We start from the raw sequence: 127,544 nt of genomic DNA, 5'->3' as shown, positions 1-127,544 counted from the left end.
CTCATTCCCAGGACGTCAAACAGCCACATGTTGGGTTGGTAAAGCGTCCCGAGCAGCAGCAAAGAGAGAAAATAAGAAACTCTCTGCAGATACGAGACACTAACACGCCTTTTCTCCCCATTCAGCCTCCCTCTCTGTCTGTTCACGTCTTTTACGTCTTTGTTTCGTCTCGCTGCGTCTGCGACCTGATGATTGATGATTACTTATTGAGATTATTTGAATGTTTTTCACTAAACAAAGACGTTTGTTCTCTCTGTGAAGCTATAAAATATTTGTTTCCAAACAAAATGTAAAGTTAAAGTGACTCCTGGATGTTTTAGTGACATTTCAGTTTTATTTGATCATCAGGATAAAATGGATATAAACTCTCCTGTTTCTGTGGCTCTAGTTGTTGCGATGCGTCTTGTATCGTTGGCTCTGATGGAAATAATTCATTAAAGTCACAGAGGATGCTAACAAGTGGATTGTTGGACAGGAGACATTAAAATGTCCTCTAACTCTCCTCATCAACGCTCGGACTGGACGACAAAATCAAAATCAAGTCTATTTCTGAACAAACTCCTCGACATCGATCCAGATATCTTCAGTAACGTGGCTGTAAGGACTGAATGTGTGAAGAGTGTGAGAACAGTCTGTGAGTTTAAAGTCAGGACTTCACTTCTTCCTGTCGAGGATGAAAAGAGAAAAACAAGCAGAGATAATGAAGTCAGTCGAGCGAGAGAGGGCGAGCGACATAGAGACACACAGAGAGAGAGAGAGAGAGAGAGGAGGTTGGTCAGTGTTCGCCTCAGTGATCGTCTCCGTCAGTCTGAGGCCTCAGATCAGCTGCAGCCGCCTCACTGCTTCAGATAAACTGAACATTTCAGTCATCAGAACCAAACCTGTGACGTCTTCAGAGTCTCACGTTGGTTCTTTATTTCTGACCGACCTCTTTCTGACCCGACTGTGAGACGACGACGTGCAGCAGCCTCACAGGTCACCGACTCATCGGAGGTTTGAATCAGTGACCGGATCACTTCCTGAACTTTCTCACACTGGGAGCCGCTCGGAGAGGTTTGATGGACCGGAGGTTGTGTCAGAGCGACTGACCGAGGCTGATGTGAAACTCTTGAGTCAGTTCTGGTTCAGATGCAGCAGAGACTCGGACACAACGGAGCTGAAAGAGCTTTGAGTTTACCAGGAGAGGCAGCTGCATCCACAACATCCCTTCATACCGTTTTCCCACCAGCACTAATCAGACCGAGTCGATTTGCTTTCCCATCACCAGTTTTACTGCGACGAGCCGAGCCGAGCCGAGCCGGGCGGTGACATCTCGACTGCAGCCGACCCGGAACAAACACCGCCTCCTCCTGACGTCGATACTGAACTCACGTCTGTGCAGAAACCTGAGAGAAAGAGGTTTTAAAGTCGTGTTCAGCTCTCAGGACGTCTGCAGCTTCTGACTGGACCTCTTTACTTTCTCTCGTCCTGTTTGTTTCAAACATCTGCTGAGTTTCACTGTTTCATGTGTTCACCTTCAGCTGGTTCATGTGTTCACCTTCAGCTGGTTCATGTGTTCACCTTCAGCTGGTTCATGTTCAGTTCCTGCTGCTGAAAACACAACGTTTCCTGTGAGGCTGCTTCAAAATAAAAGCTTCTAAATGACTGTTTTGAAGAAGTTACAGGAAATGAAACGTGTTTGTAGCTGCATTAGCGGAGCTGCTTTGTTAGCGGTGATTCTTCGACAGCACTGTGAGGATCGAGACAAACAACAGGTAGACCGCTGTGGTGGAAATGTACCGAGCAGAACCGGCCGCCAGGCGTGATGGATGAACAGCGTTAATGTTAATAATCCGTCTCGTCAGACTTTTAGCTCTGCACTCACGTCCGAACACACAGTGTTGAACCAGTCAGCAGCTACAGGCGTGGTTCAGGTTGTGTTGTGTGTCGCTGTGTTCAGACTGAAGCTTTAACTCCCACTGAGCCTCCATGACGGCTCTCTGCAGACCTGACTGACTGTCAACAAGCCGTAATTGGCCGGTGATGCAACCAATGGCTGTCAGATGAGACGTTAGTAACTATAGCGACCAGAGATTACTGAAAAGCTGTGACTTGTGTGTCAGGTGGAGGTTTGTGTGTCAGGTGGAGGTTTGTGTGTCTGCAGACTGATGATGGAGGTTTAAAGGACCGTTCCACTCTTCTATTAAAAGTTAATGATTCATCACTTACAGATTAATCACTGTTAAGAATTTAATGGATTAAAATGTGTTAACAAACAATCAGAGACGAGCACAAATACTTCAAAACATATCTTATTACAAATTACAAATACTTGCTTATTAAATATATTAAAAAATACAAATAATAATAATCAAATACAAGTCATTTGTAGTTTAAAAAGTAAAAATCTTGTCATGTAAACTGATATTAGTGCATTTTATCCACGTAGTCGCGTCAGTGTGAGTTGGATGTTGTCGGACAGAGACAGACGGAGCGCTGCACTTAAAATGAAATCAATATTTTGTGTTTTTAAGTTGATCGTTCGTCTAACTTCATCTGTTCTTTAACCTCCTGATGGAGCTGACATCTGGCATATCCAGGTTAAAACTGTTTTAATGGAACAAGTCCGACATATTTCATTTGTTATTATGATTATAATAACTTTATTTGTATAACTCTTTTTAAAACACACAGTAACAAAGTGAAACCAGCGTAGATCCATACAGACACACGTTCAACACAAACATGCTGTGAACTGAGGCGACGCTGCGAGCATTAAAGAAACGCTCACCTACAGAAATGAGTTCCAGCTGTTGTTTAAAACAGACGACAGACTCTGAAGGTCTGACGGACTGATGGAGGTCTGACCCAAAGTTCTGGTGCCAGAAGCAGATCAGCTCTGGATTTGAGACGTGGGGGAACAGATAACAGGCTCAGTAGTTCTGCTGTGTACGAGGTGCCGGACCACCCGGAGCTTTACGTGTGATTAATAACATTTAGAGACGAGTTGAAGTCGAGCTGATGAGGACTGAGTGAAGAGTTACAGGAGTCTAAACGAGAACAGATTAATGTGTGTAGTCGGACTTCGATGTGTTTTATTAATGATTAACAACTGATCGATAGTATCAATTAAAGGAACTGCTTGAATTTGCGTCCCTTCTGTTGGATCGTCTCCAGATCAGTTGAAGCGTCTCGTTCAGCAGCGATGAGTCCGACCCTGGGAACACAGTGTTTCTGTTATTTTGTCCACCCCCTCATCAGGTTCTGTGTGTCAGCAGGTTGTTCTGGTTGGCTCAGCACACTGAGGTATTCACTAATGACAGGGGAGGCCGGGGTCACGACCCCTGTAATTACTAGCTCTAATTGGCTAGCCCGCGGGGCTGCCGACCAATCAGCTGCCATCAGGAAATTACTACCCTGGATAATAGAGTGTGTGTGTGTGTGTGTGTGTGTGTGTGTGTGTTTCCCACAGTGTTTCATGTGGTCTGTATGTTGGTTCGTTAAAGGTGCAGTCTGTAAGAGTTAGCCACCTGTTAATTTCATACTGAAAACAAACAGCAGCATGTTGGTAGCGTAACCGCTAATCGCTGCTAAATGTAGCTGCTGTTAGCTAGTTAGCTCAGTTAGCTAACACAGCACATAGACGTTGAAACTTCTCCCCGACACGTTTAAAATGGATCCGTTGTTTACAAATGCAGAAAATGGCCGCTGCTCTGCTCTGTAGACGCAGCGGTGCTAGCTGAACACATTGCATTTCCTGTGACGAGTCTACTTCAAAATAAAAGTCAATAAAAAAAATAGAATTGTGTTTAATTTCGAGATTTGGATATGAATGTGTTGTTGAAATTAATGTGAAGCAACAACAAAAAATTATTAAACAGAAAAATAACTGACAGCAGATTTTACAGCCTCTGACGGACGCGAAAAACGCAGGAAAATCACACCGGTTCAGAGTTTCGGAGTGTAAACATGATTGACACCGTCGTAACCGAAGAAGAACATCGAGTTTCTTCTCGGGTTCAATTCAGCGAGCGCTCCTCTGACGACCGGAGGAAACACTGTGATTAATGTCTCAGTCAGGAGTTACTTTAAAACCTGACCTGCAGCACGATGAGCCGTAGTTTGGGATTATAATCCCTCCAGTAATCCAACATGGACGCTGGTGTTACCCTGACAAAAAACAAACATGAATCCACGTTTTCTTCTTCTCATCCATCTCTTATTTACAGCAAAACAACGTTTTAGTCGTCTGATGAAAGTTAAAATCAGCCGTGTTCACTCTCTCGATGAAAATATTGATATTCGTCTCCGGTGTATCGATAACGTATCACAAGAGGAAGTAAAACGACGTGTTGGTGGTTTGATTCCTGTCGGTGTCCTCAGAGGATGAATCATGACGGGACCTCGTTCCCATCAGGCTCGGCTTCAGTTTACACATTATGACATCATAACTTGATTATGATTCTTAATGAGAAACGCCTGAATCAACAATAATCAACGTGTTTTTGTTGTTTTTCATTTTCCAGATCTGTCGGAGAAGAAGAGCGACCTGCGTGTGTGTGACGCCGGCACGTGTCGCTTCGGAGGAACCTGCCGCGAGAACGGAGCCGACATCAAGTGTGTGTGCCAGTTCCACGTGAGTCACGCACACACACGCACACACACACACACACACACACACACACACACACACAGTGTCTGACTGCTGTTGTTGTTGTTGTGGTGATGTCATCTTACATCACATTGTGAGACTGAACCTGAGTCACTCTGATCGACTTTCTGATCAGTCAGGAGAAATTACTGTAAAATACCACGCGTGTTACCATGGTTACCTAACTATTTACATAAATATATCCATGAATCACCTGTACAGGATGTTTATAGAGTCGCTGCCTGAACGGTTCAGAACCAGAAGTGTTACCGATGTTTCACCACTGCTACCACTGCATCCACATCACAACATTGCTATCGTTGGCTGATGCTAACGTCGTTCCAGACTCGAGCTTTAACAGTAGTTTATCTGCTGTAAAATCTGTCTTCGGCTTGTTTTGGACGGAGATGCTCCGTTTAAAGCGTTTGCGGCGCCCCGACACACCGGGCCGACAGTCAGCCAGTGGTGAAGGTCCGTGGCCCGAGTTGTTGGGTGGTGAAGTGACTTTATCAGTGAAAGAGGTGTGAAGAAACGCTGCGCCATCGTCCTCTCACGCAGGCGCAGATCGTACATAAAGTGCAGCTTTTTGGTCGAGACACGACATGAGGCGACGCGACAGTCGGTGTGTCTGGACCGTTGGCTCGGTTGTTTAGTCTGCAGCTGAAATCATCACAGTGTAGATTAAGTTACATCTTATTAATCATCATGAATTCACTGTGTGTGTCTCAGTGTCATAAGAAGTACGTCCCCGTGTGCGGCTCCAACGGAGACACGTACCAGAACGAGTGTTTCCTGAGGAGAGCGGCCTGCAAGAAACAGAGAGCCATCAGCATCCTGTCAGAGGGACCCTGTTACCACGGTAACACACACACACACACACACACACATAAAAACGACCACAGTCCTGTAATAAATCAGGTGTTTCTGTTATTTAGTCCACCCTCACTGATTTAAACGTGTCAGCTGATAACATCATAACGTCTCTGTGTTTCTGTCAGACGGCGGCTCAGGATCTGGAGACGGAGGTAAACGACTTCATTTGTGGCTTTTAAACACAACATTTAGACCCCGACTACCAACAACAACAACAACAACAACAATAATAATAAATGTTGTCATGATGTTTGTGTCCGTGCAGACGATGAAGGTTCTGGTCGCGGTAAAAAGGCCTCGAAATGTGGAAACTGCAAGTTTGGAGCCGAGTGTGACGAAGACTCAGAGGACGTGCTGTGAGTACACACACACACACACACACACACACACACACACACACACACACACACACACACACACACACACACACACACACACACACACACACACACACACACACGCACGCATAAAGTGTAAAATATATGTAAGGAGTAAAAAGTGTATCCTTCAAAATAAAAGTCTAATTCACATCAGACTTGTCAGGAATTTAACTGATAACTGTCACACAAATAAGAGTGTTAACGTGTGTGTGTGTGTGTGTGTGTGTGTGTGTGTGTGTGTGTGTGTGCGTCCAGCTGCATGTGTAACATCGTGTGTAACGGCCACAACGACAACCCGGTGTGCGGCAGCGACGGCGTCACCTACGACACGCCGTGTCACGTCCGAGAGGCGTCGTGTCTCAAACAGCTGAAGATCGACATCAAACACGTGGGCCGTTGCCAAGGTAACCAGGAGACACAACACACACACACCTGAGTGATGTCAGCGAGCGTCAGAGGACGAGAGGGGGAGGAAGAGGAGAGATGGAGGAAGAGGAAGAGGAGCAGGAAGTAGAGGAGAGATGGAGGAAGAGGAAGAGGAGCAGGAAGTAGAGGAGAGATGATAGAAAATAAAGAAAAGGAGGTGAGATGGAGGAGGACAAGGAGAGAAGAGGAAGAGAGGAGGAATGAGAAGAGGAAGAGGAAATGGAGTAGAGGATAGACGAGGAGGAAGAGAAGAAGGAGGAGGAGGAAGTGGAGAAGAGATTCTAAAAAAATTAAGAAAAGAAGTGAAATAAAGGAGAGGAGGTGAGGAGTAAAAGGAGTAAGGAGGAGGAAAAGGAAAGAAAGGGTGGAGGAAAGGCATAAAAAGAAGGAAGGAAGGAGGAGGAGATAAGGAATGAGGAGAGGAAACGAAAGTGGAGTAGAGGACAGACGAGGAGGAAGAGGAGGATATAATATGTGGAGAGGAAGAGGTCAGTTAAGAAAGAAGGGATGGAAGAATAAAAGGAGAAGATGGAGGATGTGAGGAGACGCTGCTGTTTCAGCTCATCTATATTAAATGATGCCATGACCCCGATACACACACACACACACACACACACACACACACACACACACACACGGCTGACTGAACGACCAGCTGCTCACATGTTACCACGACGACCTCCTGCTCTTCATTTCTCATCTTCCTCTTTGTTCTGTCGTTTCCTGCCTCCTCCTCCTCCTTCTTCTTCGTTGGTGCCTCTGTCTCTCCTCTGTGGTCGACTCTTCTTCTTCTTCTCTCTCTGATCTCCGTCTGTGGAGCTCTGAGAGAAAAATCAATAACAGTGATGTGAGTTCGTCCACGAGGAGATCACAAGTCAAACAGGCCTTCAGCTGTTTTTACAGATCTGAGGATGAATATTGATCATAAACGTATCAGTGAATGTGTAGTAAGAATGTTAAATATGAAACAAATATCTGTCACAGAAGAAAAGTTGTAAACAACAACAGACCTCATCCCAAGTTCCTTCTTTGATTACACACCACAGCCGGATGATGATGTATTTAAGGGTTTAAATACAGAGTTTGATTTTCTCATGTCGTGTTTCTCGGATCGGTTCAGGTTCTGTAGAAAGGAGGTCGGTTCTGAAGCGTCTCAGGTCCGAGTGGTCATGAGAGCGAGAGAGAGAAACGTCTCCGCCATCATTAGTTCATTAGGATATTTCTGCTGACGAGGCATCGCCCTGAAGCAAGAAGGATATCTGTGTGTGTGTGTGTGTGTGCGTGCGTGTGTGTGTGTGTGTGTGTGTGTGTGTGTGTGTGTGTGTGTGTGTGTGTGTGTGTGTGTGTGTGTGGCTGACCTGTTTCTCTACTGTCTGGTCACATCACATTAATGGATGATGATGAGGGAGATGATGATGATGATGATGAGGATGATGAGGATGTGCAGGGTTACAGTTCGTCCTGATGGTGGCGCTAAACAAAATGCAGAGGAACACACATGAAAACAAACACGTCTTCTTCTTCTGTGGTTTCAGATAAAAGCAGGAAGGACGACAGCATCAAGACCAAACCAGACATCTACGGTAAGACCGCCCCCTGCAGTCCAACACGCTGCCTCTCAGCCAATCAGAAACCAGAGTTTTACCTTCTTTCTTTCTTTCAGCTGTGTCCAAGCCTGGTGAGGGGGAGGGGTTTGTGGACAGCCCCGCCCCCTGTCCTGACGACTACGCCCAGTTCTGTGCACACGGACACTGTGAGATGAGACACAACCTGGCAACCTGCAGGTAACGCCTGTCTGTCTGTCTGTCTGTGTGTCTTTGTGTGTGTGTGTCTTTGTGTGTGTGTGTCTGTGTGTGTGTCTGTCTGTGTGTGTGTCTGTCTGTGTCTGTGTGTCTCAACAGCAACCAAAACATTTAGAAAAACGTTTTTAAAATGTTACGGTGGGTTGCAGCTCAGTGAAACATGTTGATGAGCTTGTGTGTGTGTGTGTGTGTGTGTGTGTGTGTGTGTGTGTGTGTGTGTGTGTGTGTGTGTGTGTGTGTGTGTGTGTCTCAGGTGTGAGGCGGCGTACGGCGGTCCTCAGTGCGACCAGCTGCTGGACTTTAACATCCTGTACGTGGTGCCCAGCGGTCAGAAGCTGCACTACGTCCTCATCGCCGCCATCATCGGAGCCGTTCAGATCGCCGTCATCGTGGCCGTGGTCATGTGCTTCACCAGGTACTCGCACCGCCACCGCTCACACCACATGTAACAGCACCAGTACTGCCGTCGTGTCGTTGACGTGTCCTTCCCGTCGTGTCCCGCAGGCGGTGCAACAAGACGAAGCGTGGCCGGAGACAGAAGCAGCACCTCGGCCACTTCCCGTCAGGAACGTCCTCCAGGATGATGTAGCTCCGCCTCCTCTTCTCTTCTCATGTTTTTATGAAAAGTCTAAATTTTTCGTACCACAGACAGACTGATTTTTGATATCTCGACTTTTTGGTGCCTCTTTTTTTCCCCTTTTTTAAAATAATTTTTGGATTTCTTCAGGGGCCTTATTTTTCAGATTTTCTCCTCCATGTCTGTTGTTTTTCCGTCTCTTCGCCGTCTGCAGAGGATTTGAGACGTCGTGTTTGTCGTGATGCTGCCGTCCTCTCAGACTCTGAAACACTGTGGATCCTCCGGCAGGAAACTTTATTTATCTGATTGTATTCTCATGTTGGACCGTCCACACAAACTGCAAACACACAGATTGTCTCGTTGGTTTGAACCTGTGAGACAAAGATCGATGCTGGTTTTGTTTTGTTTTATTTTAAAGGAATATTGACAGATATTTTAACCCTGTTTATGTGACGTAAAGGTCCGGATCATGGAAGTAAAAACTATTGAACCTGCTGAGTGTCGACATTTAAATACCGCCGGATTTATGGAGCCGAGATATTTCACTTTGTAAACCATCGAGCTGGATGTTTCATACAGATCCACAAAACTAAAGTCCTCTTCATGAAGCTCATGAGATGGGACTGATTCGATTCTACTACCAAGTATTTGGGCCACAATGAGGGAAAACAAAAACGAAAATTGAGAACACAGACGTAGTATTTTAAGAATAAAATCATAAGTTTAGGAGGAAAAACTTTAAAGGTTAAAAAAGTCGTAATTTAATGAGAAAAGTCAAATGTTTCAAGAAAAAAGACAGAATATTACAAAATAAAACTAAAGAACACGGAGACTAAAATTACGACTTCATTCTCCTCGTGCTCCGACGTAACATCTTTAAAACATTAAAGAAACATTTTAGAGGATAAATCTGCTCCTGTCACTCACATGAATGAGGAGGTCGTCGTTCCTCCTGCTGGAAATATAAATATGGATTCTGGATATTTGTGAGATTTTTCGAGATGATAACTTCTGATAACTTCTGTGGGATTTAACTGTCGACTGCAGCAGCGGTTCAACACCACAGTTTAATATTTAGTTGTTCATGAAACAAAGATTCAACTTAAACAACATTTTCTTTGTTTTGTAACTGTTATCTGAACACGTGTGAGCCGACCTGTGACGGGTCGGAGCAGGTCGTGTCCTGTGTGTGGTGGAGGCCGTGACGCTCCAGGGGGCGCTCTGAACCAGACCGCAGGACTATCAGGGACAACTGAGGCCTCCTGGGTGTCGGCTCGTTTTCTGTTTCCTCTCGCAGGTTAAAAACTCCGATCGTTTGTTTGACTTTGACTTTGTGTTTGTTGCGATGAGACGCACCTGAAAACCAAAATGCTGTTTTTTCTACTGCTTAAAAAAAGAAAGGTCCGCGCCGACATGTACAGGTTGTTGTTAGGATCATGTTATTGATTCGTTTTCAGCCATTCCAGATTGGACTGGATTCCAATGTGTTTCTGTGTTTTAACGAGCTGATGATAATTTAAAGACGTTTGTTTTTTTGGGGTCGAGTTTCTTCTTTTTCTATTTGATTTGTAACGATGGTACGACGTGTCCGTGTTGGTTGTTTTCTCGTGGTAGAAGGAGTAGATGAATAAACTGGGAGGTTCCTGAAGCGTCACCGCTCTGAGGTCACATCGGCTCTGACGGTGACGTCGGAGGGAATCCGGCCTGATTTACTGTAGATGTTGTTACTGCATGAACCAGTGAAGTTGTTGTGTAGACTGTGCTGTAGCTCAACTAGAATTAAATTATGATGTTTGAAACCAGCTTCAATCTGTTCATTTCTCTCATGTGATCATTGTTACAGCTCCAGGACTCATTAACTGTTTTGTTTTCAAGGTTTGAAATAAGCTTGAAGTTTAATATCCTCCCTGAAGAATGACGACTGAACTTTCAACAAATATCTGTTGTTTCATCTTCACACTCACTCGTTCAAACCTCGTTAATCTCATACCTGAAACACAACAAGCTCCTCGTCACCATCGACTGACGGTGTGAACTCGCCTCATGAGGGCGACAGGCAGGTTTTGTTACCTGCTTTAGCAACATGTGACGTTGACAAGCGCTTCAATCTGACTCTTTAAAAGCTGCAGAAGCACCAAACTTCATTCAGAGGATCGTCAGCACAGATGAGTCAAGATTTGAGCAGGAACTTTAAAAATGAATAAAATATTTAAACACACTGATTATTTTTAATTGTTAATCTGTTCATCCACTTAGTGCATCTTGTAGATTGTCCTTAAAAACATCCAGCAGTGAGATTTAAACGCAGTCGCTCGATCAGTTGGATTCAACAAAAACTACCAGCAGATTTCCACCAGACTTGGATGGACTCCTTTAATTTATGGTGCTGATCCAGATTAACGGACGGATCCAGGAAGTGTTTCACAACATTGTGGTGTTTTCTTTACCTTCTTATAGAATAATGTGTCGATGAAAACAACCAGGCATCATGAGGTGTCTGGTTCCTGTGAGTGACCAGTGAGTTTAAATCATGGTGAGCAGTTATAGGTGGGTTTTTACGGGGCCTTGGCGGAGGTATGTGCTCTACTGAGTGCCATAATTTAGAGAATATAAAGCACAAACCTTCAACATGTAATGAAGGTAAGAGACGCCTTTTATACTCAACAAACATCCGTCACTTCAGTCTGTCCTCCAGCCTGGAAACTGTCTGACGCTGAGTGAAGTTAATGAAAACTGCTGCGTCCAATAATCAGACATTAATAATGTTACAGGTGAGGGTTTGCAGCAGAAGAACAAATATTCACACGTTACCTGTGACACCTGGTGGTGGATGATGAGATGCAGTTCATCAGATGGCCACTAGATGGTGCTGCAACTGAAACACAGTTCACATGTTGAGCTCTCGGTCAGAAAGTTGAATATCGTGTCAGTGAGACAAACATTCAGGTGTGTCAGCCAATCAGAAGCATCTCTGAGTGTCCTGGTATAGGAAGTATGAGTCCTTAGTATAACTTTGTCCAGCCTGAAGACTCCACCCACCTCCAGTGACAGAGGAGTGTAAACCAAGCGCTCCTGGTGGCTGCTGAAGCGTCCATATAGTTAAATATAGCAGTGACGACAGGATAATTATAGGCAGCAGCTGGTGGAGGTTTTCAGACGCGGGGAGTCCCCTCGTCCCTCCTTCCTCACCTCGTCTCATTCCTCACACCCTCTGTCTTCCTCTTCATCCTCTTGTCTTCTCTGTGTTGTGGTCGTCAGTCGGCGGCCGTCCAGAGGTGCCTGATCTCTGACGGGCCCTCTGCATCACCACAGGACGCCGCTCATGGCTGTAAAAGCTACAGAGCTGTCAGCCGACAGGTGTCCAGATCAAACCTCAGGACTTTTTATGTTCATGTTCAGGGAAGTTAACGGTTCTCAAGAATATAAAAGTCTTTGGTTTAGAGCGGTGGACGGCAGCTGGTCACAAACGTCATTCTTCATGTCTCCATATATAAAACGAGATGTTGTTCTGAGAATAATCACTTCAAATCAAACAACAGCATCTGGCACCGACCTCGTCACACGTACACGTACCGTTACGGTTTACATTCAAGCTAAACTGCAGCTACCCTTAGCTAGCTACGGTAACTTAGGCACCATTACCCACAAATTGTTCACTTTATTACGTGTTGAAGACACAGATTATATAAAATGGTGGACTCAGCCACCATGACGTCACTCACAGGTTTCTGAAGAGCCAGCAGTCGGTGGTACAAACCGTCGCCATCTTGACAGTACGTTGCTCCGCCCAACTCCTGACTGATCAAAAATGGGAGCTAAATGAGGCCAGGTTACTGAAAGACATCCACCTAGCTGGAAGCTACCAAGCTAGCTAAGGCTAGCTTTCCAAGTGTTTTAGAGTTACTCACTCGAGAAAACTTTACTGTACATCAGCCGTACGACAGCGAGTGTCTGTGTCTCTGACTGAAGTCAGCACTCACCACAGACTCAGTTACTCTCTGTTCTCCTGCAGCATCTCTTCTTCTCTGTACGTTCATGAAGTAAAGAACATTTCCCTCCAATCAGCAGTCGGATAAAGACTTACAGAACATTACTGTGGATGTCGTCGCAGAGTCGCTCATTAATCCAAAACACTGTCTGTCCCTCCCCTCCCGTCTGTTAGTCCAATAAAGAAAGACGGATTATTTTTCTGAGATTTACATTAAAACTTCTCCACAAACACGACGAGAGGTGAAGAGCAGTGACCAGAATTAGCTCACGTGCTAGCTGTCACTCAAAGAGGCCACGCCCCTAATTATACATAACTTTAAGCCTTAATATGATTGGTTCCTGCTTGGTGGAATAAAAAAGACGAGACCTCTGGTTCTGCTGCATCGATTTCTAAATCTTTTAACCGCTTTCTCTTTTTTTGTTTTCTTGTTGCTGCATCTTGTTTTTGAAACATTTTCCCTCTGACTCTGAGTATCAACAAACTGGTCTCAAAATCTAATTTTACTTTTCTGATTTGAGTCTGTGAGGAAAAGTATAAAACAAAATTAGACATTAAAGCTTAAAATGAGCGTTTTAAGGTGCGTTTGCTTCGACTGTCGTTGTCTCAGCCTATCACAGTGAGATGTGTTGGTGTCTTGCTCCTCAGCTCCTCCCAGGCTCCACCCATCTGGCTTAAGTAATCAGCAAAGATGGCAGCGACGGTTAACGTTAGCACGAGGAATTCATTTAGGAAACCTATCTGAGGCCTTGTGATGCCAAAAAAGTCTAAACCTGGAGGGAGGGATTAAGACAGAACAAGTGAAAAGGTGGCGGTTGATAGATGGATGGTGGAGGAATAGATGGGAGGGGGTTTCCATCCCTTTTAATACACTCATCTCCCAAAGAGGTGCAGGGAGTCACTTTACCCGGCTGTATTTTTAGCAGCAGAGAACACAGAGAGAAGCCGGATCCATGTCGCTCTTTATCCGTCTCACTCGTTAACACATTCGGTGCTGTCGGATCCAGTTTCAGATTTACATTCTCTGACTGATGGAAGTTTGTGGGAAGTTCAGAAGTTGAACTTACTTCTTGTGAAAACCAAACTGGAATGAGATGAACTTGGAAAAATAATCCGTCCTTGTACTGACGAAACAATATTCAAACTTGATACTTTTACAGCCTCTTTCTCTTTTTAGCCTCCATCCCTCCCTCCTCTCAACTCCTGTCCTCCCTCCCTCCCTCTCGCAGCAGGGTGGAGTCTATCAGTTGATCTGACCACTTTCAGGGTCGACCTCCAGTTGGACGGGGTGATCCGGTGCTCCTGTCCTCCTCTTTTCTGTCCTTCTCCCTCCAGAGGAGGTTCCTGTTCCTCCTCCATCGAGCTCCTTGTCTTTCTTTGGATCCTCCGATGCCTCAACGTTCCTCCTGCTCTTTCTCGTGGGTTTGATTTTCACGGTTTTCTTAAAAATTCAAAGAAGTTGACTGAAGCTTTCCTGCCGGAGCTCATCCCGTCCACCTCCTCCTCCTCACCCCTTCCTCCCTTCTACTTTTGGATCACTGACAGTTGATCAACCAGACAACTGAGACAATTCAACAGCAGGTGAAAAAGTGAACCGACAAGCAACTATGACGGACAAACCGGGCATGCCGACGGGTGGCGGAGATGACGCAGGAGGCATCATGGTGTTGTTGGAGCGCGTGGCGGGCCTCATGGACAGCGTCCAGACCACGCAGCAGCGCATGGAGGAGCGTCAGCTGGAGCTGGAGAACACGGTGAAGACCATCCAGACCGACATCATCAAGCTGACCAGCGACCACGCCAACACCAGCTCCACCGTCGACCGTTTGTTGGAGAAGACGCGCAAGGTCAGCCGCCACATCAAGGACGTCAGGGTGCGAGTGGAGAACCAGAACGTCAGGGTGAAGAAGGTGGAGGCCACCCAGGGCGACCTCCTGGCCAAGAACAAGTTCAGGGTGGTCATCTATCAGGTAAGACTCAGATGTTTGGTCCTTTAGCTGCGAGGACAAATCTGTCGGTGGTTTTTGGTCTTTTTGATGCTTCGTAGATATTTTACGACCAGTGAGATTCACCGACCGACTGATCAGGAAGTCTTCTTGTATCGAGGCAGAGGAGTGTTGATTCTTCTAGTAAAGGTGAAGAGCATCAGACCCACAGCTGATGACTAAATGCACTGAAAGAGGAACTTCTGCGACCTTTGACATGAAGCGTTCTGGTTCTGAGGCCCGTATTGGCGGCACCAGGCTCGGCACCTCTGGCTTACAACATGACTTCAAACTCTCATTATAATGAGACGGTGGATAAACCGAGCTGTGGGACTACAGAAGTCAAAGGGCCGGCTGGTGTTTGACAGATGATGAGTGTAGAGGTGGATGTAGTTGGTTTATAGAGTTGGACGAGGTCTAAAATAGAAGTCATGTTGAACGACTAAATGAGATCCTGCACGACGCCAAAACACAAATCTGGCAACTGAGCTTCACCCGTCCAGAAGGATCAGAGATCATCAGACGGAGATGTTCAGACATCTGAGCGACGCTTTGAGTTCTCTCAACATGAGCAAACTGAGTTCGCTGAAAAACGTCTCGGTTCGTTCGAGGGGTTGAAATAGCAACAAGCACACACACACACACACACACACACACACACACACACACACACACAAGGCTTCATTTTACTTCTTTGGCCTTCACGGCTGGCAGCTGCCGGAGCAACGATGACCTCGTTATTTTAGCCGTGGATAAACGCCACGGAGCTGCAGCTCACACAGATTTCACTCACTGATAACGTTGTTGATGGTTGTTTGACGCTGCAGCTGAAGCACTGATCTGTTTTTATTCCTCTCTGAGTTTTGCACTTGGAGCTGTTGTCAGGAGGAGTCAACTCTCACGTAAGCTGCAGCCGAGAAATCTGATGCTTCTGAACTTTGCTTTCCAAAATGGTCAGATGATCCTGCAGACGCCTGTTTGTGCTCCTTCAGCAAAAAGAGAAATAAAAATAATAATCAGATTGTTTCACTTGAATTTTAGCGGCTGTAAATGATTTCACATCAAGTTCTCACCACGTTTCTCATCAGCAGAAACAGCAGCTGACAATGTAGAGTGAAGACGGCCGGCAGCTATTTTTGGCTCCGCAGAGGCTGAAATTCAATGAACTGTGCATCTTGTGCTAGCATCAGAATGCTAACGTGCTAAATATCAGGATGTTAACATCAACAGGGGCGTGGCTCAGTTACTGTAACCTGGACTCTGTCACGGACGGTGTCGGGTTGCAGTGCGGTCAGTGAGGTCATCTGTGATGTGGCGTTTCTCCAGGACTCTCACTGCAACCGGCCACTTCACAACTTCACCACTCAGTGAAAAGACCAGAACAAAACTCACACGGGCAAAGTTTTTCACTCCTCTAATAAACCATCCTGACGTTCGTTTCCAAGCTTTAGAAACAAAAGAAGCCGACGAATTAAACACCCACGTTTCATTTACTGCAGGAAGCTGAGCTCATCATAACGACGTCAGGACAGAAGAAGATGTGACTCATTCTCAACTCGATTCACAAACCTGTCGTCATGTTTTTAGATTCAGGTTCATACGAAGTCTTGATTTGAAAATATGTCCGTAACTTCTGGTTTTAACAGAATATCACTGAGACATTTTTCTTTCCTCTGATTCTGCTCGTGTGACAAAATAAATATTCAAACTCAGCTTCATCAGAAACCTTCACAGCACCCTGAAGAACCAAACACAGGGAAAACTGATGAGCTCCTGAGAGACAGCGAGCAGCTCTCTGCTGTCGGCCATCTTACATTCTTTACATCCCTGAGCAGGATTTAATATCAGGAGACACACGAGTCATAAAGCGACGAGGACACTGAGGTCACGACCCTCTCTGGGTCCTTCATGTCTTCATATAGATATTTGGTCACATTTTATAATATCTGTCATATCACTGATTGATACAAAATACACATTTATAGTCAATTAAACTTTGGTTATTAGTTATTTCACTGTTAACGAACAATGAAACGCTTCATAATTTTAAGCTTCACAGTTGATTTATGAAGCATTTCATTCAATAGATCAAACTTTATTGATCTTTATTGACCTTTCAAACAATTTAAAATGTGATGAAAAAAGAAAAAAAACATGTTTAGAGACTGATGCACACCAGTTATAATAAAATGAAAAGTTAAAAGAGTAAAAGATAAAAACAAGAAATAAAAATAATGAGAGAAATAAAATAAAATATTGCACCTAAGTCCTTATTTAAAAGTTTATTAAATATAAGAATAAGAGTAATAATAGTAACATTAAAATGTAAATATAGTAAAAAGAATAAAGGGTTATGATAAAAACTAAATTATATAAGTATAAACATTTAAACCATTAAACTTACCGTTTATTAAAGACGGTTATTATAAAGTGTCAGTCAGTTCTTTTTAGCAAAGAAATATGTTTTGTTACTTTTCTTCTGTCAAAGTCCATTTTTCATCTAGTTTCTGGTGCTGATATTATTTCCTGAGTGATAACTGGTTCTGTCAGAATGCTGAGAAATGATCAGATTTATATTACGGTGGACGGGTCGGGCAGGACCTCAGTCAGATCCAAGATCTTCATCTGTTTTAATCAAGTGTTAGTTGCAGGTGTGTGACGGGACACATCACGTCACTAACACTGAAACTGGATGTTAACAAACACAGAACGATCCAGTACGGATCCAGGACCTTGTGTAGGATACTGGGCTGTCCTGTTGGTTCTGTTCTGATGTCGTCCTGAGAAAGTGAAACCACATGAAGAGAAGCTTCCTGTGTTTCTTCTATCAGAGCTCGTTAAAGCCTCAGTGAGAACCAGAACTAATAAAACTAGCTGCAGTGTGTCCGTTAGCAGAGCTGCTACATGCTCCTCTACTGTAAGTGACTGTGCCAGCTGAGCGCTGACGGACCGGGTTATTCTGAGTCTGAACCTGCACCATCTCCTAATATAGCCGTCTTCCTCCTCGCTCTCTCTGGACGGTCGCTAACGACGAGCTGCTGCACGAGGGTTATAAATCATCTGGTTAGCCGCTAACAGGCTGCGCTCGCCGTGTGGTTTGACGCACTGATGGAGGAAATCCTCTCTGCAGAAGTCGAGGTGGTGCGGCACATAACTGTGATGTCATGGGGTCGGAGGGGCTCGTGACCTTTGACCTTCACTCCTCCCTGCTCACAGTTTAACAGAGCTGAAGTCTTCTTGTGTTCAACTGTCTGAAGCAAAACTGAACCCTTTCAGACACTTCTGACTGGAAATGTTTGAGTCAAGTCGCAGTTTGTCTGTGATCACAGAGAAACTTCAGAGGAGGATGAACTTATTAAACTCGACAGGTGTTGAGCTGCAGCACTTTGGTATCAGGTGACAGATGTTCGAACAACACTGAGCCTTTAAAACAGTAAAGGACGGAAACTTTGCATCGCCGGTTCTGAGATGAAACAACCTCATGCTTGTGTTTGAAGTAAGGGTCTGCAGTCAGGACGTGGTTAGCTTAGCTTAGCATAAAACAGCTGGCCTGGTTCTGTCAGAAGTTCTACAGTTCACCTCCCAACACCTCAAATAACAAACACTGCTCATCTGTTTCCACTTTAAAGTCCCCGTGTGTCGGATTTGAACATTTACTGACGTCGTCTGTTTCTGTTATGATGGAAACACGATGTTACGACGTGTTGAGGTTTGAGATGTGGGAGCGTAAATATCTTTTCATCCATCTCCGTTCACAGCACGTCGAACATCGTTCAGTCTGAGTCTGAGGAGTTTGAGGTGAAATCTATGAAAAATAAACTCTTAACTCTAAAACACTTTGCTCTTAGTTAATCTGTTCAGGAGCTTTTACATGATGAACCAGTTTCTTGTTGTGTTTTTATTCGCCCACTGTTTTAACGTTGTTGTCAGTCAGTGAACACAGGTTTCAGTTTTGGTCTGCGCTCAGACGTAAGGGCACCAAACCTGGCAACCTCTCTCTCTTCAGACCGCTCACAGTCACTGCAGCAGCTGTCCAACAAACACTAGCTCCAACACGAAACACAAGGTGTTATTTCACACAAATTAAAGAGATACAAACGTGTTAATTAGTGACCTGGATGTATTTTAGTTTAATTTCTGTTCGTTAGCGGGCTCAGCTACATGCTCCTGCTGTGGAGCTCAGGTATGACTGTCACGTCTTCTGTCAAAGCCTTGGAAATGTCAGCCGGTCTATCAGGTGTCATATCCCTCCTATGATGCATGTAATAAAAGATCCCGATGAGACCGTTAGCTACAGACCAGTCGGCTAACGCTGATTCAATCATTCAGGACCGACTCGAACATCAGATACCTCAGACGACAGGACGGAAAATGACAGTTAGTCAGTTTTCTTACATTTGTCCTGTGCTGTCCAGCTCAGGTCCAAACTGAGGTCTGGGGTCCAAACTGAGGTCTGGGGGCCTTCAGGGGCCCATGAGGAGGTTGTGCTCAGTAGATTTAAGCTTCACAGACCCAGTACATCTGTCCGGGTCACATTTCACTACAGATCAAAATGTAGAAAACTGCCTCTGTGAAGTGCGAACAATGATTTAAACTGTTTCTGTGGGATAGTTTCAGGACCAGCAACACTGAAAACACTGATTCAGGGTCTCAGAGTGAATCGGGTCTGCAGGGATCTGGGTCAGGTCTATACATTTTTGCTCCATTTCGTGTTCAGTGTAACCCGATCTGCCGGCTCCAGGCTGAAGCATGCGGTGACGCGGCTTGGAGCTGAAAGTGATCCGGCCTCGCTCCTACGCCGCCGCTCGTCGATATGTTTAGCGTCCTGCAGCCGAGCGCTGAGCTGCAGAAACAGCTGCAGGTTTATTTGTGGAGGCGGGATCAGGACCAGGATCAGGATCAGGATCAGAGCTGCACGCTAACAGAGACGCATTTAAACCTGACATCAACTGTTGGACTCTGAACACCAGCTGACAGACGTGTGTTCAGAGTCCACAGAGTAACTGCAGGGGACAATGTAACCGAGTACTTTTATTACAGTTCTGTACGAAAGTACTTTACCTCAGTGTTTCCTTTTTCTTCTGCTTTATACTTCACCTCCACTAAATGTATCTGACAACTTTAGTTACTAGTTACTTTACAGATTACATGCTGCATCAGAGCCAAAGTATCACATCAGATCCGATAATCAGTTGACCCATAGTACACAGTATATACATACAGAAGAAATATGTGTGTACTGTATTTACTTGTACTTTAGATACTTAAGTACATACATCAGATACTTTGAGACTTTACTCGAGTACTGTTCATATACTCTTTATCAGAGTGTTTATGGCTCATTTAATCACGATGTTCTCGCTCTGTTCTGTGTTCTCCTCCCTCAGGGTGACCAGGAGGTGAAGGCCGTCACGCCGGGCAACGAGCCAGCAGAACCCAGCGGCAGCACCGGCGCCAGAGCCGAGGTGGAACCGGACAAGTTCGAGCTCCCTCCAGAGTCGGACGAGGAGTACATGGTGGTGGAGGAGGCCGACTCCTCGGCGGCCGGCCGCATGAAGAAGTCGGGGCTGACGCGCATCGAGAGCTTCAAAGCCACCTTCTCCAAGCAGAACATGAGCAAGACCCGCGAGAACCTCGGCACCAAGGTCAACAAGCTGGGCGAGCGCATCGTGACGGCCGAGAGGCGCGAGAAGATCCGCCAGTCCGGAGAGAGGCTGAAGCAGTCGGGCGAGAGGCTGAAGGAAACCATCTCCAAGAGCGTCCCGGCCAAGCTCAACCTGAAGAAGGAGAGGACTGTGGCGGAGGGCCAGGAAGGAGCCGAGGGCGCCACGGAGGGAGCCGTCCCCGTCCCTCCTCCCAAGGGCCGCAAGGGCACCCCAGACGCCGCCAAGGCGGCTGACGAGGGCAAGGCGGAGGAGTCTGAGGTGCCGATGTACGACATGAAACAGCTATCGTAAACCGCGAGACAGCGAAGAGATCTGGGCCGGTTTCTTTTGGACCACACAGAGGAAGTCACAGAGAAGTTCATGAGGTCGCTGCTGCCGAGCAGAACTGAGAGAAGAGTAACTCGTCTGAACGTTGTTGAGGGAAGTGAGAGGAGAACAGGCCGGTCGCAGATCCATCGGACTGAACATCAACACGGCGGCCTGAAATCATCCAGGCCGCTTCACATCCACTCACACGTGTTCTGGACTGTTATCACATCAGATAGAATATATCAGAATCATATTTATAGTTTTGTTTTTTGTGTTCGATGAAAACTGACTTTGGGAAAATAAATGAACAACGTGTTCAGAACTTTACAGAACGTTTCCCGTAGTCACGCCGCTGCTGTTCACCTGTTTGTGCATGTTGAGATTGAACTGTTGGATGATGACGTGATGGTACGTTTGGTTTCTAAACTCATTGTAGGAGAAATATTTACAGTTAGTGGAGATGCACAGTGCGGATTTGTTTCAGCCGATACGATAACCGATAATTACCTGACTGTCACGGTCGGTACGATAAAATAACCGATAACAGACAACATGTTTATGCACAGTGTCACACAGTGAGATGGTTTACTTGATATTCCAGCTGGGATCAGACTTTTCCCCTCGTGTTCACACCAGTGACGACATGTGTGGCTCTACACAGCTGCAGCAGTTCGACATTATGAGCGTGACATCAATGTTTGTTGTTGTTCTTCTCTGTGTTCATTGGCTGCTCACAAAACAGCTGTAAAGGTGCGTACAGCCACCTGCTGTGTGGAGATGCTGCACTTGTTACGCCAACAAAATTTGGGTATAATCAGGTCTAATTTTTGTATCTGTCAGTAACAGATAATCTTATATATCGTGCATCTCTAGTTAGAGGGATAAAAACTGACTGAGCAGCGAGAAAAAAAGAAACATCTGTTTGGACGTGAGGCCGTTTGTTCCTGTAGACGTCTCCAGAAGTCTGAACGGGTCTGAAACTCTGGACCTGAGTCCGGATGTGTTAACAAGAACAAAGATCACCTGTGACGACCTTTTGAAAATGTATAAACCACGTTGACTGTTGATTTAAAGTGAAGAAGACTCACTGATGCAGTAAATAAGAGATATTTAAATAAAGTCTTGACAGCACCACAGACTGGATCATCATAAAGATCAGAATCCTGATTCATTCTGAAGGAAATTAACAAAAGGAAGTGCTTTTATTTTGAAGTAGGAGTCTTAAACTGATGATCTCACACCGTCTCCACAATGAATCGTTCATTGTAAATCGTTTGTCAACCGATTTTAAATTAAAAGTATTTATTTCATTTTGTAACAAAGCTCCAGCTGGTGACTGACGTCGGGACGATCCACATTTCTACAGCGTTGTTGTGTTTTAGGATGTGTTAGTGAGTGACTGCATGGCTGATAGTCTGTCAGAGATATTTAAGCTGCTTTGTGTTTGATTGTCATGTTGAGAAAATAAAAGTTCACCTGAGTCGTTTCTGTAACCAAAGTGACGCCTGCTCTTCAGTGATTACAGTCAAACTACAGAGGTTGTGAACATTTGTGTCACTCACAGAATAAATCGTATTTTTCATTTCAAACCTTTTAGAGAACAATAATAAAAATAGTGAAACTCCGTCATCAGTTGTGTTTTATTAACGATGTCAGAAAGTTTGTTCACTGCGTCTACGTTCACGTCTCTGCTGGCTGATTTTTTATAGAAGTAAAGTTAAACTCGTCTGACAGGAAGAAACAATATCAGTGAGTTAGTTGACTAAAACTTGAAGATAAAAAACATCTGTCTGGTCCTTTAAACGTCTCCGGACCTGACAGTCATCTCTGTGCAGCTGCAGTTGATCACTGACAGTCAGCTGATCACTCACAATCAGCTGATCACTGACAATCAGCTGATCACTCGCAGTCAGCTGATCACTGACAGTCAGCTGATCACTTGCAGTCGCAGAGCAGCGCGGCGCCTCGCAGCGTCCAGTGCTCGGCCGGCTGGACGCTCCTCAGCTGCAGAGAGAAGATGAAGTTCAGGTCGGTCCGACGAGGCTTCTTGTAGACCGGACACGAGTACAGGCTGACCGCCCCCCCGCCGGGCGGACGCTTACTGTCGGCCATGTTGGCTGAGCTGATGGCGTAGACGTGGACCACAGGGAGGGGGGTGAAGAGGACCTGGGGGGAGGGGGGGGCAGCAGAGAGGCTCATGGGTATTTTGTCTTTTTATCTTATTTGTTATTTTATTATTTATTATTTAAATTATCATTTAATTTTTTCTCTTCTTTGAGTTGTTTTATTATTTATATGTTGTCCTTCTTTGCTTTATTTATCACTTCCTGTTTCTTTTGACAAATTATACCTTTTTTCCTTTTTTATATTATTTCATATTTTATACAGATTATTCTTTATTCTTTTTTTATCATTTCATTATTTACTATTATTTTACCTTTAATTTATATTATTCTATCTTATTATTTTTAATTATCATAATTAATATTTTATAAATCACACACACACACACACACACACTGACCTTGGGCGGGGCCTCGGTGAGTCTGGCGCTGCGCCGGTCCCACCCCGCCCCGTCCAGGAAGAGGCCGTAGATGTAGACTCCTCCCACATCCTCCGGGGGCGGAGCCGACACGTCCTCCCTCATCATCTTGGTAACATCGTTGCTAAGGGCGACGGTATCCAAGGCCCAGCCTCTGGACAGATTGGAGCGCGTCGTCTCCTGTCGCATGGCGGTCAGGAAACCCTGGGAGACGAACAACAAACACGATTTGTTGAGACTGAGAACAAACGTTCAGAAACTCGTCTCTCTGCGTCTGAACCGACCTGTGGGTTGAAGAAGCCGGTGAGCCAGAACTGGTGTGGTCGGCCAGAACCGATCCAGCCGCTGAGCTGCTGGTTCCTCTCCAGCAGCTCGCTGAACCAGAAGCCGAGCGTCGCCGACGGCCAGCTGATCCGCAGCCACAGGCGAGGGATCCGAGCGTCGAACATGCAGTCGAGGGCGTCGCGCAGATCCTCCGACATGATGATGGTGCCTGAAGTGACGGAGGTTACATCAGATACACTGTGTGTGTGTGTGTGTGTGCATGTGTTTGAGTGTGTGTGAGTGTGTGTGTGTGACGGACCGTCGATGGCCAGCCTGAGGTCAGTGAGCGTGCTCCGTACGATGCTGATGACTCGCTGCATGCGGTCGAGCTCCTGTCGCAGGAAGATGTTCATCGGCTGCAGTGGACCCATCTTCTGCAGCTGACCTTTGACCTTCAGAACAAACTCAGAGTTACACGATGGAGAAACATTTGACAGGTGGAGAAGAAGTATAATAATAAATATAAATAATATTTGTACAGGATTAATTCAACACGTCAGGTCTCGTGAACGTCAAGAATCAGTTGATGATAATGACGACTCAGCAGAACTTTTTTTGCAGCTAAAAATGAAACAGAATATTAAAACAGTTTAAAGAGATGGGATGATTGTCAGAGCAGAACTTTTGCACATCTGTGGATGGACAGGTGCTCAGGAGGAGACGTCATGAACTCACTTTACTTACAATCACAAATGAAAAACGTTTCGGTACGAAGATCTGAGAGAACTTTGATAAACTCCACCTCGTGCGGTACGTAGTCAGGAGGAAGCTTCTCCAGCATCTCACTGGCTAGTCTCTGTACGCTGGCCTCCCTGGTCTCCCCGGCGCCGCCCCCGCTGTCCTTGGGTTGGATGCTGATGATGGTGCTGAGCGTCTCATTGGCGAGGTTGGTCTGGTAGGTGATGTCAGCGTTGGGGTGGAGCCCAAAAACCTGCAGACAGGAGGACGGCGGTTTAGTGATGAAGCCTCTGGTCCGATCCTGACCTGTATGTTTCTGACGGTGCAGCCCGTCGCTCTGACCTCAGGAGTGTCGACCAGCGGCAGCGCCTCGATGTGCTGCAGGACCTCCTGGACCGTCTTGGCCCTGCCCGGGATGCTGTAGCCTTTATAGAAGCAGAACTTGTCGCTGAAGGTGTTCTCGCTGAACCACACACGAGTGAAGGTGTTGAGGAGATGTTTGTCCAAGTCGTCCGTCACCCGGCCGCCGTACTGGACCTCACCTGGGTTTGACATGAAGACACAGAGTCAGCTGGAAGATTTAATATATCTCATGTTGTGAGGAGCTTCACTGAGGAAGTCAGAGGTTCAAGGTTCTGCTCAAGAGCACTCCGGCTGTAATTAATGAGCAGTTCACTCTGCCTGTTGTTGTCTCCCGTTGTGTTGTGTGTAGTCCTGTCATGTTGTGTCATATCAGCAAACATGGTCTTTTTTTTGTAGTAGGTTAAAAACAATCTGCTATAAGTGACAATGAGATATTTCAAAGAGAAATCAGGCAAATATACTTTTAAGTTTCTGAGTTTTTGCTCATCTCAGTTTTTGAGACATAATTTCATCTGTAAAGTCAGAAAACAGCAGCTGGTGGAGGTCCGATCCTTTAAAACGTGTCTCCAGTGTGTGAATATGATGTCGAGCTGAAGCTGCCTCGGTTAAAATAACTGCTGGATGAATCTCCGTCTGGTTCAGGAGCCTCTTGTTCGGTAGAACAAAGAGCAGTGTGGGTTTAGAGGAGACTGACCCAGCATGTAGCGCAGGCAGCTCCAGTTGACCCCTCGCTTTGAGTCCAGGTCGTCCAGGTGGTTCTGCACAAACTGCATGCTGGAGGTGAAATCTGCCTGGTTGAACTCGTACGGGATGTTCCAGCCCAGAGGGCCGAACTTACGACGCTCCTGACGGGAGGAAAACCAAGAGATAAGAGAAGGAAGAGGAAAGAAAAGAGGAAGAACCATCTCACTTTGTCAAACACACAACAGACATCATCATCCTGTGGGGATGGAGACTCAGAGCAGAGACGGGTCGAGGTAGAAACATGTGGTTGGTTTCCTTCATGTTAGCTGACCTGCACTGTGGTGTGCAGGAAGGCCACAGCGTACAGCAGAGGTTTCCACTGAGGCAGGCTGCTGATCTCCAACTGATCCTGAGTGACGCCGCTGAACGTCCTCTTCAGACCGGCCTTCATCCCTGACGAGCAACAGACGAGTGAGGAGCTGAAGGAACGACTCATTTTACATCGTTAACATCCTGATACATCACAAAATAACTTCATGAAGGAGCAGCAGGACGGAGACGATTACCCAGAGGAGGCTCATTGGTGAACTTGATGGAGGACTGAAGGAAGGTGATGGGGAATCTGTACACACACACACACACACACACACACACACACACACACGAGTGATATCATAAATTTTCATCCGTGCCGCCGTGATGTCACACACAGGTTTCTAAAAGGAAGCTCAAAGTGGGCGGTACCGGCCGTCGCCATCTTGGCAGCGTCTGACTCAGTCCCAACTAATTAATAATGGGGTGGAGGTGGAGCTGAAGCGAGTCCAGCGAGTTAAATGAGCCCACCCGTCTCAAAGCTGCCACACTAGCTGAGGCTAACAAGCTGTCCTCTCACACTTTCTTCCTGTTCTCCTGCAGCGTCTCTTCTTTTGCATCTCTTCTCTGTACGTTCATGAAGTGAAGAACGTTTCCCTCCATTCAGCAGTCAGATAAACAATTACAGAACATTACTAACTTCACATTTAAGCTCCGCTGCAGGTGAGAGCAGTTTGTTCTGGTGCAGAGTTACCTGGGGTGCACGTCGGTCGTCAGCCACACTCGGAAACCTTTGTGTACGCTCTCTGGCGTTGCCGCGGTGACCGTCTCCAGCAGCTCGTCCAGGAAGTCCAGTCCCAGGTGGCAGTTCTGGAGGAGGAGCCAGCCGCCGTCCGTCATGCTGTTGGCCAATAGCCTGCGAGCGTGAACCTCTTGGCCCTGCCCCATGGAAATGGGACGGCACGGCGCCCCCTGCAGGCAGAGAGCAGAACATCGTCATCCATCCTCCCCTCGTTATGTTTCCTCCCCCCTCTGAATGAGTTGTTGTCACTCACCTTGTTCTTGGCGAGCCTCTCGATGTTTTCAGTCGGGTCCGAGCCCATCGACAGCAGACACACCATCGGTGTCCTGCTGTCACTCTCTGTCAACATGGCGTCCAGGTCCAGAACCAAACCTTCGGCGTACTGTTGACCCAGAGACGCTGAGATGTAGTGACGCGCCTGCTCAACAACACACACACAAATACACACACAGTGACATTAACATGACATCACAAACTGACTCATGAACTGGTCTTTGTGTCGTCCTGCTGCAGTCACACCTGAGCCGTGGTTCGGTCGGGACACCAGCTCCGGATGAGCAGAAGCTTCCTGAAGGTGTCGAGCTTTTCCTCGTACCCATCAGGCAGCGTGGCGTCCTCTGGAGCCGGATGATCAAACCAGGTCCTCCAGGCCCGCTCGTTCTGGCTCACCTGGACTCAAAGGAACGTATCTTCTGTTAGTCTGTGAGCTGCAGCTCTACCTGCTCTGACAACAGTAGTTTTGGGTTCTACCTGGGTCAGGATCTGGGAGAACAGCGACAGACTGGACAGCTGCACCAGGTTGAGCCAGGTCTGATCCAGGATCCAGCGCCGTGGTTTGGATTCTACAGAGTTCAGATCCAGAGAGGCTCCACCTACACACAGACAGGTACCGTTAAAACACTCTGATGACAGGATGGAGAGGAGGTGGAGGAAGAGGACGGACGTCCGACCTTTGACGAAGGTGAGAACCTCCTGGTGTGAGATGTTTCGAGCCTGCAGGTCGATCTTCAGAGCCAACAGCAGCGTGAACAGCAGCTTGTGTTCCTCGTACAGACTCCTGGCTGTGTAACAGAACACCTGAGGGACAAACAGGTCGTCAGACACACCTGCAGTATGAATTATTGCATCATCTTAGAGACAGTTACACTCTCCAACATTAAGCTAAGTGGGTCAGAATCGCTCCTACAAATACAGAACTGTCGATTAGTTGATGTCTTTCATTGATCTGTGGTTTGGACTCTGTCAGCGAGCAGCACCTGGTAGGTGAGGAAGTTGATGATGTTGCTGATGCGTTTGGAGGTGAGCTGCGACTTGGCCGAGTTCTGCATGGACGAGTCGAAGAGCCCCAGGAACTGTCGCAAAGATGTCTGGTACATGACGTTGACCAGCGACATCTCCACGATCAGGAAGTAGAGGATGCTCCCCCTGGTGGCGACCGGCCGGTACTCCTCTCTGGCCTGGTTGATCTTCAACTCCGTCTCTGCTGCAACCGACAGCTTCTCACTCACCTGGAGGACGAGTTTTTGTTTCACCAAACATCTTGAATCGAACATGGCTGACAGTGTAAAGAGCAGACACACAGGCAGAGAGCAGTACCTCCTGAGCGGTGGTCTTGGTGACTCTCAGAACCTCGATCAGAGACTGGTCCTCCACCAGGGAGCCCTGTGTGCTGGTCAGCCTGAACAACAGACTGTCCTCCAGCTCCTGCATCTTCCTCTTGTTGGACGTCACCTCCTCTAACAGCTTAACTCGCTCTGCCTCCAGCTCCTGTTTGGACCGACAGAGTGAACAAGGTGTGTAAGGTTCAAGACTTGGGTAAGTATCACTGCACAGACATTATGACTATAAGAAGTGAATTATAAGAATTGTACCAGTCCACTGGTACCTTCATTGGACACAAACAATCTAAACATGGTGTGATTGAGACATCGGACTCACACACTGATCTTGGAGGCAAATTTAGACGCACAATATGTAATTTTTCTGCCACTAGAGGTCTAGTGGCAGAAAACATTCTACTAGTTCTTCTAGATTCTGTTCTGATCCGGAGACGTTTACCGACGGGAGGAGAGCTCAGAGTTACTTTTGAACTTGTGGGATTAAAAAGTGGATTTATCTTCACTCCTGTTTATCAACCTGACTGTAGCAGTGATCCGGAGGTGACCTCCATTGTCGGGTGGTTCTGTTCTGTACTGTTGACTGCTGACTGGAGCTGGAGGGGAAATGGACTTTACTTCATGAAGGTAACGTTACAGAGAGGAGACAGAGAACCAGAACCAGAACCAGAGTCTCTGCTGAGTGCTGACTTCACTCAGAGCTTCACCTCAACTCTCTGATGTGTTAAAGTTTTCTTCTGGTTGTGTTTGGTCTCGTTCTCAGACTTCCTTCCTCTCTGACTCTCTCCTGAAGTTACAGCCACAGACGACCAGATGAAACATCTTGGATGATGTCAGCACACAAGTCAACAACATATAGAACAAAGGTCATACTAGCAACTAACGGGCTAACTACTTAGCTGTCTACCACTTACTTTAGCTACCAAGCTAAACTAACTAACTGAATAGTTAACTAGCTAACTGGTGTAGCGACCTGTTTCTCCAGCAGTATGACTCGTCCCAGCAGCTGGTCCTCCAGACCTCGCTGGGTGACGGTGAAGTCGACCACCGCTGTCCTGGCGCTGACCTCGGGGCTGTACGCCGGGTTGGCCAGCTTAGTGGTGATGTAGAGCGTGAAACCCTTCATCACGTCCACCTCTTTATCTCCGACCTTCACCTGCAGGAGGAGGAAGAATCCCATCAACAACCTCATGATATGGTTTGTTTTTCTTGTATATAAAATATAAATGAATGTATCTACAGCTGGAAGTCACTGATGTCCTACTTTATAAGTTGATCCAGACTTGATGTAGTTTTTGTCCAGTATGTTGTCCAGGACCGGGTCCAGCTCCTCCCCTACATCCTCCAGCAGCAGGGGGCGCCCCAGAGACAGACCGTCCTCCAGGTGGGAACGAAAGTATTTATGGTTCAGAGACGTCACCTGGACACAGAAGAAGACAACCAACACTCAGGAGAGAGCTCAACTCCATCTTTACCTTGTTTATTCTTCTCACCAGCAGGGGGCGCATGTCTGCCGTGTCCTCACCTGTAGTTGCTGGTCTCTCTCCCGGTTCTGGATCCAGGTCTTGCCCTGGCCCTGAGGGTCTATCAGCAGCGGGTAGCGGGACGCCTTGGTCACCACGATGCCGTTCTGGATGGACAGGTCGTCACTGGGTAAACCCTGCAGGTTCCACTCGCTCACCGTGGCGTTGTCCACCAGCAGACCAATCACATTCAAGTCCTGCAGGACACCACAGACCGTTTCACTTCCTCACAACCGTTCTGATATCTGCTCTCTGAATTCTGCTGTGAGCAGAACTTCGATGACACTTGGGTTCAATAAAACATCACAATATAAACAGTCAGTTTGGATCTGACACAAATATATCGCTTTAACTTTCCATAAATTCAAACAAATGTTGTCCACAATAAATCCATCAGCGTCTTCTCGTCACTCAAGAAGAACGACAAATAAAACCATGTGAAGCGTCGGTGAGGTGAAGTCTTACAGAACTGAAGGGGATGAGTTTCTCCTCCATCTCTTTCTTCCACTGCTCCAGCAGCAGGCTGCGGTACTCCTGGTTAAACGGACCGGCGTAGGACAGGAAGCCCGCGGACAGGAGGACGTCCCCGACCAGGTGTTTGATCTGAGTCTGGAAACCGGCGCTGCTGTCGGTCCAACGCACCTGAAACACAACAAGACCGGCAGAGACAGGCAGGGATGATGGAGGGATGGATGATACGTTAGGTGGATGATGGATGGATGGATGAGGGATGGATGAGGGATGGATGATGGATGGGTGACAGCTGACCTTCTCTCCTCCCAGCCCGTCGATCAGGGCCGTAGCGTTGGCCATCTTGCGGCGGCAGGCCTGTGCGTCGTCCTCCAGGTCCTGCTTCTCCTTCATGGCGGCGTCGTAAAGCGCCTGAAGTTCAAGTACAAGACTTATTGATTCATAAATATATTATTCAAACATATTAACAGGCTACAACTATTATAAAGAGATAAAGAAGCCTCAGTCTTCATGTGTCACCTGTACAGCATCCAGCTCCTTTTGTTTAGCGTCCAGCTGTTCCTGAGCTTTAGCCAGTTCAGTCTGAGCGACCACCAGACGAACCTCCTGCAGGGCCAGGTTAGCCTGCACACACACACACACACACACACACACACACACACACACACACACACATGAAGCCCTGGTTGTCCTGCGTGGAGCCTCAGGAAACCCCGGACGGTCGTATTCGTACCTTCAGAGGCAGAACCTCCTTGTTGATGGAGAAGAAGTCGACCATGGCCTGAGTCCAGGAGCAGAGACCCGCCACGTTGCCACAGATCCTCTTGGCCGACTCCAGGTTGTAGTCGTCCATGTCCAGGTAGGGAGCGAGCAGCTCCACCACCTCCTCTGTGATGGAGTCCTGCAGCACAGACACACAGTCGACACTACGATCACCTGAATTATCATTGATGACCCATAACTGATGAACCAATAAAGAAAGGTTGTCACAGCTCCACACTGAATGTGAGTCAGCGCTGATCTGACACACTGAGCTTGTTTTTGGCGGTGAGGTAGAAGAGTTAGCAGTCAGATCAGCTTTGGACCAGTGTCAGCACCCAGAGGCTTCATTCATTACAAGTCTGTTATCAATCCCAGAACCAGGAGAACCAGGAGATCCAGGAGAACCAGGAGAACCAGGTGGAGATTGAGACATTGTGGCTCAGCAGGTCAAAATCCAGACAGACGAGTTAAAGACAGAGATATTTCTAATGTCAGAATTAATATTGAAACAAAACAAAACCAAACTATTATAGTGACACACACACACGCACACACGCACACATACACACACACACACGCACACACACATAGTTGAAAGTTTTTCCAGCTCTAAACATTCAGACGACCACAGCTTCAGTAATCCACAGCTTAGCAGGCATGTAACACACACACACACACACACACACACACACACACACACAAATAGTCCTATAAAGGCAGGTGATGGCTGTAGTGTGAAAAGATGAGAAGGGAGTTTCCCTGTGTGTGTGTGTGTGTGTGTGTGTGTGTGTGTGTGTGTGTGTCCAGTTTGACTTGTTGACCTCGACTGTGACCATATTTTATCCAGTCATCACTTCTTCAGAAGACTCGATAAAGTTTGTTAAACCTGCAATAACTGATTTTTGAGAACCAGTTCACCCAAAAACATGAAAGTCAGCCATCATCTCCTCCTGATGATATAAAGTCAGGCTCAGCCATCATCTCCTCCTGATGATATAAAGTCAGGCTCAGCCATCATCTCCTCCTGATGATATAAAGTCAGGCTCAGTCATCATCTCCTCCTGATGATATAAAGTCAGGCTCAGCCATCATCTCCTCCTGATGATATAAAGTCAGGCTCAGTCATCATCTCCTCCTGATGATATAAAGTCAGGCTCAGTCATCATCTCCTCCTGATGATATAAAGTCAGGCTCAGCCATCATCTCCTCCTGATGATGTAAAGTCAGGCTCAGCCATCATGTCCTCCTGATGATATAAAGTCAGGCTCAGCCATCATCTCCTCCTGATGATATAAAGTCAGGCTCAGCCATCATCTCCTCCTGATGATATAAAGTCAGGCTCAGCCATCATGTCCTCCTCTGTACAGCTCGTCTGCTGTGATCACAGAGATCACAACCTGATGTTTAACCCTTTATTAAGATGAAGTCTTCACTGGAGCTGCTTTGAAATCAATTTGCTTGATGTAGTTATCTGATGTTTTTTCACACGGCTGCTGTGAGATGTTGCCCTTGCAGGTATAATAGGTGTGTGTGTGTGTGTGTGTGTGTGTGTGTGTGTGTGTGTGTGTGTGTGTGTGTGTGTGTTTGTGTGTGTGTGTGAGACCTTGCTGAAGTTGAGCAGCATGCTGAGGAAGGCCGAGTTCTGCATCAGCTTCAAGGCCTCGGCCCACGAGGGTCGAAGACAAGGTCGTTCGGGGTCGGCTGTCACCGTGTCGATCTGAGGAAAAACACGACGATAAATAAACAACAGACGACACGATGTTGTTCTGAGAACGTCTGAAACCTGGAGGGAACAGAGACCTTCCTCTGGAACAGCAGCAGGACGGCGTCCATGATCCTCATGATGAGATGAGGAGGCTTCTGCAGCTTCCTCACTGTGGCGATGTCTGCTGGTTTAATGGTCTGCACACACACACACACACACACACACACACACACACACACACACACACACACAGATTGTTTCTCCCAATCTCCCATTTACCCTGAACACATCTCCACTGACTGCAACTCAAACGCCCCCTGCTGGTAAAAGATGAGTTCAGCAGATTCCCTTTGAGTCAAAGTCAGTTGAAGCAGTGATGACACGTGCATGTGTGTGTTTGTGTGTGTGTGTGTGTGTGTGTGTGTGTGTCTGTGTCTGTGTGTGTGTGACCTGTAACGCCGCCTCAGCAGCCTCCATTGCAGGTTTCGCAGCCTCCAGTTTGGACTCAGCGGCTGTTTTATCGGCTTCAATCTCGTCGACGATGAGCTGAGCTTTATCCTTCACCTTCTGCACCTGCTGCTTCACCTGAACGACCACAGGACGGATTACAACCGGCACTTTTTGGCCACTAGGGGGAGAAACACTAATATATTGTTTTACCAGCTTACACAGTGATTCATCTGAAATGTTAGCAACCAGCTGCTCACCTGAGTCTCCAGAGTCGTGTTTGTGTCACCTGATGAATATTTTCTCTCTTTAAACTTTAAATAAAGTTTGTTGCCTGAATCTGTGTTAAACTTCTTCCTTCTACATCAGTTTGCCTCCAAGACTTTAAGCTTGTTTTAAAAAGTCTTGATGACTGTCTGAGTCAGACACATTACAGAGCTGATGATGGAAGCAGCTACAGAGTGAGACCTCTTTCCCTTCAGTCTGTCTTTTAAACTCAGCGCTGACTGAACCATGTTGAAGCTGTGATCGTGTCGTGTCCACATTAAAGACAAATCCAGATGTCAGTGTGTGTTTGTGTGTTGCTGTCGAGTGTTAAAGGGTCACGTGTTGTTTTGAGTCGGACCTTTTCAGCAGCCTGAGCTTTCGCCGTCACCTCCTTCAAGACTTCATCGGCCTTCTGGGAGGCGACAGCGAGCTCCTGCTCCTTCAGCACCAGCTCCTCAGAGAGCTGCGACACCGACTGCTCCGCCTCCATCAGCTTACACAGACCTGCAGGAAACAAAGCGCTCGCTCAGGACGGCTCCTCCTCCTGCAGTGGATTGTGGGAAACCTCTTCTCACCTGATGAACTCACCTGTCTTCATGCGCTCGGCCAGCGTGCCCACGTGCGAGATCTTCTCGGTGTAGATGATCTTGTAGCTGTCGATGAAGGACAGGTAGGATTTGGGCGTCACAAACGTTTGACGGCGGAAACGCTCGAAGTACTCGGCGCATTTCTCCGCCACCAGGTCCTGCAGGGACAGACGGAGGTCATGTGATCAGCCTGCTGAACCTGCTGATGATACACACCTGATCACACCGTGAGCACTACCTGAAAGGTTCCCATGGTAACCACCACGCTCTGCTTCACGTCCTCTGAGCAGCGGAGGTCCTGGTACTGAGACAGGAAGTGATGCGATACGGCCACCAGGGCGTCCCGAGGCCAGCGCTGGAACCAGTCCACAGTGCAGCCCGATATCAGACCTGGGAACTGTTCAGGTCAGAGGTCAGAGTTCAGCTCGACCACAGGGGCCGTCACTCGTGTGTGTCGGGGTTTTGGTTTTAAATGGAAATGAGTATCAGAGGGACTTCATGGTGCGTTCAGGTGCACGTCTTCAACTCTGAAATCTACATCGCTTTGTACGGCACAGAATCTGTGCACCAACAGGGATGTCATGTTGCGTTCAAGTGCAACTCATAAAAATGTAACACCAGTATCAGAGTAGAGCTCATGTCACAGGCGGGACAGACTCACCTTTAGTGCACGAGTACGAAACTTTTCCCCGACAGGCGAGAAGCAGAGGACGACGTGGAGGTTGCTCCGCACTCGGGACAGGAAGAAGTCGTAGAGGTTTTCAGAGGTGGGAGGTCGGCGGGGGTGCTGCCGCTTCATGACAGGAATCAGATCCTGAGTGATGTCGTCCAGCTCGTCACGAGCAAACAGGTTGGAAACTTCGCCACTCGCCAGGACGTTGTTCATGTATTCTGCAGAGGAGAGAAGCACGTTCATGGTCTCCAGAGGACGATGCTGACGACCTCCTGACTTTAACTCTTCCTCCATCATCAGGACAAAACATATCGAAGTCTAACAGTCAGGTTTACTGATCACACTGCTGCTGCCTCTATGTTTCAATGACTGCATCAACTTTTCTCCAGTTTAGCTTCACCACTGCCTCTGAGACTTACAGAATTATTAAGAGTGTGTTTCTGTTCAGTGTTGTTGAAATAATCTTCCTACAGATATAAATTCATGTACCCAGGAAGGCTTCGTCTTTAATGTCGTTGTCGGTGAAGAGGAACGTGACTCCTTTTCCCTGCTGACCAGCGATACGATACAGAGCCTTCAGATCCTCCAGCAGGTTACTGCAGCTGTACGACCTGCACACACACACACACACACACACACACACACACACACACACACACACACACACACACACACGGACGGACAATTTGAATTTCTTCTTCTGATGATTGAGTTGATAAATGAACACAAACACGAGAGAACAAAAACAAATAAGTCAATGAATTGTTGTGCTTTGTGTTCCAGACCTGGTCAGCGTGATCTGGAAGGTTTGGTATCCAGCGATGAACGAAGCCAACCTCGTCAGACTCTGCTTCCCCGACCCGCCGACACCGACCAGCAGGGCGTTCCCCTGTGGCGTCCGCAGGATCCGAGAGATCCGCATCAGGTGAGTCATCGCGTCCTGCCATTGGACCAAACAGAGAAGGTCGTTCACCAGTAGAAATGCAGAGAAGGCAGACAGAGAAATATTATGAAACCAGCAGCTTAATGTTTTTAACTTCATTTAAGCGTGAATGTGAATTTCGCTGCTCCTCTGGTTCGTTTAAAGTCTTTGACCACAGCTCCGGTGACGAGTGACTGCTGACTCCTCCCCTGAATAAAAGCTTAATTAATGTAAACTTGTTTTAAATGTTGCAGGGAGAATAAAAGGGTAAGCAAAAGTTGGATTTCCAACATGGCCGCCTGACGATGGTGATCAGTTATTACCTTGAAGAAGACCAGGTCCATGGCTCCGCCCCTCGCCGCCTCGTTGTACTGCTGCTGGAAAACAGACAGCCGCTCCGCCAGAGCGTCCAGCGACGGGATTGGCTCATACACCTGTCATTCACATCAATTTTTATAATGTTTACAGTAGTGACACATCAATAATTAAAGGTAATACTGACATTATAGCCTGAATGTTGCTGTACGACTGTGAGGAAGACAACAAACAAACAAACAAACAAACAAACAAACAAACAAACGACAGATAATTGATTGTATCATCTGTGAGTCGACGACCTTCGGAGCTTCCAGCTCGCTGTCTTCAGGTTCGTCTCCCGTCGCCTCCGGAGCTTCACGCAGGAAGTCCACGAAGCAGCTGTCCCACTGAGCATGCTCAGTCAGAGCTTTCCCATGATCCTCCACTGTGATCTGAGGACAGCGAGGGTGGGATGAAAGATCAGAAAAAATAAATGTTGCAAAAGAATCTTTAAAGGATGAAATAAAGTAAATGTGAGCACACACACCCTCTCCATGATGCCGTTGAAGGTTTGTCTGTCGCTGCTGTCGATGAACCGGTCGGCGATCACACGACAACACTCGTGATGGAAGAGAGCAGAGAGCAGCTCAGAGCTCTGACACACCTCCGACTTCACTGTCAGGATCCCCTGAGATACGACAAAACGACAGTGATTCAACAATAAACAACAAAAGATAGAAAATCAGTTACAGAGTTCAGTTTCTCAAATCTGTCTGAGTGAACCCTCTTCACAAACAAATCAATAAAGGATCTTTGGCAATGTAATCAGTTTCGTTGAGTTCAGTTTTTCCTCCACAGGTGAACCCTCCTCCCAGACAAATCAATAAAGGATCTTTGATGAAGAAAATAAACCAACATGTCAGCTGACTGTTGTCATCACACAGACTAACGCTAGCTGCAAGATAACGCTAAGCTAGCTGCAGGCTAATGCTAAGCTGCTAACGCTCAATTTTCATTTTCAGAATCAAAACTGTGAAACCTCTACGATTAACTGACTTTATGTCTGAACTCAAAATGTTTATATTTGGTTTTATTTCCTCAGCGATCATCAGAAACACAGTAAAGATGTAATTATGTTATTATTGTGTTAAAATGTTAAAGATGTTGTACTGAAGATATAAGAAATAGTCAATTACAAATAAAACTCCTGCATTAAAAACTGTACTGAGGAAGACGAACATCATCAGGATGATTTTCATGTTTTCAGATCAGAATGACATTAATAACATCCTGAGATATCAGATCAACACGTTCGACTCAAACACTTTAAAATATCATCCAGTTGATCACATTTTATATTCAGGAGACAGAAGTTGAGTCTTACAGCAAAAAAATGTCAAACAGTTTTAAACTAAAGAGTAAAAGGAAGTTTTCCTCCGAATGATGTGGAGACAAGAAAGAGAAGCTGTAGTTTAAAAAGGTAAAGAAGGAAAGAAAACAAGTTGTACCTTCAGATTTAACAAGTGAAACTGAAAAACTAACTGATGTTGTGTTTTCTACCTGCCAGATTCTGCTCAGGTCCCTCAGGTTGAAGATGTAGTGAAACTTTGCAGGAGACGGTAACATCTGAGGAAACAGAGTTCATCAGACTAAGAACCAAAGTTATTACTGATGTGAGCCTGTGACAGCGAGAAGACAAAGAGTGAACAGAGGTGAAGGATACTTTACCTTCGCCTTCACGGCCTGCCACGCCCGTCTGGTGGTGGGCACGAGGGCGGCGGCGAGGTCGCACACGGCGGCGGGGAAGCCTCTCTCGGGGCAGAAGTATCCCTGAGACACGGTGCCGAAGATCTTATCGATGGAGGAGTTGGAGGGCAGAGTGCAGTTAAAGATGGAGAACTGTCTCTTCAGACGCTGAGGGATGTCGTTCCGACCGCCGCCCGGGTGGATCATGGCTGCCACCAGCTGTTAAAGGTTAGTACACCATTCATTCATTTGGACAGCGGTCAGAGTTTCAGAGTGAAGGGAAGATGTTGAAGACAACATCCAGCTCTGATACACATCAGACAGAGAGCTGTGACTCCAGTCTGAAGTCAGTAAAATGTGGTCTGACAGCAGAGAGGATCTTTGAACAGAGACAGACGCTAACATGTGACCCAGTTCCACAGTTGAGGTGATGTGATGACACTTTGATAAAGACCATGTGAGGCAGTGAAAGCTGTAGAAACAGCTACTGACTCGATCTTTGAGTGAAGACTACTGTACTTTACTTCTGTTCAGGGTTAATAATGAATCTTATGAATGGTTATGAGGTTTATGGCTGAAGGAAGAAACGAAACAGATCCCTGATGACATCACAGATGGCTGGTTGTTACCTGGACGTCCACCACAGTGATGAACTCTCCTGGACGATCCAGACTGTAGAAACCTCCCTGCTCCATCAGCTGACGCACAATCTCATTGGTTATCTGAGGGAGAAGAAGATATCAACAATCAACAAACAATCTTTGCGTTTAACGTTAAAGGATTTTTTTGTAAACGAGAAACTAAACGACCAATCAGAGAGAGCCTGGAGCCCACCTGGTCTCCCCATTCGTTGATAATGGGCATGTTGATGTCGTCGATGAAGACGCTCATGCTGCGGCCGGCCGGCGGCCCGTAGGTGGCGCCCATTCGTTTATCGATGTAGCTCTCGATGGTCCTCTGGAACATGCTCGGCAGCGTGGCCGACGAGAAGTTCACCGTCTTACTGAGGTGGCGCTCCGGGTCGAGCTTACTGGTGTAGCCCTGCGGGGGGAGCCGGAGAGGAGCATGTAGCATTAGCGTTAGCTAGCTGACGATGGAGAGAATTTTCTCTCTTTCAACCTGTCCGTCTCACTTTAACCATGACGGTCTTGGCGGTTCCCTGCTCTCCGATCAGCAGCACAGCCTTCCTCTGCTTCATGATGGTCTGCATCAGGAAGTCCGTCCTCACGTTGTCCACGTTAGGGACCAGGATGGACGAGTAGTCTGGGATGTGGTCTTTGGGGTAGACGTACTCCGGGACCTGCATCGTGATATAACAACTACAGACGCTACAGATCATGTGGACCTGGTGTGTGAGTGTGTTGATGCTTTACCCAAATTTCTGCTGAAAGAATTCAGTCTGAAAACATTCAAAACATTAACATACATGATCAACAGAACGTCAGAAAATAACAGTTTGATATCATGAAGTCTGTTCACTGTGTTGCACAGATATCTACTGAGGTTAGCATGCTAACCAGCTAGCCCCAGCCCGGGTTCAACGCCTCCACACGGTAAAGAGACAGCTCAGTGTCCACAGACCTTGTTGGACCAGTGCTCCCACTGTCCCTGCTCGTTCACCGTGAACTCAAAGATGGTCTGCTCGTCATCAGTGTGCGGCAGGTCCAGAGACGAGCTGTGGCGCTTCAGACACAAACACGACAAACAGGACCTGTTAGAGGACACGTCACACACACCACACCTCACAGGTGCACAGGTATATTAAAGGGTAACTCAGGAGTACAACTTCATATGTGAACACAGAAGTATCGAGTCTTTTGTGGCTCCAGAGGAAGCTGCAGGTAATCTGATGAACGGCCTCCAGTGATGTCACTCAGTACACACTGAGCCCGAACACACACACACCTTTATGAAAGCCTCCATCTTGGCCCTGTCCTCCAGCTCCAGCACCGCTCCGAGGGACCACATCACCGCGAACACAAACAGCCGACCCACGTCACCATGGCAACCCTGTTTCTCCTCAGCTGCTGGGAGCAAACCCTGAACACACACACACACACACACACACACACACACACACACACACACACACACACATGAAGAACCGGAACGATACACGTAAACATGCTTCATCAGAATTAAACGCACCGTCCCTGGTTTCTGTCAAAGCTGCAGGATTTGACTCGGTCATCAGACTTTTTGTCAAAAAAATGTCACGTTTTTTTCTTCTGGAGGCCAAAACCACATTTCCCTGAACTACATGTCAACGTTTATGACTTCAACTCTGAACAGGAAGCCAGAGCAACAACAGCTGTACCGTACCTGCAGCAGGTCGATGGTCTGTCTGATGTACATACACTCCAGCACCTGCATCTTAGGAGACACAGCAGTGGAGACAAAGTCCAACAAGTCCTGAAGGAAGAATCAGAAAAACACATGCGAAGATTCATAAAACAGCTCAGTGATGATTTACTGCACGACACTCACATCAACAGATATGAAAACGTCTCGTCTTTTAAAGAAACGGCTGCCTGGATGGACAGAACATCGATCTGTCTGCTGAGCGTCCTCGTGGTCACCTGGTAGCAGCTGTTGAAGCAGAGCTTCAGGGCGTCGGCCTGCTGCTCGGGGAGCCTCTGTAACCAGGCCTGCAGGATCGGGCTCCAGCCGAGCACCGACGAGCTCATGAACACCATCCCGTTCCTGGACACCGTGGCCGGGGAGGCGTTGTCGATGTTGTGGGGCTCAAAGACAATCTGCAGGACAGAATGGACACAGCTTCACTTCAGACCTTCAGATGAGTCAGTTTAGTTTTTCACTTCTGACTCAGGTAATATCAACCTGCTCACTGACAGACAGGTGGATGTTGTGATGTCACCTTGCAGCAGGGAGCCATCGGGATTCGGTCTCCGTTCGCCAGCGTCAGAGTTTTGTTGTCGTCCAGAACTGAGTTCAGGTTCTCGATCCAGATTGCGTCCACCGGGCCGTCCAGAACAATCCAGATGTATTCCCCCTGACACACACACACACACACACACACAGACACACAGAGTTATAAAGGCCTAAGCCATGTTCTTTAGTCTGCTCAGTCTGATCCTTGAATGATTAACTCGTCTTCTTTGGTTTAAACTTCTCTACATCCATTCACTCGTTCTCATCTGTGCTGAGACGTCCGTCTACCTTCTTGCCCTTCAGAGTTTTCCTCCACAGAGTAGAGAAGACGCCGTCCGTCCAGTCGTTGGTGGTGACGTCCAGCGTGCCGAACATCTGCGAGGCCGTGATGGCTTTGGGGTTCATCCTCATCTCGCGGTGCGGAGAGCCGCACTCCGACATGGCCTTCATCAGCGTGTGGATGCAGGTCGTCTTCCCGGCACCGCTGGGACCCAACGTCATCATACCTGCATCAGAACATCACACATGCATTGAAGTTTAAAGTTAAAAACTTCAGGAGATATTCCACTTCATTCAGTGGCACCATTCTGCACCAGAACTTGAACTCAATGGAGAACACTTGGACACAGCTTTTACTTTTTCATGTAGGAGATAAAACAGAACGGATTTATTTTATAGGTCCTTTATTTTTATATTTGCTGAGGTAAATAAAAAAAATGGAAATTCAAATAATTAAATTGTTGCTGTGGGTTAGTGATAGATTTTCATAGCTTCATGACTTTTCCTATGGCGCCACCTTCAGGACCAACATGACATTTCAATAGAAACATCATCAGGAGCTGTTTGCTCTGGTTCATGTTCTGTCTGTAATCGTCTGTACCATGTCGGACTCTCTGCGTCTCGTACAGCTGAACCAGTTTGAGGATCCAGGGGGGATGAGGGATCAGACCGGCCTGCTGAGCCTGACTGAAGATGGACGCCTCCAGGTCCGGATACCCGGCTTTATCCAGAACTGCAGAGGATCAGAATAAAACTACACTTTGTGACTGCAGTAATATAAAAACACAAAATGACAGACTGAGAATAAAACAATCACTTCAGGGTGAAACTCTGAAGGCTCTCTTATGTCTCGCACTCATTTTCAAACAGCTCAAACCATTAAAAGTATAAACTCACAGTTAGTATCAACAGAAAGATGCTGTGGACGACATGAGATGATGAGTGTGTTTGTTTCAGTGTGTGAGAGAGAAACGTACCAATGCCAGGAAACAGATCATTGATCAGACTCATGAACAGAGGCTCGTCCTCATCCACCTGCAGACACAGAGAAAACGTGTCGCAGTATAATTAACCTGATCTTAATAATCTCAGTATAATATATAAATTCAGTTGATGAAATAAGTTAGAAAACTTCAAACACTTCAGACTGAATCTCTGTGTTGTTGCCGTAACAACAGTCAACATAATTATTTAGTATTAATCAGTAACGATGGGTTTGTCATGGAGAGCTCCCCCCTGTGGCTACGACAAACACAAACACAAACACACCAGTTTGGAGAGGTTCATGTCTCTCAGGACTCTCATCACCACGGTCTTCTCTGGTTCTGACGGGTTGGATCTCTTCACGGCTCCCAGCGTCCTCAGAACCGACAAAATGTTCCTCAGGCCAAAATCATAATGGACCTGATGAAGATCACAAAGACGAGCAGAGACGTGACGATGTGACGATACAGTAACGACTGAGATTCTGTTTGTGTGTGCAGACGAGTCGAGGTCGTCTTCGGACCTGTTTGGAGAGCTGCTCCTCACACAGTTTGTACAGGGTGTAGAACTTCCTGCTGAGGACCTGGTTGTCGCGGAAACCTGCACTGGCCAGTTTGACCCTCATGATGATGGCTCGGTCCGGGACCATCATGGCGACAGTGCGAAACTGAATCTTCAGGTTCTCGGGCAGCTCCTGGCGACCCGCGTAACCAGGGTTCTAGAGAAGGAAGGAGAAGTTAAGACGGATCGAGTCTGGAACTTTGTGGGTGGATCAGTTCTCCAACTCTGGTTCTGCAGTAGTTCAGTTCCAGAACTCTTGAACTGGTTATGAGACGGATCAGTTATTAAAATCTCTGACTGATTCTGAAGTCGTTCTACAACAGCAGATTTGTAGTTAAGCTTCTAGAACATTTGACTGAGTTCAGCGGATCTTTGGTCAGAACTTTGGACTCTCATTAGTTCCCTGGTGTTTCATTTCTAGAACCTGCTGGTGAAGCTGCTGCGTTCTTTCAACTCTTACTTTGGACCACATCACCATGACGTTTACTCCAGAGTAGAAAGCCGTTGATTTGTGTTTCTGTTGTCACTGAAGAACCTTTTTAGCCGGACGTACAACTCTGTACTTTGGTCAGTTCTGGTTTTGGCTCCAGAAACACGTCCTGTTTGGTTCTGCAGGGTGCTTCATTAGGTCAGAACTCAGTTACCATGGTGAGGAAGATGCCGAACTCAGGGTCCATGTCGACCACGTCTCCGTCTGTGAAGATGAACTGCTTCTTCTTGTTCTTCTTACACTGCAGGACGATGTAGATCTGCTGGGCGGCGACGGACAGAACCGGCAGCTCGATGCGGTTAAACTCATCAAAGCAGCCCCAGGCTCCGGACTGAGCCAGACCTGCAGAGACACACGACAGCACTGTGCTAAACAGTGTCCACCATGGACCAACTTGACCTGGACGGGGATTCAGATTTTGTGCTGCACTTTGGTTTGCACACAAATCTTCAGGACAAAGTTGACTGATGTGCATTGATGACGTTCATTAGACCAGATCAGAAGTTACTAAACACATGAGCAGTAATCTCACACACCTTTGTAGATGCGTCCCAGTCCTCTGTAGTCCATCTGGTCCGAACAGTTGAACACCACCACATATTTCCCCAGACAGCGACCCATGTCTTTAGTCGTCTCTGTCTTACCTGGAAACACACACTGAACTAGAGCAACATGAAACAAACTCAATATAAGAATAATCAGTTGTGTCTTGTGGTACCTGTCCCTGCCGGACCGGCCGGAGCTCCGCCCATACTCATCCCCAGAGCCTGGGACAGAGTTATGTAACACCTGGACAGATGTTCAGTGTCAACATGTTTGGTTCTGACTGAGATGAAGGCATCGTGTTGATCATATTAGCCAGCAGGTGTGTGTACCTGTCTGTCAGCGGGGTGATGACCAGTCGGTCTGTGCAGCCCAGGTACTCGTTGCAGTAGCTGAACTCCACATCTGTGATCTGGATGACACATCTGTCCGTTTCCTCCAGGAAGTAAAACCTCGACTGCTTCTGCCACTCGAAGTCTGACGCAGATCGCACGTTCATACGCACCTGATGAGACAATAAGACGTGATAACTGATAAAACTGGTCGATATCAAACCTCGTTGTTTGTCTGTCCCTCCGTCCACCCACCAGCTCGTCGAAGATGTCTCTCTGGTGGACGTGGATGGTGATGAGCGTCTCGTACTTGGTCCTCTCGTTTCTGCTCAGCTCCCTGGTCGTCATGTCGATCAGCTCGTTCAGGAGGTCTAGGAACTTCTGGTTGGTCGTCTGCATGACCTGTCGGCCAATCAGAGAGGTGTCAGTGCATGAAAGACTTGTTTCCACTCTGCTATGATTTTCAAAGTAAAAGCACCTTCTTGTCAGACTTGCTGAGGACGAGCGCGTCTTCTGCGTCTCTGGTCCAGATCATCTGGATCCCCAGGAGGCCGACCTGAGCTGGAAACGCAGACTGGAACTCCAGCAGCTTCAGACCGGAGTCGCTGATGGCCAGGTAGGCCTGACGGATGATCGCATGCAGGGTCTGTCTCACACCTGCCAGCAGCTGTCCTAACCACATCTCCACGTTCCCCTGGACCACACGAGTTTTACAGTTACTAATTAAATGTGTAGCAGTAAAAAGCTAATGCTAGGCTACAAACAGACGACATCACGGTCACATGACCCAAACGTCACCACCACTAAGAGTCTTACTGCACAATTACTATCCAGGTTTTCTATAAACTGATCAATGTACGAGTTGTAAAGTCACAACACAAAACATTTGAGTTTATTTATTGATTTAGTGGATAATTGAGACAGTAGAAGTGGTGACAGTCTGACTGGATCGACTGTCAGCTTCATGTTTCCAATCTAAACACTGATGAGTTCATTATTGTTTCTACTTTAAGTTTAGGATCACAGGCGAGATGATCCCTGTAGTGAGCGGACAGTCACCATCAGGACAGTGAGAGGAGTCCATGTGTACCTGTGCCAGGACCGCTTGACTCAGATCCACAGTTTCTCCCTCCTGAGACTGAAAACTGACCATCTGATCGTAGACTTTCTCATTGAAGACGACTCGGTTCACATTGTCAAACAGACTGAGAAGATGAGCCTGAGAGACACAGAGACACGGAGACACAGAGACAGAGACACACAGACACAAAGACACACAGACACACAGACACAGAGACACGGAGACACGGAGACACAGAGACACAAAGACACAGAGACACAGAGACACAGAGACACAGAGACACACAGACACAGAGACACACAGACAGAGACACAGAGACACAAAGACACAGACACAGAGACACACAGACACACAGACACACAGACACAGAGACACAGAGACACAGAGACACACAGACACACAGACACACAGACACAGAGACACACAGACAGAGACACAGAGACACAAAGACACAGACACAGAGACACACAGACACACAGACACAAAGACACAAAGACACAGAGACACACAGACGAAGAGACACACAGACACACAGACACAGAGACACAAAGACACAGAGACAATTTGGATTTAAACAATAAACAAAGAAACAACAACAACAATCCAGGAAAGAAAGTAAAAGAAAATAACTTAATAATAAACTCAGTAAACTGACACAGTTGATGTAGTTGTAACAATTATGTGTTGAACAATTAAACTGAAAGTTGTAAACTAATGATTATTTTTATCGTTGATTATTTCCTCGATTAATAGATCAGTTGTTTGGTTACCTGTGTTACACCTGTGTGTCACCTGTGTGTCACCTGTGTGTTACCTGTGTGTTACCTATGTTACACCTGTGTTACCTGTGTTACACCTGTGTGCCACCTGTGTGTTACCTGTGTGTCACCTGTGTTACACCTGTGTGTTACCTGTGTTACACCTGTGTGTCACCTGTGTGTTACCTGTGTGTTACCTATGTTACACCTGTGTTACCTGTGTTACACCTGTGTGTCAGCTGTGTGTTACCTGTGTGTCACCTGTGTTACACCTGTGTGTCACCTGTGTGTTACCTGTGTGTCACCTGTGTGTTACCTATGTTACACCTGTGTGTTACCTGTGTGTTACCTGTGTGTCACCTGTGTGTTACCTATGTTACACCTGTGTGTTACCTATGTTACACCTGTGTGTTACCTATGTTACACCTGTGTGTTACCTGTGTTACACCTGTGTCACCTGTGTGTTACCTGTGTGTCACCTGTGTGTTACCTATGTTACACCTATGTGTTACCTGTGTTACACCTGTGTGTCACCTGTGTGTCACCTGCGTGTCACCTGTGTGTTACCTGTGTGTTACCTGTGTGTTACCTATGTTACACCTGTGTGTTACCTGTGTGTCACCTGTGTGTCACCTGTGTGTTACCTGTGTGTCACCTGTGTGTTACCTATGTTACACCTGTGTGTTACCTGTGTTACACCTGTGTGTCACCTGTGTGTTACCTGTATCGTGTGCGAGTCCGATGCCTGGCCCAGAATCTCCAGCAGGGCGGGATCGGACACGAAGAAGAATCGAGGAAACACCAGGCGCTTCTTCTCCAGGTAACCAGACAGAGACTTCTGACAGAGCTCCAGCTGCTCCAGGAGGTGAGGGAGCAACTGGAGGAGGAGGAGGAGGAATGTTTAACAACCATGGCAGAGAACTGTGAGCTCTGTGTTGCTCAGAGGCACGTGGGCAGCACCTGGCTCAGCGTCTCATCTCCCACGCAGCACTGCACCACGTTGGGAAGCTCGTGTGCTCGCTGCATGATCCTCTGCCACGACTTGTCGATGTTCTGGAAACGTTTGGCCTCCTGGACGAGTTAAAGACAAACGTTGAGTCGCGTCTGAGAGAAGACGTGACATCAAACATGTGACGTGATGATCAGGTGACCTGAGGCAGCTGCTTGGCGATGTCTCCGCCCACGAACACCGCCTCCAGGTAGATCCACAGGTTCTGAACCGACAGCCACTTCTCGATGATCTCGGACGTGTTGGAGAGTTTCTGGACCCACAGCTGGATGGACGGCTTGAAAGGAGCGTTGTACCTGCAGGAGGAAGGAAACTCTTTCTGTTTTCTTTCAAGTTTATTTATTTATTTTAACTGTTTGCTCTCTTTCTGTTTCCTTCCTTCCTCTCCTCAGGCCTCGTCTGTCCACCTGTTGCACTTTCGTGAACTGAACTCACGCTGGTATTTACACACTTTCATTTCTCTGTTACCATTTTTATTTCTACTACTACAGATCTCTCTCTCTCTCTCTCTCTCTCTTCCCTCGTCTCCCCACCTGTTGCTCAGCAGTGACGTCAGCACCATCAGACTGTCCTCCATCATGGAGATCTTCTCGGCCGTGTCGGCTCCTTTCAGCAGCAGTTCCCCTCTGGTCCTGAAGGAGGCGAAGCTGAGCGTCTGGCCGCTCCACTCGGCCACCACGTCCTTCAGTTTGGCCTCGATGTCGCGCTCCTTCACCGCGCTGATACAAACGTCCTGAAACACACAGGAAACAGTCACAGTCAGCAGAGACGTCCTGTTTTATAATCTTTAATCCTGATGTCTTGAGATAAGTCAGAAAATATTGGGGTTATTAAAACTTTTTTAGCAACTGAACAATAAAAATAAACCTCCGACCTTTCAGGAACATCATAAACTTTTATATAGTTTATAGTTTTTAAGGTTATCAACTCTTTCCAGATCACCTAATTTCTGACTTCTTGCAGTTATTGTAATCTGAACAAACAACTACACTTGACTTTTAAGAGTTATTTCACATTTTCTGGATCTTTCTTGACTTTTTATTGTAATTTCTCCCTCTCATGTCTCTAAAAAAGTATTCAAGACATTTACAGATTATTTCTGACTTATTCCATTATTATATACTTATTATTTGAACTTTTTCAGGATTAGACTAGATTTACCACCCTGCAGCCGTCTGCCTCCGTGCGTCAGTCCAGTCGCTGTTCCTGAGTTATTGCATTGAATAAGTCTTGTTGCAGGACAGTCGACGTCACAGTGAAGTTATAAAATGTCATTGTTTCATCATTTTATCCTGGTCGACATTTGTGTAACATTTTGTTGTAATTATCGTTTGAGAATGAGCTCAATCACAGGACAAATGCCTTTATTAACAGACTGTCAGCTGTAATTTAGTTCTATCTTTAAATCAACATCTGAGAAAGAGATGAAGTTAAAAGACTGTCTTTACTTGACTGCTTGTATGTAAACACTGTCAGTACCTCGATGTCCTCTTTGGATCGGAGCAGCGGAGCCTCCATGATGTTTCTGAGGGAGAAACTGTCTGATTCCACCTGGAAGCTGTGACCGGTCAGCTCACTGAGACGAGTCCAGTGTCGAGGCAGCATGGCCTGAAGGAAGCAGGAGTGACGATTAACGTCTTTGAGAGGACGTAAAAACTGTAATGTGGATCTGATGACACTAAAAACTCCTCGCTCCTCAGGCTGACAGACAGACGGGTGGCCTGACCTTGTTGGCCATCATGTAGAGCAGAGGGCAGCTCTCACTGAAGTCATCGATGGTTTTCTTCAGATCTCTGAAGGCCTGCCACTCCTTCAACGCCTTGGGAAGCTTTCGGATCCTGAGAACACAAAAGAAGACGCAGTGAGAGACGCAGTGCTGCCACTGGTGACGAGCCTTGTGTTTTAACTGCATAACGACAGAAATGTGAACCTGTTCTGGAAGTCCTGCAGCTCCGTGTTGATCTTCTCGATGTTGAGGTCGGCCCACAGGATGTCGTAGTATCCGGCCACGTTGTCGATGACGGCGTTGTACAAAGTGTAGAGTTTGGACAGCAGAGACAGCTCCCTCTTGATCCTCTGCAGCTCCGGATACTCTGCAGGGAGGAGAGGGACGGTTAGGACGGAGGGAGGGGAGGAGGAGAAAAGTCCATCAGTCAGTCGTACCGTTAACAGGAAGTCCAAACAGCTCCTCTCCTCCAGAGTAGGTGGTGTATTTCCTCCACAGCTGATCGAACTCGGCCTGAAAACTCTGCAGCCGCTCGCTGGCTTCATCAGGAGCCACGCCCTCCACGCCCGGACCCCTGCAGACACACCAGTTACACTTCTGATTCACGTGTTACGCACCATCACACCTGTCCGTCTCTGATGGGGGAGCACCTGTGGTCGTAGTCGGCGTAGAAGCTCTGAACGACGCTCTGGAAGCTCTGCACTGCAGACAGCAGGTCGGTCTTCATGCTGGGCTGGATCTTCACCAGAGTGTTCTGGTTCTGGACCACCTGAAACCACAACACACACTCTCACCTGTAGCTATTTATTCTTTATTTAGATCACCATCAGCTTTGTGGTTAATGAAGTTAATTTCACCAGGGCGTTGAGGTTCTTCCAGGCGTACGTCAGCCCGTCCACTCGCTCGGCGTTCCCGTCGTTGAAGAGAAGTTCGTGTTTGTTGAGCAGAGCGAAGGATTCCTCCACCGGACCGATGGTGGCGTCGATACGAACCTCCTCCTCCCGAACCTCAAACAGTAACACAGTGAGGAGGTGGATGAGTGGAAGACAGAAGTACAACGTCAAGTTTGAAGTATAACTAAAAATAAATCATCAACAGCCAATCAGACGCAGGCTGACCTCTTTGAGCGCTGCCATGGCTCCTCGGACGTCTTCCAGGTCTGTGATTGGACGCTGCAGGCGCTTCGTCAGCCCGTCCACGAATGAGAAGATGTCGTCCATGTCGGCGGACGCCCGGCGGTTGAGTGCGGCGCCGAACGCACGTTTCCACAGATGACACTCCTGAGTGAGCGCCAGCTTCAGCTGCTCGGTTTCGAAGACGATCGAACCCACTGAACAAAACGCCGGGAGCTCCGAGATCTGCACCTCCAGCTTCTGCAGAGACAGCAAGGCATCATGGGTAAAGAGAGAGACTACACTTGATGTTTCTGCTGTGAACTGATCAGATTCTGCTCTGATCCGGAGCCGTTTACCGACGGGAGGAGAGCTCAGAGTTACTTTTTGAACTTGTGGGATTAAAAAGTGGATTTATCTTCACTCCTGTTTATCAGCCTGACTGCAGCAGTGATCCGGAGGTGACCTCCATTGTCGGGTGGTTCTGTTCTGTAATGTTGACTGCTGACTGGAGCTGGAGGGGAAATGGACTTTACTTCATGAACGTAACGTTACAGAGAGGAGACAGAGAACCAGAACCAGAACCAGAGTCTCTGCTGAGTGCTGACTTCACTCAGAGCTTCACCTCAACCCTCTGATGTGTTAAAGTTTTCTTCTCGTTGTGTTTGGTCTCGTTCTCAGACTTCCTTCCTCTCTGACTCTCTCCTGAAGTTACAGACGACCAGATGAAACATCTTGGATGATGTAAGTACACAAGTCAACAACATGTAGAACAAAGGTCCAGTTGTTTTTAGACATTTTAATGCAGAAATCCGACATCTTGAAGTTTAAACGATAACGTGACACGATCATGTGATAAACAGGAAGTGGACTCACAGAGTAGAAGGAGATCTGAGAGCTGAACTCCGTCAGTGAGGGGTCGGACTGCAAGAAGGTCTGAACCTGCTCCTCTGGGTCCTAAACACAACCGGCTGTTAGTCCAGACCAACAACAACAACAACAACAACAACAAAAACAACTACACACACACACACACACCTGTATCCACAGAGTAGAGAAGTGACCGAGTTCATTCAGCGTCTCGACAGACTGAGCTCTCAGAGACGAGACGATGGAGCTGAGCTGGATCACCAACCTGCTCCAGACAACAACAACAACAACAACAACAACATTGGAGGCGTGTTTAAGTAAAATGTCCAAAAAACAAACTTCATGTTTGTTGCAGGACTTCATTTGACTGCACAGATGTTTGTTATATGTGTCTCTGTTTTATTCTCTCACCGTCTCTAATGGAGGAAATGTGTCTCTGTTAATAAATGAATTATGATGCAGACCTGCTCCTACTGGAAAATGTTGAGTGATGACTTACGTTGTGAATTGGCGCCATACAAGTAAAGACTGATTGATTGATTGATTGATTGATTGATTGATTGATTGATTGATTGATTGATTGATTGATTGAGAGCTCAGTATCAGTTTGCATCAGAATTGAAAAGTATTTTATTTGCTCAGTCACTGACTTGGAGACGTCCTTGTGTTCGGCCAGCTGTCTGTCCAGAGGCCTCAGCACCGGCGGCTTCACCGGGATGTCGTCTCCTGCGTTCCGAACCGCCGCCTGCTCCACCTGGAAGAGAGGACAGTACTGGAACGTGATTGGCTGTCGGGTAACAGGCGTTTCCAAAACAAGATGGCTGAGATGACTCACGAGTACCTGCTGCTGTTTGTACTGCAGATGAGAGTAAGTCCACAGAGGGACGTCTTTGGTGGCAGACAACACGACGCTCACCAGCTTGTTGACTGAACTCTGAAACACACGCACACACACACACACACACACTGTTTAACTACACACCTCTAAAGTGGTAAACGTCAAGCGGTTTATTAAAGGAACAGTTCACCCAAAAATTAAAGCTCTGTGGAGTTTACTGCAGCAGAAAGAAGCAGAACAACCTGAATGTCGTCCAGACTGGGTCTGAGGACGATGTTGGGGATGGCGAGCTGGATGGAGGCTCTGAAGAGAGGAGGAGGAGCTGATTGGTTGCTGCCGGAGGAGGAGGAGGAGGAGGAGGACGGCTGGTATTTGGGGACATGAAGTCTCCTCCTCAGGGCGTCCAGAGAGGATTTGGTGGCTGTGAGGACAAAGACAGATCAGTGTAGGACAAGTAGTTTTTAAAGATTTAAACAATCCTGCAAAATGTTACAAAAGATAAAATATAGTTGCAAAAAAACATGAAACAAAAACACAGAAATCAAATCAATAAAACAGAGAAAGATTTCACTTCCTTACTTTCTGCTGTGGGAGTGAAGATTGAGAAGACAAGACAGAAGGAGACGAGGAAACTGACGACAGATATAAAGAAGGTAAGGAAGGCAGGAAGGGAAGGAGACAAGGGAGGAAAGGACCTTTGACGAGGGCCTCAGTGTTGCGATGACAGAGCTGACCAATCAGGTTGTAGAACCGACAGGGAAGACACGACTGACAGCGAGTCTTCTGCTTAGAGTCTGGATGGAGACACTGGAAAGATCCCTGAGGAGACGAGGAAACAAGGAGAGGAGACGAGGAAACAAGGAGAGGAAAAATAATGAATGACAAAGTGAAATTCACCAGGACTTCATCTCTGTGTGTGTGTGTGTGTGTGTGTGTGTGTGTGTGAGTGTGTGTGTGTGTGTGTGTGTGTGTGTGTGTGTGTGTGTGTGTGTGTGTGTGTGTGTGTGTGTGTGTGCGCGTGTGTGTTACCTCCAGATTTACAGTCTCTGTCGTCTTCATCTTCCTCTTCAGCTCCTCGATCAGCTCGAACACATATTTCTCTACCTGTTGACTCTGCCTACACACACACACACACACACACACACACACACACACACACACACACACACACACTCTTAAATCAATCCTCTGTCGTTGAAGCAGTCGTGTGAATGCTGTCTGATCACCAGTCTCACCAGTTCAGAGTGGCGGCAGCAGCTCGGACGCCGCTGTCCGTCTGCAGCAGGAGCTCCTGAGGTGAAACGGGTGCGTCTTCGGGCAGAACCAGCAGACAGCAGGACGACACGGCCTGAAGCAGCCGGCCGATGCGACACTCCAGCAGGTCTGTGGCGACTTTAGACACCTGATCCAGATCCTTCAGAGCCTCGTACACGTTCTCTATGACTGAGAGGGCAGAGACAGGAAGTGAGTCGTTACTCATCATACAACAAACCATTAATTCATCTTCATATTTACATGCGTCAGTGTTGAGAGCAGTCCAGGACAGTGTGGTGAGTCCAGGAGAGAGCGCCGCCTCCACCCGGACAACGAAGGGCTGCATCAGAGGAAGGAGGGACGGCGGGATCCTGGACACCACCGAGCTGTAGTCCTGGAGCAGGTCCAGCAGTCTGGACCACCACAGCAGAGAGTCAAGTCAAATCGAAGATAATACAGGTTTAATAAAGACGTGATTCTACAAGCAAGTCGAGAATAGATGTTGAGTTCAGACAGCTCCCGTCAGGTAAAGTGTTGTTTCTCACCGCTTGTACAGAGTTTTGACCTGTGCTTCTCTGGAGCTCATTTTCAGGATGACCTTTGGCACGGTGACCCCCAGTTTGGTCATCCACCGGACCTCCTTCAGCACCTCCAGCACCACAGGGTCCAGGTTCACGAAAACCTCCTGCAGAAACAGACAGTTCCTCACTCACTCGCCCGTTTCACACCATTGTGCTGTTACAGAGGTGACTGGGGGGACAGTTTCGTTCTGATCCTGAGGTAGTAACAGAGGCGAGACGACAGCAACCACAAAGCAACGTAACAGAACCAGACAACAGTGATGCAGCAGGTTGTGTCTTCAGCGTCTTATAGGAGGAAAAATACAGAATTTATACGTGGAAAAGTGTCTCTGTTTTGAAAGGTTACTGTGTCACTGTCCTGCCACGGGTTTGAGAAAACATCCAACAAGATCATTGTCACTGATTTATCATTACGTCATGAGGCACCTTGCTGTTCTCGTGTCGGACCAGCAGGGCGGCGGTCAGACGGAGCGGCGCGCTCTCTGCAGCCTGACTCCACCCCTGCAGGTGCAGCAGCTCGTACTGCAGCAACGCCACGGCCATCTTGTTGTAGCTGCGGATCACTTTGGTCATCTCTGGTCCCTGACACACAGACAGACGGGGAGGTCGCTGAGGACGTATTGATCAGAGGTATCGATATGATCGAAGAGGTCAAATCAGAGGTTGTACCTTGAGGGCGTCGAGCTTCTTCTTCAGGATCAACATCGGAGCTTCGATCTTCCTGAAGAGCTGACGACACCACAGGATCCTACCGGCCACCTGAGAGGAGACAGAGACAGAGACAGAGACGACAGCTGATGTCTGGAGGATATTTTTCAATATTTTAAAGAACAATGTATCGATAAATGGAGATAATAATCCGGTGGCTGGGAGCACTGATCACAGGCAGCAGCTGTTACCGGCGGCAGGTTGCGTCCGATGGGCGGTCTGTCTCTCTGTCTCTGGTAGGTCTTCCTCAGCAGCTCCAGCTCTCGGCTGTAGCGCTGCAGCAGCAGCAGGTGGTGCTGCTTCAGGTCCAGACGAGCCGTCGGGCCGGACTCAAACACCGCCAGCAGCTCCAGCATCCGCTCCGCCTGAAACACAAACACTCGCTCTGAATGTCGGGGCCCGTCTCCCTCCACACATGTTCACACAGCGTGACGGTCCGTCTGTCAGAGCCGGTCTCAGTTCAACTCACACTGAGAGACTGTCGGAACCAAAAGTCCAGCAGAGACTGAAGAGACTGGAACAAACCCTGAACCTGGAGCTGGAAGTCTGCGTAGTCACTGTCAAACTGACACACACACACACACACACACACACACACACACACACACACACACGTCTTTATTTGATTTATTATTCACTCTGTTTATTTCTCAGGACCAGAGAATATTAATGAACATTTCTGTAAATATGCCAGAATCAACCAAGAGTCTAGTTTCCACCTGTGGACCAGTCACTTCATTATTCTCTTTATATAGAACATTTTTTATATAATATATAATTTCATATAGTTTATATAATGTTACCTCCAGCTTGCGGTGGTCCAGGATGTCGTAGGTCTTGGACTTGGTCGTGGAGACGATGGTCTGGTAGCGAACGTAAATCTTCTCAACACCTTCGACCTGAAACACGACTCAAGCTTCAGCTTCACCATCAAGTCTGGTCACATGATTCATGTTGACAAACTCAAACATGTTCAACATTCAGCTACGTTTTCATGTCCCAGTGCACATGTATTTATTTAGGTTCTGGCCCACGAGCTACGTTACACTTTATATTTTCATATCTGTTTTTTCCTTTCACTGTGGCGTGTATTTCCACGCTCTGTCCTGTTCATACAGCAGAACTGACAAAAGTTTGTACACACATTGATTGTATGAATGAATTTGGGATGAATCCTGATCATAACTCTCAGCTGCATGTAAAAGAAAGAACCACAACAAAATATTTCATAGTTTCAAAAATAGAAAAGGAAGAAAAGATGAAAATAAACTATGTTGCTGCCACAGAAGATCTGCAGAACGTGGTCAGACCTTCAGGCTGATGAAATTAGTACATATGTATCTAATGAAAGGGTTAAATATTAAACACGAACTCACCTTCATGTTCTGAAGAGCAGCCAGGCTCTCCAGCGTGGACGCCATGTCAGCGATCTTCTCCAGACGTCTGCAGAAAGCATCAAACTTCCCAAAGATGTAGTTCTCACTGAGCAGAACAGAAACAAAAGGCACTGTGGATAAAAGTCATCGGTTGGACTGAAGCTGTTGCGTCTCTGCTCGTGTTTACCTGAAGTCAAACTGTCTGTTTTCTGGGTTTTCTCTCAGTTTGTCCCGAACGTTGTGGAAGCTCCTCTGATACGCCACGTTCAGATTACAGCAGTCGGAGATACGCTGCAGCAGCACCGGCCTGACGACACAAAAACAGTCATTAAAGTTGTGAGGACGCCCCAACATGTCCTCACAGCGCTGCGTTAACCTCTTCTGACTCCTGGAAACGTCTGTAAAATTATTTTTTAATGCAAAAATCTGTCTGCAGATGAGCTGTAACTGCTCCTGTCGGCTCCACATCACACAGTCTGACATGGTCCAGGTTCACATGTAATAACAACATCAGTGAAAATGACACTTAGCACATGTTTTCATGAGGAAATATTCAGGCGCCTGGTAAAAATCTGTCCTGTTCTGAGCTCAGAGTGGCCTGCCTGAGAGTAACAGCAGCATTAAACTCATTATAGCTCTTTATTTCCTTATTCACACTAACTTTGTGCAGATAAAAGAGTCAGAAACAAGAGCTGAGCTGGAAAAACAGACTATTCAAAGAGCACAGCACAGAAAACTACATCAAGTTTAGGGCTTTAAAAACTGATATAAACTATATATTACTGGATCTGAACTCTCATTGGCTACAGGATGCATCAGTCATCTGGAGGCTGGCGTGTGATTGGCTCAGGAGAGAGGAGGAAGAAGAGAGAGTGGCTCACTGGTCTACACCATCACTCATTGGCTGTTGTGGGCTCGAGGGCGGGCACAGGAGCTCATATCTGAGCTTTCTAACGATGTATGGCAGGACTGCTTAGCTGCTTCGCTGTGTTATTAAAGTCTGGTTTACCTGCTGTGGTCCCAGATTCGGGCCACGCCCTGCGACAGGTAGCTCCTGCAGGTGGAGATCATCTGGTTGGTGACCTTGAGCAGCAGAGAGGTCATTCTCTCCGAGGTGTGGTAGTACTGAGAGACCGTGTGGATCATCCTGATACTGGTCATCAGACTGGGGATGTGCTCCAGCACACTGGTCTGTCAGAGCGAGACAGAGAGGACGGACGGACGGTGAGATTTGTTTTGAGCAGTTAAATTAAGCAGCTACACTCATTTAATTCAGAGAAGTTCTTCAGGTGTTTTGGAGCTAATTGAGAGACACAAACGTTTGTTACTAAGTAAATATAAACTGCATGTGTTCCTTCATTTATTTTTTCTGTTCCTCAAATTGTGAAATTTTTAAAACTCTGAGGGAAAAGAGACGATCATCAAACAGAACAGAGACACAACACGAAGACATAAAAGTTTTATTTTTACCGGAGTGCATTTCTCCAGCTGTCCGAAGAACTTGTCCAGAGTGGAGAGATACTTCACGTTGTCCTTCGCCTCGTTAGCCACCACAGTGATGTCCCGGTCCTTCAATCAATCAATCAATCAATCAATCAATCAATCAATCATGATATTAGCAACATAAACTTGTAAACTAAACTGAATGAAACTGACCAAGATAAACACTTTAAATAAAGTCAAAAGGAGAAACGACAGCAGGAAAAGAGTCCCTGGTGTCCATCTTTAACCCTTTAGATTCACCATTTTGTTTAAAATGTCATTATTGGCACACAAATAAAAACAAAAGCTAATAACAGAAGAAGTGTGAGGCCATGTATGAGGTCTCATCTGAAAGGCAACATGCTCCTGGTTGTGACAATGTGCTCATTTCCTGTGGTGGTAAAACATCAGCTCAACAGTAAGTCATCAACAAGGTCATGCTGAGTGTTACAGCTGTGGGACAAACTTTCTTTGAGCCAGTGAGTTTTTAGTCTGTGGCGTCGCTGGCGTCCACAAACCTTCACCTGATCAGGTGGATACACTAAACTTTAAATCATAAACTGGTGTGGTTTCAGACCAGCTCTCTCCAGGTGCGTAGAGTTCGGGACTTGGTGACCTGCAGAACTCCCAGAGTCCTTTTCACGTGAGGACGCTTCACCTCCTCCATCAGACTGACACAAACACAAACACAAACACAAACACAGTGAATGGATGTGAAATCAGGATTACACTGAATGAAACTGAATGATGTCAGAGTGATTCTCAGGTAACCACCTGTTGAAGGTGACCATGCGTCTCTTCCAGTGCTCCAGCTCAGCCGACGGTCCGACATCATCGGCCTCCTTCCTCATCTGCTCGCTCTCCGTCAGCACCTGCTTGATCTGACTGGCCCACGCTGAGACCACGCCCTCCAGACGCTCCACCAGCTCGCTGTTATTGGCTGAGAACAGAAGCACAAGCTGTTTACCTCAGCAGCTGGAGTTGAGGCGTTTGGTGCTCGGTCATGACGTGGGATCACCTCGCTGTTCTTCATCTGGACAACTTTAAGAAAGCTGATATTCCTACAACAGGTTTCTACAGGTCTTGTCTTGGTCTCGATATGACTGGTTTTCATGTTTCCAAAGTTCAGAGCAGCTGTAATAAGATGGAGGCTGTCGGAGCCACTGAAGGGTTGAGGACGATGGATCAGGTAGAAATCGGAGCTTCCTACCTGCAGCCGTGTAGTCTGCAGGGCAGCTCAGCTGGCCGATGGCATCGGGAAGCTCGACCTGCTGCAGCTGGAACTTCCTCTCCATGTTGACTCTGGCTGAGCTCAGATTACTGACGAACTGGTCCACTGAAGACAGGAAGGACTGGACGTCTGGACTGGACGAGCCCTCCTGCACGGAGCCCCACGTCTGGACACAGAATAAAGGATCAGTATCAGAGTCACTGTTCATTTCTTCTTCAAGGCCAGTTTGACGGCTTCAGGAGACAAACTTCAGACAATCACCACATAATAAACCTCTGAGTTAAAAAACACCTGACATCATCTCAGCTGCTGGTTCAGGTCTTAAATAAACTTTATTATTATTATTGCTGATTAGTTTCATCATCTGTGTCCAGCGCTCTCCTCATGTTCAGTCTGACCAGTGCATTTTGGATCTTTGTTTTCCTGGACTTTGCTCATTTATGAGACTTTTGCTCGTCCCATTTGTTTCCCTTCATGGACGGCCCTCCCTGGTTCTGACCGTTGCCTTGCTCAGTCTTTCTTTTGGGGGGTTTTTGTGCATTAAATCACTGAACTGCCTCAGCTCTGCCTCCTGTTTCTGCATCTGGGTCCGGTTCCTTGTGTTCCTCTTTTCTCTGCATGCAGAAGTGTGAAACAGCCAAAACTACAGGATCTCCGATAAAGACAGAGGAGATGGTGGTTTGTACCTGCTGTGACCTGAGGGCCGGTAACATGATGTGAGCCAGCAGAGTCTCCAGACTGTTCAGGATGCTGCCGTCGCTGCAGTCCAACATACCGAAGTTCACCTCCTGTGAACACAGCGGGTAGATTAGAACCATCATACCAAACATCAACCGGGTCGGTCCAGTCTGAATGTGGAGGACCAAGTCCAGGTTCAGACCTGCTGTACGTTAGCGGTGGATATCATCTTCTCAGTGGTTCTCAGGAAGAACAGACACTTCCCCAGTAAAGGCTGAAAAAACAGAGACTGTGTTCAGTTTAATGTGAATCAGGTGAACTGGGATCATTGACTCTGATCAAAGAGAATTTGTGTTCTGCAGTAAGTAAGCAAGTAAGATGCTTTTGAAACTTGAACTTGGCCGGCTGTGAGTCCAGAAGAAGCTTTTCTGACCCAACTGAGCGTTTCTTTGTTTTCTGTGGTGGCCTGCGCACAAACAGCTCTGAGGGCCCGGTTGACCAGACTGTAATCCACCATGGATTCAAATGTGCGAGTGTGTTTCTAATCAGCTGAAGCTCTAAATGTTGTTTCTCACTGAGACATTAACTCGGCACCATGGACACAGACTTAGACAGAAGACTAACCGGTCTTCATGACCTGAGTTAGACTGTGTGCTGCACGCTGAAGGGGTTTTGTTTCAACTTGTTACTGCACACAGGATTTTCCTCCATAGCAACACAACACAGACTCAGAGCAGTTATTATCTGTGAGGCAGAACAATGGTGAACATTAACAGCATTGTTCTGAGCTCAGAGTGAAATCAGATCTGTGCTGACAACTCCTCAGACACCTGGCTGCACAGTGAAACAGCCTGTCAACAGATCATCAGTGTCTCACACCTCATCATGTGAAATAAACCTCCATAGCCATTTTCAATGACGCACTGAGTCAATGGGTCACATGATACATGGTTGAAAAGATCGTTTAATGAGGGTTTCATCTCCTCTGTTGAAATGTCTCAGCTTTGTGTTGCACTGACGCTCAGACATCCAAAGATGAACTGCTGGTTAAACATGTACCTCAGAGCTCCCTGTGGTGAGGAAGAGCTTCTTCTGAGCCACAGCTGAGCTCGCTACATCCCCGAAGGAGGAATGAGTGGAGGACAGGTTCTGGAGAGGAATCAGACCACAAGACAATGAAAACCATAGAGACAGAAAACAGTAGAACTGAACACAGGAGTCATATCAATTAAAAAGTTACCTGTTTCACTGTCTGATAGAAGAAAATCAGCTTCTTGGATCCGTTTGCAGCAAAGAACTCATCAATCAGAGAGAACTGGAAGAATCAGACAGGATTATCTGCAGATTGATCTGACTTCATGCAGAACTGAGGAAACTGGACTGTGATGGTACCTTGTCATCAGCGATGAGGGCGTCCTCCACCTCCGGCTCCCCCAGGGTCCCAGCGTCCACCAGCCTGCTGATCAAGTATTTGTGTCGGGCGTCCAGCGTCGCCCTTCTCTCCTCCTTCATGGCTCTCGCCTGCTTTGCCATTTCTCTCCTCGCCTCATTGGACAACAGCATGGTCCTTTTACCTGACACCTGGACAGAAGGCAGCAGGTTGTGTTTCTGATCAAAAAGACAACGCAACTCACCCGCTGACACAAGTGACATCGCCTGAGGACGTTGATCAGACTCCACACAGCTAAATGATTAATACTTATAAAACAAATGTAGAGTTCCTCAGCCCCTGCAAACAGACTTCTTAAAGATGTCATGACAGGCCTACATCCTAACATCACAGCGCCCCCTGTGGCCGGCTGCTGTTACTGTTTACTCACAGCGGTGCCAGTGGTCGGGGATGGAGCAGCCGCCGGAGAGGACATGTGATTAATGGCTCTCAGGTTCTGGCCTCCGATTCGCCGGTGTCCTCTGCCAGTCGCATCTGAGGATTGGAGGAGAAAATGTTGTACATTAAAACTAACCAAAGTGTTGATGCTCCTCTGGAACCAGTTTAACGGCTGAGAGCAAAGAACTGGTTCCAGATTAGGCACTGGGTCAGAACCACCGCCTACCGACTTGTAGGTGTTATCTGTACCTCTGGGGAGCTGAAGCACGGGAGGTCTGGGTTTGGTAAAGGCTTTATCTGCTCCTCCTTCCTCCTCCTCCTCTTCCTCTCCCACAGGGCCGTCCTGGATTCGCTCCCCTCCGGCCTGGAGCTCCGTGTCCGGGGGAGGTGCACAGCCACTCAGCCCAGGTTCAGAGCTGCCAGCTGGGGTAACGTCAGCTTCTTGTTCCCTCTGTGAAACCTCAGCTGGAGGCTGAGAGTCAGGATCTGCCATCTGAGAGTCGAAACATCTTCAGCATTCACTGATTTAAACTGTCATTGTTTTAAAATGTACATCCTATAAAGGAGGATGAGGACGGTAACTGACTGCTTTAGAAAAGATGTGGAGAAACATTAAGTTTCTGTTCTACGACTCACAGAAAAACACTGGTGTCAATAACCAGGTCTGCTGAGAGTCCTTGTCCTGCAAGTGATGTCCTGAAACTACCGATATAAATAATCCCTACTGCAAATTATAGATAGATAAACTTTGTCTGTCCCAACAGTGACAGAAAATCTCCTTTGACGAGGCTCAACAACACACACAGCTCACATTTAAAACACACTTAAGACCCCACAAAGAGGACTGTCAAACCAGCAGCGGATAGAAACATTGTAACGTGCAGTATCTATGCAGTTATGCTGAGGATGTGCAAAGCAGAGAGGCTTTAAGGCTGGAAAAGAGGAAAACAGTGCTGACTGACCTGTGTGTGTGCGCTGACTCAGCTCAGAGTCAGAGGTAGAGCGAGGTCCACAGACAGTGAGAGAGAGAGAGACGCTGTGAGAGCAGGAAGTAAATCAAAACTGGCTCTGAGAAGGAAAGTTTGACTGTTGCCATGGCAACTGGAGTTGCATGTGTCGGTGACTCGGCAACTAAACACACAACAAAGAAAGCACGAGTGATGGTGTGTTGACCGCTGCCACCAGCTGAGAAGGTTTTAAAGGAGTTTAACACAACATCAAACTGTCTGAAGCTCAGGGAAGATACTCGATAGTTGTCTGAGCACAAACCACCAACAGAAAGCTTCTGTTTATTCAGACTGCTGTTCATGTTGTTGGTAGAGGTTTGTATTATTGCTCATTAAGACGATTAGAAACAGCTGATAAAGTGGAAAAGGTGTTTTTAACTCAGTCAGTAATGAAGGTAATATAAAGTCTTGTATGTGTCTCTACTTTACGATGCTGTGCCCTTTATACGCTGATGACATCATAGACGATGAAGCACTCAATGTATTTTATTTGGCATTTGTAGCACACAATTTGTGATTATTAGGTTTCATGACTGTATCAGGCCCCAAATTACAGTTCACTGGTCCAACAACTATATAGTGGATATAAACTTTACAGTACATTCATGTAACAACAGGGAGAGGAGACCACAATAGTTTTTGTCTTTTTATTTTGATAGGAAACAAATTACAGTGACTAATGCTTTGTTGTCATGCTTACGATGTCTACTGGAATCAGTTACTTCTTGTTTCTTAATTTTCATTTTCAGAAAGTCTGATTTCCTCAGTGTCATTCTGCTTCTCTTTGTTTTTAAGTGTGTGTCCTACAGACATCTGACAGTAAAACACACAAAGCACAGAATGGATTGTGAGTGTTGTAATAGAAAAGACATCATAAACACATGAAACACATTTCAAAACTCAGAGAAGAAAAACGAAACAAATACATTTAAACTTTCATCAAGCACGAAGCAAGAATTAAGAACTAAGAATGATACACAATCTTACTTTCATAACTCTGCACCTGCAGTCTGGCTGCTGCAAACTGATATCAATCTGCAAGAAGTTTAGAAACACAATGTGGACATTAGCTGCAGTTCTTCATCACACCACAAGGTGGAGCTACAACACAAAGTAATAAACAGAGTTTACAGTTAAGTTCACAATAGTTTAACAGGCCTGTGTGAGACTTAAACAGCTTCAACAATAATGATTACAAATAGTAATGATCTGTTTTGTTACTTTGGGTTCAGAGTATCTGAAGGAATGATAAGAAAAGAACAAGACAAGAAAGATCCTGGGCCAGGTCCATATCTAGGTTCCAGGTGGAGGAGATTCAAAGATTCAAAGATTTATTCATCACATGCAATTGTACAAGTACAGCGCAGTGAAATGAAATTGCAACCACTCCGTTTACTGTGCAAAATAAAGTTCAACCAGAACATGAAATTTAAATAAGAAAATAAAACTGAAAAGAGAATAAAAGACTTATGAACAAAAACACAAAAGTATTTACAGAAAGAACCGTGTGCAAAGTAGCCAGGTGTGTATGTGTGTGATATATTGTGTGTGCTGAGTGTGTGTTATGTTGGTTTATGAGAGTTTATTGTCCGAATGGCATGGGGGAAGAAGCTCCTCCTCAGACGCTCAGTCCTGGCCATGACACTGCGTAGGTGCTTGCCAGAAGGCAGCTACACAAAACAGTTCATGGTTGGGGTGGTGAATGTCCGTCATGATCCTGGTTGCTCTGGACCTGCAACGCCTGGTGTAAATGTCCTGAAGGCAGGGCAATGCAGTTCTAGTGATGTGCTCTGCACATCGGATCACTCTATGGAGAGATTTCCGGTCCTGGGCGCAGCAGTTGCTGTACCAGGCGGTGATGTTTCCAGAGATGACAGACTGGATGGCGGCAGAGAAGAAGGTTTTCTGCAGCCCTGTGGAGATCTTAAATTTCCTCAGCCATCTGAGGTGATACAGGCGCTGCCTAGCCTTCTTCACCAGTGAGATGATGTGGGTTGTCCATGTTAGGTCCTCAGAGATATGAACTCCGAGGTACCTATAGCTGGACACCTTCTCCACCGGGGTCCCGTAGATCTGTAGAGGTGCGTAATGGGACCTCTGCTTCTCCCTCATGAAATCTACCACCATCTCCTTGGTCTTGGTGACGTTCAGGTCCAGGTTGTTGGTCTTGCACCATGATGTCAGCAACTCCACCTCTTCCAAGTAAGCCGTCTCCATGTTGTTGGAGATCAGGCCAATCACCACTGTGTCATCCATGAATTTCACGATGGTGTTGGTGCTGTGTGTGGCTGTACAATCATGGGTGTACAGGGAGTAGAGCAGGGGGCTCAGGACGCAGCCTTGGGGCTGGCACCGGTGTTGAGGGTGCGGGTGCTGGAGGTGCAATTCCCGATCTTCACCACCTGTGGTCTGCCAGTCAGAAAGTTCAAGACCCAGGAGCAGAGTGAAGAGATCAGCCCCAAGGTGTCTGAGTGTGGAGCAGAAGGAGTGGAGGAGTGTCAGTGTGTCTGCAGAGACTGTGTAGAAGGACAGAGCAGCAGCAGAGCAGTCCAGATACACTGATGATACTCTGTCACATCCAGAGGAACACAGGGACGATGCTGGACTGGACATTGTGTGTGACAGTGGAGCTGATCTCAGAGCAGTTCACACTGCAGCACTGACAGTCATCTCCACTTGTTGTGATTGGTCTGTCAGTCACTGCTGGATGAAGCTCTCCTCTCCACTCCACCTCCCAGTAACACGGCCCAGTCAGAGCCTCTCCACCCACCAGCTGATGGTGCTGCTTCAACCTCTCTGGATCATCAGGACACAGCTGATCCTCTCAACACCTCCACCTTTCTCACCACTCTGACAGAGATCACCATCTGATGAGAGAAGCAGAGAGACAGTAGAAGTGATAAATCTCATCTTTCTCTCTCTGGAAATACTGGATCTTTACTTTGATACTGTGTTTAGTACAATAGTACTGAAACAGGCATGAACTGACTCCAACGCTCTACTGACCTCAGAGTCTCCAGTCGACAGTCTGGACTCTTCTTCAGATCAGACAGCAGCTTCATGTCTGAATCCTGCAGCTTGTTGTCACTCAGCTCCAGCTCTCTCAGATGGGAGGGGTTGGACTTCAGAGCTGAGGCCAGAGAAGCACAGCTGATCTCTGACAACCAGCAGCGACTCAATCTGAATAAAGAATAAGTGACGAAAGTTTAGAAGACAATGTTCCTGCTTGAAATCATTCAGTGTTTAATAATCTGTTCAGAGCTGGAGAAGGTTTTTCTTCAGCTTCGGAACTTTTCTTGTTATATGAAGGTTTTAAATGTGCAGCTCAAGATTGTTCTGCCACAGACAACAGACTAAACCACAGAAGAAGAAATGGACTTTGGCATTAAGATACTCAGTGTGGATCAGTATAATATCAGCCTTATGTCTGCAGTTTAGTGTAATCACAACTTTAACATCATAGTAATCTGAGCACAGAAGTAAAAAATTGTGTCTGACCTCAGAGACACCAGTCTACAGTGTGGACTCTGCAGAAAATCACACAGCAGCTTCACTCCTGAATTCTGCAGCTTGTTGTCACTCAGCCACAGCTCTCTCAGATGGGAGGGGTTGGACTTCAGAGTTGAGGCCAGAGAAGCACAGCTGATCTTTGACAAACTGCAGTCCTTCAATCTGAATAAAGAATAAATGATATAAGTTTAGAAGACAATGCTCCTGCTTGAAATCATTCAGTGTTTAATAATCTGTTCAGAGCTGAAGAAGGTTTAGAATGAAGAAGTTTAGAAAATGTAAACTTTAAAAACCTGAACCCAACAGGATGCAGGTTCAACACTGTCAAACACACAAAGTGAAACAGAGCTCTCATTAATATTAATGACAATGTGCTGCTGCTTCAATGAAGACGTAGTGACTCCACCTCTTAAACTCTGCAGCTCCACCAGAGGCTCCATCTATACAAACTCATGTTGTGCAGCCAAACACAAAGAAAAACCCTCAGAAACTGATTTATGATTCAACTCAAGATCACAAAAGTTTCCAGAGATGACAAACATCTCAAGATGAATTTTGGGAAAATGTGAATAAAAGACATCTACAATATTTATTTTAGGAACAGTGGAGTCATCAGATCAAAGCATCTTCATTTTAAAGTATTCAGTCAGTATCAGCATCATGTAGCTTCATAAACATGTTGGAAAAGAAAAAAACTGAATATATTTGTTATTGTCTGATAGTTGAAATATAGATTATTTATTGTTTGTATTTATTAAACTTCATTTAGATTTAAGGAAACATTTAAGATAAAATCCAGAGTTTCAGAGTGAATTATCCAGGATAGACTTTTCTTGTTATATGAAGGTTTTAAATGTGCAACTCAACATTGTTCTGCCACAGACAACAGACTAAACCACAGAAGAAGAAAACAGACTTCAGCATTAAGATACTCAGTGTGGATCAGTATAATATCAGCCTTATGTCTGTAGTTTAGTGTAATCACAACTTTAACATCATAGTAATCTGAGCAGAGAAGTAAAACATGGTGTCTGACCTCATAGTCTCCAATCTACAGTGTGGACTCTGAAGAAAATCACACAGCAGCTTCACTCCTGAATCCTGCAGCTTGTTGTAATTTAGCCACAGCTCTCTCAGATAGGAGGGGTTGGACTTCAGAGCTGAGGCCAGAGAAGCACAGCTGATCTCTGACAAACTGCAGTCCACCAACCTGAATGAAGAATAAATGATTTAAGTTCAGAAGACAATGTTCCTGCTTGTAATCATTCAGTGTTCAATAATCTATTCAGAGCTGAAGAAGGTTTAGAATGAAGTTTAGAAAATATCAACTTTAAACACCTGAACCCAACAGGATGCAGGTTCAACACTGTCAAACACACAAAGTGAAACAGAGCTCTCATTAATATTAATGACAACGTGCTGCTGCTTCAATAAAGACGTAGTGACTCCACCTCTTATACTCTGCAGCTCCACCAGAGGCTCCATCTATACAAACTCATGTTGTGCAGCAAGACACAAAGAAAAACCCTCAGAAACTGATTTAAGATTCAACTCAAGATCACAAAGTTTATAAAGATGACAAACATGTCAGGATGAATTTAGGACAATGTGAATAAAAGACATTTACAATATTTCTTTAAGGAACAGTGGAGTCATCAGATCAAAGTTTCTTCATTTTAAAGTATTCAGTCAGTATTAGCATCATGTAGCTTCATAAACATGTTGGAAAAGAAAATACTGAATATATTTGTTACTGTCTGATAGTTGAAATACAGATTATTTATTGTTTGTATTTATTAAACTTCATTTAGATTTAAGGAAACATTTAAGATAAAATCCAGTGTTTCAGAGGTTCAGAGTGAATTATCCAGGATAGACTTTTATTGTTATATGAAGGTTTTAAATGTGCAGCTCAACATTGTTCTGCCACAGACAATAGACTAAACCACAGAAGAAGAAGTTGACTTTAGCATTAAGATAATCAGTGTGGATCAGTATAATATCAGCCTTATGTCTGCAGTTCAGTGTAATCAAAACTTTCACATCATAGTAATCTGAACACAGAAGTAAAAAATGGTGTCTGACCTCAGACTCGCCAGTCTACAGTGTGGACTCTGAAGAAAATCGCACAGCAGCTTCACTCCTGAATCCTGCAGCTTGTTGTAACTCAGCTCCAGCTCTCTCAGATAGGAGGGGTTGGACTTCAGAGCTGAGGCCAGAGAAGCACAGCTGATCTCTGACAAACTGCAGGTACTCAATCTGAATAAGGAATAAATGATGTAAGTTCAGAAGACAATGTTCCTGCTTGAAATCATTCAGTGTTTAATAATCTGTTCAGAGCTGAAGAAGGTTCAGAAGGAAGAAGTTTATAAAATGTAAACTTTAAACACCTGAACCCAACAGGATGCAGGTTCAACACTGTCAAACACACAAAGTGAAACAGAGCTCTCATTAATATTAATGACAACGTGCTACTGCTTCAATAAAGACGTAGTGACTCCACCTCTTAAACTCTGCAGCGCCACCAGAGGCTCCATCTATACAAACTCATGTTGTGCAGCCAAACACAAAGAAAACCCTTCAGAAACTGATTTAAGATTCAACTCAAGATGACAAAGTTTATAAAGATGACAAACGTGTCAGGATGAATTTAGGACAATGTGAATAAAAGACATCTACAATATTTATTTTAGGAACAGTGGAGTCATCAAATCAAAGCATCTTCATTTTAAAGTATTCAGTCAGTATCAGCATCATGTAGCTTCATAAACATGTTGGAAAAGAAAATACTGAATATATTTGTTATTGTCTGATAGTTGAAATACAGATTGTTTATTCTTTGTATTTATTAAACTTCATTTAGATTTAAGGAAACATTTAAGATAAAATCCAGAGTTTCAGAGGTTCAGAGTGAATTATCCAGGATAGACTTTTCTTGTTATATGAAGATTTTAAATGTGCAACTCAACATTGTTCTGCCACAGACAATAGACTAAACCACAGAAGAAGTGAACTTTATCATTAAGATACTCAGTGCGGATCAGTATAATATCAGCCTTATGTCTGTAGTTTAGTGTAATCACAACTTTAACATCATATTAATCTGAGCACAGAATTAAAAAATGGTGTCTGACCTCAGAGTCTCCAGTCTACAGTGTTGACTCTGAAGAAAATCACACAGCAACTTCACTCCTGAATCCTGCAGCTTGTTGTTGTTGTTCAGCTCCAGCACTCTCAGATGGGAGGGGTTGGACTTCAGAGCTGAGGTCAGAGAAGCACAGCTGATCTCTGACAAACTGCAGTCCACCAATCTGAATAAAGAATAAATGATGTAAGTTTAGAAGACAATGTTCCTGCTTGAAATCATTCAGTGTTTAATAATCTGTTCAGAGCTGAAGAAGGTTTAGAATGAAGAAGTTTAGAAAATGTCAACTTTAAACATCTGAACCCAACAGGATGCAGGTTCAACACTGTCAAACACACAAAGTGAAACAGAGCTCTCATTAATATTAATGACAACGTGCTGCTGCTTCAATAAAGACGTAGTGACTCCACCTCTTAAACTCTGCAGCTCCACCAGAGGCTCCATCTATACAAACTCATGTTGTGCAGCCAAACACAAAGAAAAACCCTTAGAAACTGATTTATGATTCAACTCAACATCATAAAGTTTATAAAGATGACAAACATGTCAGGATGAATTTCAGACAATGTGAATAAAAGACATTTACAATATTTCTTTAAGGAAACAGTGGAGTCATCAGATCAAAGCATCTTCATTTTAAAGTATTCAGTCAGTATCAGCATCATGTAGCTTCATAAACATGTTGGAAAAAAAAAACTGAATATATTTGTTATTGTTTGATAGTTAAAAAACAGATTATTTATTATTTGTATTTATTAAACTTCATTTAGATTTAAGGAAACATTTAAGATAAAATCCAGAGTTTCAGAGGTTCAAAGTGAATTATCCAGGATAGACTTTTCTTGTTACATGAAGGTTTTAAATGTGCAGCTCAACATTGTTCTGCCACAGACAATAGACTAAACCACAGAAGAAGAAAACAGACTTCAGCATTAAGATACTCAGTGTGGATCAGTATATCAGCCTTATGTCTGTAGTTTAGTGTAATCACAACTTTCACATCATATTAATCTGAGCACAGAAGTAAAAAATGGGTTCTGACCTCAGAGCCTCCAGTCTACAGTGTGGACTCTGCAGAAAATCACACAGCAGCTTTACTCCTGAATCCTGCAGCTTGTTGTAACTCAGCTCCAGCTCTCTCAGATGGGAGGGGTTGGACTTCAGAGCTGAGGCCAGAGAAGCACAGCTGATCTCTGACAAACTGCAGTCCTTCAATCTGAATGAAGAATGAATTACGTAAGTTTAGAAGACAATGTTCCTGCTTGAAATCATTCAGTGTTTAATAATCTGTTCAGAGCTGAAGAAGTTTAGAAAAAGTAAACTTTAAACACCTGAACCCAACAGGATGCAGGTTCAACACTGTCAAATACACAAAGTGAAACAGAGCTCTCATTAATATTAATGACAACGTGCTGCTGCTTCAATAAAGACGTAGTGACTCCACCTCTTAAACTCTGCAGCTCCACCAGAGGCTCCATCTATACAAACTCATGTTGTGCAGCAAGACACAAAGAAAAACCCTCAGAAACTGATTTAAGATTCAACTCAAGATCACAAAGTTTATAAAGATGAGAAACATGTCAGGATGAATTTAGGACAATGTGAATAAAGGACATCTACAATGTTTATTTTAGGAACAGTGGAGTCATCAGATCAAAGCATCTTCATTTTAAAGTATTCAGTCAGTATCAGCATCATGTAGCTTCATAAACATGTTGGAAAAGAAAATACTGAAAATATTTGTTATTGTCTGATAGTTGAAATACAGATTATTTATTTTTTGTATTTATTATACTTCATTTAGATACCACATAAGTAGGGCTGGGCGATATGGCCTAAAAACAAAATCTTCAGACTGAACCCGATTTACGATTTAAATCGATTTTTTTTTTTTTATAAACTACAATGGACAAAGAGAAGCCCAGAAATATGCTTGTAAACAAAATAGTAGGCACTGCCATTGTAAACAACAGTGACAATGTAACTTTTCAGCTGGCTTTCTACGAGCTTCAAAGAATGTCCCAACTTACAAGGACCTAATTTTTGCTTCTCGGAAAGTTATTTCCTATATATTTAGTTTCTTATGTAAATATACCCTAGACAATGTTCACTTCTCTAACAGTGACACAGTGCACCTTCAAACACACTTCAAAGAATCAATAAAAGTGCCTCCGCTTGAAAAAAAACTATTTGTGTCCCTTTTTGATAAAACACTTTCATAAACATAAATTTAACATGTCAGATTGCATGCTATTACAAAAACAGATCAACTTCCCCATTGGGATTGATATAGTGCAACCATAACTTTCATTAATCTTCACATTTTTTGCAGATAAATAAAAGGTGCCTCTTGTATACAGAAAGTATTTTGTATCCCTGAAGATATGTAAATAAAATCAAACATCTGCATACATTGCATTGCATAGTAAATATTATATCTTTAGTTTCAACTTTCTTTTTCTTTTTTTTTAAACACATTTTTGGCGAGGAAGACAAGTCTGTCTACTACCTCTGGCTTGAGGCATGCCCTGTTGCATGTAACAATCCCGGCAGCGATACGCAAAGCAATTGCTCCTTAATAGCTTTCCACCAGGTCCCTTTCTTATCATAGGGAATACAATGGGAAAATTATTCAGCTAATGTTGGCTGCTTCTTAGAGGGTGTTTGTTGGCTGCCGCTGTCTTGTGCATCTCATAGTGAACAACATTTCTCCCACTCGGCTGCATGACTCTGTATGAGATGCTCAAATAAATTGGTCGTGCTGCTGCTTTCAGTTGCAACAGCCTTCAAACAAACTTTGCAGTGAGCCGTGGTTTATTTGAGGTCTGACGCCTCAAAACCAAATCAGTTCCAAAATACTGACGAGTCTGTGCCTTCTTTGGGAACAAACTCTTCCCTGCCTGCCACAAAAACCACAAATTTGAATTAATTGATTAAATGGATTAATCATCCATACTTTTCTTGTTATATGAATGTTTTCAAGCAGCTCAACATTGTTCTGCTACAGACAATAGACTAAACCACAGAAGAAAAAAATGGACTTTAGCACTAAGACACTCAGTGTGGATCAGTATAATATCAGACGTATGTCTGCAGTTTAGTGCCAACTCAACTTTCACATCATATTAATCTGAGCACAGAAGTAAAGAATGGTGTCTGACCTCAGAGTCTTCAGTCTACAGTGTGGACTCTGCAGAAAATCACACAGCAGCTTCACTCCTGAATCCTGCAGCTTGTTGATACTCAGCTCCAGCTCTCTCAGATGGGAGGGGTTGGACTTCAGAGCTGAGGCCAGAGAAGCACAGCTGATCTCTGACAAACTGCAGTTCTCCAATCTGAATAAAGAATAAATGATGTAGATAAAAGTAAATTTTATAAGTCAATCAGATATGTTCAGGTTTTAAAGGTGTAGCTCAACATTACTGTGTCCTCATCAATGAGCTTTTCTCTAAAATGAGTAGAGTAACTTTGTCATTGTGTTATTGTGGATCATCATCAGCCTTCTACAGACATCATCCACATGTCAGCACAACATTTATCCAGCTGTTCATGTCAACACAGATTAATCTGGATCGGGACGTAGATCGGTGACATCAGTCCAACATCCAATGAGTCAATTACATCTGCATCTGAACCCTGTACCGATACTGGATCGGATCGGTCCCATCTCTAATTATAATTGGATCAAATGTGCACTAAGCAAAGTGACTCGTATGTTCTCTTAACCTTACATGTAACCTAGTACCTTCCTGAAATATCAATACATGTTGAGATGTCATCAGTCAGTGGTAACAGATCAGACCCAATAATTCAAACATCTGTATTTGGAAATATGCTTCACACTCTGTGTCTGTGCTCATGTTTCTAATGAGAGAGAGAGAGAGAGAGAGGCCTTATGTATGAATGAACAAGTTCCTGGATAATACTGTGTTCAAAAGGTTTTGAATAAAAAGACATTATTCATTATAATCTGTTGAACTTCTTCTAATTTGTTGTGCATAGATGTGTCTCAAAAATTCTAAATATTAGTTAATTTTGCAGCAGGGTAAAACCTACATTTCCCATACTAAGAGCAACAGTTTGCAAAAATATATGAACTGACTTCAGTGTCTCCAGTTTACAGTTTGGACTCTTCAGTCCAGAACACAGCAGCTTCACTCCTGAATCTTTCAGGCTGTTGTTGTTCAGGTCCAGCTCTCTCAGATGGGAGGGGTTGGACTTCAGAGCTGAGGCCACGACTTCATAGTGAGTCTCTGAGAGTCCACAGCCAGAAAGTCTGTGATGACAGAGAAAATAAAACTTAAACTAAAATACAGTTTGACACTTAAACAGACTGACTATAATGTAAATGTGTCATATTTTAATTAACGGGGTGCTGTGATTTGTGTTTGTTAAAGTTTATTTTCACGTTGTTCAATGACCTGGATGTAAATGTATTTATTTCAGTCATGTGATAATTTTGTGCGTCTTTAATTGTCTTATTATGTCACTGTCTGATTTTCATCAACCATTAAATTAATTTAATGACTCCTATTGCACTGGCAGTATAATTAGTACTTATATTATTATAATTGTATTAGTAAGTTTTTCCTCAAGTGGAGTTTAACAAGATCATTTCTTCTCTGAGCTTGGTGATGATATCATTTTGTGGACATGTGTTAAGTGTTCATCTTCACTCTAAAGTTGATGTCTTCAGCTTTATGATGGTTTATGATGTTGATAATCACATCTGGACTCACAGAGCCGTCCTGCAGCTCCTCACAGCTGGAATCAGTCTCTGTCGTCCCTCATCTGATGTGTTGTACTTCTTCAGGTCCACCTCATCCAGAACCTCCTCTGACATCTGCAGCATGTAGGCCAGAGCTGAGCAGTGGATCACAGAGAGTTTCTTCTCTGATCTGTTCTTTGACTTCAGGAATTCTTGGATCTCCTGATGAACTGAGTGGTCGTTCATCTCCATCAGACAGTGGAAGATGTTGATGCTTCTGTCAGGAGACATTTCATCAGTGTTCATTTCTTTTAGGTTGTTGATGACTCTCTGGATGATTTCTGGACTGTCATCTGCCTGACCCAGCAGGCCTCCCAAGAGTCTCTGGTTAGACTCCAGAGAGAGGCCATGAAGGAAACGGACAAACAGGTCCAGGTGGCCATTTTTACTTTCAAGGGATTTCTCCATGGCTTTTTTCAGAAGGACGTCCAAAGAAGTCTTCCCCAAGAAAATTTCAAGGACCTCTGTGTTCCTGTTGGTATAACAGTGGAACATGTAGACTGCAGCCAGAAACTCCTGAACGCTCAGATGAACAAAGCAGTAGACTGTTTTCTGGAAGATCACACTCTCTCTTCTGAAGATCTCTGTACAAACTCCTGAGTACACCGAGGCCTCTGTGACATTAAGACCACACCGCTCCAGGTCTTCTTGGTAGAACATGATGTTTCCTGTCTCCAGATGTTCAAACGCCAGCCTCCCCAGCTTCAGAAGAAGTTCCCTGTCAGCCTCCGTCAGCTTCTGTGGACTCTTCTCACGTCCCTCATCGTACTTCTGCTTCTTCCTCTTTGTCTGAACCAGCAGGAAGTGTGAGTACATGTCAGTCAGGGTCTTGGGCAGCTCTCCTCTCTGGTCTGTAGTCAACATGTGCTCCAGAACTGTAGCAGTGATCCAGCAGAAGACTGGGATCAGACACATGATGTAGAGGCTCCTGGAGGTATTGATGTGTGAGATGATCCTGCTGGACAGATCTTCATCACTGAACCTCCTCCTGAAGTACTCGTCCTTCTGGGCGTCAGTGAAGCCTCGTACTTCTGTTACCCTGTCGACACATGAAGGAGGGATCTGATTGGCTGCTGCAGGTCTGGAAGTTATCCAGACGAGAGCCGAGGGAAGCAGCTTCCCCTCGATGAGGTTTGTCAGCAGCACGCTGACTGATGACTTCTGTGTGACATCAGACACGACCTCATTGTTCTTGAAATCCAGTGAAAGTCTGCTTTCATCCAGGCCGTCAAAGATGAACAGAAGTTTACAGACAGCGAGCTTCTCTGCTGTCACCTTCTGTAATGTTGGATGGAAAACATGGAGCAGCCTGAGAAGACTGTACTGCTCATCTCTGATCAGGTTCAGCTCCCTGAACGACAGCAGAACCAGCAGACTGATATCTTGGTTTTCGGAGCCCTCTGCCCAGTCCAGAGTGAACTTCTGCACTGAGAAGGTTTTTCCAACTCCAGCGACGCCGTTGGTCAGAACGACTCTGATGTGTCTCTGTTGGTCAGGTGAGGCTTTAAAGATGTCGCTGCACCTGATTGTAGTTTCACTTGAGGGCTTCTTCTTGGAAGCTGTCTCTAGCTGTCTCACCTCATGTTGGGTATTAACCTCTTCACTCTGTCCCTTTGTGATGTAGAGCTCAGTGTAGATCCTGTTGAGGAGGGTTCCACTTCCTGTTTCATCAATTCCTTCAGTCACAGATTCACATCTCCTCCTCAGACTGATCTTATGTTCATCTAAAACCTGCTGCAGAACACTATCTGCTGAAAGAGAAGGAAAAATATGAGACTAAAGAAAGAATTTGAGAATCTGGTGATTATTTTCAGGATGAAGACCAAAACTAAAGAAAGGATTCTATCAAAATCTTTAATGTCTTTGCTGAACAAGACAACACATTAATGAAGAAGAATCCTGTTTTCAGACATGATGACATCAGCAGACAGATGTTCAGTCTTACCTTGTACAGTGCTGCTCTGACTGGCTGATCTTTCTCCACACTGGGGACAGGAGGAGTCTCTGGGTGAAGCAGACTGGTCCCAGTATGAGGTGATGCACTGTCTGCAGAACCAGTGTCCACAGCTGGTAGAGACTGGATCCTTCAGGATGTCCTCACACAAAGTACAGCAGGACAGCTGCTCCTCCACAGAAACATGACTCCTCTTCTTCTTCTTCTTTTTCTTCTTTTTCTTTCTGTGGAGATGAACAGATTCTTTACAACACATTACATTACTGGTGACCAACCAACACCTCACTAGGGCTGCCCCCAAATAGTCGACCAAAAAATCATTAGCCGACCAAAATTTCATTGGTCGATTGGTCGCAGGAAAAAAAACAAAAACATTTGGAGCCGTGTCTTGTCAAAATTAAGTCAAAATCTATGTGGCCTGTGTATAAAAGGCTGGAGGGCTTTTAATTTGAAGGGCCAGATACAGGAAGTCCTGACACTCACTCACTGTCAGTGTTTTTTTTTTTAACAAGGCAGGTCCCTTCGACATCGCGGTTAGACAGTTAACAATTAATAGCCAACCATGTCGGGAAAGACGTCTAAAATATGGCATCAAATATCATCAACATCATAGATGTCAATCATTGTCTGGATATGAGAAACAATCTCTTAATTTAAAAGAAACACAAGAGTGCAGAAATTGGCAATCAATCAATCAGACTTTGGAATCTGGATGAGTACGAGAAACAAAGACGACAGTTCAATATCTGACAAGTAAATTACATCAGTATCAGCACTCAATGCAGATATTAGACTGGATCAGTCCCAAATCTAGCTGGATCTACAGGCAGAAGCTAAAGAATTAGCCTGAACAAAGATTATTCACGTCTCAGCAAATTCATCCCTCATAATTCATCTTTTCTCTGCTGTACAGGTTTCAATTCAACATGAGTCGAAGAACATGGAGCATCTTAGATAAAGTAGATTCAAGTGTCTGAGGCTCACAGATTGAAATATGTCGATTTAAGAGGAAAATTACTTTCAGCTTCTACATTCAAAACCACAAAGGGGAATATTTACATATTTTGAGCCTTTGAACAGGAAAACATGAAACTATATTGAATTTGAACAATAAACACTGAATCTTCATCAGGTTAGCTTAAAGTGGAAACCATCTGATGACTGTTTTTGTCTGAGGGTCCAGGTTCATCACTGAATTACTTCATGTACTGCAGTTCTTCATGAACTCTACTGAGGTCCTGTACTATTCTCTGCTAGTGCTGCAGCACTTCTCTCCTTTTGACTCATGTACTGTAACTGTATATCGTCCTTGCAAACATAATTAAGTTTTCCCTCTCAGTTATATTTGAATGCACTCTTTTTTTAATTCATGATTTAATTCCATTCTAACTTACATGTTTTAAACTCTCTTTATACATTTTCTCTGTGTGTAACATGGCAGAGGCCAAAATTGCATTTCATTGTGCAATTGTGTATTTTATAATGATAATAAAGCTGAACCTTGAACCTCCATTTGAATCAGGTTGCATGGAAAAAAATAAGGTGTGCCAAACGAACTAGCTACTGCTGTTATTTCACTGTGTCAGAAATATATTTAATCAACATTGAAGCAAATATAAGGAGTCGGGATCAGATCAGGTTTGAAGAATAAAAAGTTTTATCAGGACATGATAATAACACCTAGTGACTGATCAAAAAACACTCAATTATAAAAGAACAGCGTTGTGAAGTAGATTATCAGATAACATTAAAAATGTCTCTTACTTTATATCAAAGGGTTCATTACTGAAGACTGGAGGGTTCCCTTTGGACCGGTCACTCTTCAGAGACAGACAGCTCGATCCTGGAGACTCTGATCTGTCCTCTTCTTCCCCCAAGTCACTCATCTTCTCAAGTCTGAGAGGTCAACCAGCAACACTAGAGACACAAAACACAGTATAATACATTTGGGAATCTTTATAATTGGTAAAAGTTATTTTTATGTTCAAACCAGTGTTGAGGGTGACGCGCTGCAAAAGTAAAATGTTACAGTAATATATTACTTTAAGCAGTAACAGAGTAATATAAAACATTTCTTTGATTGGCTGTAATAATATTACAGATATTATATCTGGTAACATGTTGCCTCATGAAATTAAGAGCGGGCAACTTGTTTAATCTTGTTCAAAGCAGCTCATAACAAAACAAGCAGCTAACATTAACAGACAGTCTTTACTTTTAAGTTACAGGTCACATCAGAGCCTCTCTTTAAGGGAATCTAGAGGAAATGCAGTGGAAGGAAAGATCAACTTGATAAAGCACATGTTCAACACTGAAATGTGTTTTTACAGTCTGAGCTGTGACCACCAACAGCTCGCTTCACTTAACAGACTCCACTTCTTCCAGCAGTTTTTTGTTAACGTTAGCTAACAAACATCCAGACAAAACACACCAACTGGTTTATGTGGAATGAGTGTGTTCATCCAAACCTGTAACTCAGTTAGTTTCTCATATTTTCCTCCTCTCCTTTATGTTCTCCTCCTGTCGTTGTCGTTTGGCTTCCTTCTACTTTGTCAGCCGATGACAGTCTGCACAGCAGTGTCAACAATTCATGCCTGACCCACTCAGCATTCAAATCTACCTAGCAACAGTCAGCCGCTCCAAATACTACAAACAGACAGAAATAGTTTTGATAATCAACATTTCAACTTTCTAGAATCACTTACAGCTTCAATACGTGAGTGGGAATTTAATTTAAGAGCTTTCTCGTCTTCAGTTTTCTGACTGTCAACGCCCTGAAAGATCAGATAACAACCAGGATACCTGCACGTCTACAGTCCACAGGGAGACTGAAAATATGACAATAATGTAAAACTTACGCTGTGTCCTGATGTCCCTCAACCTGAAACTTCACAGTCCAAGTTCAACAAAGCACTCGTCAAAAATCCCATACTGTCTCATGTTTGTGGACAGAACCGAGGGCTCAGAAGTCATTTCTACAAAATGGTGTCAGTCCGACCAGGTGATCCAAGTAAATGTTTGACAGGGAAAAAGTTCAAAGTACATTTTATATATAATATAATTTTATATGACATTAGTTTATGACTTAATCTGTTAGTTATGTCTTTAATTTGTTTCTGTCCCTCACAACAGAACTGGGAACTATAAAAGAAAATTAATCTGCTGACCCCAGAGGTCCCAAAACTAAACTTGTTAGACTGAAGTGATAGTGCTCCTTCAATCAGCTCCAAGTCAGACTTTATAAACCCTTTAAAATAACTGCTTCAACTAAATAATCTACACAACAATACAAACACTTAACATTAAAACATACTTAGTGTGTTTCTGTCTTTGTCCAAATGAACACAGAGACCCACAAAGAGAGACAGACACACACTGTACAAGTTGGTTTTTAAAATGCATGAGAGATGTAAAGTGAAAGTAGTATTATTTAGAGGAGGATCAGAAGATTAAGTACAAATGATGTTCAAGCTGCTTCGCAGAGACAGAAGGAAAGATAACAAGACAACTGCCTCAACATGTCAAAGCATCACGCCTGATAAGGAGAGTAAATGAGTGTGTTTACATCACAGCTGAGCCGAGCCCGAGACGATAAAGTCTTGTGACTACTGCTGGGTCATTGGATGCAGTGAATCCCGATAATATACATTCACATTGCACAAAAAAGTCTGATGTTGGCAGGTGTAAGTATTTTTTTGTTGCCAGTGTTAAAGGGATAGAAGAGACCAGGAAGTAACACAGACCAGGAAGTAACACACACATCAAACACACACAAACACAAACACAGACACACATAAAGACAGTATAATAAAACCAGCGAAAACTCCAGCTGGTCAGTTTTCTTTAAATCTGTGCTTGTTTCCTTTAGTTACAGTGGGTTTAATATGTATATGTGTAATATTCAGTCAATCACAACTTTGTTACCACAGATGAATCAAACTGTTGAGTTCACTCTAACATTACTTTACTTTACAGTCCACAGGGAGAAAACTGACTCACAGAATTCAGCAGTATAATAATAAACACAATTATATTAACACTCACTGCCTGAGTTCAGTTTTCCTCCATCTGCTCTGTCGACTCAAATCTGATGATCTGAACTGACAGGACAGCTTCAGGTTACCTTCCTGTTCTCATACCTGGATCATCTGGTTTGTGTTGCTCCTCCCCTCAACATTTACACTAACACTGTGTCTGTGAGTAGGTGGTGCTCACACAGAAAAGACTGATTTAGAGTTTTAGTCAGAATGGTCAAACATAAATGATGTTAAATCTCTAGTTTTCTGTCTGACGGGAGAGAGTTGGTTAAGCTGAACAACCTTTCATCTCAGCACAAGGTGAGTTTCAAACACCTGGTGTGACAACTCCTCCCACTCTGTTTGTGGTTTCTTGTGTCTCTTATATATATACACAGTGCAGTGTGTGTGTACTGTGTACAGAATGGTTCATCTATCAGTCATCTTACAACACCAGGGCTGTTAAACACAACTGAAATGCAGCTGTTCTTATTCACCAGCTGTGTGAAGACTGAGTGGAGGCTGTTATCTGTTAATTTAGTGTTTAATTAGCTTTTTAAAAAATGTATCTGCATTCATATGAAGATATCTGAAGAGAATTGACAGCAGGGAAGAGAAATCTTGGCCCAGATATCCATTATTCATATAACCAGCGGCTAAACCAGAAGCCCAGTGTCCCCAGAGGTGAAACCACCATCCAGCAAAGGCTCGTTCCACTCTGGCAAATGTTCGCATTGTGGTTCGGCGCAGACATGATGACGATTACCAGCAGCGACGCTGAATGAATAAATGGCGGCTGTGCTGCTGAACTCAGATCAGTGCGACTGTGAAGTTGTGAGCATCAGTGAACTGCATCACGCTGTTAGGATGTAGAGACGATGTTACACCAGGTCAACATGTAGACAAACTTACAGACAAAGCTCATCTTCTCATCTTATCTAAGTTTAGTTGTTACTGGAGTCTCACTCACAAAGTTAAGCTAAGCTAGCGAGCTAACGGCTACTTCAAGACCGTTAGCGAGCTCGCTCATCATAAAGCGTCCCGAGTCAGACTTTATTCCACTTTACTGTAATAAAACTCCACCTTCATCTCCTCCTCTTCCTCTCCTCCTCCTCCTCCTCCTCTCCTCCTCCTCCTCCTCCTCTCCTCCTCCTCCTCCTCCTCCTCCTCCTCTTCCTCTCCTCCTCCTCCTCTCCTCCTCCTCCTCCTCCTCCTCCTCCTCTCCTCCTCCTCCTCCTCCTCCTCTCCTCTTCCTCTCCTCTTCCTCCTCCTCTTCCTCCTCCTCTCCTCTCCTCCTCCTCCTCCTCTCTTCTCCTTCTTGAGGACGTTTCTTTCTCGTTTATTGTTTGGCGCCATTTTCCTCCATCGAACCTTCTACAAGCGTCCTCGCGAACAGAGGGTGGAGCCGTTAGCTGCGTTCAGTGCGCCTGCGCAGACAGCGGAGTGGGCGGAGCCTCTGAGGGAGCCCTGATGGAGGCTGAGTGTTATAAAACGGAGCTGAAGCTTCAGCAACACATCAGGAGACATTTATAACACGAGGAAATCAGCTTATTCTGGTCTGTTGTCTGACTCATCGTAAGAAAAGGATTTAAACAAACAGAAGCAGACTACTTTTATCTCTGTTAAGCACCATATTTTATAAAGAGAGGAGACTCAGCAGCTCACTGTTGATGCAGCAGCACCACCTGCTGTCCAAACCAACAAACTGCTCCTCACCTGCTCAGACCAGGTGTCTCACAGGCTCCATGTTCTCTGCTGTGTTGGGTTGTTGCTGCTGTTTGACAGTCTGACAGCAGACAAACACTCATTTTCCTTCACCTGCAGCTCACTGAAGGACACAAACACACACCTCGGGAGGAAACTCAAACTGAACCTTCCTCCAATAAACGGACGACTTTGGAAATCCATAGAAAAAAATCAACAAGTAGATTTTTTATGACATCATGTGTGAAATATATCCGTCTGTGTACAAGTTGGACTCTTTAGTTGGAGTTTACATGACGAGACAGGTGATGAGTTGTTAATATCAGGATGTGAGTTTTCTGAAACATCATTTCACACTAAAAATAATATAATTCAGATAAAACCTCAGAGATGAAATGAAACCAGTCACCGCAGCATTAATACATAAAGACACAGGATTAGTACTAATAATGAAGGAAGATTCAGAAGCTGCAGTTTAAATGTCATTTTTTGACAAAAGAAAAGAAAGTCACACTATTTTGTTAACTTATTGTGGAGCCACTTTTCTGTCGTCGGTTTTTTCTCTGTGTTTTATTTGACACACAACAAAGAAAGCACAAGTGATGGTGTGTTGACCGCTGCCACCAGCTGACAAGGTTTTAAAGGAGTTTTACACGACATCAAACTGTCCGAAGCTCAGGGAAGATACTCGATAGTTGTCTGAGCACAAACCACCAACAGAAAGCTGCTGTTTATTCAGACTGCTGTTCATGTTGTTGGTAGAGGTTTGTATTATTGCTCATTAAGACGATTAGAAACAGCTGATGAAGTGAAAAAGGTGTTTTTAACTCAGTCAGTAATGAAGGTAATATAAAGTCTTGTATGTGTCTCTACTTTACGATGCTGTGGCCTTTATACGCTGATGACATCATAGACGATGAAGCACTCAATGTATTTTATTTGGCATTTGTAGCACACAATTTGTGATTATTAGGTTTCATGACTGTATCAGGCCCCAAATTACAGTTCACTGGTCCAATAACTATATAGTGGATATAAACTGTACAGTACATTCATGTAACAACAGGGAGAGGAGACCACAATAGTTTTTGTCCTTTTATTTTGATAGGAAACAAATTACAGTGACTAATGCTTTGTTGTCATGCTTACGATGTCTACTGGAATCATTTACTTCACTTTCTTAATTTTCATTTTCTGAAAGTCTGATTTCCTCAGTGTCATTCTGCTTCTCTTTGTTTTTTAAGTGTGTGTCCTACAGACATCTGACAGTAAAACACACAAAGCACAGAATGGATTGTGAGTGTTGTAATAGAAAAGACATCATAAACACATGAAACACATTTCAAAACTCAGAGAAGAAAAACGGAACAAATACATTTAAACTTTCATCAAGCACGAAGCGAGAATTAAGAACTAAGAATGATACACAATCTTACTTTCATAACTCTGCACCTGCAGTCTGGCTGCTGCAAACTGATATCAATCTGCAAGAAGTTTAGAAATACAATGTGGACATTAGCTGCAGTTCTTCATCACACCACAAGGTGGAGCTACAACACAAAGTAATAAACATATTTTACAGTTAAGTTCACAATAGTTTAACAGGCCTGTGTGAGACTTAAACAGCTTCAACAATAATGATTACAAATATTAATAATCTGTTTTGTTACTTTGGGTTCAGAGTATCTGAAGGAATGATACAAAAAGAACAAGACAACATAAAGATCCAGGTCCAGGTCCTGGTCCAGGTCCAGGTCCAGGTTCCAGGTGGAGGAGGTGTCTGAGTGTGGAGCAGAAGGAGTGGAGGAGTGTCAGTGTGTCTGCAGAGACTGTGTAGAAGGACAGAGCAGCAGCAGAGCAGTCCAGATACACTGATGATACTCTGTCACATCCAGAGGAACACAGGGACGGTGCTGGACTGGACATTGTGTGTGACAGTGGAGCTGATCTCAGAGCAGTTCACACTGCAGCACTGACAGTCATCTCCACTTGTTGTGATTGGTCCGTCAGTCACTGCTGGATGAAGCTCTCCTCTCCACTCCACCTCCCAGTAACACGGCCCAGTCAGAGCCTCTCCACCCACCAGCTGAAGGTGCTGCTTCAACCTCTCTGGATCATCAGGACACAGCTGATCCTCTCAACACCTCCACCTTCCTCATCACTCTGACAGAGATCATTTCCATCTGATGAGAGAAGCAGAGAGACAGTAGAAGTGATGCATCTCATGTCTCTCTCAGGAAATACTGGATCTTTACTTTGATACTGTGTTTAGTACAATACTGCTGAAACCAACATGAACTGACTCAACAGTCTATTGACCTCAGAGTCTCCAGTCGACAGTCTGGACTCTTCTGGAGATCAGACATCAGCTTCATGTCTGAATCCTGCAGGTTGTTTCCACTCATGTCCAGATCTCTCAGATGGGAGGGGTTGGACTTCAGAGCTGAGGCCAGAGAAGCACAGCTGATCTCTGACAAACTGCAGCCACTCAATCTGAATAAAGGATAAATGATGAAAGATTAGAAGACAATGTTCCTGCTTGACATTATTCAGTATTTAATAACATTTTCAGAGTACAACAATGTTTGATATATAAAATACTTAATTCATTTGCTATGGTGTAATAATTTAGATATAAATTAATTATTTGACCTTATTATATTTAATTTAAATATAAGGAAACATTTCAGATAAATTTAAGAGCTTCAGATGTTCAGAGTGAATTGTCCAGGACAGACTTTTCTTGTTATATGAAGGTTTTAAATGTGCAGCTCAACATTGCTCTGCCACAGTCAATGGACTAAACCACAGAAGGAAGAAAACAGACTTTAGCATTAAGATACTCAGTGTGGATCAGTATAATATCAGCCTTATGTCTGCAGTTTAGTGTCGCCACAAATTTCACATCATATTAGTCTGAGCACAGAAGTCAAAAAAAAAAAAAAAAAAAAAAAGGTGTCTGACCCTAGATAGTTCAGTCTACAGTGTGGACTCTGCAGAAAATCACACAGCAGCTTCACTCCTGAATCCTGCAGCTTGTTGTAACTCAGCCACAGCTGTCTCAGATGGGAGTGGTTGGACTTCAGAGCTGAGGCCAGGGAAGCACAGCTGATCTCTGACAAACTGCAGCCACTCAATCTGAATAAAGAATAAATGATGTAACTTTAAAAGACTTTAATGTTCCTGCTTGAAATCATTCAGTGTTTAATAATCTGTTCAGAGCTGATGAAGGTTCAGAATGAAGAAGTTTAGAAAAAGTCAACTTTAAACACCTGAACCCAACAGGATGCAGGTTCAACACTGTCAAATACACAAAGTGAAACAGAGCTCTCATTAATATTAATGACAACGTGCTGCTGCTTCAATAACGACATAGTGACTCCACCTCTTAAACTCTGCAGCTCCACCAGAGGCTCCATCTATACAAACTCATCTTGTGCAGCCAAACACAAAGAGGAACCCCCAGAAACTGATTTAAGATTCGACTCGTGATCATAAAGTTTCCAAAGATGACAAATACATCATGACATTTTTTTCTGGGAAAAGTGAACAAAATGTGCAATATTTCTTTACCAAAGATATTTGTTCTTGTCCAATAGTACAGATTATTATTCTCTGTATTTATATTATTTTATCATAATTTATTCAGACAAGTTAAGAAAACATTTATCATAAAATCAGGACTTTCACAGGTTCAGAGCAATTATCCAATGTGGATATTTCTTTTTATATGAAGGTTTTAAAGGTGCAGCTCAACATTGTTCGGCCACAGACAATAGACTAAACCACAGAAGAAGAAGTGGACTTTAGCATTAAGATACTCAGTGTGCATCAGTATAACATCAGCCTTATGTCTGAACTTAAGTGTAATCACATTTCACATCATACTAATCTGAAAAACATAAGTAAAAAATAGCGTCTGACCTCAGAGTCTTCAGTCTACAGTGTGGACTCTGCAGAAAGTCACACAGCAGCTTCACTCCTGAATCCTGCAGCTTGTTGACACTCAGCTCCAGCTCTCTCAGATGGGAGGGGTTGGACTTCAGAGCTGAGGCCAGAGAAGCACAGCTGATCTCTGACAAACTGCAGCTCCTCAATCTGAATAAAGAATAATGATGAAAGTTTTTAATGAAGGTTGAAGGTTTTAAATGAGCAGCTCAACATTGCTCTGTCACAACCAATGGACTAAACCACAGAAGAAGAAAATGGACTTAAGCATTAAGATACACAGTGTGGATCACTATGATATCAGCCTTATGTCTGCAGTTTAGTATACTCACAACTTTCACATCATATTAATCTGAGCACATATGTAAAAAATGGTGTCTGACCCCAGAGTCTCCAGTCTACAGTGTGGACTCTGAAGAAAATCACACAGCAGCTTCACTCCTGAATCCTGCATCTTGTTGAGACTCAGGTCCAGCTCTCTCATATGGGAGGGGTTGAACTTCAGAGCTGAGGCCAGAGAAGCACAGCTGATCTCTGACAAACTGCAGCCGTGCAATCTGAATAAAGGAATAAATGATGTAAGTTTAGAAGACAATGTTCCTGCTTGAAATCATTCAGTGTTTTATAATCTGTTCAGAGCTGAAGAAGGTTTAGAGTAAAGAAGTTTAGAAAATGTCAACTTTAAACACCTGAACCCAACAGGATGCAGGTTCAACACTGTCAAACACACAAAGTGAAACAGAGCTCTCATTTTTATTGACAACGTGCTACTGCTTCAATAAAGACGTAGTGACTCCACCTCTTAAACTCTGCAGCTCCACCAGAGGCTCCATCTATACAAACTCATGTTGTGCAGCCAGACACAAAGAAAAACCCTCAGAAACTGATTTAAGGTTCAACTCAAGATCACAAAGTTTATAAAAGATGACAAACATGTCAGGATGAATTTAGGACAATGTGAATAAAAGACATCTACAATATTTATTTTAGGAACAGTGGAGTCATCAGATCAAAGCATCTTCATTTTAAAGGATTCAGTCAGTATCAGCATCATGTAGCTTCATAAACATGTTGGAAAAGAAAAAACTGAATATATTTGTTATTGTCTGATAGTTGAAATACAGATTTTTTATTCTTTGTATTTATTATACTTCATTTAGATTTAAGGAAACACTTAAGTTAAAATGAAGTGTTTCAGAGGTTCAGAGTGAATTATCCAGGATAGACTTTTCTTGTTATATGAAGGTTTTAAATGTGCAGCTCAACATTGTTCTGCCACAGACAATAGATTAAACCACAGAAGAAGAAGTGGACTTTAGTATTAAGATACTCAGTGTGGATCAGTAAAATATCAGCCTTATGTCTGCAGTTTAGTGTAATCACAACTTTAACATCATATTAATCTGAGCACAGAAGTAAAACATGGTGTCTGACCTCAGAGTCTTCAGTCTACAGTGTGGACTCTGAAGAAAATCACACAGCAGCTTCACTCCTGAATCATACAGCTTGTTGTAACTCAGCTCCAGCTCTCTCAGATGGGAGGGGTTGGACTTCAGAGCTGAGGCCAGAGAAGCACAGCTGATCTTTGACAAACTGCAGCCCTCCAATCTGAATAAATAATGATGTAAGTTTAGAAGACAATGTTGCTGCTTGAAATCATTCAGTGTTTAATAATCTGTTCAGAGTTGAAAAAGGTTTAGAATGAAGAAGTTTAGAAAATGTAAACTTTAAACACCTGAACCCAACAGGATGCAGGTTCAACACTGTCAAATACACAAAGTGAAACAGAGCTCTCATTAATATTAATGACAACGTGCTGCTGCTTCAATAAAGACGTAGTGACTCCACCTCTTAAACTCTGCAGCTCCACCAGAGGCTCCATCTATACAAACTCATGTTGTGCAGCCAAACACAAAGAAAAACCCTCAGAAATTGATTTAAGATTAAACTCAAGATCACAAAGTTTATAGAGATGAGAAACATGTCAGGATGAATTTAGAACAATGTGAATAAAAGACATTAACAATATCTATTTTAGGAACAATGGAGTCATCAGATCAAAGCATCTTCATTTTAAAGTATTCAGTCAGTATCAGCATCATGTAGCTTCATAAACATGTTGGAAAAGACAAAACTGAATAGGTTTTTCATTGTCTGATATTTGAATTACACATTATTTATTCTTTGTATTTATTATACTTAATTTAGATACCATATAAGGAGGGCTGGGCGATATGGCCTTGAAACAAAATCTTCTTTTTCACACCAAACTCGCTTTACAATTTTAAAAAGTTTTTTTATTCCTTCTTAAAAAAAAAGAACTACAAACAACAAGGGGATTATTCAAAACAAGTACTGCTTTTATTTTAACAGTAAAATAAACAAAGGCAAACTGATTTTCCCTTCTAAATTGAATTGAATATCCCTTTTGTGGTTAAAATGCAACCAAACACAAGCCCAGAAATATGCTTGTAAACAAAATGGCAGGCCCTGCCACTGTAAGCAACAGTGACAATGTAACTTTTCAGCTGGCTTTCTACTAGCTTCAAAGAATGTCCCAACTTACAAGGTCCTAATTTTTGCTTCTAGAAAAAATAAGTTTAACATGTCAGATTGCATGCTTTAACAAAATAGATCAATTTCCCCATTGGGATTGATATAGTGCAACCATAACTTTCATTAAACTTATGAACTTAGTATTTTGTATCCCTGAAGACATGTTAACAAAATCAGACATCTGCATGCATTGCATAGTAAACATCACATGTTGGTAGATGTACAGGACATCAGGTACATGCTTGGCGTCTTTAATTTTAAACTTTTTAAAAAAGTTGTTTTTTTTTACACATTTTTGGCAAGGAAGACAAGCCTGTCTACCGCCTCTGGCTTGAGGCATGCCCTGTTGCATATAACAATCCTGGCTTTTAAACCCCAGCTTTTCCACTGTATCAATGGGTACCATATCTTCAGCAATATGCAACGCAATAGCATCCTTAATAGCTTTCCAGCGGGCCCCTTTCTTGTCATAGGGAATACAATGGGAAAATGATTCAGCTGATGTTGGCTGCTTTATGGCGGGTGTTTGTGGTCTGCCGTGGTCTTGTGCATCTCGTAGTGAACAACATTTCTCCCACTCGGCTGCATGACTCTGTTTGAGATGCTCAAATAAATTGGTCGTGCTGCTGCTTTCAGTTGTAACAGCCTTTAAACAAACTTTGCAGCGAGCCGTGCTTTGTTCGAGGTCTTACGCCGCAAAACCAAATCACTTCCAAACTACTGACGAGACTGTGCCTTCTTTGGGAACGAACTCTCCTCTGCTTGCTGCCATGTTGTTGTGTGTGTCTCTCTGTGGGAAGTAAATGCGGGGGGAGGGCAGAGCCCACTATGAACTACGGAAGCCCAAAGGGAGCAGCGGAGGAGGAACATAATGAGAAAACCGATTTTCATTTTAAAAAAATCGTCCTAAACCACAAATTTGAATTAATTGATGAAATTGATTTCATCGCCCAGCCATAGATATAATGTGACCTTTAAAATCAAATTAAGCATTTCAGAGGTGCAGACTGAATTATCCAGTGTAGATTTTTCTTGTTATATGAAGGTTTTAAATGTGCAGTTCAACATTGCTCTGCCACAGGAGAACCACAGAAGAAGAAAACAGATTTTAGTATCAGTACTATCAGTATAATATCAACCTTATGTCTGCAGTTTAGTGTCAACACAACTTTCACATCATATTAATGTGAGCACAGAAGTAAAAAATGGTGTCTGACCCCAGAGTCTTCAGTCTACAGTGCTGACTCTGAAGAAAATCACACAGCAGCTTCACTCCTGAATCCTGCAGCTTGTTGTTGTCACTAAGGTCCAGCTCTCTCAGATGGGAGGGGTTGGACTTCAGAGCTGAGGCCAGAGAAGCACAGCTGATCTCTGACAAACTGCAGCCAAACAATCTGAATAAAGAATAAATGATGGAGATAAAAGTCAATTTATAATCCAATCAGATGTTCAGGTTTTAAAGGTGTAGCTCAACATTACTGTGTCCTACTCAATGAGCTTTCCCCTAAAATGAGTAGAGTGACTTTGTCATTGTGTTATTGTGGATCATCATCAGCCTTCTACAGACATCATCCAAATGTCAGCAGAACATTCATACAGCTGTTCATGTCAACACAGATTAATCTGGATCGGGACATAGATCGGTGACATCAGTCTAATATCCAATGAGTCAATTACATCTGCATCTGAACCCTGTACCGATACTGGATCGGATCGGTCCCATCTCTAATTATAATTGGATCTTATATGCACTAAGCAAAGTGACTTGTATGTTCTCTTAACCTCACATGTAACCTTGTACCTTCCTGAAATATAGTGAATATAAATTAAGTGTATTTTTGGTTATGCTCCTGTTCACTGGTTGAGTCAGAACACAAAGTAGCATAATCTTCCGAATAAAGCATCAATATATGTTGAGATGTCATCAGTCAGTGATGACAGATCAGACTCAATAATTCGAACATCTGTATTTGGAAATATGCTTCACTCTCGTGTTTCTAATGAGAGAGGTTTTATGTATGAATTTATAAGTTACTGGAAAATACTGTGTTCTGAAAGTTTTGAATAAAAAGACATTATTCATAATAATCTGTTGAACTTCTAATTTTTTGTGCATAGATGTGTCTCTAAATATTGGTTAATTTTGCAGCAGGGTAAATCCTACAGTTTCTGTACGAAGAGCAACACAGTTTGAGTACAGACTGCATTCTGAACCAAACTGCTCAGACTGACAAACTTAAAATGACAGCTGTTGTGACAAGCAAGAGACATTTAAAACTTCTGTGATATATTTAAATTAGGATTTACACTGTACAAGAGCAAAATATATGAACTGACCTCAGTGTCTCCAGTTTACGGTTTGGACTCTTCAGTCCAGAACACAGCAGCTTCACTCCTGAATCTTTTAGGCTGTTATCCTTCAGGTCCAGCTCTCTCAGATGGGAGGGATTGGACTTCAGAGCTAAGGCCACGACTTCACAGTGAAGATCTGAGAGTCCACAGCCAGAAAGTCTGTGATGACAGAGAAAATAAAACTTAAACTATAATACAGTTTGACACTTAAACAGACTGACTATGATGTAAATATGACATTTTAATTAACGGGGTGCTGTGATTTGTGTTTGTTAAAGTTTATTTTGACATGTTGTTCAATGACCGTGCAGTTACAACCTACAGTGATTTTCACAGGTTCACATTTACACTGACAGTATAATTAGTACTTAGTGATTAGTACGAATCTGATCTGGACTCACAGAGCCTTCCTGCAGTTCCTCACAGCTGGAATCAGTCTCAGTCGTCCCTCCTCTGATGTTTTGTACGTCTTCAGGTCCAACTCATCCAGAACCTCCTCTGACATCTGCAGCATGTAGGCCAGAGCTGAGCAGTGGATCACAGAGAGTTCCTTCTCTGATCTGTTCTCTGACTTCAGGAACTCTTGGATCTCCTGATGAACTGAGTGGTCGTTCATCTCTGTCAGACAGTGGAAGATGTTGATGCTTCTGTCAGGAGAGACATCATCTCTGTTCATCTCCTTCAGGTTGTTGATGGCTCTCTGGATGATTTCTGGACTGTTGTCTGTCTGACCCAGCAGACCTCCTAAGAGACTCTGGTTGGACTTCAGAGAGAGGCCATGAAGGAAGCGAACAAACAGGTCCAGGTGACCATTTTTACTTTCAAGGGATTTCTCCATGACTTTTTTCAGAAGGACATCCAAAGAAGTCTTCCCCAAGAAAATCTCCAGGACGTCTCTGTTCCTGTTGGTGTAACAGTGCAACATGTAGACTGCAGCCAGAAACTCCTGAACGCTCAGATGAACAAAGCAGTAGACTGTTTTCTGGAAGATCACACTCTCTCTTCTGAAGATCTCTGTACAAACTCCTGAGTACACCGAGGCCTCTGTGACATTAAGACCACACCGCTCCAGGTCTTCTTGGTAGAACATGATGTTTCCTGTCTCCAGATGTTCAAACGCCAGCCTCCCTAGCTTCAGAAGAACTTCCCTGTCAGCCTCCGTCAGCTCCTGTGGACTCGTCTCACGTCCCTCATCGTACTTCTGCTTCTTCCTCTTTGTCTGAACCAGCAGGAAGTGTGAGTACATGTCAGTCAGGGTCTTGGGCAGCTCTCCTCTCTGGTCTGTAGTCAACATGTGCTCCAGAACTGTAGCAGTGATCCAGCAGAAGACTGGGATCAGACACATGATGTGGAGGCTCCTGGAGGTCTTGATGTGTGAGATGATTCTGCTGGACAGATCTTCATCACTGAACCTCCTCCTGAAGTACTCCTCCTTCTGGGCGTCAGTGAAGCCTCGTACTTCTGTTACCCTGTCGACACGTGAAGGAGGGATCCGATTGGCTGCTGCAGGTCGGGAAGTTATCCAGACGAGAGCCGAGGGAAGCAGCTTCCCCTCGATGAGGTTTGTCAGCAGCACGCTGACTGATGACTCCTGTGTGACATCAGACACGACCTCATGGTTCTTGAAATCCAGTGAAAGTCTGCTTTCATCCAGGCCGTCAAAGATGAACAGAAGTTTACAGACAGCGAGCTTCTCTGCTGTCACCTTCTGTAATGTTGGATGGAAAACATGGAGCAGCCTGAGAAGACTGTACTGCTCATCTCTGATCAGGTTCAGCTCCCTGAACGAAAGCAGAACCAGCAGACTGACATCATGGTTTTCAGAGCCCTCTGCCCAGTCCAGAGTGAACTTCTGCACTGAGAAGGTTTTTCCAACGCCAGCGACGCCGTTGGTCAGAACCACTCTGATGCGTCTCTGTTGGTCAGGTGAGGCTTTAAAGATGTCGCTGCACTTGATTGGAGTGTCATGGAGGGCCTCCATCTTGGAAGCTGTCTCTAGCTGTCTCACCTCATGTTGGGTATTAACCTCTTCACTCTGTCCCTCTGTGATGTAGAGCTCAGTGTAGATCCTGTTGAGGAGGGTTCCACTTCCTGTTTCATCACTTCCTTCAGTCACACATTCACATCTCCTCCTCAGACTGATCTTATGTTCATCTAAAACCTGCTGCAGAACACCATCAGCTTGTACAGTTGTAGTCTGACTGACTGTCTGCAGTCCAGCTCTTGTTCTGGATCTTTTCCCACACTGGGGACAGGAGGAGTCTCTGGGTAAAGCAGACTGGTCCCAGTATGATGTGATGCACTGTTTGCAGAACCAGTGTCCACAGCTGGTAGAGACTGGATCCTTCAGGACGTCCTGACACAAAGAACAGCAGGGCAGCTGCTCCTCCACAGAAACATGACTCCTCTTCTTCTTTTCTCTGTGGAGATGAACAGATTCTTTACAACACATTACATTACTGGTGACCAACCAACACCTCACATGTTGAATGCAGTTTTTACTCTACATATGGAGTTTCTATTTACATCCTGATATTTTTTTAAATTCACTTTCTATCAAATATCATCAGTGTCATACATGTCAATCATTGTCTGGATATGAGAGACAATCTCTTACTTTAAAGGAGATGACCACACACCTCATAGAGGTCAGATCACAAACCTCTCCTTTGTAACTAAAGGTTTTTACCACAGTGTTTGCACTGTGCTTCAGTGAGCAGTCTCTTACGCCGATACTGATCCCACGAGTGTTTTAAAAAAAATAAAAATTAATTCAAGTGACATCAGGCTGTCGTAAACCCCACAGCACTTCTTACTGAGCAAAAAATATGCAAAATATTATTCAAATTAAATGGATCATAATGAATGTATTTAAATTGTACGTTATGTAGGCTTTGTGTACAAACAGATAAAAGCAAGCAAATTGCTAAAGCAGCTCCTTTAATGTTGTAAAAACTCAAGTGCACAACAACGCATTAACAACTAGTTCAAAAGTAATCAGAAAATTTCAAAGGGTGTAATAGGAAATTGGCAATCAATCGATCAATCAGACTCTGGAATCTGGATCAGTACAAGGATCAAGTTGCATGGAAAAACATTAGGTGTGCCAAATGAAGTAGCTACTACTGTTATTTCAGTGTGTCAGATACATATGCAATCAACATTTGGGTAAATACTGTATAAGGGGTCAGAACTGGATCAGGGTTGAAAAGGTTTTATCAGAACATCCCGAGTGACTGAATAAAAAACACCCCGGTAATTATAAAAGAACAACGTTGTAAAGTAGATTATCAGATAACATTAAAAAAACTGAATAATTTTCAGGTCATTTCAGAGTAAAAACTGTCCCTTACTTCATGTCTGAGGGTCCAGGCTCATTACTGAAGACTGGATTGTTTCCTTTGGACCGGTCACTCTTCAGAGACAGACAGCTCGATCCTGGAGACCCTGATCTGTCCTCTTCTTCCTCCAAATCACTCATCTTCTCAAGTCTGAGAGGTCAACCAGCAACACTAGAGACAGAAAACACAGTATAATACATTTGGGAATCTTTATAGTTGGTAAAACAGTTATTTATAGGTATATTAAAACCAGTGTTGAGGGTGACACACTACAAAAGTCAAATGTTACAGTAATATATTACTTTAAACAGTAACAGAGTAATACAACACATTTCTAAAAGGATTTGCTGTAATAATATTACAGATATTATGTCTGGTAACATGTTGCCTCATGAAATTAAGAGCGGGCAACTTGTTTAATCTTGTTCGAAGCAGCTCATAACAAAACAAGCAGCTTACATTAACTTATGGTCTTTACTTTTAAGTTACAGGTCACATCAGAGCCTCTCTTTAAGGGAATCTAGAGGAAATGCAGTGGAAGGAAAGATCGACTTGATAAAGCACATGTTCAATATTGAAATGTGTTTTTACAGTCTGAGCTGTGACCACCAACAGCTCGCTTCACTTAACAGACTCGACTTCTTCCAGCAGTTTTTTGCAAACGTTAGCTAACAAACATCCAGACAAAACACACCAACTGGTTTATGTGGAATGAGTGTGTTCATCCAAACCTGTAACTCAGTTAGTTTCTCATATTTTCCTCCTCTCCTTTATGTTCTCCTGCTGTCGTTGTCGTTTGGCTTCCTTCTACTTTGTCAGCCGATGACAGTCTGCACAGCAGTGTCAACAATTCATGCCTGACCCACTCAGCACTCAAATCTACCTAGCAACAGTCAGCCGCTCCAAATACTACAAACAGACAGAAATAGTTTTGACAGCTTCAATACGCGAGTGGGAATTTAATTTAAGAGCTTTCTCGTCTTCAGTTTTCGGACTGCCAACGCCCTGATAGATCAGATAACAACCAGGATACCTGCATGTCTACAGTCCACAAGGAGACTGAAAATATAATAACAATAATGTAAAACTTACGCTGTGTCCTGATGTCCCTCAACCTGAAACTTCACAGTCCAGGTTCAACAAAGCACTCGTCAAAGATCCCATATTGTCTCATGTTTGTGGACAGAACCGAGGGCTCAGAAGTCACTTCTACAAAATGGTGTCAGTCCGACCAGGTGATCCAAGTAAATGTTTGACAGGGAAAAAGTTCAAAGTCCATTTTATGAGGACATATAATTTTATATGACATTAGTTTATAACTTAATCTGTTAGTTATGTCTTTAAGTTTGTTTCTGTCCCTTACAACAGAACTGGGAACCATAAAATTAAATTAACCTGCTGAACCTAGAGCTCCCAAAACTAAACTTGTTAGACTTGAGTGATAGTGCTCCTTCAATCAGCTCGAAGTCAGACTTTATAACCTTTAAAATAACTGCTTCAAAAGACTCGATCCAGCTCACATGTCGACCTCGACACTGGGCAGCATTTCTGTGAGCTCCAGGGAGGAAACACTGGTGAGCTGCGTTTTCCTGTTGACAGCCTCACTCATCAGTCCTGACATGTACAACTGTGTAACTACAACAGAAGCCTAAAGCTAAATTAATCTACACAACAATACAAACACTTAACATTAAAATGTACTGAGTGTGTTTCTGTCTCTGTCCAAATGAACACAGAGACCCACAAAGAGAGACAGACACACACTGTACAAGTTGATTTTTAAAATGCATTTTGTTCTTCCTCATGAACAAAGAGATGAGAAGTGGAGGTAGTATTATTTAGGGGAGGATCAGAAGATTAAAGGGATAGTTCGGATTTTTTGACATGAAGTTGTATGACATCCTCACCATCAGTGTCGTGCATCAGCAGTGACTTTTCCCCCACTGCGTCCTGTGAGCCGAGGTCTGTCCCGCTGTTGTTGCTGAAGAAAGTAGTTACGGCTAGTTTGCGGGGTCACGAAGATAAAGCGTTTTGCTTCAAAAAACTATATCCGTTCAAAAGAGTAAAACATTTGCATCACAAAATCGTTAACGAGAAAAAAGTCAGACCTCACGATCACCTGGCACTATTTTCCCTCCCTTCGTATCACTGCGCGCTTCCGCCTGTTGACACATGGCACCGCTCCTCCAGCTGTTTCACGGTGTTTACATGCTCGGATGGTAAACGTAAATATGTCTGACTACGAAACGAGTGATGAAGACATTCCTTTTACCACAGAGCCAAAGGGATTTCTTTATGAACCCGAATACACAGACACCGAGCTTCGTCAAATGGAGTTAGAACGGGCAGAGAGAGAGGAGAGAGACAGAGAAGCGGTCCAAGCTGAAGTTGGACCTGCAGCTGTAGGGATGAGAGACAGAGTGAGCGAGAAATGGTGGTGCACTTGTTCAAAGTGTGAATTAATGCCTACGGAGGTGGAGAGCTACTGCTGCCACGAATGGGAACTTGTCATGCCACAGATGCAAGATCTCTCAATCGATGAGGAGGCCAGCGTACCAGCTTCTGTCTGCATCACAAATCATCAAGACTTTCCCGCAATCCTGAATGTTGGTGTAGCATATAACATATAGCATAGCATTGCTATATAGCAATGTCCGTGACAGGAAAGCAGTGAAATATATACGGCGACTTGGTGTGATCTTTCTTGTTGCAACCTGGATAATCGCAAATCCGCACCATTTTTATATATCCTCTTGTCTAATAATGTCGCTAGTACTCACGTTAGCTCTCACGTTAGCTCTCTCGCACATCCGAGCATGTAAACACCGTGAAACAGCTGACGGAGCGGTGCCGTGTGTCAACAGGCGGAAGCGCGCAGTGATACGAAGGGAGGGAAAATAGTGCCAGGTGATCGTGAGGTCTGACTTTTTTGTCGTAAACGATTTTGTGATGCAAATGTTTTACTCTTTTGAACGGATATTGTTTTTTGAAGCAAAACGCTTTATCTTCGTGACCCCGCAAACTAGCCAGAACTACTTTCTTCAGCAACAACAGCGGGACAGACCTCGGCTCACAGGACGCAGTGGGGGGGAAGTCACTGCTGATGCACGACACTGATGGTGAGGATGTCATACAACTTCATGTCAAAAAATCCGAACTATCCCTTTAAGTATAAAGACATATTATATTATATATTATTATGTATTATTACCACACTTTCTGATTCTTTTGTTCAGTTTTGCAACAACACAACCTGTTGAGATATAACAGTAAAATTAACTCATTTAAAAGACTGAAGACAGACTCTAGTTTTTGATTGTAGCTGCTCTCCATTGTGACTGACTGTCATCTTTAAGGGAATCTAGAGGAAATGTAGTGGAAGCAAAGATCAACTTGATCAGGCACATTTTCAACACGTTAGCTAACAAACATCCAAACAAAACACACCAACTGGTTTATGTGGAATGAGTGTGTTCATCCAAACCTGTAACTCAGTTAGTTTCTCATATTTTCCTCCTCTCCTTTATGTTCTCCTGCTGTCGTTGTCGTTTGGCTTCCTTCTACTTTGTCAGCTGATGACAGTCTGCACAGCAGTGTCAACAATTCATGCCTGACCCACTCAGCATTCAAATCTACCTAGCAACAGTCAGCCGCTCCAAATACTACAAACAGACAGAAATAGTTTTGATAATCAACATTTCAACTTTCTAGAATCACTTACAGCTTCAATACACGAGTGGGAATTTAATTTAAGAGCTTTCTCGTCTTCGGTTTTCTGACTGCCAACGCCCTGATAGATCAGATAACAACCAGGATACCTGCACGTCTACAGTCCACAGGGAGACTGAAAATATAATAACAATAATGTAAAACTTACGCTGTGTCCTGATGTCCCTCAGCCTGAAACTTCACAGTCCAAGTTCAACAAAGCACTCGTCAAAGATCCCATACTGTCTCATGTTTGTGGACAGAACCGAGGGCTCAGAAGTCACTTCTACAAAATGGTGTCAGTCCGACCAGGTGATCCAAGTAAATGTTTGACAGGGAAAAAGTTCAAAGTCCATTTTATGAGGACATATAATTTTATATGACATTAGTTTATGACTTAATCTGTTAGTTATGTCTTTAAGTTTGTTTCTGTCCCTTACAACAGAACTGGGAACTATAAAAGAAAATTAACCTGCTGACCCCAAAACCTCCCAAAACTAAACTTGTTAGACTGAAGTGATAGTGCTCCTTCAATAAGCTCCAAGTCAGACTTTATAACCTTTAAAATAACTGCTTCAAAAGACTCGATCCAGCTCACATGTCGACCTCGACACTGGGCAGCATTTCTGTGAGTTCCAGGGAGGAAACACTGGTGAGCTGCGTTTTCCTGTTGACAGCCTCACTCATCAGTCCTGACATGTACAACTGTGTAACTACAACAGAAGCCTAAAGCTAAATTAATCTACACAACAATACAAACACTTAACATTAAAATGTACTGAGTGTGTTTCTGTCTCTGTCCAAATGAACACAGATAAGAGACCCACAAAGAGAGACAGACACACACTGTACAAGTTGATTTTTAAAATGCATTTTGTTCTTCCTCATGAACAAAGAGATGAGAAGTGGAGGGAGTTTTATTTAGGGGAGGATCAGAAGATTAAAGGGATAGTTCGGATTTTTTGACATGAAGTTGTATGACATCCTCACCATCAGTGTCGTGCATCAGCAGTGACTTTTCCCCCCACTGCGTCCTGTGAGCCGAGGTCTGTCCCGCTGTTGTTGCTGAAGAAAGTAGTTCTGGCTAGTTTGCGGGGTCACGAAGATAAAGCGTTTTGCTTCAAAAAACAATATCCGTTCAAAAGAGTTAAACATTTGCATCACAAAATCGTTAACGAGAAAAAAGTCAGACCTCACGATCACCTGGCACTATTTTCCCTCCCTTCGTATCACTGCGCGCTTCCGCCTGTTGACACACGGCACCGCTCCTCCAGCTGTTTCACGGTGTTTACATGCTCGGATGGTAAACGTAAATATGTCTGACTACGAAACGAGTGATGAAGACATTCCTTTTACCACAGAGCCAAAGGGATTTCTTTATGAACCCGAATACACAGACACCGAGCTTCGTCAAATGGAGTTAGAACGGGCAGAGAGAGAGGAGAGAGACAGAGAAGCGGTCCCAGCTGAAGTTGGACCTGCAGCTGTAGGGATGAGAGACAGAGTGAGCGAGAAATGGTGGTGCACTTGTTCAAAGTGTGAATTAATGCCTACGGAGGTGGAGAGCTACTGCTGCCACGAATGGGAACTTGTCATGCCACAGATGCAAGATCTCTCAATCGATGAGGAGGCCAGCGTACCAGCTTCTGTCTGCATCACAAATCATCAAGACTTTCCCGCAATCCTGAATGTTGGTGTAGCATATAACATATAGCATAGCATTGCTATATAGCAATGTCCGTGACAGGAAAGCAGTGAAATATATACGGCGACTTGGTGTGATCTTTCTTGTTGCAACCTGGATAATCGCAAATCCGCACCATTTTTATATATCCTCTTGTCTAATAATGTCGCTAGTACTCACGTTAGCTCTCACGTTAGCTCTCTCGCACATCCGAGCATGTAAACACCGTGAAACAGCTGACGGAGCGGTGCCGTGTGTCAACAGGCGGAAGCGCGCAGTGATACGAAGGGAGGGAAAATAGTGCCAGGTGATCGTGAGGTCTGACTTTTTTGTCGTAAACGATTTTGTGATGCAAATGTTTTACTCTTTTGAACGGATATTGTTTTTTGAAGCAAAACGCTTTATCTTCGTGACCCCGCAAACTAGCCAGAACTACTTTCTTCAGCAACAACAGCGGGACAGACCTCGGCTCACAGGACGCAGTGGGGGGAAAGTCACTGCTGATGCACGACACTGATGGTGAGGATGTCATACAACTTCATGTCAAAAAATCCGAACTATCCCTTTAAGTATAAAGACATATTATATTATATATTATTATGTATTATTACCACACTTTCTGATTCTTTTGTTCAGTTTTGCAACAACACAACCTGTTGAGATATAACAGTAAAATTAACTCATTTAAAAGACTGAAGACAGACTCTAGTTTTTGATTGTAGCTGCTCTCCATTGTGACTGACTGTCATCTTTAAGGGAATCTAGAGGAAATGCAGTGGAAGCAAAGATCAACTTGATCAGGCACATTTTCAACACGTTAGCTAACAAACATCCAAACAAAACACACCAACTGGTTTATGTGGAATGAGTGTGTTCATCCAAACCTGTAACTCAGTTAGTTTCTCATATTTTCCTCCTCTCCTTTATGTTCTCCTGCTGTCGTTGTCGTTTGGCTTCCTTCTACTTTGTCAGCTGATGACAGTCTGCACAGCAGTGTCAACAATTCATGCCTGACCCACTCAGCATTCAAATCTACCTAGCAACAGTCAGCCGCTCCAAATACTACAAACAGACAGAAATAGTTTTGATAATCAACATTTCAACTTTCTAGAATCACTTACAGCTTCAATACACGAGTGGGAATTTAATTTAAGAGCTTTCTCGTCTTCGGTTTTCTGACTGCCAACGCCCTGATAGATCAGATAACAACCAGGATACCTGCACGTCTACAGTCCACAGGGAGACTGAAAATATAATAACAATAATGTAAAACTTACGCTGTGTCCTGATGTCCCTCAGCCTGAAACTTCACAGTCCAAGTTCAACAAAGCACTCGTCAAAGATCCCATACTGTCTCATGTTTGTGGACAGAACCGAGGGCTCAGAAGTCACTTCTACAAAATGGTGTCAGTCCGACCAGGTGATCCAAGTAAATGTTTGACAGGGAAAAAGTTCAAAGTACATTTTATAAGGACATATAATTTTATATGACATTAGTTTATGACTTACTCTGTTACTTATGTCTTTAAGTTTGTTTCTGTCCCTTACAACAGAACTGGGAACTATAAAAGAAAATTAACCTGCTGACCCCAAAACCTCCCAAAACTAAACTTGTTAGACTGAAGTGATAGTGCTCCTTCAATCAGCTCCAAGTCAGACTTTATAACCTTTAAAATAACTGCTTCAAAAGACTCGATCCAGCTCACATGTCGACCTCGACACTGGGCAGCATTTCTGTGAGTTCCAGGGAGGAAACACTGGTGAGCTGCGTTTTCCTGTTGACAGCCTCACTCATCAGTCCTGACATGTACAACTGTGTAACTACAACAGAAGCCTAAAGCTAAATTAATCTACACAACAATACAAACACTTAACATTAAAATGTACTGAGTGTGTTTCTGTCTCTGTCCAAATGAACACAGATAAGAGACCCACAAAGAGAGACAGACACACACTGTACAAGTTGATTTTTAAAATGCATTTTGTTCTTCCTCATGAACAAAGAGATGAGAAGTGGAGGGAGTATTATTTAGGGGAGGATCAGAAGATTAAAGGGATAGTTCGGATTTTTTGACATGAAGTTGTATGACATCCTCACCATCAGTGTCGTGCATCAGCAGTGACTTTTCCCCCCACTGCGTCCTGTGAGCCGAGGTCTGTCCCGCTGTTGTTGCTGAAGAAAGTAGTTCTGGCTAGTTTGCGGGGTCACGAAGATAAAGCGTTTTGCTTCAAAAAACAATATCCGTTCAAAAGAGTTAAACATTTGCATCACAAAATCGTTAACGAGAAAAAAGTCAGACCTCACGATCACCTGGCACTATTTTCCCTCCCTTCGTATCACTGCGCGCTTCCGCCTGTTGACACACGGCACCGCTCCTCCAGCTGTTTCACGGTGTTTACATGCTCGGATGGTAAACGTAAATATGTCTGACTACGAAACGAGTGATGAAGACATTCCTTTTACCACAGAGCCAAAGGGATTTCTTTATGAACCCGAATACACAGACACCGAGCTTCGTCAAATGGAGTTAGAACGGGCAGAGAGAGAGGAGAGAGACAGAGAAGCGGTCCCAGCTGAAGTTGGACCTGCAGCTGTAGGGATGAGAGACAGAGTGAGCGAGAAATGGTGGTGCACTTGTTCAAAGTGTGAATTAATGCCTACGGAGGTGGAGAGCTACTGCTGCCACGAATGGGAACTTGTCATGCCACAGATGCAAGATCTCTCAATCGATGAGGAGGCCAGCGTACCAGCTTCTGTCTGCATCACAAATCATCAAGACTTTCCCGCAATCCTGAATGTTGGTGTAGCATATAACATATAGCATAGCATTGCTATATAGCAATGTCCGTGACAGGAAAGCAGTGAAATATATACGGCGACTTGGTGTGATCTTTCTTGTTGCAACCTGGATAATCGCAAATCCGCACCATTTTTATATATCCTCTTGTCTAATAATGTCGCTAGTACTCACGTTAGCTCTCACGTTAGCTCTCTCGCACATCCGAGCATGTAAACACCGTGAAACAGCTGACGGAGCGGTGCCGTGTGTCAACAGGCGGAAGCGCGCAGTGATACGAAGGGAGGGAAAATAGTGCCAGGTGATCGTGAGGTCTGACTTTTTTGTCGTAAACGATTTTGTGATGCAAATGTTTTACTCTTTTGAACGGATATTGTTTTTTGAAGCAAAACGCTTTATCTTCGTGACCCCGCAAACTAGCCAGAACTACTTTCTTCAGCAACAACAGCGGGACAGACCTCGGCTCACAGGACGCAGTGGGGGGAAAGTCACTGCTGATGCACGACACTGATGGTGAGGATGTCATACAACTTCATGTCAAAAAATCCGAACTATCCCTTTAAGTATAAAGACATATTATATTATATATTATTATGTATTATTACCACACTTTCTGATTCTTTTGTTCAGTTTTGCAACAACACAACCTGTTGAGATATAACAGTAAAATTAACTCATTTAAAAGACTGAAGACAGACTCTAGTTTTTGATTGTAGCTGCTCTCCATTGTGACTGACTGTCATCTTTAAGGGAATCTAGAGGAAATGCAGTGGAAGCAAAGATCAACTTGATCAGGCACATTTTCAACACGTTAGCTAACAAACATCCAAACAAAACACACCAACTGGTTTATGTGGAATGAGTGTGTTCATCCAAACCTGTAACTCAGTTAGTTTCTCATATTTTCCTCCTCTCCTTTATGTTCTCCTGCTGTCGTTGTCGTTTGGCTTCCTTCTACTTTGTCAGCTGATGACAGTCTGCACAGCAGTGTCAACAATTCATGCCTGACCCACTCAGCATTCAAATCTACCTAGCAACAGTCAGCCGCTCCAAATACTACAAACAGACAGAAATAGTTTTGATAATCAACATTTCAACTTTCTAGAATCACTTACAGCTTCAATACACGAGTGGGAATTTAATTTAAGAGCTTTCTCGTCTTCGGTTTTCTGACTGCCAACGCCCTGATAGATCAGATAACAACCAGGATACCTGCACGTCTACAGTCCACAGGGAGACTGAAAATATAATAACAATAATGTAAAACTTACGCTGTGTCCTGATGTCCCTCAGCCTGAAACTTCACAGTCCAAGTTCAACAAAGCACTCGTCAAAGATCCCATACTGTCTCATGTTTGTGGACAGAACCGAGGGCTCAGAAGTCACTTCTACAAAATGGTGTCAGTCCGACCAGGTGATCCAAGTAAATGTTTGACAGGGAAAAAGTTCAAAGTACATTTTATAAGGACATATAATTTTATATGACATTAGTTTATGACTTACTCTGTTACTTATGTCTTTAAGTTTGTTTCTGTCCCTTACAACAGAACTGGGAACTATAAAAGAAAATTAACCTGCTGACCCCAAAACCTCCCAAAACTAAACTTGTTAGACTGAAGTGATAGTGCTCCTTCAATCAGCTCCAAGTCAGACTTTATAACCTTTAAAATAACTGCTTCAAAAGACTCGATCCAGCTCACATGTCGACCTCGACACTGGGCAGCATTTCTGTGAGTTCCAGGGAGGAAACACTGGTGAGCTGCGTTTTCCTGTTGACAGCCTCACTCATCAGTCCTGACATGTACAACTGTGTAACTACAACAGAAGCCTAAAGCTAAATTAATCTACACAACAATACAAACACTTAACATTAAAATGTACTGAGTGTGTTTCTGTCTCTGTCCAAATGAACACAGATAAGAGACCCACAAAGAGAGACAGACACACACTGTACAAGTTGATTTTTAAAATGCATTTTGTTCTTCCTCATGAACAAAGAGATGAGAAGTGGAGGGAGTATTATTTAGGGGAGGATCAGAAGATTAAAGGGATAGTTCGGATTTTTTGACATGAAGTTGTATGACATCCTCACCATCAGTGTCGTGCATCAGCAGTGACTTTTCCCCCACTGCGTCCTGTGAGCCGAGGTCTGTCCCGCTGTTGTTGCTGAAGAAAGCAGTTCTGGCTAGTTTGCGGGGTCACGAAGATAAAGCGTTTTGCTTCAAAAAACAATATCCGTTCAAAAGAGTTAAACATTTGCATCACAAAATCGTTAACGAGAAAAAAGTCAGACCTCACGATCACCTGGCACTATTTTCCCTCCCTTCGTATCACTGCGCGCTTCCGCCTGTTGACACACGGCACCGCTCCTCCAGCTGTTTCACGGTGTTTACATGCTCGGATGGTAAACGTAAATATGTCTGACTACGAAACGAGTGATGAAGACATTCCTTTTACCACAGAGCCAAAGGGATTTCTTTATGAACCCGAATACACAGACACCGAGCTTCGTCAAATGGAGTTAGAACGGGCAGAGAGAGAGGAGAGAGACAGAGAAGCGGTCCAAGCTGAAGTTGGACCTGCAGCTGTAGGGATGAGAGACAGAGTGAGCGAGAAATGGTGGTGCACTTGTTCAAAGTGTGAATTAATGCCTACGGAGGTGGAGAGCTACTGCTGCCACGAATGGGAACTTGTCATGCCACAGATGCAAGATCTCTCAATCGATGAGGAGGCCAGCGTACCAGCTTCTGTCTGCATCACAAATCATCAAGACTTTCCCGCAATCCTGAATGTTGGTGTAGCATATAACATATAGCATAGCATTGCTATATAGCAATGTCCGTGACAGGAAAGCAGTGAAATATATACGGCGACTTGGTGTGATCTTTCTTGTTGCAACCTGGATAATCGCAAATCCGCACCATTTTTATATATCCTCTTGTCTAATAATGTCGCTAGTACTCACGTTAGCTCTCACGTTAGCTCTCTCGCACATCCGAGCATGTAAACACCGTGAAACAGCTGACGGAGCGGTGCCGTGTGTCAACAGGCGGAAGCGCGCAGTGATACAAAGGGAGGGAAAATAGTGCCAGGTGATCGTGAGGTCTGACTTTTTTGTCGTAAACGATTTTGTGATGCAAATGTTTTACTCTTTTGAACGGATATTGTTTTTTGAAGCAAAACGCTTTATCTTCGTGACCCCGCAAACTAGCCAGAACTACTTTCTTCAGCAACAACAGCGGGACAGACCTCGGCTCACAGGACGCAGTGGGGGGAAAGTCACTGCTGATGCACGACACTGATGGTGAGGATGTCATACAACTTCATGTCAAAAAATCCGAACTATCCCTTTAAGTATAAAGACATATTATATTATATATTATTATGTATTATTACCACACTTTCTGATTCTTTTGTTCAGTTTTGCAACAACACAACCTGTTGAGATATAACAGTAAAATTAACTCATTTAAAAGACTGAAGACAGACTCTAGTTTTTGATTGTAGCTGCTCTCCATTGTGACTGACTGTCATCTTTAAGGGAATCTAGAGGAAATGTAGTGGATGCAAAGATCAACTTGATCGGGCACATTTTCAACACGTTAGCTAACAAACATCCAAACAAAACACACCAACTGGTTTATGTGGAATGAGTGTGTTCATCCAAACCTGTAACTCAGTTAGTTTCTCATATTTTCCTCCTCTCCTTTATGTTCTCCTGCTGTCATTGTCGTTTGGCTTCCTTCTACTTTGTCAGCTGATGACAGTCTGCACAGCAGTGTTAACAATTCATGCCTGACCCACTCAGCATTCAAATCTACCTAGCAACAGTCAGCCGCTCCAAATACTACAAACAGACAGAAATAGTTTTGATAATCAACATTTCAACTTTCTAGAATCACTTACAGCTTCAATACACGAGTGGGAATTTAATTTAAGAGCTTTCTCGTCTTCGGTTTTCTGACTGCCAACGCCCTGATAGATCAGATAACAACCAGGATACCTGCACGTCTACAGTCCACAAGGAGACTGAAAATATAAAAACAATAATGTAAAACTTACGCTGTGTCCTGATGTCCCTCAGCCTGAAACTTCACAGTCCAAGTTCAACAAAGCACTCGTCAAAAATCCCATACTGTCTCATGTTTGTGGACAGAACCGAGGGCTCAGAAGTCACTTCTACAAAATGGTGTCAGTCCGACAAGGTGATCCAAGTAAATGTTTGACAGGGAAAAAGTTCAAAGTCCATTTTATGAGGACATATAATTTTATATGACATTAGTTTATGACTTAATCTGTTACTTATGTCTTTAAGTTTGTTTCTGTCCCTTACAACAGAACTGGGAACTATAAAAGAAAATTAATCTGCTGAACCCAGAGCTCCCAAAACTAAACTTGTTAGACTGAAGTGATAGTGCTCCTTCAATAAGCTCCAAGTCAGACTTTATAACCATTAAAATAATTGCTTCAACTAAATAATCTACACAACAATACAAACACTTAACATTAAAACATACTTAGTGTGTTTCTGTCTCTGTCCAAATGAACACAGAGACCCACAAAGAGAGACAGACACACACTGTACAAGTTGGTTTTTAAAATGCATTTTGTTCTTCCTCATGAACGATGAGAGATGTAAAGTGGAAGTAGTATTATTTAGGGGAGGATCAGAAGATTAAGTACAAAGATAATTATTACTAGACTTTCTGATTATTTTGTTCAGTTTTGCAACAACACAACCTGTTGAGATATTACAGTAAAATTAACTAATTTAAAACGTGACGACAATTAAATACAAAATGTGGCACAGCTGCAACATCTGTCCATTGTTATAGATGAAGTTTTAAACAATGAAAGGCAGAAAGTTTGATTGTGACAATAATCATCTTAAAATACTAAAACAATGTATGGATACTAAGGAACATAACTGTAGAGTCATGGTTTGTATATTCCAGCTGTGTTTCATTTTTTTGTATGTCACAGATGCTGAAAGGCTTCCACAAATGACACACCTGTTCATCCTCGCTCGTAGCTCCCTCGACATGCCTCCTCTCTCTTCAAGATGTATTTTAAGGATTGAGACATCTGTGAAGGTGAAACGCTGAGACAGATTCCCAAGTTGCAAACAGGAGGACGTCTGAGGAAGAAGAAGAGGAGGGACACAACTGAGAAATGCGAGAAACCCAGTGAAATAATAATGATAATGTTAAACTTAGTTCCTTCTCCAGCAGCTACGATCACACTTCCTGCCAAACTCCAGAATAAAAGCATCACCTCACAGTCTAATCTGTCAGTCAGTATAGTTATAAAAACTATATACTGGTAATTCTCTGTAGTTTCTACATGCAGGGCTTTAGCCAAGATTATATAAATACGGAGGAGCTCATAATTCACCCAAATTATCCACAAGTTTTGATCAGTCACCAAAAAAAAATCCCCCCAATATGAAGATATTTGATATTTTAAAAAAATGCCTTCAAGTTCTACACCGACTGTTCAACACTAAATATTAAAATACACCAAAGTGACAGTTTCATAAAAAGGTTAAAAAGATCAATGGCTCATTCATCAGTCATCTTACAACACCAGGGCTGTTAAACACAAGTGAAATGCAGCTGTTCTTATTCACCAGCTGTGTGAAGACTGAGTGGAGGCTGTTATCTGTTAATTTAGTGTTTAATTAGCTTTTTAAAAAATGTATCTGCATTCATATGAAGATATCTGAAGAGAATTGACAGCAGGGAAGAGAAATCTTGGCCCAGATATCCATTATTCATATAACCAGCGGCTAAACCAGAAGCCCAGTGTCCCCAGAGGTGAAACCACCATCCAGCAAAGGCTCGTTCCACTCTGGCAAATGTTCGCATTGTGGTTCGGCGCAGACATGATGACGATTACCAGCAGCGACGCTGAATGAATAAATGGCGGCTGTGCTGCTGAACTCAGATCAGTGCGGCTGTGAAGTTGTGAGCATCAGTGAACTGCATCACGCTGTTAGGATGTAGAGACGATGTTACACCAGGTCAACATTTAGACAAACTTACAGACAAAGCTCATCTTCTCATCTTATCTAAGTTTAGTTGTTACTGGAGTCTCACTCACAAAGTTAAGCTAAGCTAGCGAGCTAACGGCTACTTCAAGACCGTTAGCGAGCTCGCTCATCATAAAGCGTCCCGAGTCAGACTTTATTCAACTTTACTGTAATAAAACTCCACCTTCATCTCCTCCTCCTCCTCTTCCTCCTCCTCTCCTCCTCTTCCTCTCCTCCTCCTCCTCTCCTCCTCCTCCTCCTCCTCCTCTCCTCTTCCTCTCCTCTTCCTCCTCCTCTTCCTCCTCCTCTCCTCCTCCTCTCCTCTCCTTCTTGAGGACGTTTCTTTCTCGTTTATCGTTTGGCGCCATTTTCCTCCATCGAACCTTCTACAAGCGTCCTCGCGAACAGAGGGTGGAGCCGTCAGCTGCGTTCAGTGCGCCTGCGCAGACAGCGGAGTGGGCGGAGCCTCTGAGGGAGCCCTGATGGAGGCTGAGTGTTATAAAACGGAGCTGAAGCTTCAGCAACACATCAGGAGACATTTATAACACGAGGAAATCAGCTTATTCTGGTCTGTTGTCTGACTCATCGTAAGAAAAGGATTTAAACAAACAGAAGCAGACTACTTTTATCTCTGTTAAGCACCATATTTTATAAAGAGAGGAGACTCAGCAGCTCACTGTTGATGCAGCAGCACCACCTGCTGTCCAAACCAACAAACTGCTCCTCACCTGCTCAGACCAGGTGTCTCACAGGCTCCATGTTCTCTGCTGTGTTGGGTTGTTGCTGCTGTTTGACAGTCTGACAGCAGACAAACACTCATTTCCCTTCACCTGCAGCTCACTGAAGGACACAAACACACACCTCGGGAGGAAACTCAAACTGAACCTTCCTCCAATAAACGGACGACTTTGGAAATCCATAGAAAAAAATCAACAAGTAGATTTTTTATGACATCATGTGTGAAATATATCCGTCTGTGTACAAGTTGGACTCTTTAGTTGGAGTTTACATGACGAGACAGGTGATGAGTTGTTAATATCAGGATGTGAGTTTTCTGAAACATCATTTCACACTAAAAATAATATAATTCAGATAAAACCTCAGAGATGAAATGAAACCAGTCACCGCAGCATTAATACATTAAGACACAGGATTAGTACTAATAATGAAGGAAGATTCAGAAGCTGCAGTTTAAATGTCATTTGACAAAAGAAAAGAAAGTCACACATTATTTTGTTAACTTATTGTGGAGCCACTTTTCTGTCGTCAGTTTTTTCTCTGTTTTAAACCTTCATGACTCACCCAGTGGTTGAAGTACTGCTCGGATCTTTTACTTACATGTACTGTAGTAATGTTGTAGTGTAAATACACTAAAGTAAAAGTTCGGCATATAAAATCTTATTGGAGTAACAGTTCAGAAGTATTATACCCAAAGTACTGAAACATTACTGATGATTATTGATCTTCGTATTATAAGGACCAATATTGATCCCTACAACATCGTCACAGTGATGATATCGAGGTGTTTGGTCAAAAATATTGTGATATTTGATTTTGTCGTCCAGTTCGAGCAAATATTGATATTATGTTGTTTTGGTGATGTCATTTTAAGGCCTTATTGCCCAGCTGTTGATTAAGTCTACAAACAAACAAACATCAACATGAGAGAAAGCATTTGGTTACAGGTCAGAGGTCGGCTTATTCCAGGGTCGGATGAGTGAAACCATCCACAGCTTCAGGAGGGGAGACAGAGACTTTATTAACCACCTTTAACACCAAATATTAAAAACAAATACATAAAATAAATTCAGCTTCTCTCTCTGTGTGTGTTCGTCACGTTCTGCTGTCTGTGTGCTGAGCTTTCCCTCTTGTGTTTGTGGACCTGAGGAGGTCACGGTCCTCAGGTCCAGTCTGTTTGGTGACAGTTGCTCACATCCTACTGGGTCCATATGTTTCATATATGTTTACAATCTATTTTGAATGTTGTCACCCTGTGTGTCCATACTGCAGTTATACAGTGTGGATGTATTGTGTTCACATGACCTGTGTTTCATGTCTGTACCTGGGAGAGGATTTCCTCCTGTTGCTCTTCCTGAGAGTTATTACATTTTTCTTTTTCTTCTTTTTCACAACCCCTGATTCCAGAACAGTGTTTCCTCTGTGTGAAACAAATATAATCTGAATGAAATCATTAACAAACAAACTGTTTACTGACAACAGTTTAACCATCTTCAGTTGGGCTGGAGGCCAGGTGGATGTGGCCTGATACTGTGTTTCTGACGTTCCTGTAACTCCAGTGCTGACGCTGTGGAAGATCACGTTTACATTGTTTTATGACACACAACAAAGAAACCAAGAGTGATGGTGTGTTGACCGCTGCCACCAGCTGAGAAGGTTTTAAAGGAGTTTTACACAACATCAAACTGTCTGAAGCTCAGGGAAGATACTTGATAGTTGTCTGAGCACAAACCACCAACAGGAAGCTTCTGTTTATTCAGACTGCTGTTCATGTTGTTGGTAGAGGTTTGTATTATTGCTCATTAAGATGATTAGAAACAGCTGATGAAGTGGAAAAGGTGTTTTTAACTCAGTCAGTAATGAAGGTAATATAAAGTCTTGTATGTGTCTCTACTTTACGATGCTGTGCCGTTTATTAGCACACAATTTGTGATTATTAGGTTTCATGACTGTATCAGGCCCCAAATTACAGTTCACTGGTCCAATAACTATATAGTGGATATAAACTGTACAGTACATTCATGTAACAACAGGGAGAGGAGACCACAATAGTTTTTGTCTTTTTATTTTCATAGGAAACAAATTACAGTGACTAATGCTTTGTTGTGATGCTTACGATGTCTACTGGAATCATTTACTTCACTTTCTTAATTTTCATTTTCAGAAAGTCTGATTTCCTCAGTGTCATTCTGCTTCTCTTTGTTTTTAAGTGTGTGTCCTACAGACATCTGACAGTAAAACACACAAAGCACAGAATGGATTGTGAGTGTTGTAAAAGAAAAGACATCATAAACACATGAAACACATTTCAAAACTTAGAGAAGAAAAAAAAACCAAATACATTTAAACTTTCATCAAGCACGAAGCAAGAATTAAGAACTAAGAATGATACACAATCTTACTTTCATAACTCTGCACCTGCAGTCTGGCTGCTGCAAACTGATATCAATCTGCAAGAAGTTTAGAAATACAGTGTGGACATTAGCTGCAGTTCTTCATCAAACCACAAGGTGGAGCTACAACACAAAGTAATAAACAGAGTTTACAGTTAAGTTCACAATAGTTTAACAGGCCTGTGTGAGACTTAAACAGCTTCAACAATAATGATTACAAATATTAATAATCTGTTTTGTTACTTTGGGTTCAGAGTATCTGAAGGAATGATACAAAAAGAACAAGACAAGATAAAGATCCAGGTCCAGGTCCTGGTCCAGGTCCAGGTCCAGGTCCAGGTCCAGGTTCCAGGTGGAGGAGGTGTCTGAGTGTGGAGCAGAAGGAGTGGAGGAGCGTCAGTGTGTCTGCAGAGACTGTGTAGAAGGACAGAGCAGCAGCAGAGCAGTCCAGATACACTGATGATACTCTGTCACATCCAGAGGAACACAGGGACGATGCTGGACTGGACATTGTGTGTGACAGTGGAGCTGATCTCAGAGCAGTTCACACTGCAGCACTGACAGTCATCTCCACTTGTTGTGATTGGTCCGTCAGTCACTGCTGGATGAAGCTCTCCTCTCCACTCCACCTCCCAGAAACACGGCCCAGTCAGAGCCTCTCCACCCACCAGCTGATGGTGCTGCTTCAACCTCTCTGGATCATCAGGACACAGCTGATCCTCTCAACACCTCCACCTTCCTCACCACTCTGACAGAGATCACCATCTGATGAGAGAAGCAGAGAGACAGTAGAAGTGATAAATCTCATCTTTCTCTCTCTGGAAATACTGGATCTTTACTTTGATACTGTGTTTAGTACAATAGTACTGAAACAGGCATGAACTGACTCCAACGCTCTACTGACCTCAGAGTCTCCAGTCGACAGTCTGGACTCTTCTTCAGATCAGACAGCAGCTTCATGTCTGAATCCTGCAGCTTGTTGTCACTCAGCTCCAGCTCTCTCAGATGGGAGGGGTTGGACTTCAGAGCTGAGGCCAGAGAAGCACAACTGATCTCTGACAAACTGCAGTCCTCCAATCTGAATCAAGAATAAATGATGTAAGTTTAGAAGACAATGTTCCTGCTTTAAATCATTCACCAAACACAAAGAAAAACCATCAGAAACTGATTTAACACTCAACTCAAGATCACAAAGTTTATAAAGATGACAAACATGTCAGGATGAATTTAGGACAATGTGAATAAAAGACATCTACAATATTTATTTTAGGAACAGTGGAGTCATCAAATCAAAGCATCTTCATTTTAAAGTATTCAGTCAGTATCAGCATCATGTAGCTTCATAAACATGTTGGAAAAGAAAATACTGAATATATTTGTTATTGTCTGATAGTTGAAATACAGATTGTTTATTCTTTGTATTTATTAAACTTCATTTAGATTTAAGGAAACATTTAAGATAAAATCCAGAGTTTCAGAGGCTCACAGTGAATTATCCAGGATAGACTTTTCTTGTTATATGAAGATTTTAAATGTGCAACTCAACATTGTTCTGCCACAGACAATAGACTAAACCACAGAAGAAGTGAACTTTATCATTAAGATACTCAGTGCGGATCAGTATAATATCAGCCTTATGTCTGTAGTTTAGTGTAATCACAACTTTAACATCATATTAATCTGAGCACAGAATTAAAAAATGGTGTCTGACCTCAGAGTCTCCAGTCTACAGTGTTGATTCTGAAGAATATCACACAGCAGCTTCACTCCTGAATCCTGCAGCTTGTTTCTACTCAGCTCCAGATGTCTCAGATGGGAGGGGTTGGACTTCAGAGCTGAGGCCAGAGAAGCACAGCTGATCTCTGACAAACTGCAGTCCATCAATCTGAATAAAGAATAAATGATGTAAATTCAGAAGACAATGTTCCTGCTTGAAATCATTCAGTGTTTAATAATCTGTTCAGAGCTGAAGAAGGTTCAGAATGATGAAGTTTAGAAAATGTAAACTTTAAACACCTGAACCCAACAGGATGCAGGTTCAATACTGTCAAACACACAAAGTGAAACAGAGCTCTCATTAATATTAATGACAACGTGCTGCTGCTTCAATAAAGACGTAGTGACTCCACCTCTTAAACTCTGCAGCTCCACCAGAGGCTCCATCTATACAAACTCATGTTGTGCAGCCAGACACAAAGAAAAAACCTCAGAAACTGATTTAAGATTCAACTCAAGATCACAAAGTTTATAAAGATGACAAACATGTCAGGATGAATTTAGGACAATGTGAATAAAAGACATCTACAATATTTATTTTAGGAACAGTGGAGTCATCAGATCAAAGCATCTTCATTTAAAGTATTCATTCAGTATCAGCATCATGTAGCTTCACAAACATGTTGGAAAAATAAAAAACTGAATATATTTGTTATTGTCTGATAGTTGAAATACAGATTATTTATTCTTTGTATTTATTATACTTCATTTAGATATAATAAAACATTTAAGTTAAAATGAAGTGTTTCAAAGGTTCAAAGTAAACTATCCAGTGTAAATCTTTCTTGTTATATGAAGGTTTTAAATGTCAGCTCAACATTGTTCTGCCAGACAACAGACTAAACCACAGAAGAAGAAAACAGACTTTAGCATTAAGATACTCAGTGTGGATCAGTATAATATCAGCCTTATGTCTGTAGTTTAGTGTAATCACAACTTTCACATCATAATAATCTGAGTACAGAAATAAAAAATGGTGCCTGACCTCAGAGTCTCCAGTCTACAGTGTGGACTCTGCAGAAAATCACATAGCAGCTTCACTCCTGAATCCTGCAGCTTGTTGTTGTTGTTCAGCTCCAGCAGTCTCAGATGGGAGGGGTTGGACTTCAGAGCTGAGGCCAGAGAAGCACAGCTGATCTCTGACAAACTGCAGTTCCACAATCTGAATAAAGAATAAATGATGTAAGTTTAGAAGACAATGTTCCTGCTTGAAATCATTCAGTGTTTAATAATCTATTCAGAGCTGAAGAAGGTTTAGAATGAAGAAGTTTAGAAAATGTAAACTTTAAACACCTGAACCCAACAGGATGCAGGTTCAACACTGTCAAATACACAAAGTGAAACAGAGCTCTCATTAATATTAATGACAACGTGCTGCTGCTTCAATAAAGACGTAGTGACTCCACCTCTTAAACTCTGCAGCTCCACCAGAGGCTCCATCTATACAAACTCATGTTGTGCAGCCAAACACAAAGAAAAACCCTCAGAAACTGATTTAAGATTCAACTCAAGATCACAAAGTTTATAAAGATGACAAACATGTCAGGATGAATTTAGAACAATGTGAATAAAAGACATCTACAATATTTATTTAAGGAACAGTGGAGTCATCAGATCAAAGCATCTTCATTTTAAAGTATTCAGTCAGTATCAGCATCATGTAGCTTCATAAACATGTTGGAAAAGAAAATACTGAATATATTTGTTATTGACTGATAGTTGAAATACAGATAATTTATTCTTTGTATTTATTATACTTCATTTAGATATAATAAAACATTTAAGTTAAAATGAAGTGTTTCAAAGGTTCAAAGTAAACTATCCAGTGTAAATCTTTCTTGTTATATGAAGGTTTTAAATGTGCAGCTCAACATTGTTCTGCCAGACAACAGACTAAACCACAGAAGAAGAAAACAGACTTTAGCATTAAGATACTCAGTGTGGATCAGTATAATATCAGCCTTATGTCTGTAGTTTAGTGTAATCACAACTTTCACATCATAGTAATCTGAGCACAGAAATAAAAAATGGTGTCTGACCTCAGAGTCTCCAGTCTACAGTGTGGACTCTGAAGAAAATCACACAGCAGCTTCACTCCTGAATCCTGCAGCTTGTTCCTACTCAGGTCCAGCTCTCTCAGATGGGAGGGGTTGGACTTCAGAGCTGAGGCCAGAGAAGCACAGCTGATCTCTGACAAACTGCAGCTCCACAATCTGAATAAAGAATAAATGATGAAAGTTTAGAAGACAATGTTCCTGCTTGAAATCATTCAGTGTTTAATAACCTGTTCAGAGCTCAAGAAGGTTCAGAATGAAGAAGTTTAGAAAATGTAAACTTTAAACACCTGAACCCAACAGGATGCAGGTTCAACACTGCTCAAACACACAAAGTGAAACAGAGCTCTCATTAATATTAATGACAACGTGCTGCTGCTTCAATAAAGACGTAGTGACTCCACCTCTTAAACTCTGCAGCTCCACCAGAGGCTCCATCTATACAAACTCATGTTGTGCAGCCAGACACAAAGAAAAACCCTCAGAAACTGATTTAAGATTCAACTCAAGATCACAAAGTTTATAAAGATGACAAACATGTCAGGATGAATTTAGGACAATGTGAATAAAAGACATCTACAATATTTATTTTAGGAACAGTGGAGTCATCAGATCAAAGCTTTTCCAGTCTATACTATTCAGTTAGTATCAGCATCATGTAGCTTCATAAACATGTTGGAAAATAAAGTACTGAATATATTTGTTATTGTCTGATAGTTGAAATACAGATTTTTTATTTTTTTTTATTTATTATACTTAATTTAGATACCACATAAGTAGGGCTGGGCGATATGGCCTAAAAACAAAATCTTCACATCAAACTCGATTTACGATTAGTAGATTTTTAATTCTTTCTTTAAAATAAATATATATATTTTTTAAACTACAAAGGACAAAAAGATTATTCAAAACAAGTATTCCTTTTAATCTGAAAATAAAATTAACAAAGGCAAACTGATTTTCCCTTCTGGGATTAATACATTGAGCTGAATTTCCCTTTTGGGGTTAAAATGCAACCAAACACAAGTCCAGAAATATGCTTGTAAACAAAATGGCAGGCCCTGCCACTGTAAAGAACAGTGTCAATGTAAGTTTTCACCTGGCTTTCTACTAACTTCAAAGAATGTCCCAACTTCCAAGGACTTAATTTTTGCTTCTAGGAAAGTTTTTTCCTATATATTTAGTTTCTTATGTAAATATACCTTAGACAATGTTCACTTCTCTGACAGTGACACAGTGCACCTTCAAACACACTTCAAAAAAATAAATAAAAGTGCCTCCCTGTGAAAAAAAAACTATTTGTGTCCCTATTTGATAAAACACTTTTATAAACATAAATTTACATAATTTGCATGCTATTACAAAAACAGATCAACTTCCCCATTGGGATTGATGTAGTGCAACCATGACTTTCATTAAACTGCACATTGTTTGCAGATAAATAAAAGGTGCCTTTTGTATACAAAAAGTATTTTGTATCCCTGAAGATATATAAACAAAATCAAACACCTGCATACATTGCATTGGATAGTAAACATGACATGTTGGTTGATGTACAGGACATCAGGTGCATGCTTTTCGTCTTTAGTGTCAGCTTTCTTTTTCTTTCTTTTTTTAAACACATTTTTGGCAAAGAAGACAAGCCTGTCTACTACCTCTGGCTTGAGGCATGCCGAGCCCCTTTCTTGTCATAGGCAATACAATGGCAAAATGATTCAGCTAATGTTAGCTGCTTCTTAGAGGGTGTTTGTCGGCTGTCAAGGTCTTGTGCATCTCATAGTGAACAACATTTCTCCCACTTGGCTGCATGACTCTGTTTGAGATGCTCAAATAAATTGGTCGTGCTGCTGCTTTCAGTTGCAACAGCCTTTAAACAAACTTTGCAGCGAGCCGTTGTTTGTTCGAGGTCTGATGCCACAAAATCAAATCAGTTTCAAAACACTGACAAGACTGTGCCTTCTTTGGGAACAAACTCTTCTCTGCTTGCCACAATAACCACACATTTGAATTAATTGATCAAATCGATTCATCACCCAGACTTTTCTTGTTATATGAAGGTTTTAAATGTGCAGCTCAACATTGTTCTGCCACAGACAATAGACTAAACCACAGAAGAAAAAATTGACTTTAGCATTAAGATACTTGGTGTGGATCAGTATAATATCAGACGTATGTCAGTTCAGTGTCAACCCAACTTTCACATCATATTAATCTGAGCACAGAAGTAAAAAATGGTGTCTGACCTCAGGGTCTCCAGTCTACAGTGTGGACTCTGAAGAAAATCACACAGCAGCTTCACTCCTGAATCCTGCAGGTTGTTCTGACTCAGCCACAGCACTCTCTGATGGGAGGGGTTGGACTTCAGAGCTGAGGCCAGAGAAGCACAGCTGATCTCTGACAAACTGCAGGCCCTCAATCTGAATAAAGAGTAGATGATGTAGATAAAAGTCAATTTTATAATCCAATCAGATGTTCAGGTTTTAAATGTGTAGCTCAACATTACTGTGTCCTCATCAATGAGCTTTTCTCTAAAATGAGTAGAGTAACTTTGTCATTGTGTTATTGTGGATCATCATCAGCCTTCTACAGACATCATCCACATGTCAGCAGAACATTCATACAGCTGTTCATGTCAACACAGATTAATCTGGATCGGGACATAGATCTGTGACATCAGTCCAATATCCAATGAGCCAATGAGTGCACTAAGGAAAGTGACTTGTATGTTCTCTTAACTTTACATGTAACCTTGTACCTTCCTGAAATATAGTGAATATAAATTAACTGTATTTTGAGTTATGCTCCTGTTCACTGGTTGAGTCAGAACACAAAGTAGCATAATCTTCTGAAGAAAAGCATCAATACATGTTGAGATGTCATCAGTCAGTGGTAACAGATCAGACCCAATAATTCAAACATCTGCATTTGGAAATATGCTTCACACTCTGTGTCTGTGCTCATGTTTTTAATGACAGAGAGAGAGAGAGAGAGAGAGAGAGAGAGAGAGAGGCTTTATGTATAAATGAACAAGTTCCTGGAAAATAGTGTTCAAAAGGTTTTGAATAAAAAGACATTATTCATGATAATCTGTTGAACTTCTCAAAAATTCTAATTATTGGTTCATTTTGCAGCAGGGTAAATCCTACATTTCCAATACTAAGAGCAACACAGTTTGCAAAGATATATGAACTGACCTCAGTGTCTCCAGTTTACAGTTTGGACTCTTCAGTCCAGAACACAGCAGCTTCACTCCTGAATCTTTCAGGCTGTTGTCGTTCAGGTCCAGTTCTCTCAGATGGGAGGGGTTGGACTTCAGAGCTGAGGCCACGACTTCACAGTGAGTCTCTGAGAGTCCACAGCCAGAAAGTCTGTGATGACAGAGAAAATAAAACTTAAAACTATAATACAATTTGACACTTAAACAGACTGACTATAATGTAAATGTGTCATATTTTCATTAACGGGGTGCTGTGATTTATGTTTGTTAACGTTTATTTTGACATGTTGTTCAATGACCTGGATGTAAATGTATTTACTTCAGTCAAGTGTTAATTTTGTGCATCTTTGATTGTCTTATTATGTCACTCTGTCTGATTTTCATCAACCATTAAATTAATTTAATGACTCCTATTGCACTGACAGTATAAATAGTACTTAAGATTATATTATTATAATTGTATTAGTACATTTTTCCTCAAGTGGAGTTTAACAAGATCATTTCTTCTCTGAGCTTGGTGATGATATCATTTTGTGGACATGTGTTAAGTGTTTATCTTCACTCTAAAGTTGATGTCTTCAGCTTTATGATGGTTTATAATGTTGATAATCACATCTGGACTCACAGAGCCTTTCTGCAGCTCCTCACAGCTGGAATCAGTCTCAGTCGTCCTTCCTTTGATGTGTTGTACTTCTTCAGGTCCAACACATCCAGAACCTCCTCTGACATCTGCAGCATGTAGGCCAGAGCTGAGCAGTGGATCACAGAGAGTTTCTTCTCTGATCTGTTCTCTGACTTCAGGAACTCTTGGATCTCCTGATGAACTGAGTGGTCGTTCATCTCCATCAGACAGTGGAAGATGTTGATGCTTCTGTCAGGAGACATTTCATCAGTGTTCATTTCTTTTAGGTTGTTGATGGCTTTCTGGATGGTTTCTAGACTGTCGTCTGTCCGACCCAGCAGGCCTCCTAAGAGACTCTGGTTGGACTTGAGTAAGAGGCCATGAAGGAAGCGAACGAACAGGTCCAGGTGACCATTTTTACTTTTCAGGGATTTCTCCATCACTCTGCTGTGGAAGAAATCCCCCAGAAAAGCCTCCAGGACCTCTGTATTCCTGTTGGTGTAACAGTGGAAGATGTAGACTGCAGCCAGAAACTCCTGAACGCTCAGATGAACAAAGCAGTAGACTGTTTTCTGGAAGATCACACTCTCTCTTCTGAAGATCTTTGTACAAACTCCTGAGTACACCGAGGCCTCTGCGACATTAAGACCACACCGCTCCAGGTCTTCTTGGTAGAACATGATGTTTCCTGTCTCCAGATGTTCAAACGCCAGCCTCCCCAGCTTCAGAAGAACTTCCCTGTCAGCCTCCGTCAGCTCCTGTGGACTCGTCTCACGTCCCTCATCGTACTTCTGCTTCTTCCTCTTTGTCTGAACCAGCAGGAAGTGTGAGTACATGTCAGTCAGGGTCTTGGGCAGCTCTCCTCTCTGGCCTGTAGTCAACATGTGGTCCAGAACTGTAGCAGTGATCCAGCAGAAGACTGGGATCAGACACATGATGTGGAGGCTCCTGGAGGTCTTGATGTGCGAGATGACTCTGCTGGACAGATCTTCATCACTGAACCTCCTCCTGAAGTACTCGTCCTTCTGGACGTCAGTGAAGCCTCGTACTTCTGTTACCCTGTCGACACATGAAGGAGGGATCTGATTGGCTGCTGCAGGTCGGGAAGTTATCCAGACGAGAGCCGAGGGAAGCAGCTTCCCCTCGATGAGGTTTGTCAGCAGCGCGCTGACTGATGACTCCTGTGTGACATCAGACACGACCTCATGGTTCTTGAAATCCAGTGAAAGTCTGCTTTCATCCAGGCCGTCAAAGATGAACAGAAGTTTACAGACAGCGAGCTTCTCTGCTGTCACCTTCTGTAATGTTGGATGGAAAACATGGAGCAGCTTGAGAAGACTGTACTGCTCATCTCTGATCAGGTTCAGCTCCCTGAACGAGAGCAGAACCAGCAGACGGACATCTTGGTTTTCGGAGCCCTCTGCCCAGTCCAGAGTGAACTTCAGCACCGAGAAGGTTTTTCCAACACCAGCGACGCCGTTGGTCAGAACAAGTCTGATGTGTCTCTGTTGGTCAGGTGAGGCTTTAAAGATGTCGCTGCACCTGATTGGAGTGTCATGGAGGGTCTCCATCTTGGAAACTGTCTCAAGCTGCCTCACCTCATGTTGGGTATTAACCTCTTCACTCTGTCCCTCTGTGATGTAGAGCTCAGTGTAGATCCTGTTGAGGAGGGTTCCACTTCCTGTTTCATCACTTCCTTCAGTCACAGATTCACATCTCCTCCTCAGACTGATCTTATGTTCATCTAAAGCCTCCTGCAGAACACGATCAGCTGAAAGAGAAGGAAAAATATGAGACTAAAGAAAGAGTTTGAGAACCTGGTGATTATTTTCAGGATGAAATTACAGCATCAAAATCTTTAATGTCTTTTCTGAACAAGACAACAAATTCATGAAGAAGAATCCAGTTTTCAGACATGATGACATCAGCAGACAGATGTTCAGTCTTACCTTGTACAGTGCTGCTCTGATTGACTGAAAGATCTCCACACTGGGGACAGGAGGAGTCTCTGGGTGAAGCAGACTGGTCCCAGTATGAGGTGATGCACTGTCTGCAGAACCAGTGTCCACAGCTGGTAGAGACTGGATCCTTCAGGACGTCCTGACACAAAGAACAGCAGGACAGCTGCTCCTCCACAGAAACATGACTCTTTCTGTGGAGATGAACAGATTCTTTACGACACATTACATTACTGGTGACCAACAAACACCTCACATGTTGAATGCAGCTCTTACTCTACATATGGAGTTTTATATTCACATCCTGATACTTTTTGAATTCACTTTCTATCAAATATCATCAAGATCATAGATGTGAATCATTGTCTGGATATGAGAGACAATTCATAATTCAAAAGAAACTAGGGATAGACCGATTATCGGCCGGGCCGATTATCGGCGCCGATATTCGGCATTTTGACGCATATCGGCATCGGCCTTTTTTTTTATCCGACGGCCGATAAGAGATCAATTTAAAACTGGGTTATTTTGGCTCTGATGCAGCTGCGCCTCTCTGTCTGCTGTCACTACTCTGTCTCCAGCATTGTCCCACCCACAGCACCATCTGATTGGTTACACGCAGAGCCACGGCACAGGTAACAGCCAATCAGCAGTGAAAGCTGTGCACGCACAGTGCTCACGTGAGTTGTAGAGTTTCGCTACAGTCTGCTGAGCGTGTAGAGCCAAGCGGACCGGTGGGCTAACGTTACGCTAATGCTAATCAGCCTTCACCTCAACGTGCTTCCCTGCAACAAAACTGGACTGAATTGAGTTCATTAGGATTTTACTCTCTCTCTCTCTCTCTCTCACACACACACAGACTTCTACTATCAAGGACTATTTCCATATCGATATTATCAGCAACCTTGTTTCGAGTGATTAACACGCACGTCTGGAGGGACCGCGAGCGAGCAGAGCTGCCGCTTATGTTTATATAACGTTAATGGGCTCACAGTAATGTTACTAGTAGTGGTTGAGTGTAGAGGACTGGGATGTTTATTACAATTTCGGGAGAGTCTGCTGCCTTAACTTACCTTCGAAACCGAGCCCCCAGGAACAGCGCCGGTTCCGTTCGGCAAAACTTGTTCTCCTCTCCGCTCGCAGTCACTCCAGACGTGCGTGTTAATCACTCGAAACAAGGTTGCTGATCATATCGATATGGAAATAGTCCGTGATAGTAACGTAGCCCGCCGGTAGTCCCACCGGTCCGCTTTCTCCTTCTGGCTCTGGACGCTCAACAGACTGTAGCGAAACTGTACAACTCTACAGTAACTACTGACGTTACCGTGAGGCCCAATACGTTAGCGGCAGCTGTCTGTTCCTATGATAAACACTGATTATTAAAGAGAAGATGCTGCAGGCTATTTAGTGTTTTTAACGGTTTAATCACTTGAAACAAGGATGCTGATAATATTGATAGGGAAATAGTCAGTGATCAAAGTAAGAAGTGTGTGTGTGTGTGTGTGTGTGTGTGTGTGTGTGTGTGTGTGTGTGTGTGTGTGAGTAAAATTCAGTTAGTTTTATTGCAGGGAAGCACGTTGAGGGGATGGCTAGAGAATTAAGAAAACTAAAGTTAAAAGTTAATTAATAAAGAAGTGTGTGTGTGTGTGTGTGTGTGTGTCACATGAGAAGCTGCAGAAACTGACAGCAAAGCACCATCTGTCTGAGAGAAAACTGACAATAATGGCTGTTTAACTACCAAGTTATTTTACTCTACCTTTTTTTGTGTTGATTGAGATCCCAAGCAGCAGAAAATGACATATTGTTAGATGAAGTGTGTCCTGAAGCTGTCTTTGACAGTTTCTTGTAGAGAGGAGCAGGATATTGCTGTTCAAGACTTAAGACATAATATAACTGCATCAAGGAGTAGATTTAAACTGAAAATTACCTTCAGCTTCTATATTTAAAGCCACAAAGGGGAATATTTCAGTATTTCAGTTCTCTCTATCTCCATTCAAGATTCCATCCTTTCTTTCCATATTTTGAGCCTTTGAACAGGAAAACATGAAACTATATTGAATTTGAACAATAAACACTGAGTCTTCATCAGGTTAGCTCAAAGTGGAAACCATCTGATGACTGTTTTTGTCTGAGGGTCCAGGTTCATCACTGAATTACTTCATGTACTGCAGTTCTTCATGAACTCTACTGAGGTCCTGTACTGTTCTCTGTACTGTTAACTGTATATCGTCCTTGCAAACATAATTAAGTTATTTTCTTTAGTTATATTTGAATGCACTCTTTTTTATTTCATTATTTAATTCCATTCTAACTTACATGTTTTAAACTCTCTTTATACATTTTCTCTGTGTGTAACATGGCAGAGGCCAAAATTGCATTTCATTGTGCAATTGTGTATTTTATAATGATAATAAAGCTGAACCTTGAACCTCCATTTGAATCAGGTTGCATGGAAAAAACAAGGTGTGCCAAACGAACTAGCTACTGCTGTTATTTCACTGTGTCAGAAATATATTTAATCAACATTGAAGCAAATATAAGGAGTCGGGATCGGATCAGGTTTGAAGAATAAAAAGTTTTATCAGGACATTATACAAACAACTAGTGACTGATCAAAAAACACTCAATTACAAAAGAACAGCGTTGTGAAGTAGATTATCAGATAACATTAAAAATGTCTCTTACTTTATATCAAAGGGTCCAGGCTCATTACTGAAGACTGGATTGTTCTCTTTGGACTGGTCACTCTTCAGAGACAGACAGCTCGATCCTGGAGACTCTGATCTGTCCTCTTTTACCCCCAAGTCACTCATCTTCTCAAGTCTGAGAGGTCAACCAGCAACACTAGAGACACAAAACACAGTATAATACATTTGGGAATCTTTATAATTGGTAAAACAGTTATTTTTATGTTAAAACCACTGTTGAGGGTGACGCGCTGCAAAAGTAAAATGTTACAGTAATATATTACTTTAAACAGTAACAGAGTAATACAACACATTTCTAAAAGGATTTGCTGTAATAATATTACAGATATTATGTCTGGTAACATGTTGCCTCATGAAATTAAGAGTGGGCAACTTGTTTAATCTGGTTCAAAGCAGCTCATAACAAAACAAGCAGCTAACATTAACAGACAGTCTTTACTTTAAGTTACAGGTAACATCAGAGCCTCTCTTTAAGGGAATCTAGAGGAAATGCAGTGGAAGGAAAGATCAACTTGATAAAGCACATGTTCAACACTGAAATGTGTTTTTACAGTCTGAGCTGTGACCACCAACAGCTCGCTTCACTTAACGGACTCCACTTCTTCCAGCAGTTTTTTGCAAATGTAGCTAACAAACATCCAAACAAAACACACCAACTGGTTTATGTGGAATGAGTGTGTTCATCCAAACCTGTAACTCAGTTAGTTTCTCATATTTTCCTCCTCTCCTTTATGTTCTCCTGCTGTCGTTGTCGTTTGGCTTCCTTCTACTTTGTCAGCCGTCGACAGTCTGCACAGCGGTGTCAACAATTCATGCCTAACCCACTCAGCACTCAAATCTACCTAGCAACAGTCAGCCGCTCCAAATACTACAAACAGACAGAAATAGTTTTGATAATCAACATTTCAACTTTCTAGAATCACTTACAGCTTCAATATGCGAGTGGGAATTTAATTTAAGAGCTTTCTCGTCTTCAGTTTTCTGACTGCCAACGCCCTGATAGATCAGATAACAACCAGGATACCTGCATGTCTACAGTCCACAAGGAGACTGAAAATATGACAATAATGTAAAACTTACGCTGTGTCCTGATGTCCCTCAGCCTGAAACTTCACAGTCCAAGGTCAACAAAGCACTCGTCAAAAATCCCATACTGTCTCATGTTTGTGGACAGAACTGAGGGCTCAGAAGTCATTTCTACAAAATGGTGTCAGTCCGACCAGGTGATCCAAGTAAATGTTTGACAGGGAAAAAGTTCAAAGTACATTTTATAAGTACATAGGAGAAGCAGAGTAATAGGCTGATTATTATATACAGTGAAAGTCTCTGGGCATTATCAGTTGTTATCAGCAGCAGAGACGAGGGTTGGTAGGGCCCTGTATGATTGGAAATATAGTATGACATTCATTTCTATGAAATTACTTTATGACTGTCTTTAAGTTTGTTCTGGCTTTTTAAATGAAACTGGTACCTATAAAAAAAACCTAAAAGCACATGCTGACCCAAAACCTCCCAAAACTAAACTTGTTGACATATAATTTTATATGACATTAGTTTATAACTTAATCTGTTACTTGTGTCTTTAAGTTTGTTTCTGTCCCTCACAACAGAACTGGGAACTATAAAAGAAAATTAACCTGCTGAACCAAAAACCTCCCAAAACTAAACTTGTTAGACGTAAGTGATAGTGCTCCTTCAATCAGCTCCAAGTCAGACTTTATAACCTTTAAAATAACTGCTTCAAAAGACTCGATCCAGCTCACATGTCGACCTCGACACTGGGCAGCATTTCTGTGAGCTCCAGGGAGGAAACACTGGTGAGCTGCGTTTTCCTGTTGACAGCCTCACTCATCAGTCCTGACATGTACAACTGTGTAACTACAACAGAAGCCTAAAGCTAAATTAATCTACACAACAATACAAACACTTAACATTAAAACGTACTGAGTGTGTTTCTGTCTCTGTCCAAATGAACACAGAGACCCACAAAGAGAGACAGACACACACTGTACAAGTTGATTTTTAAAATGCATTTTGTTCTTCCTCATGAACAAAGAGATGTAAAGTGGAAGTAGTATTATTTAGAGGAGGATCAGAAGATTAAGTACAAAGATAAATATTACCAGACTTTCTAATTTTTTTCACACCTGTTCATCCTCGCTCGTAGCTCCCTCGACATGCCTCCTCTCTCTTCAAGATGTATTTTAAGGATTGAGACATCTGTGAAGGTGAAACGCTGAGACAGATTCCCAAGTTGCAAACAGGAGGACGTCTGAGGAAGAAGAAGAGGAGGGACACAACTGAGAAATGAGAGAAACCCAGTGAAATAATAATGATACTGTTAAACTTAGTTCCTTCTCCAGCAGCTACAATCACACTTCCTGCCAAACTCCAGAATAAAAGCATCACCTCAGTCTTATCTGTCAGTCAGTATCGTTATAAAAACTATATACTGGTAATTCCCTGTAGTTTCTAGATGCAGTGCTTTAGCCAAATTATATAAATACTGAGGAGCTCATAATTCACCCAAGTCATCCACAAGTTTTGATCAGTCGCCAAAAAAAAATCCCCCCAATATGAAGATATTTGATATTTTAAAAAAATGCCTTTAAGTTCTACACCGACTGTTCAACACTAAATATTAAAATACACCAAAGGGACAGTTTCATAAAAAGGTTCAAGAGATCAATGGCTCATTCATCAGTCATCTTACAACACCAGGGTTGTTAAATGAAATGCAGCTGTTCTTATTCACCAGCTGTGTGAAGACTGAGTGGAGGCTGTTATCTGTTAATTTAGTGTTTAATTAGCTTTTTAAAAAATGTATCTGCATTCATATGAAGATATCTGAAGAGAATTGACAGCAGGGAAGAGAAATCTTGGCCCAGATATCCATTATTCATATAACCAGCGGCTAAACCAGAAGCCCAGTGTCCCCAGAGGTGAAACCACCATCCAGCAAAGGCTCGGTCCACTCTGGCAAATGTTCGCATTGTGGTTCGGCGCAGACATGATGACGATTACCAGCAGCGACGCTGAATGAATAAATGGCGGCTGTGCTGCTGAACTCAGATCAGTGCGACTGTGAAGTTGTGAGCATCAGTGAACTGCATCACGCTGTTAGGATGTAGAGACGATGTTACACCAGGTCAACATTTAGACAAACTTACAGACAAAGCTCATCTTCTCATCTTATCTAAGTTTAGTTGTTACTGGAGTCTCACTCACAAAGTTAAGCTAAGCTAGCGAGCTAACGGCTACTTCAAGACCGTTAGCGAGCTCGCTCATCATAAAGCGTCCCGAGTCAGACTTAATTCAACTTTACTGTAATAAAACTCCACCTTCATCTCCTCCTCTCCTCCTCTTCCTCTCCTCTCCTCCTCTTCCTCCTCCTCTTCCTCTCCTCCTCCTCCTCCTCCTCTCTTCTCCTTCTTGAGGACGTTTCTTTCTCGTTTATTGTTTGGCGCCATTTTCCTCCATCGAACCTTCTTCAAGCGTCCTCGCGAACAGAGGGTGGAGCCGTCAGCTGCGTTCAGTGCGCCTGCGCAGACAGCGGAGTGGGCGGAGCCTCTGAGGGAGACCTGATGGAGGCTGAGTGTTATAAAACGGAGCTGAAGCTTCAGCAACACATCAGGAGACATTTATAACACGAGGAAATCAGCTTATTCTGGTCTGTTGTCTGACTCATCGTAAGAAAAGGATTTAAACAAACAGAAGCAGACTACTTTTATCTCTGTTAAGCACCATATTTTATAAAGAGAGGAGACTCAGCAGCTCACTGTTGATGCAGCAGCACCACCTGCTGTCCAAACCAACAAACTGCTCCTCACCTGCTCAGACCAGGTGTCTCACAGGCTCCATGTTCTCTGCTGTGTTGGGTTGTTGCTGCTGTTTGACAGTCTGACAGCAGACAAACACTCATTTCCCTTCACCTGCAGCTCACTGAAGGACACAAACACACACCTCGGGAGGAAACTCAAACTGAACCTTCCTCCAATAAACGGACGACTTTGGAAATCCATAGAAAAAAATCAACAAGTAGATTTTTTATGACATCATGTGTGAAATATATCCGTCTGTGTACAAGTTGGACTCTTTAGTTGGAGTTTACATGACGAGACAGGTGATGAGTTGTTAATATCAGGATGTGAGTTTTCTGAAACATCATTTCACACTAAAAATAATATAATTCAGATAAAACCTCAGAGATGAAATGAAACCAGTCACCGCAGCATTAATACATTAAGACACAGGATTAGTACTAATAATGAAGGAAGATTCAGAAGCTGCAGTTTAAATGTCATTTTTTTGACAAAAGAAAAGAAAGTCACACATTATTTTGTTAACTTATTGTGGAGCCACTTTTCTGTCGTCAGTTTTTTCTGTTTTAAACCTTGTTGACTCACCCAGTGGTTGAAGTACTGCTCGGATTACTTACATGTACTGTAGTAATGTTGTAGTGTAAATACACTAAAGTACAAGTAAAAGTTCTGCATATAAAATCTTATTGGAGTAACAGTTCAGAAGTATTATACCTAAAGTATTGAAACATTACTGATGATTATTGATCTTCGTATTATAAGGACCAATAGTGATCCCTACAACATCGTCACAGTGATGATATCGAGGTGTTTGGTCAAAAATATTGTGATATTTGATTTTGTCGTCCAGTTCGAGCAAATATTGATATTATGTTGTTTTGGCGATGTCATTTTAAGGCCTTCTTGCCCAGCTGTTGATTAAGTCTACAAACAAACAAACACCAACATGAGAGAAAGCATTTGATTACAGGTCAGAGGTCGGCTTATTCCAGGGTCGGATGAGTGAAACCATCCACAGCCTCAGGAGGGGAGACAGAGACTTTATTAACCACCTTTAACACCAAATATTAAAAACAAATACATAAAATAAATTCAGCTTCTCTCTCTGTGTGTGTTCGTCACGTTCTGCTGTCTGTGTGCTGAGCTGTCCCTCTTGTGTTTGTGGACCTGAGGAGGTCACGGTCCTCAGGTCCAGTCTGTTTGGTGACAGTTGCTCACATCCTACTGGGTCCATATGTTTCATATATGTTTACAATCTATTTTGAATGTTGTCACCCTGTGTGTCCATACTGCAGTTATACAGTGTGGATGTATTGTGTTCACATGACCTGTGTTTCATGTCTGTACCTGGGAGAGGATTTCCTCCTGTTGCTCTTCCTGAGAGTTATTACATTTTTCTTTTTCTTCTTTTTCACAACCCCTGATTCCAGAACAGTGTTTCCTCTGTGTGAAACAAATATAATCTGAATGAAATCATTAACAAACAAACTGTTTACTGACAACAGTTTAACCATCTTCAGTTGGGCTGGAGGCCAGGTGGATGTTCCTGTAACTCCAGTGCTGAGGCTGTGGAAGATCACGTTTACATTGTTTTATTTGATTTAACAATAAGTTCACTGCTGCTGACATTCTCCTTCCTACTACTCTTTTTGGTGGCATCTCTCCAAACACTGCGCCAGTGTCGGCACAACGCCTGCCCTTATATGGTGTTTAGTGGGCGTTACCTATAATCACAAACAATCGGCCACACGCCTCCAATTTACAA

At 43.6% G+C, this 127,544-nt stretch overlaps 5 protein-coding genes across 5 annotated transcripts in view; 2 read left to right on the top strand and 3 right to left on the bottom strand.

The window, feature by feature from the left end:
* Positions 1 to 9,370, top strand: part of LOC141014743 (tomoregulin-1-like) — a 12,253-nt gene extending 2,883 nt beyond the window's left edge. Inside the window, exons 2-10 of the mRNA XM_073488646.1 lie at positions 4,506 to 4,615; positions 5,360 to 5,489; positions 5,629 to 5,655; positions 5,769 to 5,859; positions 6,139 to 6,287; positions 7,845 to 7,892; positions 7,973 to 8,093; positions 8,365 to 8,526; positions 8,616 to 9,370. Of these exons, the coding sequence (XP_073344747.1) occupies positions 4,506 to 4,615; positions 5,360 to 5,489; positions 5,629 to 5,655; positions 5,769 to 5,859; positions 6,139 to 6,287; positions 7,845 to 7,892; positions 7,973 to 8,093; positions 8,365 to 8,526; positions 8,616 to 8,700 (923 nt within the window). The 3' untranslated portion in view covers positions 8,701 to 9,370. The remainder of the gene's footprint in view (positions 1 to 4,505; positions 4,616 to 5,359; positions 5,490 to 5,628; positions 5,656 to 5,768; positions 5,860 to 6,138; positions 6,288 to 7,844; positions 7,893 to 7,972; positions 8,094 to 8,364; positions 8,527 to 8,615) is intronic.
* Positions 9,371 to 14,283: 4,913 nt separating this feature from the next.
* On the top strand, positions 14,284 to 20,618 carry cavin4b (caveolae associated protein 4b). Its single transcript, XM_073488639.1, has 2 exons — positions 14,284 to 14,646; positions 20,049 to 20,618. Exons 1-2 carry the CDS (start codon positions 14,284 to 14,286, stop codon positions 20,616 to 20,618), a joined length of 933 nt encoding a protein of 310 aa, XP_073344740.1.
* A 1,767-nt stretch (positions 20,619 to 22,385) lies between these two features.
* On the bottom strand, positions 22,386 to 60,463 carry dnah5l (dynein, axonemal, heavy chain 5 like). Its single transcript, XM_073488114.1, has 97 exons — positions 60,220 to 60,463; positions 59,963 to 60,066; positions 59,535 to 59,750; positions 59,383 to 59,457; positions 59,202 to 59,291; positions 58,345 to 58,416; positions 58,151 to 58,252; positions 57,444 to 57,630; positions 57,008 to 57,173; positions 56,811 to 56,904; positions 56,222 to 56,320; positions 55,761 to 55,942; positions 54,939 to 55,058; positions 54,752 to 54,857; positions 54,179 to 54,274; positions 53,845 to 53,940; positions 53,567 to 53,740; positions 53,337 to 53,426; positions 53,094 to 53,249; positions 52,632 to 52,771; positions 52,348 to 52,499; positions 52,068 to 52,275; positions 51,862 to 51,949; positions 51,528 to 51,651; positions 51,075 to 51,253; positions 50,836 to 50,928; positions 50,645 to 50,748; positions 50,163 to 50,259; positions 50,001 to 50,081; positions 49,131 to 49,385; positions 48,870 to 49,019; positions 48,663 to 48,781; positions 48,450 to 48,586; positions 48,217 to 48,379; positions 48,013 to 48,124; positions 47,766 to 47,894; positions 46,820 to 47,019; positions 46,429 to 46,582; positions 46,238 to 46,348; positions 45,999 to 46,154; positions 44,529 to 44,657; positions 43,917 to 44,132; positions 43,694 to 43,840; positions 43,439 to 43,611; positions 43,282 to 43,352; positions 43,100 to 43,207; positions 42,718 to 42,905; positions 42,036 to 42,230; positions 41,798 to 41,932; positions 41,506 to 41,563; positions 41,130 to 41,261; positions 40,538 to 40,755; positions 40,236 to 40,370; positions 39,937 to 40,113; positions 39,680 to 39,769; positions 39,263 to 39,397; positions 38,939 to 39,040; positions 38,490 to 38,657; positions 38,192 to 38,398; positions 37,987 to 38,079; positions 37,340 to 37,576; positions 37,172 to 37,237; positions 36,159 to 36,299; positions 35,932 to 36,063; positions 35,638 to 35,748; positions 35,178 to 35,332; positions 34,882 to 35,003; positions 34,381 to 34,610; positions 33,958 to 34,116; positions 33,721 to 33,877; positions 33,491 to 33,636; positions 32,869 to 33,003; positions 32,514 to 32,615; positions 32,317 to 32,430; positions 30,685 to 30,852; positions 30,471 to 30,575; positions 30,249 to 30,362; positions 29,946 to 30,122; positions 29,483 to 29,677; positions 29,222 to 29,377; positions 28,931 to 29,113; positions 27,938 to 28,108; positions 27,598 to 27,849; positions 27,292 to 27,418; positions 27,092 to 27,213; positions 26,861 to 27,010; positions 26,595 to 26,759; positions 26,294 to 26,511; positions 25,794 to 25,849; positions 25,559 to 25,680; positions 25,238 to 25,388; positions 24,523 to 24,722; positions 24,245 to 24,433; positions 23,762 to 23,894; positions 23,463 to 23,671; positions 23,161 to 23,382; positions 22,386 to 22,802 (listed from the first exon to the last, which is right to left on the bottom strand). The coding sequence occupies exons 1-97, from the start codon at positions 60,461 to 60,463 to the stop codon at positions 22,572 to 22,574; spliced, it is 14,121 nt and encodes a 4,706-aa protein (XP_073344215.1). The 3' UTR covers positions 22,386 to 22,571.
* Positions 60,464 to 61,610: 1,147 nt separating this feature from the next.
* On the bottom strand, positions 61,611 to 122,759 carry LOC141014397 (NACHT, LRR and PYD domains-containing protein 12-like). The gene is made up of 21 exons (XM_073488159.1): positions 122,649 to 122,759; positions 121,936 to 122,094; positions 119,242 to 119,444; positions 117,296 to 119,063; positions 116,648 to 116,821; positions 115,697 to 115,870; positions 113,439 to 113,612; positions 87,796 to 87,972; positions 85,457 to 85,630; positions 84,406 to 84,579; positions 83,999 to 84,172; positions 83,039 to 83,212; positions 82,394 to 82,567; positions 70,794 to 70,967; positions 68,675 to 68,848; positions 67,622 to 67,798; positions 66,573 to 66,746; positions 65,524 to 65,697; positions 64,476 to 64,649; positions 63,984 to 64,157; positions 61,611 to 63,844 (listed from the first exon to the last, which is right to left on the bottom strand). The coding sequence occupies exons 2-21, from the start codon at positions 122,061 to 122,063 to the stop codon at positions 63,838 to 63,840; spliced, it is 4,896 nt and encodes a 1,631-aa protein (XP_073344260.1). The 5' UTR covers positions 122,064 to 122,094; positions 122,649 to 122,759; the 3' UTR covers positions 61,611 to 63,837.
* On the bottom strand, positions 71,662 to 77,307 carry LOC141014891 (protein NLRC3-like). The gene is made up of 5 exons (XM_073488830.1): positions 77,213 to 77,307; positions 76,119 to 76,271; positions 74,346 to 74,578; positions 72,372 to 74,151; positions 71,662 to 71,908 (listed from the first exon to the last, which is right to left on the bottom strand). Exons 2-5 carry the CDS (start codon positions 76,238 to 76,240, stop codon positions 71,662 to 71,664), a joined length of 2,382 nt encoding a protein of 793 aa, XP_073344931.1. The 5' UTR covers positions 76,241 to 76,271; positions 77,213 to 77,307.
* Positions 122,760 to 127,544: the final 4,785 nt, after the last annotated feature.

The sequence above is a fragment of the Pagrus major genome, chromosome 19, assembly GCF_040436345.1.
Source record: "Pagrus major chromosome 19, Pma_NU_1.0".
NCBI lineage: Eukaryota > Metazoa > Chordata > Actinopteri > Spariformes > Sparidae > Pagrus > Pagrus major.
Note: the sequence above shows the minus strand (reverse complement) of the source record. Positions and strands in the feature narration are given on the sequence as shown.

What these genes read in the sequence shown, in the direction of transcription:
- cavin4b (XM_073488639.1), top strand. Translation starts at nt 14,284, where the DNA reads ATGACGGACAAACCGGGCATGCCGACGGGTGGCGGAGATGACGCAGGA. An exon ending in TCAGGGTGGTCATCTATCAG is followed by an intron (nt 14,647 to 20,048) that starts GTAAGACTCAGA and finishes CTCCTCCCTCAG; the next exon opens with GGTGACCAGGAGGTGAAGGC.
- LOC141014891 (XM_073488830.1), bottom strand. Translation starts at nt 76,240, where the DNA reads ATGAGTGACTTGGGGGAAGAAGAGGACAGATCAGAGTCTCCAGGATCG. An exon ending in TCAGAGCAGCACTGTACAAG is followed by an intron (nt 74,152 to 74,345) that starts GTAAGACTGAAC and finishes CTTCTCTTTCAG; the next exon opens with CAGATAGTGTTCTGCAGCAG. An exon ending in AGGAGCTGCAGGACGGCTCT is followed by an intron (nt 71,909 to 72,371) that starts GTGAGTCCAGAT and finishes CTGTCATCACAG; the next exon opens with ACTTTCTGGCTGTGGACTCT.
- dnah5l (XM_073488114.1), bottom strand. Translation starts at nt 60,463, where the DNA reads ATGGCAGATCCTGACTCTCAGCCTCCAGCTGAGGTTTCACAGAGGGAA. An exon ending in TCAACGGCATCATGGAGAGG is followed by an intron (nt 36,064 to 36,158) that starts GTGTGTGTGCTC and finishes CGCTGTCCTCAG; the next exon opens with ATCACAGTGGAGGATCATGG. An exon ending in TCATACTGCTGGAGAAACAG is followed by an intron (nt 28,109 to 28,930) that starts GTCGCTACACCA and finishes CGGTCCAAACAG; the next exon opens with GAGCTGGAGGCAGAGCGAGT.
- LOC141014397 (XM_073488159.1), bottom strand. Translation starts at nt 122,063, where the DNA reads ATGAGTGACTTGGGGGTAAAAGAGGACAGATCAGAGTCTCCAGGATCG. An exon ending in CCTGGACCCTTTGATATAAA is followed by an intron (nt 119,445 to 121,935) that starts GTAAGAGACATT and finishes TCATCTCCACAG; the next exon opens with AAAGAGTCATGTTTCTGTGG. An exon ending in TGTAGACTGGCGAGTCTGAG is followed by an intron (nt 65,698 to 66,572) that starts GTCAGACACCAT and finishes TTCTTCATTCAG; the next exon opens with GTTGGTGGACTGCAGTTTGT.